Genomic DNA, 141,323 nt, shown 5'->3' on the forward strand with positions numbered 1-141,323 from the left:
AGCGGTGCCGCCTGCTCGGGAGGACAGCAGCACACCTCCGCGGCAGGGATTTTAGTGCAAGTATTTGTTTTTAGAACGGTTTTGTGTTCTACCTAACTCCGAAGTGAACGGCTGAGCATGTTAATATGTACGAAAACCAGATGTCTTTTATCCAGCCTGGAGGCGCATACAGAGGAAGGGGGCTCTGCCGCTGCCAGGCCACCCCTGCGTGGCTCGAGAGCCTCTTGGCAAAGGCAGGGAAAGCTTGTGGCACGGGTGGGGGCAAAGGTGGCTTCCAGCCCTGCTCGTGGGCTTGCCAGCCACCACCTCGAATTGCAGGAGAAGGGACTCGGGGGTGGCGTAAACGGCCAAAATGAACAGCCAACTGCAAAGTAAAATCGTCCCTGAAATGGGTAATTAGTCAGCAAGAGAAAGTAGCTGCAATAAGGAGAGACCGGGAGAGCTCTGTCCTGAAAGCGCTGCGAAACGCTCTTTTGGGAGCGGAGCAGAACCCATTACAGCTGAGTGACTGAAGAATGATACCGGGGGATTTAATGCTGGAGAAATTAAATCTGAAGGTTTCCAGATGGAATAATTAGTTCTCAGCACATTTTTTTTTGTAACTTGACACTGATATTTCCACATTTGTGTTCCCAAAATGGTTTTGGAGATAAGTGTGTGATCTGGTGTGCTGTCTCCACCACTGAATCCAGAATAATAGTGACGTGACTTAAGGGCAATAATCTGGGAAGAGAAATAATTAGGCAACAAAAGTGTATTAAAGTTACTACATAGAGGATAAAACTCATAAAAGTGTAATTGCTCGGCTGATGAAGTGAAGTTTTAAACTTGCAATGAGCTTTGACACAACCGTGTTAACGTGGGGAGGTAAAACACCTCATTAAGAAGCCAAAACCATGTATTTGTACCTTGGAATAATGTGTAGAAAGTAGAGTGCCTGAAGTGCCCACGACTCACCCTCCCTCCCCTCATGTATTTTAAATAACCTGAGTTCAGTGTAACCAACTGTCTCATAGCGCTGCCTTTGCAATAAGCCCTTCTAAGCAATTTGTGAAAATAGCGTGTGGGCTGATGATAATTAGGTGCCTCAGGAAAAGTCTGTCCTTGGCATGAAACGTTGCTGTCTCTTCACCAACAGATTTGGTGTGTACGACCGCAGCGTGGTGGGTGGGTGCAGCACCTTTCAAACGCTCCCACTTGGCATCCAGAACGTGGCCGGGGGGCATCACGTCCGTCCCCAGAAGCCTCCTCCTTGTCTGGTGGACGACATGACCATCCTTCGATGGTCACCGTGCACGCTGGACACGAACATTGTGTCCCGTGGGCAGTTTTGAAGACTTTCTGCAAGGCACGACGCGATGAGTGACTGTTCCCAGCCCACTGCGAAGCTGAACCACGGTTGTCGTTGTTGTTCTCAGCGTTACCCGCGTTTCAGAGCTGTTCCTCTTGTTCTCGCTGTTTCCAAGGTTCACCCCTGAGCTTGAATAAAGCAGGTTTTCAGGAAGGGCCTCGCTACTACGAGATAAGCTGTGGGGCTGTTTTGCTGTCTGATGTCTTATCAGTTAATGCAGTGTTGCTCCCACGTCTCTTCTGGAAAACAGATCTTTTCTAAACTGGAGATTAAGCTGTAACAAATGTTTGTTCAGGACTGCAAGAGCTGATACGAAGACTCCTCTTCCTCCAACTTCCATGCAAACCACAGTGTTAGAATGCCGAGTGGTCTACAGCAGCGAGAGAAGGACAGTTTTTTATCCCTCCAGGATGAAATGCAACTTGCTTTTGAGAGCAAATAAGCAAGTTGCTGACTATGTGAGAGGCTGTTTTGGTGGACTGTGGTATCTTCTGCCTGCCCTGCTTGTGCTATGGAGTGTGCAGATGTGACTACTGCTCTTCACCTTTTATTGATAAACTAGCTATTAGTTGGCACAAAAAAAAATATTAAATCTTTATACGATAAATCCTACTGTTAGTCTTTCTACAAGGGAGTTCATCTGACTATCCATCAAGTATCTCTTCAGAGTAGTAGGTAGATGTGAGATGGCACCATCTGTTGTTTGTTGTTTTGGAATCCACAGCTTTTTGACTAGCCAGATGCTTTGAGCTTATCGCATATTTTGCTGAAATTCACAAAACGGTTAATTTCTAAGCAAGTTATTGTAAGTGAATTCATTGATTTGACTTCACTGAGAATCTAGAATGCTCAAAATTTCTTCCTTAGCTACCTGAGGTACCTGAAGTGCTTAAGAGACACACGGTGATGCAGAGGACCAGATCTCCAGGCTTTCAGGGATGCCTGAAGAAGGTAAAACTGGAAAGCATCTCTTCTGAAAAGCTAAAGCTAAAACACCCCTATTGATTTTCTTCTGGGGTCTACCAGCTGCAAACCAACATCTTCTCTTCAAACTCCTGATGCTAAGCACGTGCCTCAGTATGTTGGAGGACTAAGACAGTGCAGATCTGATTCTGAGAACGCTACATCTCTGCAACACATCTCTGCTGAGATCCACAGGTTCCTTCCAGCCAGCCCGCAGGCTCTGAAAAGACGGGGTGATGGAATAAGGAGACTCGTCTCTTTCTGCTCGCGACCAGCCATGCCCACCAGGAGTGTCTCCTGTGGAAAGCCCTAGGGCCCTTCTGGAGCACGTGGACCAGCACTGAGTCAACACGCTTGCACCAGCGACGCTTGCGCTCAAGGGGAGGTGACCGCGCGCGGCTGGGAGGGAGCACCTGCCTCGTGCCTGTCCCCTGGCGTCACGGAGAGGCTCCCTTCCCTCCGCGGAAGGCTGTGCCGAAAGCAGCCGCTGCACTTCCCAACGTCCCAGACGGACACGCGGCGGGTGGGGGCAGCATCCCTGCCCTGGCTCTGGTCCATCCTTTCCAGGTGCGGATCGAGGGCTCCTCTCTCAGGGGTTTTGGCCGCCCTCACCCTGCCTGTCTGGAGGTAGAGGGGAGACGAGCTGATCCATCTGCAGATGACTCCGTCCCAAATTCAGCACAGATGCTTTTTTGGAGTCTTTTAAAGGGAGGCCCAGATCCAAGCGAGTTGTGTGTGCTCTCGGGAGAGCTCTGGGTGGTCAGAGGTAGAGATCTTTATCCCAGGGGGTGTTTTTTTATCCTTCTGCTGCTGTGGGATGGAACTGGGACGGACTACCAAAGGTGGTTAAAATCAGACCAGAGATGTATTCCAGCTGACTAGTTAAAAAGCAAACCTTGCCTCAAATGACTGTGCTCTTTATTCTTCACTTCAAAAGGAAAATGTTTCCAGCAACACAGTCTCTAGTGTGCGCTCACAAAACATGCCATTTTTTATGTTTCTCTTGGTTTGAACGCCTTTCTATTTCTTTTCTTAGCTACCTGAATCCATCTTCCTATATGCAAAACCCTTCAGAGCTTTACTCTGGACTGTGCATTAGTTTTTCTGGTTTTAAAGAAAAAAGATGTGTTTGACTTCTGCATTCAGCAGGTTTGGAATAAATTTAGGATTTCAGTGAACAGGTTTGGCTGTCCCAGCAGTCCTGGCAGGAGATGTTTGTCTGTCCCCTCCACGCTCCTGCTTTCAGTTGACCATGCAACTCAAGGGCAGCGGTCTCTCATTTGTTTTCCCTTCCTAAATAACCAGAGTTTGAAATTTTGGTATCAGTAACCCCAACTTTGTATAAAAATAGCTTAAGAACATTGTATGAGAAATCAGAAAACAAAGTGATTGAAGTACAATGGAAAGGAAATCCATATTTTACAGCTTAACTTGCCAATTAATCAACTTTATGCAATCGCATCCTTCTCTGACAGCTGCTCAAACTGCCATTGGGTGAAGCTAGCACCCAGCAAGGTGAAGATTAGCCATAATCTCCCGGTGGGACCACCAAGAAACCTGAAGGCTGGCCAGTCGGAAGACAGGGTGAAAAAGGAAGAAATGGCTAAGTCAGAAATGAAAATGGTGTCGATGGCAGAGCAGCTCCAGAAATCACCAGCAGCATTACGAGGACATGGTTCATTCACGCCAGCAGGAGGTGTTGATGCCTGCTGGGGCAGGCTGGGGATGGAGGAACGCTGCTCCGTCCGTTCCCCCACCCAGAGATGATTTTTGGCACTTCGCTCCTTGCCAGCTTTAAACCAGCCGGGCTCCCAGGCCGGCAGAGGGCTGTGCCGACCTGCAGGACAGTCCCCGGGGTGACAGGACCATCTGCAGGGCCTCAGCTGCTCTGTCGGGTCTCCAGGCCATGGCCAAATCCTGCTGCTTGCTCCTCTCACACCAGCTCCTTTAAATATCTAGAACCTCTCACTCCGGGGCTCGTCAAGCAGGGCACTTCCTTCAACCTACAGAAACTTAGATGACCTCTTTGTAGTTTCCTGAAGTGTTTCCCCTCATTTAACCACTCTTCTCTGCTGTTCAACTTTTTCATTCTCCTTGCCTGTCTCCTGCTGCAGTTTTGGATGTCTGCGCCCTCTGGGTACGCAGCAGTGCTGGTCTGACTCTGACCCGGTTTGCCATGGATCACCTCCTGCTGGAGAGACAGGGAGGCCTCCTGGGGAGCCAGGGTCTCAAGGCGGTTCCCACCATCCCCAGAGACTGACAAAGGGCTCCTGGGAAGGCTGAAGTTGTGCATCATGCATGTTCTCCTGCAGTGATTTTTACAGCGACTATTCATTTGACTTCTATGTCTTTGATTTCTCTTAATGAGGTTGCAACAGGGCTCATGGAAATCAACGGAATTTAGTACAAATCAGATCAGAGATTGGGGATTTCGCAGTACAGGAGTAGAAAGAAAAGGTCATTTTATGTCAGGATTTTCCATCAGATGTGTTGGCCCCGGGGACTCTGCTCAGCGGAGGACTGACTGGCGCTCTGAGGAGCGGTGGAGTCTCCGCTCACACGTCCTGCGTGTGGCAGCGAACCCCCATGAGAACCTGACCTGTTTAGGCAGCGGGGTTTAATCCCTCTATCTGGGTATAGAGGGACTCCTGCTTGGTAGCCACCATTTCCAAAAAGGGGGATTTTGTCAAAGCTTCAGATGAGCTGCACAGGAGAATAAAAAATAGCATCTGTGATTCTGCTGGCTGGAATAAAAGACGTAGGGACAACCCGTTCTCGTGCTACAGCCCACAAGCTGATTGCTGGCTGGACTCAGAAGCTCATTTCCCTTCGTAGCATGGTATTGCACAATTAGGTCCATAGTGGGTTTATTTGATGTATATCTGAAATATCTGCTATTTACTGCTGTTGGAAACAAACGACTAATGCAGCAGATAAGGATTAACCCATGGGAAAGACTATTAGTCAATGCTGTGATGAGAAAACTCAACAGAATAATCACCTCGCTGGATATTTTGACGGCTCTGCTTGGGAAGGAATGAGAGCTCCTCAGATGGGATTCCTGGCTGCTGCGCTGCTGTGAGGGAGTGAAAAGGGACCTCAAGAGAAAAATCTTTCTCCCGCAGCACAAGATGCGCAAAGACGGCAGAGGAGATCCCCTCTCCTCGCTCCAGCCCCTCCACCCCGCGCGGTGTGAAATGAGCAGTTGAACCTGAGAGGCAGACGCTGGCAAGGACAGCCGCAAACCCCATTCCCTGGGACTGAGCTTAGCACATGGAAGCAGGGAGGAATTTATTAGGAATGTGCTGACGTGTGTAATTCTGCCGAGGTTCTGGTTGGTGCCATTATCTACAGGCACCTTCAGCACGTTCAAATATATGTGGCTACAGCTATACCTGTGTACAGGGCGTTCTGCGTAATGCCTTTGGGACATGGTGCAGGACACTGTCCTGTCCGTGTTTACCACGCCAAATCAAATTTATCCCTACGGATGGCTACAACGGAGATGTACATCACCTATTCTGTAAAACAGTTTGGTGCATTAATAACAGAAAGTTTGGTCATCGCCTGATACGGTCTCACAAGACAGCCACGGCATGAAGAATAATGGTTCATAATGTCCTCAGTAAGGAAAGTCTGTAATTTAGATATTAGTGATCCATTTTTTTAAGCGTTTACACCCCTTTTTCAGACTTAAGAACTAAGATGTTGCGTCTAAACCTTTTATTCCAGTGCTAAATTGGCTTTTTGGCTATCTGAAGTACTCTTTGTGGCATTGGAGGGCTGGCTGATGGTCTGTCTCAGGTGCCTTTTCCTTCCCCAAAGCACTTCCAAGTTGCAGTTGCAATAGTCAGAAAAAGTTATGCCCCAAACACCTCTCTCTCCTTTCACCGTGGCCTTTTGATTAATCCTCTTTTTTTTTTTTTCACGAAAGGTGAAAGATAATCCCCTTTGCTGGCACGTGAGGTTTTCCCAGTCTGGTTGTACGCCCCAGGCTGGTGCGGGATGTGCTGCGCTGGCCTCGTGGCAGGGAGCTGTGCCTGGGTCGCTCCCTTACCTGGTCCCCGACCTGCCCTGGGGGAGACCCCGGCCCTTCTGTGTCCCTTTCTCACCTTCAGAAAACTCTTCCAAGGCCCACACCAGATTTTTCTTGTTGTAATTTAGGGCTGCCCTTTCTTCCACCAGGAGCATGAAAAACAGACTAATCCCATGCTGTCAGCAGCCCTCGTGAACATCTATAGGTTATTTATAGGTTTCTGCTCCCCCTCCCCGTTCCATTCTTCAGCCCCAGTGGACCACCACCATCTCCAGCCCACCGGCATCACTGTCATGAGTTTCATCCAGCGCTGAGGCTCCTTCAGCAGCTGCAGTGGCTGCGAAGGGCCATGGCTGACGTGACGAGCGGGTTGCTGCACTGCTCGCCCAGCGATACACGCCATTCGAGCACACGTGACTGCGAACGCCCCCGTGGTTCACAGGTTCGTGGGCAGAGGACGAACACCACTGCCACGGGTGCTGGGAATCAGCCCCATGAGGAACTGGGGAACTACCCAGACCCGCGTCACTCGAATGTGAGGGCATCCCTCCAGCCTTTCCGTCATGGAAAACGCAAGGGCTGGGCAGGAGGAAGACGTGTGTTCAGGGCAGCCCTCAACCAGAACGAAGCGACCTGCTGCACGCGTTTTGGGGAGGGACTCACAGCATCACAGAATCACTTCGGTTGGAAAAGACCTTTAAGATCATCGAGCCCAACCGTAAACCGAACGCTGCCAAGTCTGCCAGAAGCAGCAGCTGGTGGCCGGCACCGTTAGAGGTGCTGCCTCGCTCTTTGGGGGAGGCCACCCCACGCTCTGCGGAGGAACGCGGTGCAGACCCCGCGCGTACGAGCACGGGGAGTGAGTCCAGCCCTTCAGCTGAACCTTTTCACTTTGCGAAGCGCGGCTTCAGAGCCAGCGAGCGCCCAGCCCTCGCCCAGCGCTCCGCAGGGGTGAGAGGGGTCTGTCCTCGCCCCCGGGCCCCGCAGCTGGGGGCTTGTGCCCAGCAATGGCAACCGCTGCCTGAACGAGGGCTTGGCTTCGCCTCCGCGCCGCCGCTGGCCTCGGCATCACTGCCACTCTCTGGGCTGGCCAGGAAGAGCAGAGCCCCAGCCGCCTACATCGCCTGTCTGGGGTGGGGGACGCAGCCCCTCGCTTCTGCCGGGCTGCGGCGTGGGAGCGCTGAGGGTGGCCCACGACGAGCCTCTTGCGCGTGGGCTCGTCCTGAACCTGCCGCACGCCTATCCCGGGGAACGGCCAGACACCTCCCCGGCTCCAGGGAGGAAGGCAACAACGACTTTATTACTATTCTTAGGGTGTCAGAGAGGGAAACCTGAGCAAAAAAGCAGCTGATGCTCGTGTGCGCATCCTTCAGCCGGGCGATACGTCTGTCTGTCAGATGAGAAACTCTCCTCTGACCCGGGTAAGCCGGGGCTTTCTGAAACCATGTTACACATCCAGACTTTCTCACCTAATATTAGGAAAGTATTTGGTAAGACTGCCCACCGGTAAGAAATTATAATGATTTTGATCTATTAATCAGCATTTTTGATGGTCTAAATAACAACACTCTTTTGGGTTTTAATAGCCACACAGATGCTGGAACCAGGCTGGCCTTTGGAAATTTTAACCGTCTGACATTAGTCATGGTTTCAGCACTGGGAATAAACCCCCCTGTGGAGCAGTCTTTCTTCCGGACCTGAGATAAAAGTAGCCTTGTCAGCGCTGCGTGCCATGGGAGAGGGCGGCTGTAGGCATCGCCCCGACCGGCCAGGGTGCGCAGGCGCGAGGGGTGCGCCTCCCAGCGCAGAGGGGCTGGACACAAACGGTGCTGAACTCCTGCAAATTCCCTTTCAACCTTTTTCCTCCCCAAAATAAATCTTCAGCCACTAATAAAAATAAAATGGTCTGTTTTGCTGTTGTTTTCAGTATTTTGTAGACGAACTATTGCATTTAAAAGAGGCCACTCAAGGACCACTGCATTTCATGGGAAACAACCTTTTTTGGTTGTTTTTTTCTTCCTGTTGTTGTCATTATGTTCCTGTTTCCTTGTTCAGTTACAATCACCGGGAAGTGATTTTTGAGTTTAACAAATAGCCAAGCACTAAAACATTTAGAAGTGATCTTCTCTTTATCTGATTTCTGTCACTTTGTAGATGACTCAAGTCTGTATTTCCCAGTATCTCTCTGAGGATAATTGCAAGCAATCCCTGATCTCGTGTTTACCCACGGATCATAACAATTTGATTTCAAAACTTCTTAGGAATTACACCCTCGCTAAGGCTCTTCACTGCCACAGGAGATCCAATTCCTCTGCACAGCAAATAAAATTAGAGCGGCTGAGGAGAAAAGATTAATTTGTGAGACCTTTGACTTTCTTCCGTGCAGCGTTAAGAAGCCCCAGCTTCGCCCGCGTGCGGCTGCATCATCCTGATGGAGCCCGTTTTCCCCTGCGCCCCGATACGGGGACCGTGGTGATTTACCCGGTGCGGCCCGGTATTTGCCTCTTCTCCCCGTGCCGCTACGATGGAGAGCCGGAGCGGCGCTGGTGGTTTGGCAGAGAAACGTAAGCAATGATTTTAAGCCGTAGAGTTGAAGCATTCGTGTGTTCCGTGAGCTCAGGCTCAGCCCATTTCACTGTTATTCATCCCTTTAATTTTTTGCCGGAGCGGCTGGAAGCTGTGGTGCCGTCAGCAGCCAGAAGAGGCTGGCTCAGCTCCTCTCTCCTCTGAGCCATGGGCAGCGGGGAGGAGAAGGCAGCACGAACAAGCCCACAGGTTCCAAGCGAACAAGTTGCTTGCCCTGCCGGGGTGGCTCATCCCAGGGCCAGCCCGAGCTGGGCTGGAGAAGGGAGCTGAGCAGGTTGGTGTCTGTTTTCCCTTGAATCATTACACGAATTAACGGTCACTCGCTCCAAACTGCCAGAGGTTACCCTAGTCACCCAGTGTCAAAGGCTTAATTTTTAATGAGGAGCTACCAATGGCTTCTCCCACGGCTTCGCAGGCCGGGACAGCGTGTGGTAGGGCGGCTGCTGGTGTCCCGGGCAGTGGGACTTTTCCCACCTTCTCAGCAGCAGCAGCAGCAGCAGCAGCAGCAGCAGCAGCAGCACCCACAGAGGTCAGTGCTGCGCCGGGCACCCGCTTCCCCAAACGCCTCTCTGGTACCGGTACCGTCTCCTTCGGTGGGCGAGCAGATCCGCCGTGTTTCTGCGGAAGGCAGGAGCGGGGTGGGCCTGGGATCTCCGAGCCCCTTCCCCTGGAGAAGCTCCCTCCGCTCCTAGGGATGGCGGGGAGCTTGGGGCAGGCGCCGACCCCATCCCCAACCCGGGCATCGCTCCCTAACGCCTCGCCCCCTCGACGCCCCGTGCCTCGTCCCCTCTCCCACCCTCAGTGGGGAGCCGCGACGCCCCCCAAAGCGGGACAGACGCGTCCCCACAGCAGAAGGACACCCGAGACCCCCGCCGCTGGTGAAAAAACGCTATATGATGCTGAAAAGCCTTTTTTTCTCCCCAACACGAGGACCACAGCGAACGCCGCACTCCTCCGGCGGGGCTGGCCCGGGGGGTGGGGGGTCACCCCGGCGCTTTGCCAGCCCGGTTACCGCTGCCAAACCCCTTCGCACCCCCCCTCCCCGCGCGCCCCCCCCCAGGGGCGGCCCTCGCCTCCCTCCCCCCCGTCCGTACCCCCCCCCCCGCCCCCCCGCGCTTTGCCAGCCCTGTTACCGCTGCCAAAACCCTTCGCACCCCCCTCCAGGGGCGGCCCCAGCGCGGCCCCCGCCCCTCGCTCCCCCCCCCCCCCGTCCGTCCGTCCGTCCCCCCCCTCCACCCCCAGCGCCGGGCGGAGCTTCCCGGCGGTTCCCCGCCGCCAAGTGGAGTTTCACTCGGCGCCGGTGCGGAGCGTGGGGCGGCCGGGCTCCGCCGCGCCCCCCGTGCCATGTAGGATGCTGCCGGCTCCCGCCGCCAAACGCCCGCCGCCCCTCCTCTGGCCGCCCCCCGCCGCCGAGCCCCCGGTTCCCCCCTGGGCCTGGGTGCTCCCGGCAGCCGCGGGGCTCGTCAGGGTCGGCGGTGGTGGGGGAGCTACCGGGGCTCCCCCCGCGCCGCCGCCGCCGCCGCCGCTGCTGCTGCCGCCGCCGCCGCCGCCCGCGCCGCCCCCCCCCGCCGCCGCCCTGCTGCGGGCCGCCCCGGGCTGGCGCGTCCCCGGGGAGCCGCTCCTGCCGCTGCTCGCCGCCGCCGACCAGCACGGCGCCGCGCTGCTCCACGGGCAGGTGAGGGCGGCTCGGAACGGAACGGACCGGACCGGGTGGGGGCACAAGTTTCCCGGCGCCAGCCCCGGGGGGACGGAGCGCCCCCCCCCCCCCCCTCGGCCGCAGCCGCCCGGCCGTGGGAGTGAGTGGGGGGGGGGGAAGCGGCGGGATGGGGGTGTCCGTCCCCCCCGTGGAGCCCCGGGCTCTGCCCCCCCGGCGGGGGGGGGGGGGGGGGCGCCGGGCGGTGGTAACAGCGCGTTCGAGGGGTTTGGGTGTTGGGGGGGGGGGGGGCGCGGAGCTTCCCAGCGGGTTTAGAAACGGTGTTTTTCCCCGGGAGGAGAAGGGCTGGGGGGGTGGGGGGGGGCTGCCCTCCGGCCAGCGGGGCTCGGCGGTTGCAGGAGGCGTTTTCTGGGGAGAAAAAAAAAAAAAAAAGGGCAGAAAGGGGGAGATGTGCGGCCATACGGAACGGCAAGTGTTCGGGGTGGGTTTTTTTTCCCTGAATATTCATAAAGACTAAAGTTTTGAGTCACGCCAGTTGAGCCAATCTGTCTCGTCAGTGCTTTCCCTGATGAGCATCTCAATTATTAATGGCTGTTGCGAAGCTGCTCGAAATAATAAAGCGTTTCGGCCGGAGCGTTTGTCCTGTCGCAGCGGAGGTGTCGGAAGCTGTGCTCGTACTTTTGCCTCGTCTTTGTATTTTTTTTTTTTAGCAGAAAGAAGTCAAAATAGAGCAGGGATGCGGGTGCTGGAGAGTCCGCTCGGCTCCGTGTGATGGTTTTCCAGCCTTTCCGAGCACGAGCGTCTCTTGTGGTTCGGGAGCAGAGCGAGTGGGAGGGAGAAAATCGGTAGCGCTGGGTCTAATGAGGGAGTAACATCAATTATTCCCCAGTGCGAGACCGCTTCAGTAACCTGCAGAGGTGGTTTTGCTGTGGAAACCTGTTCGCCAAACTAATTTAAGAGAAAAGACGTTTTTTGCCATCTCCTTCGGTTCTCGTTTGCTTCGAGGAGATTTTTAAACACGCTTTCTAGGGATGTTTTTGTTTTGTATGTGAGGTTCTGTTTGAGCAGAGGAATAAACCAAGCTTCCCTGGCGACTAGCAGCCATTAGCCAAGTGCTGTTTTTACAGCCAGGCCACTGGCTGGTGGCTTTCTCGAGCAGTTCACGATGTCGGTGCCGTGTGTCCCTCCCCGTGTAGTGCCTCAGGAAACGCAGATGGTTGTCGGACCGAAGAGACATGCTTGAAATCTCCAGTACCCACCTTTTATGTAATGAGGAAATCAGGAAAAGCATCGGTTTACTGCAGATAAAATCCTGTTGTTAACTTTTCTGCCCGTTTCTCTCCCCGCAGTGGATATTTGGAGCTCATTCCCCGGTCATAGGATTTTCACCTTCTTCGAGCGTGGAGTTTGTGCCTGTGTTTCCGCCGGTGTACGCGTCGGCGGTTCCGCCTCACGCCGCGAAGCACTGGATCGATAAACGGCTGCCAAACTGCAAAGTAAGTCTGCTCGTGGTACGCTGGAGTGTTTTTAAGGCTGAAGTGTACAAGCTGAGAAACGTTACGGTTTTGTGGATTGCGGAGACATGCGAGAGGTCGGTGGTCTGTGGGGCGAAGCCCCACAGAGGGGGGGATGCTGGAAGGGACGGGGGGGTGGAGGAGGCCGCTTCGGTGCTTACATGTCTTCGCTTTTCTGAAGCTTTAAATAGTCTAAAATATCTTTAATCTTCATTACGTTGAGTGGAATGTTTTAATTTGACTGTGGGATGTGACTGTGAGAGTTTTCTGCTTTCCCGTTCTTCTTGGTGCTTGCGCTGTTTCTCCCCCAAAAGAGGTGCAGCGGTGGCGTCGCTGCCGCGTCCCCGGTGCCGGGGTGTCGCTCGCGGTCCTGCGCCCTCGTCCCGCCCGCAGTTACCTACACCCGTGCCTTCACCTGGCTGAACGGCGCAAACGTGGCTGTGTGACTTTGTCCCGTTCCCTCGCCCCCACCGCTCCCATCCGGACCGTGCTCCGGAGGGGCTGTGCCTGGGACGCGGTTGCCTTCAGCTGCTCTTTTCCTTCTGTGATGCTGCGGCAGCCGATTAGTCATGTTAAAAGTCAGTTAATTTCTAAAAGATCGACTAAACTCACCCTATGGTGCTGATCGAGCAGAAATCGGTCTCTTTTTGCAAGTTTGTCCCCAGCTTGAGATACTGCCTGTATTGCAATAGTGACTGGGGGATACTTGATTCTCCCTTTTATTGCTGAATTTCGTATCTCAAACCTTACCGTTCTTTTCTTTATTTGTGTTGGACAGATATACCTGAATAATGCGTTTGCTCTGGATTCGGTGTGGATACATCCTGAGGAATCGAGACTCTTCCAGGGAAATGAGAAACCTCTGCTAATGACCAATCAAGTAGCTATGGCTGTAGCCAGGCCAGCTGCCGCCTCCAGGCCTCTTCCCACAGTGGTGTTGGCACCTCAGCTGATACCAGGTCAGTGGGACATAAATAATTAAGTGCTTTCCCTTTTTTTCCCTTTTTTTTTTTAAATGCATTTCCCAGAGATGCACAAGCCATTCTCTAAAGTAAGGGTTTCATTCCATTCAGCTGAAAATCTCTTGCTTGATCTGAACCTTGATGGCAAAGTGTGTTTGGTCCTCCAAATTACTTTTAAAAAAGAAAAGATGTGTGTGATTACAGGAGATCGTAAGAGTTTATTCCGTAACTGGTTGTTGACTTCTGGAAGGAAGGGACTGGCCACTCCCAGTATACTTGGATTATTTTCAAACAAGAAATTGCCGACAGAGTTGATGTATAATTGTCCTATTGGCTGCTAATTTGAAGAATTTGGTGCTGTCTGTGTAGACAGCTATCAGTAGAGAAGAGCAATTGATCTGTCGTCTCATTAAGACTCAGTATGCGCAGCGATATTTGTGAAATAAATTCCATTAATCTGCATAACTTGGGTATGTCACAGCTGTTAACGGAAGAGCTAAGCTTTGTGCTTGGAAAAGGACAGAAAACACATTGCAGCAAAGCTGAATCTCTCTGTCTTGGTGCTACGGCAGGGATTTAAAATAGCAGTTGTTTCATAGGAAAGGTCTAGAAGTAAAGTGCTACTGATGTTTAAACCCCTAATGTATTTCCTTAAGTTCAGATTCAGTGCGTTTTAAAGGACTTGCTGTGAATTCTTTCTGTCTGTCTCGGGTCGAAGGCAATGTCTGCTTGACAGCAAAGCCCCTCTGACCTCGGTCCTTGCCTTACAAAGTACGTCCTGGTTTGCACGCAGGGAGTTTTCTTGCGCTTTGCCAGTAACGCAGCGATTCAGGGAGAGCCGGCTGGAAGAGATCCTGGCTGTTCGGGTTCGTTTGCCAGGCTGATTAATTAGCAGGGAATATTGCTCTGTGTCGAAGCACGTTGCGCCGCTCGAGTCGGCTCTGCACGGCGATGTTTCAGCACGCCGCGGCAGCGAGCTGCCGCCTCCTCCTGCCAGAGCGGCCCGGCGCTCAGCTGGCGCGGCGCTGGGCACCGCCGGGCACCGCCGGCGCAGCCCCTGGCATTGCCGCCCTCCTCCCGGGGCGCCGCGGGGGCGGCCGAGCCGCGCTGCCGGGCGGGGCGCGTTGTTCGAAGCGGGGTTTTAGGGACCGGCGCGGTGGCGACGTTCTGCCCGGGGGAGCGACAGCCCGTTGTTTGTTTAAAAAGCGGCAGTGTTTTAAATGTTTTGTCACCTGCAAGATTCCAGCCGTAAAGCGGGAGCGCTGCTGGCAGCGGGTTCGGGGAGCTCACCGGGCAGAGCGAGGGCCTTCCCGGCCTGCTGCCTCCTCTGTGTCTGTAGGCAGCACAGGGAAAAGAAGATTTTCTTCCCCCTGGGCCATGCGGGACCGCACCAGCCCATTTCCACAGAGCTTCAGGTGGATCCAGCCCTTCCTCCGGCGGTTCGCTGCCGCCTCTTCAGAGCCCCCTGAGCTCCCCTTCGGGTGGGAGGGGTGCAGGGAGGAGCGCAAAGACCCCCCGACTGCCTTTCTAAATCCTCCCATCCCTCTCGAAATGTTGTTTCTGATCGAGGCGGTCGGTGCTCATCCAGCAGCAGCCCCGGGTGCCTGCGAACTCCGGAGCTTGTGCGGGGAATTCCGCGTGCGGGCGATGGCGTTGCTGCGGGGCGGCTGTCGCGGCGCCCTCCAGGTGGGATCAGAATCCGCTTCTCGGGAGCGTTACGGTGGTGCTTGAAGTATTTCCTATATAATCTTTGCACTTAATATGAAGAGTAATAAAAATACCGAGAGCAAATTGCTTAGTTAAGTGGTTTAAACTGAGAAGTTGTTAAGCTTTTTGCAGGCTACGCGGCTGTATTCATTTGGAAAGCCCGTCTTACGGCAGGTTTGCCTTCCACAGTTATCAGTAATGATATAATTGTTTTCTCAGTGTATCAGCAATGTTACAGAGATAAAGGAATGAGGCGTTGGAGTTTGGTGAATGATAATGCACATCATTTAGCAGCTGCGAGCTCCAGCTACGAGGTGTTATTTTCTGTAAGAAAAGGAAGCAGCTATTTTTCTTGCGCATATTGCAAAACATCAATTTATGTACTTACCATTTTATGTATCTGAAGCGAATAGTGACGTTTTATTTCCCCACCTAGGAATGATAGCTTGTTTTATGTCTACTGGATACCGCATTTTTTGCGAGGAAAGCGGTGCCTAGATATTTTTGCAGAGAAGGGATTAATGTTTTTGTCTCCTGCACTGTGCTCTCTGCCCGGCGGGTGAAGCCAGGGCTGGTTTGGTCCCCAGCCAGGTGTGCCCGTGTGGGTTCTGCACAACCCCGTGGGCCGGCGGCCGCTGGACGTGGGGTGAGGGAGCACCAGCAGGGCCCCTTGGTGGCACCAGTGAGATGAAAGCTGTAGCCCTCTGGTACACGGTGTTCCATGCTTTTACTATTATTGCGGCTGTTTTAAATATTTGAAGGTATGTTCTTGCAGTTTGGCCTTCCTGGCTCTCCAGAGCATCGCCGACAGCGGTTCCTTGCAAAGCGGGTGTTCTCATGGGCATGTTCGGTAAGGTTTCCCCAGGAAACCTTGCAGAACAAGCCTTTCATCCACCCCCCTGCGAGGGAGGGAGCAGGAGATACAGGTGGAAGCGTGTTGTCATCTCTTCAAGAAGCAAAGCTCCCCAGAAACGCTTCGCGAGCCGCCAGTGGAAGCCCACCCAAGCAGAGCCCGCAGCGGGCTGCCACTCTGTCAGAGGCCGGGTGGTGAGGGGAGCGAGGGAACCGTCCCCATCGAGGTCAAAAATTCAGCGGTTTTGTCGAGTTGAGATGGTGGCTTTCAGCCTGCAGCCCTTGAAATCCCGGTTTGCCTCCTGCTTGCTGGAGGGTGACTCTGAAATGCAGGGTTAGCGCGTTGATGCCTCCTGTAATTGGGTGCACGGTCCCGTGTCGCACAGGCTGCTGCGTTTGCAGGGACTCAAAGCTTGCTGGCTCTCCAGGGGACCCCGGTGTGATGCTAAACCCGACGGTGTGTGGTCACTCCAGTAGAACCAGTGATGTAATGGTCGTTCTGGGGCTCCTTACTGAAGACCATGAATACTCTGCAGCCCATTTGAGGGTATGGTGCTTTGAGCAGATCCTTTATGGACCGACCCAAGGATTCTGCAGGGGGCTTCCCGTCCACCCCTGAACCGGGTCCTGGCCACAGCCGGCGCTGCAAGTGCGTGGAAACGCCGGTTCCTTCTGCGCGTCCTGCCGGTGGCTTAGCGAGTAAACCCCCTCGGGAGGTTGCCGGGGTTAAAGCTGCAGGCAGCAGTTTGGGGGCTTGCACGACCTTGAAAGCGGGGCTCGTGGTGCAGGAGCTTCAGCGAGGGTGTTGGGTCAGTGGGGCCTGGGTCCTGCCTTCTGCGCCTCTGCTCGGAGCCAAGGAAAACCTCACATTTGAGGAGCTGTTTCCGTGTGAAAACCTCTGACAGTCCTCAAATGGATTTTTTTTTTTTTTAAGCACATTTCAACATAGATTGCGTTTTCTTACTGATTTTGAGTGTCGGGCTGGCCCTGGTACTGCGGATGTCTTCAGCGGTGGCTGCGCGGGGAGCAGTGCATTAGGGCGAGCACGCTGCCTCCTCGGGGCTCTCCTTCAGGGAGCCTCGTCAGAGCCCTGAGTGCTGGGAGGAGACATGGAAGAGGTGAAAGCCTTTTAATGGTTTTCGTCTCTAAGAGAATGCTCAGAGTATTTTTTTCACTTGTTACAGAGGCAGTCTGACCTGGAATGGAGACTTTCAGTGTTGATTTCCTTGAAGGACAATAGTCTTCTTTAATCAAATATTTTATTTCCTTTCTCTTTTTTTGTGTGTGTAATGATTTTTCCATAGAAAGTATTTTCTGCTAAGGCAAAGCTTCACTGCTGTCTCTCCATTTCCACAGTGTCTCTTTGCTCGAAAGCAATCTTTTTGCTCTGTCATCCATTGGGGTTGAAATTAGAAATGCCAGAATGAAGAGTTCATGTATGGCCTTTCACCAGATTGCCTTAGCGTGACCGATCCCAGGTAGATGAACATTTTGATCCTTCCTGTTAGTGTCCTTTTCCTTCTTTTAGTCCCACTAACCTTGACAGAGCAAATATTTTTCGTATCAAGTGTCAGCATTTGTATGTGTATGCACATGTATGTATGGGTAGTTTTCTAGGTAATTTCAGACGTTACAAACCCATGAAGAAGTGTGGTTGCTTTGCGTTAGATTCGGGTTCCATTTTCTCAATTTTTTTTGGACAGTTTTGAAATACATGGCGCAGGGCCTCCGACCTTCTCTATTTCCTAAACACAAGCTTTGCATTTGGAGCACATGTGTACATACAAGTAGTCGGGTTTTGGGCCTCTCAAATTGGGTTCACTTACATTTGATGTGCGTGTGCTTGGATTCCTTGTTTGTGAAACAAGGCTAGCGCTGCAGGGGCCTGAATATCCCCGAAATGCCATGAAAACCCTCTTGATTTGTGGAGCATTGAGTCACTGCAGAGACGAACACTTTATTAAGTCTCTGGGAGTGTTTGGCTTCAGTCACAGCCTTGACAAAGTTTTTGTTTTGCTTATTAAGGTTGTGGATTTTTGGTGCTTTTTTAGTTATCTACACGAATCAAGCGCAAGCTTTAGCCTAGTTAAGATTTTTTTTCGCTTAAATGATAGAAATAAAACTACTTGTAAAGTCTTTATGGGAAAGGCTGGTAGGTCTGACCCTTTTGTGATAGTGTCCTACCTGGCCCCAGGACCTTGTTATGAGGAAATCCAGCTCTTTCAGTGATTTGCAGTGGCTGTTCTTGTTTGTGAGGAGCCAGGTGGTTTTAGTTACTGCATGTGAGACAAAAAGTGAGCTGTTGGCGCTGCTGCTACTGGCAGACCCGTGCAAGAGCTGGAGTTTACTGATAAAAAGGACAATAAGCTTTTTTCCCCTCCTTTGGGCTACAGAAGGTAGGGGTATCGATATGTTTTCCTTTGCGCTGGGGTAAATACGCTGTTTGAGTCAACTCACCCCTTCGTTTTATTGCGTGGTGGGAGCTGCCTCGGTGGCACCCAGACCCCGCGCAGTTTGGGTGGCGGGGCCGGCAGGGTCTCGGTCTCTGCCTTCTGCGGGGGTCACTGCTGGCGCCGGGAGGGTGTGGGCTGTAGGTCTTCCAAGCGTGCGTGGGCTCCTTGCGAGAGGCGTCGGAAGCTCCCGTTAAAGGGGTGGCTGGTGCCAAGCCCTGACGTGGGGAGGGGGGAGCGTTGCGTGGGGGGAGCGTTGCGTGGAGGCAGGAGCAGGAGCGAAATTCCCGGCGGCTCTTGGGCACCGGAGGGGGAGCACCCAAAGGGTGGCGCGGCCGCACCCTGCAGGAGGGGGCTCGCCCTGGCGAGGGGGCGGGCTGGGGGCTTGAGAAATCGCTGCTTGGCGATGTCTGGGTTGTGTAAGAAATGATGGGAGGGGGTTAACCGAGAAGCAACCGTGTCTCTGTCTTCAAAGCTCAAGCCCGTCATTTCAGGGATGCGCTTTGCTGAGGGAGAGAGCGGTGTTTTCCTCCTGGCGTGGGGTGCCGTCCTGGCCCAGTGAGCCTTCCCAACGCCTGGCAGCGTTAGGTACTCGGGCAGCGTGGGGCTGGGGAGGGTTACGTAGGGGCGGGCTCAGTTTAAATAACACTTTCCATTTTCTCCTCCTTTTGGAAGCATCTACACAGGTTTTTCTGCTGGAGCCAAGTCTCTGGCTGTTTCTCTCCGGCGGAGGCTCGCCTGCTTCCCACCAGCAGAAACTGGCTGGCAGTCCAGGCAGGGGGGCACCACAGAGCCCACCGAAACAGGGATGGGAAAAAAAATCAAGTTCCATTGTTTCTGGGAACGAAACTTATTTTTATTGGTAATTTCTGTGTATCTGTTTTTAGAAATAAATCTGTTCTATGGGAAGCACCCGACTGGAATGGCATCTCAGGCTGCTGAAGAGTATGGGTCCTATTGACTTCATGGCACCAGAAAATAGCTTTTAAATGATCAAGAGCAGAGTGGAGCAGGCAAGGAGAACAGCTAGTGCTTGATCGCAAGGGCTTGTAGTAAACAGCCTTCTAATCCTACAATAAAAGCAACTTACCTTCCTAGCTGCTATCTGTTTATGAGGAATTATCTAAGAATAAAAAAAATCCAATCCCAATATTCACAGAATGTCTATAGATAGGAAGTTTGCTGCTGACTCAATAGACTTAGACTGCCCCCTTTTTTTTTTTTTTAAATACCTCTTTCCACTTGCTGTCTTGCATCTGATCCTCTCCCAGCATGAGGCACGATTTATTGAGAAAGCTGAGAATTCAACCTTTAAATTGGGGGAGCGTGTGCCCCTACTTGGCTGCTCAGAAGGAGCTGGTGGCAGCCCCCTAGAGAGAGGAGAATCCAAAATCCAACCAGCATCTCCTTGGATGTACTGAAGCCAGTGTATTTACAAGGGCATGTGGTGATGGGACAAGGAGGAACGATTTTGGACTGAAAGAGGGGAGATTTAGATTAGATGTAAGGAAGAAATTCTTCCCTGTGAAGATGGTGAGGCCCTGGCACAGGCTGCCCAGAGAAGTTGTGGATCATCCCTGGCAGTGCTCAAGGCCAGGCTGGATGGGGCTGGGAGCAGCCTGGTCTGGTGGGAGGTGTCCCTGCCCAGGGCAGGGGGCTTGGCACTGGGTGGTCTTTAGGGTCCCTTCCAACCCAAATGATGATTCTATGATTAAAAGGCTCATTTTCTTCTGTAAATTGTTGGGTTTTGCCATGTCATTTTTAAATTTTTTTTTTTTTAGATAACCTCGTGGTTTAATGTGTTAGCCGCCCGAGACGGCTCCTCTGACACCAGCGCTGCTGGTCGAGAGAAGGTGGTGGGAGCAGGAGCTCCCTCTGGGGAGGCTGGCGGCCACGGCACGGGGCTGGGAGGGCGAGGGAGGGTTAGGGCAGAAACCACCAAGCTCTACACAGCTTTTTGTGAGGGTATTCTGCCTTTTAATGGTTTGTTTTCGAGGAGGGAGGATCGAGCAATGACAGTCATTTTAGCCTGTTTCAAGTAACCTCTTTTTTTTTTTCCCCCCTATCAAAAGACCGTTGTCAGTTTTAATTCTGATAATGGTCTTACAAAGAAGTGACATCTAAAAGGCTTTAGTTTACAGGCTGTAGAGATGAAAGGGAAGGGAATAAGGGATAATAAACAATAATTCACATTGCCTTTTCTTTTTTTTTTTTTTTTCCTCTTTCTGTTGGAGCTGTTTTTCCATCCGTCTTTGGAAGCAGTGTTAAGTATGTTATGATGGCAGTTGCCTTAGAGCTAAACTGGCCCCGGTGCCGGGACAACATCCCCGCCGGGCCGGGTTATAACCTGTGTCTTCCCCAGGCTGGTGCGTACGGGGGGATGCGCCGGAGCTGCCACGTCACCTCTTCATTGTTGTTCCCTGCCCTTGGCCTGTCTGGCAGCAAGAGCCGATGAGGGGATTTGCTCCGGCTTGTCGAACCCTGCGGGCTCCAGGCTGTCCCACGCCAGTGGGCTGCCCCGGCGGGCTCGGCTGTGTTGTCCCCAGACCCTCCGTTCCAGGCTGTCGCTGAGTTGGGCAGCATCAGCTGAGCGTCAGCGAACGTTTCTGAAATGGTTTTCTGATCAAAAATGGTGGACTTTTAATTTTTATTTATTTCTTTTTAAGCAGCAGCTGGGGCTGCGCGGTGCTTGGGTGCAGCACTCTCAGCGGCAGAGGGGCTGGGCGGCACTGTGGGTGCCTGAAGAGCAGTGCTGGGCCTGAGGGAACCCCCAGAAACCAGGGGTACAGGCTGTCGGGGTGTTAGGGATCAGTTGGTTTGTGACTGAAAATAAGGAGCTTGCATATTGCTTTTAAAAGGAGTGAGAACGGTGTACGTCCTTCCATGGGTGAGGCTGAGGACCTCAGCATTACTAACTCTTACTAACTCTGGGGTCAAAGTATTTAACTTCTATTTAATCAAATTGGTGTTTAAACTTTATATGACTTCCATAGCATACACATTTAAATTGAAAACCTTCAAAATATTTTTTATTTTAAATATACATGGAAAACATTTCAGATCCCTTAGGAAGCTACGCAATACTTGGTGTGATTTTTTTTTTTTTTTTTTTTTTTTTTTTCCTAGTAGTGTTGGGTTCTGCTGCCCTTTTCCCATGGGAAACAGCCCTGAACCAGGAGGTTTGGTGGTTGGAAAGCGTTGGTAGAAATCAAGTGCTGTGTGGTTCCAGAAGCTTGGTGTGCGTTCACTGGACAGAGACAGATAAGCACATTGCGATGGAAAACTGTTTGTAGTTGTGTCTTTTGGCTATTCCAGGCGAAAAAGAGGAGGCAGCCCGGTCAGTGTCTGGGTTGGGGTCCTTTGGTCCTCCTCCGAAGGAGGACCTCCTAATGCAGAAGAGCTCTTCCAGGGCCTTTGGGCACTTGTGGTGCCTCATGGGCTGGGAGGATAAGCAAAACCCAGTGATTCATTAGATCATTAAAAAAAAAGTTACAAGGAACATTATACTTGGTAATGGTGCTGTGGTGTATACTTGGTGTGGTAATACTTTTTCCTGGAAGACAGGTGAAATGTTCAAAAAGGTCTTTAACCTGCTTGAAATTTTTTCCTCCTTTTTTTTTCCCCCCCCTCTTTTTTTTTTTTATTTTTATTTTATGTGGGTCTTTTGGGAAAGATATTCGTAACCCTTTGGTAAAGATATCTTCCTGTAGGCAAAACTGAAGACAAAGACTGAAATACTGTAATAACCCAGCGCAATTTAAAATTCATTACATTGTCTGTACAGTAAGTTTTCATGAAAGTGGTAAATTTTTTAATCTGAAAGGGAAGGTCTTGAATTACCCTTTTGGGGTGAGAGTGGATCTTCATAGCTCAGAAGTGTTAGTAGTCTTTACTTTTGTTAAGTAAAGTAATTTCTGTTCTTTTGGGTGTTTTTTCTTCAAGGAGGAAGATCTCATGGTTTCAATTTTTAATGTGTTAGATGATGTCAGTAGGCAAAAGGCACGTTTTGTTGTACTGTGTCTGGTTGCAGAGCCCGTATGTGAGCGTAGAGCAGGCACTGGTGCAGACTGGGGGAGCGGAGGAGTTTGGTGGAGTTTGGAAAGGCCGTTGGGCACGTTCTGTGCTGGACCCAATACGTCTGGTGGGTCTCAGCGGGGTCGGCCTTTATGTGGCTGATGGTCTCCTTCCTCCCTGGCAGGCGGCGGAGACTACTTGAGGGCGGTGCGTCGTGGCGTGTGCCGTGGGGGCACCGCGTCTGTCCGTCGGGGTTGCGTGCCTGTGTGGGGAGGGCTCACAGCCTGCGCTGGGTGCCCTGAAAACCCCGGGGTGCTGGAGGTTGGGCTGTTCTGTCGAGCCATGTGCTGGCCCGGCTCGTTTCTCCTACCCCAGGAGCGGTACCTGACGGTTCGGTTACGCAGCGTTCAGGCACAGATCTGTCACGTGAAAATGGGCCTTCTGGATCAGGAAACGGGGTACAACTCGCCAGCTTTTTGTCGATGATGCTGTGCGAGAAGAGAAGAGAAGGCACGGCAGAAACGGCTCTTCTGGGCCTGTGCCTGTAGGCCCTTTTCCGCAGGGAGGTGGTTGGTGATCCCGTGTCGTCCTCCGTGATGGCTGTGCCTCCCGGTTCCAGAGCCTTCACCGCGTTTCCCCGCCGTCGGTGAACTGTCTCTGAGTAATCTCTTCGTTGCTGCTTCAGCTCTCGCTGCTTTTCAGTCGCTTCGGGTCAGAACGTGCTGCCCATCTCGGATGGTTCCCCCTAATCGGTTTGCCTGAGAAGAGCAGGGCCCGAAGGCTGGGGAAGGACACCGAAATGGGGTTCGTTATTTCAGCAGACAAGTATTACCGTCCTACCCGGGATGTAGCGTGGCGTGGCGAAAACAGATTTGGGGAAACCAAAATTGCTAGGAAATAATTTGTAGGGTTTTTTTTACCTCAAGGGTATATTGGTGGTGATAGTATTTTACTACTGTTTTCAAGGCATTTGACCGTTGAAATTAATAATGTGAATGTGGGGTGGTTAGTGATGGTTCTATAAAAACGCTTTCTAGAAGATTTTGGAAATACAGCAAAATCTGATTTGTTTCTAAGAAGAACAACTTCTCTCCAGCTACGCTGAGCGTAGGTGAAGGTCCCTATCTCTCAACAAGTCACGTCCTGGGCCAGCTTCCAGCTGCTTTGGCAAATCATATGTTATGTTACAGGTTGATAAATTGCTGAGATGATCATTCAGTTGACTGCAAAGGAAGAGCGCGGGCTTGGTGACCCCGAGACACCCTGCCCATGCTCTCCTCTCAAGTATTAACAATTACAGGGGTAGTCCTTTCTTCATGGAATTATTTAGCAGGAGAGGGGGAGAGAGAACTTCATCAAAGGCAGGGAAATCACCAAAACTTCTCTTTCAACTGACTGATGAAACTTTAATAAGGGGATTGATGAAACTTTAATAAGGAAGCCCTGCTTCAGAAGCGTTACTCATCTGTGCTGGTGGAAGGCTTCGGCTATCCAGGCAGCCAAGGCTTACGTTATTTTGCTGCTTTCCTGGGCTCTTTGGGGAAATTGCATCTTCTTCTCCAAAATAAAAGAATCAAATGAGAAGTAAACAACCTTTCTGCTTATGTACCCTGTAGGAAGCCGGTAGAAAAGTCATTTTTATAGACAACATTAGTTTTCATAAGAGTTACAGAAGATGTTTTGTGGATTTTTCCCAACTGCAGACAGCTCAAATTAGGAGTGAGTGCAGGCTTTTGGAGGCCAGGTGTTTAACCTAACCTAATGGTCTGTGCTAGTCCTCAGGCAAATAAACAATAAACTTGTATTAAACAGTTGGATTAGTTGGGCACTGATTTTTTTTTTTTTTTCTTTTTTAATTTCCATTGTGACTCTGGCAGAATAATCTGTTTTTCATCTATCCATGGCTGAATGATTAAACTCTCATATTTTATATGGGTTTGGTATTTTTTGGCCTGTGTGCCTGTTAATCAGTGCATATGCAGGTGTTTTAAGTGAATTTTTCTTGGCATTGACAAATACAGTAGAAATAATGGAAGTTTGTGGGGTTTCTTTTTTGTGATGCTTAGTGAAAATATTTGACTTCTGTTTTGCTAATGCAGAGCTTATTTTGTTGGCAAATAATTGTTTGTAAAGAGTTAGGAGCAAAGCTGCCAAACGTTAGTATAATAGCCTCAGGAGCCACAATTAGCTGCAACCAAAGCAGGGTCCTTTCCAAAACCCGCTGACCCCCCCCTTTCCCCAGCGCCAGCTGGGAGCAAAACAGCATTTGGCATCTGCAAGTCAGAACTTTGTGGGTGTCAGAAGCTGGAGCAGGACGGAGGAGCCTGGGTGAGGTGTCTGATGGAGCTGTGCAGGGGAATCCGATCGTCACCGAGCTGCTGGGGGCTTGCTGGGAGCGGCGGGGCTGCGAGGGGCTGCGTCCCCCTCCCCAGCACCCCGACGGTCTCGCGTCCCGTGGTCACGGGCCGAATCCCTCGTGGGGGTCCACGTAGGAAAAGAAATCCTGCGAGCTCACGGAACGCCTGGAGTGAGGCGTCTGATCAAATAGTGATTTTTTTGTGCAGAGCTACAGTTGGCTCTTGCCTGAAGGATTTCCACATAAACTGAAAACATTTGCTGAATGACATAATAAGCTAATGATTGCTTAATTTTTGAATACATAGCTCAGTGTAGAGAGAGCAACAGCTGGTGTTTGTCAAATTAGGTTTTCTCCTTAAGATTTTTACTACTCATTTTCTTGTTTATTTAATGTATTCAGCCAAGATTGAGCTCTGAAAGTCTCCCCCCCAAGCTTGGTAGGCTTCAAGGTTGATATTACATAGTTGAAAATTCGCTGAAGCCTTGATTTGGGGGACTTCTGAGTTCCCACGGGAAACCACTGGAAGTTTCCTGCACTGTGTGGTTTCAGGATGAAGGATCCCAGTGTGTAAAACTTGTAAAACTGGGGTGTTTGTGTGCACAGTGCGGGAGAACAGCCGGGCGGGTGACAGCACCATCGGATGGTTAATAAAGCAAGTAGCAAAACCACTCTGATTTGAAATAAGATGACTTGTATTTAGGGAAATTCAGAATAAGGGCGGTCATGCATCATTATGAAGCTGTGGGAGCTGAAGAAAATGCCAGCCAATGTGTTCAAATATTTGACTTTTTTTATTGAGTTTTTTTCATCTAAATTTAATAACTCTGCACAGTTTCTGTATGACTCACTACTGTCTTGTCCCTCTAGGTTATAACGATATGTTCATGTGTATTGGGTTTTAATACCTAAAAATGCACCAACCACAAGCTAGGACTTTAAGAATAGTGATTAGGAAAGGGGCTTTGAAAATCCTTAGGAAATATATTTCATAATGTATTCAAAATCCAGCGTCTCACTAAGGGGGACATGCAAGCATGGCTGTGTGGGAAATGTTGCAAACTTTTACTCCGTCTTGCGTTGAAATTCGGGATGCTGGAAGCGTCCTCGCACGTAAATCCACCGGTTTCTATTTAAAAATAAAATCTGTTGTATCTCGCCCTTCCGCAGGTGGTTGCCAGAATAGCCTTAAACCAGTCGGCAGCAATCAGACCCTGGCGTTGGCCACCACGGCCGCCGCCGCGATGGTGTCGGTGGAGCCTGAAGCCCCCCAGGGGCCTTCGGCACCCAGCGTCCAGCCCTGCCACGTGCTGACCTTCTCCCCGATCAAAATTCCGGTCTTGGCTTCGCCTTTCCCAGGTAAGGCCGCTCCTGGTGGCACTGATGGGCAGCTTTTTGGGGTTACGTTGCCATAGAGAGTGGGAGTTTTGGTGTGCTGTGGTGAATATTCAGGGGATAGAAGCGGTGTTACTGTAATCTGGAATGAAAGTTATTTTTTTCCTGGCGCAGTTTAGAGGCGCTCTCTGAAACCACATGTTAAAAGTGAGCTCAGAACTCCACGCGCGTCCGCAGTGTTCGTGTCGCTCTGACGTTGGCAGGCAGCGCGTGAGCTGAGCTGCGGCTTCTGTAAGGAAACGTGGTCTCAGCGGCACCGAGTCCCTGCCCCAGACCCTCAGGTTGCAGTGTTGGCGGCTGAAAGGCGTCTGCTCGACAAACGATAAGATTTGTTTCAAACTTAGGTAGATTGTTTGGGTGTTTAGAATTATAAAATACGCTGGAAGAACGTAGCCTTGGTTTTGTTTGCTTTGTTTTTTCCCCGATAGTTTTAGATGTGGTTGCTTACTGGAAAAATTGCTACTTTCTTCGCGTGACTTTGTGTGACGACCCTCTGGGTATGGCAGCTGGGAAGTGCATCCCTGGCTCGCTGTGGAAGTCTGACCGATTTAAAGTCTTTAGGGTAATTTTTTGAACTATTTGTACTTTGAATGCTTAAGGCTATATTTAGAAATGTTATGTACCAATTGATTTAAAAATTCAAATTAGGGTGCATTTCCCATCTTTTTGGTACTTGAAGTGTAACACAGCGAGATTGAGTCTTGCAGAAAAGATGCAATTACGATTTTCGGTGTTCAGGTGAAATCTTCTGATGAGGAATGTAGCTCGGAAATTATTGTTCCTGTTGAGCAGCCGTTAGAACCACCCAGATGAACGCCTGCCAAGGGCGTACGGCAGTGGTTTTGTGTTTGGGGAGTCTGAAAAGCAAACTGGCCCGTGGGAAAAAAGGTCCAAATCTTTTGGACTTTGTCAAGAAAGGACGGCACTGGAACAAGAACAGAGAGCAGAGCTGGTCGCTGCTGTAGGGCAGGGAGCTGGTGGTGTGTCCCGTGGAGCGTTGTTTGACCCACAGCAACCATTTTGCCTGTTTGTAAGCGAGCATCTTAGAGGAGACTTCAGTGGGGGGGGAAAAATGATTCTTTATCTGTGCTGAAAAGCAGAATTACATGCCAGATGTGTCCTTCCCTGAATTGAGATGCTTGGGCGATCTGGGAAGGAGCAGTCGCAGGACTGGTGATTTACAGCTGCGGAGGTGAGCCCTGCGTGAAGTGTGTTAGACATGATCGAATGCCGGGAAGCTCTTACCCCTCCGATAACTGGCTCAGCCCTGCGATGATAAACATGTCGGGCCATGATAATTGTTCCTTTCCTTCCGAATGAGTGGATGATAGGCTATCAAATACCACGCTTTGAGTGCCTGAGCAATCATCCTATTATCAATCATTCACAGTAAACCACACACTTCTGGGTGTTTTCTCCTACAGAATATATAGTAGCTTTTTAGCAAAGAAAGCCTGAAAATGCCCAGTCCATGTGCAATAAACTTGAGATTCAGCTAACCGTTCTTCCCTGTTAATCACCATCTCTGGAGGGAAGGCCAGCGCCTTCGCAGAGGCTGACATAAAACACTGTTATGAAATTCATTTTATTGTGCTGGCGGAGGAGAGGACTCGAAGGCGTTGGGTTTAGATTATCTTTGTCAACCCCAGCGTGATGAACAGCTTCCCCAGCTGGTGCTGGGCCGGAGGGGAGGGGGGAAGGAGGGTTGGGGTGCCCGCGGGGCAGGGACCGCTCTGCGGCTGGGCTGGCACCCTCTGCCTGGGTGCGGGCACGAGCAGCCGTCCCTGCCTGATGAGAGAGGGGTGAGGGGTTCTGTAAGGGCTGACGAAGCAGCCAGGCTTGAGGGGAGAGCGGGGAGAAGCCCGTGCAGAAGCTTTAAACCCAGCAGGTGCTCCGCAGCCGCACCGAAACGCGGCGGGCGAGGTGCTGGAGCTGGGTTGGACTTCGCTTGCAGGGACAGACGGCCAGTTGGCCAAGGGCAGCTCTCCGCTGTCAAAACCAAATGTCTCCATTGCCACCGAAGTTAACGGCTGGGAAAGCATCAAGAAAGTGTCACCCAAAGCACAGGTAATCCCGAGCGTGCAGCGTGCTCTGTAACCCTGTCGGCCTCTCGGTTAAAAACATCCGTGCGCTGGCGTTTATTTAAGATGACTTATTGTTCTCAGAGAAACACATCTCGGAGAGAGCATCATCTGTGGGCCCTGGGGGCAACTGTGGTTTTTTTGATCCATGTGTGGCTTATGAAGTAACATGGTAATTAGTGAACTTTCCGTGTTCTCCTTGTCTAAAGTTTATGCAAGGCGATGTTCACATAATGGGAATGAACTTGGAAATGGAAGATTAAATTATTTCTGACTTAAAGCTACGTGTATATTGGTGCCCGTAAGGCTGAACATTGTGTGCTTATTTGTACACTGTTAATTGATTACACTGGAGATCGATATTATACCACTGCCTTGTGCAGAACTGTGTTTCTAATCACAGTGGTTTGTTCAATCAATAATCTTATAATTGAGTATTACCTTTGAAGGAGGCCTTTAATATGATTAGTTCTGCAGCCCTACAGCTCGGCCGTGTTACTTTCTGCCAGCCTGACTAGTACACTTGGTGGGTGAGTTAGTAAGAAATAGCCAGTTAGTGAAACGAGGCGGGCTGTTGGGGGTGAGGCAGCAGGCACTGGCCAGGCGAGGATCCAGACTCCGGTGTTTTTCCTGCCTTGGGAGATTTCTTGGAGCTTCCTTGAAGCAAATCACCAGATCCTATGGATGAGGGAGAACTGGAAGTATGCTGAATGTGGTGGTAGCTTTTACGAGTTCATTTTAATACAATTTATTTTACGTTTGTAAAAGAAAATCAGAAGCAGAGCTATGGTAGAGTACAGGATACGTGGGGAGTTTAAAACCTGTTGTGCCTTTTCCCTGTGGGGGATGCTGTGGAGGATCCCACTGGGTCTTTGGGCCTGGGGGAAGCAGACGACGGTGGGACGCGCTGGTCGAGAGAGGATGGCGCAGGTTTGCTGTGCCCTTGGCTCTGTGATGGGAGAAGCTTCTGTAAATCATGTTTGCTGTTTGCTTGTCACCACGCTGATCTTAGAAACGTTTAATGATGAAATAAATTGATGGGAAAGAAGAAACTTAAAATACTCTGTATTTAAGGTTAAGGCCCAAGAGAATCCTTTGGCCCAAGAGCCCACTGTAGCCACAGTCCCTCCTAGTATAGGGCATGGATTTTCTACTCTTAACGCTTCCGGACTTCACATTTAAACACTTAATATCTGTTAAAAATCAGAAACCCAATTGAATTTCGGTATGATGTGGTCATTTCAATAAATTAATGTTCCTAATCCTTATCTTGGTGCTAAGGGGGGTGAAATGGAATGCCAGCATCATTCTCGTTTGGGTTCATTTACTGCTCGTACGGTTGACAACAGTCGTTTCTGATCTATGAAAGCTGGTTTCTGCCGTGGCCCTGATTCGGAGCTGTGTGAATGTGTCGTGCAATTCGTGTGAGAGTGAAGCTGCTGTAACTTGCTGGAGCTGAGGAGTCTGAGCGATGTTGTAAGCAGGAAAGGCGGGAGCAGAGTTCTGTGTCTGTCCTTCCCCAGCCCTACCTGTACTTCAAATAATCTTGACTTCGATGAGTGTGCATGGAGAACATCTCTATTGAAGTTCCTTTTTTTTATTTTTATTTTTTTTTAATTTGGTAACAATTAAAGCAAATCTGTTTTTAATAACCACCTGAAAGGCAGGTGATTCCTCCCTGCCCTTCAAAAACCGCATCAGTGGTCGTGTTCCACACGGACTGGAGTGTGAGAAGGCCACCAAGCACCTCGTGTGCTGCCTCCAGCTCAGTCAGGTCTGCGGGGGCTTTGCTGATGACTTGAGTGGCTGTAGGGTCCCCTCTACAAATAAGGAGTAGGTGTTTGATAAGACTGAAGAATCTTGAGATCTTTGTATGTGGTGTTGCAGGAGGATAAAGCTAAAAGTGGAGCAAATGTGATGGGGAAAGCCAACGGTGCTGGAAACAGTGAGACTCCAGGGTATACAGAAAAATGTTGAAATAAAAAATTACATAAAACTGAGAAATGAAATAAAAATTAAAGTAGAATGTAAAGTCAAAAGTCTATTTGAAGTATGGCAGCCGATGGTGCTGGCTCCTCTGGCTGTGCCCCGAGGAGGTGTAAGGGGGGGGCTCCGGGGTCTGGGCTTCTGTTTCTGACAGCTGCAAGAAAGCGTTCTCCTTCTGCTCTCTTCTTTTCTAGACTGGTTTGGTTTGATTAGTCATTTCTCATTTGTTTTGTGTGTGTTTTGGGTTTTTTTTTTTAAAAAAAAAAAAAAGAAAAAAGGCAAAAGGTGTGGAATTACCTGGGTAAAATAGGAATTTTTGTTCTGGAGAGCAGCTTGATTAGTTTGTGTAGGAAAGCGATACTTGAGATTTTGGCAGATGAAAGCTGAAGCCCGTTAGACTTCATGTCCAGATTTTCTCTTCAGCTATTCCCATCTCAAAGCTACTGGTCTCAAACCATTCAAGACAAGTCCCTTGGCAATTGTTTTTGTGATACAGTTATCAGGTATTTGTATTGCCAGATCCATTATTATGTTTTCTGTCTGCCAGAATGTAGGGTTTTGTCTTAATTAATTTCAGAGTTTTCCAAGAAACTGAGCGTGCTGCATTGATGCCATTTTAGTTTACGAAAGTCCCTTTTTTCCCTAATAATTTTTAAACAAAGTTAAACATTTCAGTTTTCCTTTGCTGACAGGGCATTTGATGTGCTTGTTTTCTTTTGTGGAGGTTTCACTGGGTTTAACACGGTGTCTGTGGTCACTCCCGTATGGTGAGCTCTGCCTCTGACGTGCTAAAACACGGAGCAGCGGCTGCAGCCCCTCGGAGAACTCGCCTAGAGCAGTTTTCCTAGCTTCAGGCTGGTAAGAAGTAAGAACTATATGGTGTCTTCCATCCAGTATGTAGAGCAATGCCAGATAAAATGTTGATTTAGCCATCTTCTAATGATGAATATCCTGAATATTGAAACTAGACTTCCTTCTGAAAGGGGGTGAAGCTGTAATTATTAGAGGCTCCTGCAGTGATAAATTTAATTCTTTGTCACTACTTTCACTTTCTTTCAACCACTGTTGAGCCTCCGGCGGTTGGTTTTGAGGGAGGTCAGTGCTGTGGCCAGCCAGCGCTCGCTCTTGGAGAGAGGGATGCAACCCGAAATGCTCACACTGCCATTATCAACTGACAGCTTCTGGAGGATAAGATGGGGTTGTTTTACCTTACGTTTTGTCTGTGATGACTTGAGATAAGCCTCAGCCAAGCTGGAGATACGGTGTCATTCCTGTTGACTAAACAAATGTGAAAATGTTGGCGGCCGAGTCATTCATAAGCTCTTCACTGAAACATCCCCCTGTATCCAGTGTCGCCGTGTGGACGCTGTCTTTAATGGCTTGAATCGTTAGTGTCTGGTGGAAAAAAAATACCAAATTTTTAATACTAGCAAATACCCTTATTCCTGGGGAAAAAATCATCCTTAAGCAGAGGGAAGCCAGCTGGGTGAATCTGACATGTGGACTTGATAGGCGGCACCGTGATCTTTGGGGTGCAACTTCTGCTTTCGGGAAGTTTTGGATCCCAAAAGGTGTTGGGCTTTTTCTAGCTCGTTTGTTAATTGGGCCTTTTGCTCATCGTGATTTAAGTTAGATTGTTTGCAAGCGGCAAGTGTGTTATAAGCAATACTTCTTTAAAAAAATTCACGCTTCTTTGAATAAATCTGGTCTCCATCAGTGGAGATTAAGAGAGGGTGTAAAAGCTCCTAAGCAACGGCAGTGGGAAGAGACTCAAAGCGGGGTGGAGCCTGGAGGTCGCTGGTGATGCAGGGCTGGGCCCGGACCGTGGTCACGCCGGGAGCATCCCCCAGCCTGGGGAAGCATCGCTTGCTGTTCTGTTCTCCCTTGAAATGGGTTTTGGTCCGGTGGTCCATGCCGGGGACAGCTGTGTCTTGGGGCTTGTGCGTGGGAACGTTCCCTAGAATAAAACTCAAGTACCCGGGGATGGAGCCGTTCAGAAACGCCGTGCGGGGAGGAAGGGCTTCGCCCGGTATTTCTGTCCTTTCGGCTGAGCACGGTGTTTCCGTCCTTTCTGCTGTTTTCACGGCGCTGAGCTGGGATGGAGAGGGTTCCAGCAATGCTGTTGGAGCTCCGGTTTGGGTTATTCGTTCCTTTTTTCCTTTTTTTCTTCTTTTTTTCATCCACTGGTGGTCCTGCTCATACACGTGCCAGGCAAAATGTTCCCTTAAATATTTAATGTCAGCCTTGCTGTTAACTTAGTTTTGGTGCCAGATTTAACATAAAGAGTAAATAGGAGCTTGTGGAGATGCAGCTACTCACTGTGCTACATCTTCATGCTTATGTGCTCTGCTGATAAAGAGGAAACTCAATTTTCCAGCACTATCAAGCCAAGTCTTTGAAGAGGACTCTGTCTTAAACCAAAATGCAATAAACTTTGGGAATGTAAACAGTTATGTGGAGTAATTGAGGTGTGGGATATCTATTAGTCTCTAATACCACTTTTATGGCTACTGTATTAAGAAATGGGGTATTTATTTTCTTACCCTTGCATACGATTTCTTAATTATTCAAGTGAAAAAGGTAAGAGATGAGTCTGTGGTTATGGACTCTGTAAATTAGCAGTGAGTACAAATATTAAAAAAGGCACCATCTGCCATATAAACCATTTGCCACCTGTTCCCTTGCTTTCAGAATTATCTAATGGTTTAAATTTAATGTTTTAGCCTGCCACAGAACAGCTGGGAAGTGACTAAGTATTTTTCCTATCAGTACCTTAACGGCCAAGCAACATTACATGTTAAAACCAGCTCTTAGTGCCAGCGTTTTTCTACATGCGCTTTCATGTGTCTGTCAGCTTGCTTCATTAGCGAATTCTGCTGATACAAACCACATTTTCATAACAACAATTACTCAATTATTTTTATGGTGTTTTTTGGAATAAACAGCTTCTCTTCCTCAGCGAACGGAGGCGATGGCTCTTTCAGAGCGGTCACGGCACGTAGTGAGGGTTCAGCGCACGTCAGGGGGAAGGTTGTGTGACAGCAGAGTTACTCCTGTGAAACCCTGAGCTCAGCCTAACATCTCCCCAGTCTCTTGCTGCTGTCGTAGGCGCGATTGAGTGAGGGAGGCGAGATAAAATTTGTCTGTAAGAAATACTTTTTTCTGAGAAAAGGGATGTAAGGAATTAAGGAGTAAGGTTAGGCGTCTCTAGCACCTTCCAGCTACCTGGAGGTTTGTTCCGCTCGTCTCCTCCCAGCGCCCGGCTGGTGGGGCTGGGTGGTCCGGCGAGCTGCGAGGCTGAGGAAATTTGACCAACCTCTGCAGAAACTAGAAACGCTTTTCTTTCTTTTCTTGGCAAGGTTGATTAAAAAATGTAACCCGGCGAGTAAATACTTGGAGAGGTTGTGTGGTTCTGGGCATTCGGATCGTTTCTCCCCACTCTGCGGGTCTGGGTGTCCGCAGGGCTCCTCCCCAGGGGCTCATTCCCATCACTAAGGCAATTCACTCAGTGGTGATTTTTCCCTGTGTGATTGTTACTTAAGGTAGTCTGGCCATGATGTATGCTGGAATTCCCAGAGGTGAGCAAGAAGTAACGGTTTTGGAAAATCAGATGAGCCGTTCCAAATATTCCAACCAGAAATGTGATGCTCAGCCCCTCAGGAAGCTTTTCTTTCCCCTTGCTGGGTGTCCTGCCTGCCTCGCAGTAAACCAGGCTTGCCTTTGAATGCTGAGTCTTCTAACAAGCTTGTTGTAAATGATCTGCCCAGCTTTAATGCTGTGTAACGAAGCAAGCAAATGGATGTTTATAGTTATTAAAGTGATAACTTCCTGCTCGAGCTGATATTCAGCATAAAATTACTTTTCTGTTTCCTCTCTGTGTTGGCGCGTGCAAGGGAAGGCATGAATGTACAGCGGGCTCCTGAGCTAAAGTCATGCCAGAGATCGCGTTTAAATGAGCATCAATTTTCTCCTCCCGTTGGACAGTGAATCTCTGCTGGAAGCTGCAAGTGCTCAGCTGCCCAATTAAGACTCTAAGAAATGGGACGATCATTGCTAAGATGGTTCTTAGTGCTCGTGTGAAAAGTCAGGCGTTTCTTTGGGTTACCGGGGCAAACATGCTACATGAGGAGGAGAGGCAGAGTGGTATCAGGCAGAGCTTTTTGGTATTGCAAATTTTTCACCGTTGAAAAAGAAAATAAATCACGGAGCATTTATTGATGCAAAGACGTGGCTGGACTAAGCTGGCTTAATGGGTCATGATGCAGTTAGTCTGTACAAGTGGATGGTGATTTCCAAGGCATTGAGGTGGTATCTGTCTGAGCCTATCTTATCCATCTGCAGCAAAAGACATCCCTAATCTTCCTTTTCCTGGAATATCATTGGTAGGACTAACTAGAAGTAGAAGGCAAGATCTTCTGGTGGGATAAAAATACACTTGCAGAGGGAATGTACTGCTGTGGTACTTCATCTTATCTCTCGCAAGAATCCTACGGCCAAGCTGGTATCAGTTACAAATTAGTCCTGCTTCATTTACGCCGTGCTCTTGGGTAAACAGCTATTTTCTCTAGTGTGAACCAGAAGAAACGGCTTCAGTGTTGTGAATGTGATATCAAGATATTGACAATAGCAAAAACTTAATTAAATATTTTACGTAGTAGTTAGAAAAGACAAACAACCCAAATCCTTTCATTCGTGCCCATCTGTTTGCTTGGTAAATGTCATGAAAATCAGACTTAATTTACTATATGTTTAACTGCTTGTTAAAACAAGTAGTAGGTTTTTTCGTTCGAAAAATGCCAGTGCACTTCTGTAGAGAGAGTTTAAATCGGATTTCACGTGTTAGTAATAGCATTTACACTGTTAAAATACCTGCGGGGTGTTTTTTCCCCATTCAGGAGACAAACAAGTGGTGCAGACCCAGGCAGTTATTGCTGCTGGTACGGGGAAGATTAATACTAATAGAGCAGCTAGCAATTTTTGCCTGCGGGAAGCAAAGGCACTCCGAGGAACTTTGTCTGAATCGGTCACGTTTTGCTCGTTCCCAGCAAGACGGGCCGCCTGGGCTGTGGTGGGCCACGGTGCTGCAGCCCCCCTTGCCGCGGCGCGCGGGGAGTCAGCGAAAGGCACGCTATGTTCCGCTTTTCTTCCTCTTTTATGCTTCGCCGTTAATTGGCCAGCCTCAAAATATTGGTGATCTCCGTCTCGGGGGTTTTGAAACCCTGCCGCGGCGGGATGCGGGTGCCCCAGCTCTGTCGTGCTCCCAGCTGAGACGAGGGGCTGTAACGGGGGCAGGACGGGGGGGGTCTCTGCAGGCCTTACTCGCTGCGTTTCGGGCTGAATCCCGCCCCCCCTGTGGCGAACGGGACCACTGGGGATCCCTAGGGGAAAGGTCTCCTTTTCCGTACAGCTCCCGAGATGCTGACGTGCCCACCTGTGTTCCTGAAGCGGGGTCCCTGGGCTGGGGGCGCTTCCGTGTGTCGGGTGTGTCTCACAGCCTTGCTCAAACGTTTCATTTCAAATCCGTTCAGCTCCTCCTCATTAGCTACAAGACACACAATTTTCCCCCCTGGAAGACTTTTCAATAAGGGATTCTCCTGCTTCATGTTTTTGCTGTTGCAGGCTCAGATTTAGTTGAGCTTTCTGTAGCTTAAAGCAGAGCCTTGGTGAAACAGAATATATTGTAAGGGGAGCAGAAGTCTTGGAGGAAAAAACCAGATTGCCTGAAATGAAGAAATAGGTCTTGCAAGGATAACGGGATGGTTTCAAGAGGAGAGTCCTTAGATTGCCCCCCTCCAGGGGAAGATGAACAGACACAAATTACTGTTTGCGGTCGTGAGTTTTAAATCAGAGCTGGAGGAACACATCGTTCGGGTGGCTGCTGCTGTTGTTTCCTTAAATATATTTGTGCAATTAAACCATTAGGAACTTTGCAGGCATTGCCAAGGCTTAATACAGTTACGCTGTAATGTTGCTGCAATGCAAAATAATTCAAGGTACGATGAGGCAAAGCCAGCTTTTCTGAAGGGCTTATTGGTGCCCGCCAGAAATATTGGGGAGATTTTGAGAGCAGCACGAAGGAGCAAATTTAGCTAAGGTCCATGTAAAATACGGAAAGATCCAACAGGAGTGATGCTACTTTGTGTAGATTTCTCTTGTACTAGAGAAAATTTGAAGTATGTTATCGGTGAGAAGAGAAATGCATGGGTTTAATTATTATTTCAGCAAAGTTTATTCTATTTTTCAGGGTTTTTTTGGAAGGGGGGGGCTTATTTTGATATTGTAAAATGAAGCTGTAGTGTGGGTTTCAACCAACATGGTCTCGATGTTTGACCTGAGTTTGTGGTACTGAATCAGCTCTGTACGTTGTGTAAACTCAGTGCAAACCCAGTGTCTGACGGAGGAAGAAATTCTGTGGTCTCGGTGAGTTGATCTCTTGTAGGATTTGCATCTACAGAATCTTGTACCTCCTGGTGGAAAATTCTCAGTGTGATGTGTTGGACAGGGAAATGATTTCACAGCATTCCCTGAAATAGAGTGTGTTCTCGGAAGGCTGATGGTTTGTTAATTTTCTCCTGAACAGTTTGTCTAATGTAATTGCGCCCTGAGTAAACCCCGTGCCACAAAAGCGTCCTTCAGATAATTTAAGAATGCCTTTACATTTAGTCTTGGAAATGAAAAATAATACAGAAATAACTGTCTGGAGGTAAGGCAACCCAAATGTACATATAAATTTCAGGGAGCCGTAGCAGTCACGTGCTCTTGCCCACGAGGAGCCCAGAGCAGGTGGGGGGTGCGCAAGGGCGGACCACCTCGGGGTGGTTCCCTGCCAGCCCTTCTGCTGGTGGCTCTGGTCCCCCAGCCCCAGGGACAGGCGGGTGGCCGGTGTGCCCCGAGGGAGCACGCGGGGGATGGCAGCGGTTCCTGTCGTTATTGTCATTTACCCAGTAAAACAACTGCGCTCGCTCAGCATCTGAGGTGGTGGGAAACACGTTGCTAGCCGTTATCGTGGTACCCTTAACCAGTTACGGTTCGGAGTCAGTGGACGTTTTCTGGTTGACCTCGTGTGCTTCTCAATCAGGCCCCGCTATGTGAGTGCAAATACATTTAACGAGGTCAAATGAATCTTAGTTCATTGGCCGGAATATAAATAAGGAAAATTAATTAAATTCTACAATTTTAAGTGTGCTGTAGTTGCTTCCCTGGAGTAGCTAAATAGAATTTCATTGATCTAATCGCAAATTTAGCTCAGTTTGCCGCACGCAAAGCAGACGGTGATGTTTCTGCAACCGAGGCAGGAGGTGGGGCAGCCCTGGGGGGCCGGTGCTGGCACTGCGCTGCCCCTCGCCCTGCGCAGGAGGCGAACGCGGGGTTTGGGTGAAGGACTGGCTCTGAACCGCGAACCCCAGCGCCGTGTGGAGGCGGCTCCGGCTGCAGCCGCGCCTGAACCTGCAGCTGTGACGTAAGGCGAAGGCGGGTGATGTCACCTCACGAAAATCTGGAGTGAGACGCGGGGATGAGAACTGTTCAGCTGAAGGTTTGCCAAAGGAGCCGGGCGGTTTGGTTTGGGGAGCTGGCAGCGAGTAGCCCAAAGCAGAGAGTCCGTCTGTCTTGGGTTTGTTTTGCAGGGTGGATAACGCGGCAGAGAAAAGTCTGAGGGTTCCAGGGAAGAGAAACCCTCCTGCCAGGCCCCGTACCGTGCCGACTGCCCACCGTGATTCCAAGAAACAGTTACTTTTTTAAAACTCAGCTCAGATGCATCGTAAAAATTGTGCAAGAATTGAAAAAAGAGAGAATCTCATTTCTAGTTTCTACTTTATTGGTTTCAAAATTTCAAACCTAATTCATAACTCAAATCCTCCTAGAAATAAGTATTTGAAGACTTTACTCCAAAATACAAAGGATTAGCTGAGGCAGAAATAATTACTCTGATACGACGGAGGGGAAGTGGAAGTTCCAAATGTTTGATACCGCATAATTTAGCGTATTCTCTCAGAATTACATGCTATTAAATGAAAAGATTGAAATTTTATGCTGCAGTTGGTTTTCGTAAGGCTGGAGATGGGTCATAAAGGGTTTGCAAATGGGACCATATTAAAGAGCAGCAAGAAGCATGACGGGAGGTGAAAGGTGTGGGGTGATCGTCCTCGTCCCCGGCGTGGGCAGGCGCCTCCCAGCCCCGCGGCTCCCGTGGCTGCAGGGTGGGTGGGTGCAGCCCTCCTCCGTGTTCGCTGGTGCGTCTCAGCGCACCTTCTGCTCGGGGAACCGCCGCGCTTGCAGCCTCGGAGACTCTCTTACCTGCCAAATGAGCTGAGCTGCACTCGGCATAAATCACAGCTCTTGGGTTTGGGGACCTACATCCTGATTTTCCAGTTTTATGTGATGGATCGCATGAATAATTCAGAAGGAGCCTTTCATCCGATACCGACTGTCACATTCCCGGGTTCGGGAGGTCGCCTTGCGTGGGGAGGTCACCCGGGTTGGTGCTACTGCACTGAGAAACTTGCTGAAAATCCAATATTAACTTTCCTTTCTGTTCGAGGGGACTGCATTAGGCTCTGTAACGCAGCGGGAGCCAGTGGTGCCTAAAGCGATCTCGGTGGAGTTTGACACGTGTCCCCAGAAACGCACACGAAGCACTGCTAGACAAACACGGCGGCGCAAATGCCGCTCCTCGGAGCCATCAGTTACATCTCATTTGTGTTTAACTGAAGAGTGAAATAGCAGCGCTGTGGTCGTGCCCTTTATAAAAGGGAATTAGGAGGAAGTAATCTTCAAAATGAGGATCCAGAAAAATTTAAATTATTGGTACTTTAATACTAATGTTAGTAATTACATTATTTTAAATATCAATAAATAATTCGGATGTTGAGAACATGGTGGTTTAGTTCTGGATCTATGGGATGTGATGGCAGACTAAGGAAGAGTTTGGCCTGTTGCATTCGTACAGGGGGGTCCTGGTGTGGGGACCCAGTACGGGGGACCCGGTGCCGTCCTCTCTCCAGCCCAGCCCAAGCAGGAGAGGCTTTCTAGCAGGGAGGATGGTGACAGCGAGCCGTCACCCTGTGCCTCGGGTCTCTGCATCCCAGCGACCCACCTCGGTGCCTCGAGCATCACGCAGGCGAGATCTGGCACCTCTTGCCCGGTGTCCCTCAGCTGGGAAGGCGCGGGGGGATTCCCCAGGTCCGTCCCCTGCTCTCCCTGGAAGAGCAGGGCTCGGGCAGGGGGGCAGCGAGCAGGAGGCTGCACCCACGGGCGGCTGCCTGCGCCTCCCTCGTGCCCAGCGGCGCTTGCGAAGGGCTCCTGGGTGAGGAGGTGGTCGGGCGGTGCCCGTCCGTCCGTCCGTCTGCACAGCTGTGGAGCCGGGGCTGGAGATACGCCGGGGCCCCCGAGCCTCGCGGCAGCCACGGCCCCCAGCGCCGCCGGCTGCTGATGCTCCCTCGTACGTTCAGTAGGTCCCTTCGTACGTTCAGTAGGTCCCTTCGTACATTCAGTAGGTCCCTTCGTACGTTCAGTAGGTCCCTTCAGAAGTGGCAGTTCACGTGGTGCCATCTTTTGTCGGACAGCCTGGGGTTTGCTGGCTGTTGCAGCAAGGCCCAGGAGAGAAGCAGCCTTTTAAAACAAGCAGGTAACCGCTTTCTCCCTAAGCGAGCAGGAGAGCTTGGTTTCGCTTCACACGCTGCTTGTTTTGACGGTAAATCCGGAGGATTATTTAATTCCACGGGCTTTGTAAGTCACACAAACTAAGCATCCGGATTTCATTCACTTGTAATGAACAGCCTGACTTTCTGTGCCGCGTTGCACAAATCCAGCTCCGGCTCTTGCTGTGCCTGGCAGGTGCGCTCTGTTTGCTGTAGGCAAAGGCGATTTTGCTGGGAGAATGGTAGTGTTTGGATTTTTTTTTTTTTTCTGAATTAGCATGTTGTTTACTTTCCAGAGGATTATATTCACCAGGCTGCTTGGGTTTGGAAGGCTGCGGTCCCTTTGGAAGGGATAAAGATCGCTCTGCTTTCGCTGCTCGCTGTAGGAGGGCTCGGTTGTGTACGTTTCCCCTGCAAACGTACGGTGCTGGCCGCGTGTTCCCGAGGTGTGTTACAGGAATTAATTTAATTATCACGTGGTGGTGAGCTCATGCCATTCATGGAAATTCAAACCAACACCCGTGCTACCACCCAGCGAGGCAGTGAAGTGTGTTTCACCCTGCGTGGTCCCCGCCGGCGGGTCGCAGGTGCTGAGGTGTCCGGACTCTTCCTCCTGGTTTCTGGCGACATCTCGGGGCCAACGAGGCTCATAGTGGGCTCTGTCCTGCTGAGGAGGTTTTGTCGCTGGTGGGTAGAGCATTTCCCTTTTTATTGTTTTTCCCCTTCTGCCTTTTCTTGTGCCTTTTCCCTCTCCTGCCTCGCAGCCTGGGTCAGCTAGAAGAGTTTTCGGTATTTTTTGTTTCCATACTGAATCGCAGTGCCTCAGGCATCACCATCGTTGTCATCTGATAATGGGATCCAGCTCTTAGGTGGAAAGATGTGCCTCGGTTTTTTGGCACGATTCTGGCAAGATTTCTTTTTAGCTAATAATACCACCTTGATACTTTTTTCTCAGTGTAGTATTTTGAAAATCTGGAGAATATTCGACCAGAAAAGTATTAACGTGAGGAGAACAGCAGATGTGAGGCACGGTCTCTATGTTGATAAATGGTGATAAATGGCAGGAGTTTACCCTGGGAACGGCACGACAGCGTGCTTCCAGCCGTGCCGTGGAAGGAGCGCCATTGCCCGCGCGGCCAAAACAGGCCAGAGAAACTTGTCCTAATCGAGAATGATCCCGTTCTGTGCCTTAGGGAATGGTTTGTTTGTGCTCTCCAGTATGTATGTTGGTGTCTGTTGCTATCCTGTCCCACTTCCCACAAAAGAAGCTAGAAGACAACCCGTCCCTGGGGGCGTTCTGGTTTTCCCTGGGCACCCGGTGCAGGGAAGGCTCTCGTGGTTCAGCTTGAACAATGCTGCTGCAGGGAGGAAAAAAAAAAAAAAAAAGGAGAAAAAGCAAGTAAAGGTGATTGTGTTTCTGTCCTGTGGCTCAGTGTGTTGCTGTATGCGTGCCTGTGTAAACGCCCACGGCTGGGCCGGTTGGTGGAGGGGCTGGGCCGGCGCCTGGTGGGTCGCTCTGCCTGTGGCTCGTGCTGGGAGCAGGACTCGCACGGTGCGAGGCAGAGAGCAAACGCTTGGGGCCAGTTTTCTGTGTTGACTAGAACTGAAGCAAATGTTTGTCTTCCTTTGTGATAGTTAATCTATGAGCAGTGGTAATTTCACAGAGATTCTGATGAAGAGGCTCGAGGGGGGAATCTCGCTGGGCTGCCGCCTCCTGACCAGCAGCGGTGCAGAGGCTCGGCCTGGTCGGAAAACGGTGGCGCTGAAGTGTAGAGACTTCGGGGTTGCTTTTTGGAGAAGTCCACCTGGGTTACTGGCGTAAACTGCAGCTCTCTAGTCTGATATTTGGGATACTTGGCCTTTTTTTTTTTTTTCTCTTTTCTCCTTTTCCTGTGGAATTGCCTTCAATCTCTTACCAAAGTAGGCAGAATTAGGTGGGGAAGTATACTTGCTTCTGACGCGACTGCTTTTGAAAGAAGGGATAGCCCTTTGGTTTCTAGATAGAAGGAAGAAATATTTTATGCTGAGAGTGGAGAGACACTGGCACAGGTTGCCCAGAGAGGTGGTAGATGCCCCATCCCTGGAAGCGTTCAAGGTCGGGTTGGATGGAGCTCTGAGCATCCTGATGTGGTTGAAGATGTCCCTGCTCACTGCAGGAGAGTTGGCCTAGGTGGCCTTTAAAGGTCCCTTCCAGCCCAAACCATTCCAAGGTCCTATGATTAATGCGGAAAGATGATGTAAGTTGGCATCAGGGTAGCCTGGCTGGTGGTCGGGGGGTTTGAAGGAGTTTGTCGGTAAGGACATCCTCCTTGCCAGGAGGAGGAGGAACCCCTGGGAAGGGGGAGAGCTGGAGCTCCAGCCCTGGGTGTCGTACAGTCTGTGATTACTGAGATGGATTCTGGGAGTTAATTAATGAGAGCGAAAGCAGGGAATCTAATTTCACAGTTGGTGTATGCAGCTGTTAGGAAGCTCGCTGTAAATGGTGCTGAAGATCTCTGTTGCTAAATATATCAAGATCTTTCCCAGGGTTGTAACCTTAGGGGCATCTCTCGGTTCCCTACTGTGGCCGCCCAACCCCTGAAACTGCAGGAAAACCTGAAATATTAGAGATGGGGACTTCCACCTTTATGATTTCAGGTAGGGAATGGGTGTTTGATGGCTCAGAAGCTGGGTGTATTCTGGGTTGTACTATTTGTCCTCAAAAATAAAATGAGTGAGAAAAAATCTCCCAGACAGGATTTGTATTTTCAGTCTTCTAAAGCTGTGGAATCCGAGCCCAAGCAAAGTGTCTGGAGCACTGGGTTAACAGAAGCCCAGGCAGCTGAGCAGTTGAGACTTTGGGGATTTGCATCATTTGCTTGTCTAACTATGGGGCTTAAAGTGGTGTTTAATAGTCTTGTTATTTTCGTTATTAAATATGCCATTTTAAATACCATCATTATGATTCTTGCTTTTACGGTTATTGTGATGAGAAATCTCATTAAAAGTTGGGAAATGGTTTGTGTTAACTTCTGGTCGCAGAGCTCTTGTTTAAATTTGGACTTTTTTTTTTTTTTTTTTTTCAATGAAACGCCAGTGACAGGAGATAGCTGATGTCGTGCACAAAGGGGATTAACGCCTGCCCGCGATCCCAGATGTGTGAAGGCAGTACCCGGGGAGGCTGGAGCGCGGCTGGGTCTGGGCGAGGTCTGTGTGGGGAGGAGGTATGGACTTGAGGAATCATTTCTTCCCAAAAGAGAAGAGATGAGGATGCTAAAAACCCATCTAAAAAAAAATTCCTCTGAGAAATCTTTTCAATCAAGAAGCTTTGACTTCCCGAACGTGGCGACAAGACTTTTGAAGAGCAATCCGAGCGGCGCCTGTCGAATGGCAAAGCCATAGCGGAGAGGGGGGCGGGGGATTGGTACGAGGTTGTTCTTTCGGGGGATGTTTCGCGCCCACTACAACCAGCTGGTTGGCGGCGCGGGAGCGTGCGCTGCGGGTGCTGGGGCTGCTCCCCCTCCGCGCACGTCCTCCCTCCCCGGCTGAGATGGGGCGGCTGGTGGCTCGTAGCATCGCGTTCCCCCTCCCTCTGGTCAGGGAGAGTTTCTTTGGTGGTTCTTTAAACGATGGCGTTTACGAGCATCAGCAACACAGCACGGATTTTTTTAGAAATAGGCAGAACGTGGCACTTCAGCTGTTAGCTCTTAAGGGGTTTTGACTTCACGTTGGTTTTGAAGCCACTTTGACTTTACTCGTTTCTCTGCTCATCTGTCGGAAATTGCAAAAAAACTCTGGTTGTTAAAAAAAGGGAAAGTGGATAGAAAAACCTTACCCCAGCTCGGCTCATTGGCAGAAGATGCTCATTGACACTTAGTACTTACTCTGCAGATTTACAGAAATACTTGCTGACTTTCTATCTGCACATCTTCAGTTCCCACTCCAACGGGCAATTTACTTCAGCAGTTACTTGTTCCTAAAGTGGTTGTGCCAATGCTTGCTGAAATGAAAGCTTAAAATCATCCGGCAGAAACAAAAGTGTAGCTACTGCTTGTGCTGTGGAGGGTGGAAGGAGGGTGCGGGACTGGGGTGTGCTCAGCTCCGTGCCAGCAGGGATTTTGGATTTGCTGCTGGGGATATGTGACAACTTCAGCATCTCCCGCCCGCAGTGGAGAGCGAGGGCGAAGCCACAGAGTGTTTGTGGTGGGAACAAATGCGGAGTGAGGCTGTTGGAGCTCGAGCGAAGGGAAGAAGGAACATTTTGGGAAAGGCTGTAGGACTTTGTGCTGGCTGTGACTAGGGAGGAGGGCTGCTGGTAGTGGCTCCCCTGCAGGCAGACGTGCACAGGAGGCACGGGGGGTGGTGGGACAGGGCCAGGTTGCAGTAGGGGTGGTGGAGGATGGAGGGACACCGTTCCATGTGAGGAGCAACATCATGGGGGGCTCTGAGGGAAAGGGCTGAGACCCACCTTTCTTCCAGCCTACACACAAGAATGAGCTGTAGGTTCCTCTCTTGACCCAAAGGCATCTAAATTTACTTTCAAAGTTTTGCAGAAGTGTTTTGGGGCTCTGGTTAATTATTTTAAAGTACTGGGCAGGGTCAGCTGCCCATGGCACTCCCACATCATTCCTGATGCCTTCTGCCCATGGCTTGCCATCTTCATTTCTAGAGTTCACTCCAGCGCTCTAGTTAGCGCACGTGCTTGCTTTTTCCCCAGAGCATGGCATAGCCAGCTTTTGATTTTCAGCAGTCCTACGTCTCGAAGTTCCATCCTCACCTTATTTTCTAGAGGAGCTTTTCTGCCAGGCTGCTGTGCTGCCGTCTCTGTCCGTGTGGTCACTTCTGCCACCTGACCCTGTCCCACCGAGGAGAATTTGGTGTCGTTCCTCAGAATACGGCTCCTATTTGTCCAAATAATTTGGAGAAGAAACAAAATATATCTCAGTTTTCTCTTTGATAATTGTATTTACCCAGCTTCTGTTTTCAACTAGGAGCCAAGTAATTGAAATTAAAACCTGGCTGGAGGGAAGGGTGTCCTGGGCATCCAGCTCTGCTGGTTAGGTGGCTGTGGAGTTTTTGAGTCTTTTATACCCTCAGGCTTTCTGGCAAATTAATTTTAATTGCATAAATTGACATAAATGAGTAACTGGAAAGTTCAGAAAGCTTCCTGGTTCAGCTTTCCTGGAAAGCCAACTTCTGCCTTGAGATGTCCAGTTACTGCTCTGGGATTTCTGTGGGAATTTTGTCATTTGACTGAATTAGCATCGCTTGGGTCGGTGGTTGCTGCTGCGGCATTGCTTAGGTGTGGAGGACAAGGGTGAAGATGTAGCGGCGAGCCTTGGTTAGGAGTTTGGTGTTGGCTGTGAGCGTGTGGATCACGCGTGGGTCATGGACCGATACCCCTGCTCAAGCACGTGTTGTCCACGCTCTTTTTCAGGATTTTGAAGTCAACGTCAGGAGTATTTGCACTGCTGCTTGTCCCTGCGCTGGCCTCATGTGAGCTGAGCCTTGTTCTAATGCCCTAAGCGCCGTTCAGTACGGTTTGGGGTGATGCTGAGGGTGCTTGGTGTGTCTGTGGAGGGGAAGCCAAGGAGTTGCCCACGGAGCTGGTGGGGTGTTGAGCAGCCATGGATCGAGCCCAGGGCAACGGTTGTTTCAAAGCTGAGGCCGCCCGACGGCTCCAGTAAACCCCTTCTGGCTCCCAGCCCCTGTGCTGGGAGAAGCTGGGGGGAGCTGCCCCACTGTGGTGCTCCCCGGGCATGGAGGGGAGGGGGCTCTGCCGGGCCCCCGAGCTGGGCAGCCTGCAGCCCTCCGTGGCTCCCAGGAGCATTTCTGCCTCGCACCTCCCTCCCTCCCTCTTCTTTTGCAGTCGTGGACCCATGTGCCCAGTTTGTTATTAGAAGTGACAAATTTTATCTCTGGTTAAGCAGGTGTTTATGTCCCACTTAGTTCGGGGCTGCATTTCCCAGAGGCTCTGTCAAGAATGTTTTCACGGGGTTTATGTTGAAAGAATATTTTTTCCTTAAGGAGGGTCATGGCAGCCCATTGCAGGAGGTGCCTGTGCATCGGATGAGCCCCCAGTCACCTGAAACGCTGTCGCGCTCTGCCTGTCGGCACGTTGTGTGGTTGTCCTGTCGGGCTCGGGGTGGCAGGGAACCCCAGCTGGAAAACACCAACAACTTGCTGATGTCTAGTCACAAAAGCGAAGTGGCTGATTTTGTTCTCCTTCCCTCAAATTATTGCGCGTGTGTGCCTGCAATATGTACTTGATATCAGTGCAGGTCGTTTTGAAGGAAAAAATTTCCGGGATAAGCTTTAGAAGCGAAGTAATTTAAAACTGCGCCAGTCTAGCACAGATTGTAATCTAATATTTGTAACCATGTCGTCTTCATGATTTGTATCTTGTAAATATCCGCTTGCATGAAATGAGATGAAATCATGTTTTCTCCTCGTCCCTAAAAACCAATTGTCGTGTTAAAATCATAGTGAATGAAAATTACACGTTGCTGAGCGGTATCATAATTTGCCATCACGTAGGGCAGCCTGACCATGTTTCCAGCCTGCTCGTGGATATGAAGACAGTCATCTCCGTCCTTCCTTTATAGGGGACAAGGGGTGTAGGATGCAGTTAAGGACACGTGGGCATGGCTTTGTACCGCGGCAGGTCTGGGGGCTCACACCCCAGCACAGCACGCCTCCCGCCGCCCGCGCCGGGCGAGCAGGGACCCAGCACTGGTTTCCGTAGCTCACACCAGAGCCAAGATACGTCTTCAGAGACAAACCTTGAGCTGTCTGCTGCTCAACACATGGTTCCGGTGGCTGTTGGTGGAGTAACAGCTTGTAAAAAGCTGGCGGTGGAGAACCCGCTGTTGGAGTAGGGGAGGAGATGCAGTGCCAGGACTTTGGAAATGGGAACCCCGGCTGAGATTCTTAAGCTTCTCCCTTGTCTCCTGAACCCTGACGTGGCTTCCTCAGACCTAGCCAACGTGTTAAAAAGAGGAGGTGTAGGAGGAATAAATGGTACTGAACCCATCTGTGCATCAGTGCGTGAGGCTTAAGAGCATCCCGAGGTGGAAGACTTTGTCTGGGAGCCTCCTGCACGGGAAGGGCTGTTGGTCTGTCCACCTCCGCAGGCTGGGGGGGGGGTTGGTCCATGCTGGCATCTTGCACTCAAGCCAATCATCCAGAAATGCCGTGCAAATTCCGGCTGCGGAGGGATAACACCGAGCCTGCTGTGACTGAGCAGCGATGTGAAAACGGTGGCTTTGTTTTTCCAAAAGCTCTTTAGACATAGTGTAAGACCCCAGTTTGAAACAAGACGGTAATGAAGGTGCAGGAGGGGAGTGCTATGTGAGCTTGACTGGGCTCTATAGGAATGTTTGCTGTATTACCAGGATTTGGCTCTGCTCCAGAATACATCTCGCTTAATTAGTTGAAACTGATAGTGACACACAGCTTGCCGATTATTTGACATGGTAGTTTATTTTTTATTTTGTCTTTAAGGGAATGAGGGATCACTGCACATAAAAATATAAAAACCGTGTGTAAAATTTGTGTTTTAAAAGTTAAATCAGTTTCTCTTAGCACCTCATTGTATTGTTTTGCTCTTAATTTTTGTGCATTTCTTTCCTGAAGAAAACAAACACCGATTCAGGTTGGACATAGCCCAGTGCTTCCTGGGCAATGAATATACAGCTAGGAAATACTAAAATGCTCCCAGGATTTTCCTGCGAACAGCTACAGCAGCTGAAGCACGGAGCTGCTTCCTAAGTTCCTAGTCAGCATCGAACACTGCGTCCTACCGGCGAACGGTCTGGTCCTGCCAGCCTCACCCAGGGGTTTTAGTCCCCGTAACACCAGTGCCCGGCTCAGACTCTCAATGTAAAGGAGCAGTTTCCTTTCTTCAGCTTTACACGAGGGTGGAGGACAGGTTGGATTCCAGCAGGCCCAGGGAAGAGCTTGCTGGCTGCAGCGCCGTCCTGGTGCCCGCCTGCGCTCCGGCGCCGGGGCTCTAAGGGACAGGCTGTCTCGTGGTGTAGCCGTCCTGGCACGCACTGTGGGTCCGCCTCCGCTGTTTGTGTTAGCAGGCAGCGTCGGTTGTACCAGCACAACGTGCAGCTCTGCTCCCAAACAGTTCAGGTCTGGTTGTGTTCGTTGCTGATGCCCAGAGCACCGCTGAACATCCCGCCTCTCCCGGGAAGGTGCGCTGGCGTTTTGTTTCTCCCTTTGGTTTTGGGGTAAAAAAACCCCAACCCAGAAAACCAGCATTGCTTCCCCATTTGGCCCTAAAGTTATGGAGTTAGTGGCAATTAGGTGTTCAAGTTCCCGGATCTGTCTGTAAATCCGAGCTGGCTGGGTTGTGTGCTGATGGCTCTGTTACTGCACCAGAGTGGTTGACCTTCTGGAGACCAGTCCAGCGTTCACGGTAGAAGATTTCTAGAGGAAGGACACCGTATGCAGTGAAATTGTGACCTGGGAAAATGGCATGAGTGAGGACCCCGAGTTGTGCCCTTGACATAGGGGAAAGGGAGTTTTTCGGCACTTCTAAGCCTCCCTGCCTTTGGGAGGGGATGTTCAACACCAGTGGTCTCCTGCCTCCTGTCCATTTTGGTACCGGGTGAAACGGGCTTTGTTGTAATTTCTCTTTGCAGCTGTAACTAGTCCGTGTTCTGGTTTCTGTGCTTAGCCAGACCTGAGAGTCACTGAAAGCAAAGGAAGCTGGGGAGGAGAAAAAAGGTGCCAGGCAAATTTGTTTTCTTAGGATCCCTAATTTCTCTTTAATGGACTATAATGTCATGCATAATTTTAAGCACATGTTTTGCATATTTTTAAAACACATTTTTGCAGAAGAAAACTCTAGTTTGTTGATAGGTGTTGCCCATACCTCTCAGCTGATCTGGATCTGGTGCAATGTTCTGGTTCCTTTAAAATTTCATAATAAAAAAGTGTTTCTAGCCCAGGACAGCTATTGTTTGTGTGGGTGGCAGAAAATCAGACGTGTAACACTCCAGTAAGTTTACATTACTGTGGATTGGTTTGGCTCAAGAAGGATCCTGTTGGTTTTTTTTTCTCGTATCCTTTTTGGCCCCTTAGAAGGTGCCCTGTTTCATTTGTTTTCTGTTGCTGATTTCAAACAGATATTTGAGAAGTCATGACTTCAGTTTGAAGAGAGCATTGGCGAGGAAGCCAACGCATTTCCATAGGCATTGCAAATTAATTTTGGTCTGTTCCAAAAATCCAAGGGATTTCCACTATTTCCAAATATGGGGAACAGACAGAAACATGTTAGGATCATACCAAAGCTGAGGAAAAAATAATCCAGTGAGAATGCCCACTGTAGGGATTTCCACAGATTTACCCGGGAGAAGGAATCGGAGGAGCAGGTGGGTAAGCTGCAAGGTGGGCTTAGAATCATAGAATCGTTTAGGTTGGAAAAGACCCTTAAGACCATCGAGTCCAACCGTTAGGCCAGCACTGCCCAGTCCGCCACTAAACAAACCATGGCCAAAAGCACCACATCATAGAATCGTTTAGGTTGGAAAAGACCTTTAAGACCATCAAGTCCAGCCATTACCCTAACACTGCCAAGTCCCGCTAAACCACGTCCCCAAGCACCACATCGACACGTCTTCTGAACACCTCCAGGGATGGCGACTCCACCACTGCCCTGGGCAGCCTGTTCCAGTGGGCCTTGGCAGAGCTTGCCCGCTTACCGACTCCTGCGGCTCTGCAGAAGGAGAGCAGCCATGTCCCGTGCTGAGGGGCTGTGTGGGGCATGGGGGACGGCCACCGGATCCAGGCCTGTGTCCATGCAATGCTCTGGTGGCGCTGGTGTCTGATCTTCTAGGAGTTTCCCGAGTGATTGCTCATGTAGATGTTGGGGAGGGTCTGCATAACCCTATGTAAAATGGGAATGAGTTTTGGGGATTGGGTGTCTTAAGTTTTATTTTGCATCTAGGTGTTGATTTCATTAAGATTTGTGAGAAATTTATGCACGAGGGTTGGGTCGTGGCTGATATTCAGCACAGAAACTTGTGTCGCACCGTATTCTGAGCCAATATTCTCCCATTTTTTCAAAATATCCTTTTCCCAAAGAAAGAGCTAGAGAAAAAGGAAGATCAAAGAATTTGTTTCTTTGCGAAGTGTGTCTGAAAATGCTACAGGTCCTTAAACCTTAGTCCAGGTAGTAATTTATGTCTAAGGGAGATTGTGTCATGAGAAACTTCTGCACAAGTGAGATGGAATCTGAAATGATAGTCCTGTCTCAAAATGTGGTGAGAAATTAAGTTTTTCAAGGAAATCTGAATTAGCGTGTAGGAGGATGTAAGAGTTGGAGAATTGATCTTAATTTTAACCACAGTGATGCTGTGGAACTGTCAGTTCTGTCTGCCAAGGTAAGGCAAAGGTGGGCTGCTCTTCTATCACGCTGAAGTACTTCATCTGCTCAGAAATACTGAGAGAGTAACTGGTATGAGATTATTTTCTTGTCTTGGGAAGCCTGAAGACTTACTTGGAGACCCTGAAAGGTCACCATCCTGTCAATGCATCTGCTGTACAGATGCCCAGGTCTCCGTTGGGTGACTTCTGGGACTTGCCAGTCAAAGACCCCAAACAGCTTCCCTTGAAAATCCAAATAGGAGAAATGTTGTTGAACTGCCTTGTGGGATGCAGGGAGGAACCAGAGTCTGTGTTAGAATTGCTGCCTGGTCGTTGGAGAGCGATGGAGAGCTTTGGCAGGTTCTCGAGTTGAAATGCTGCCACTGTCAGAGAACTGAGTCGAAAGAGCAAAACAAAAAGAAATACTGTTTGTTTTGTGAGCCTGCACAGTAAGCACACACGTTGGTGCTCAGCCGAAGTAGGGATGTTCTTGTTCAAAACCAACAGGTATTTACTTTCTCTAACTGTAGTTTCAGAGCCGAATCCATCTCCTCAGGCACCTTTTTCAGGCATCACAGCCATTTCCTCTGCAGATTATCAGGAAAACTCCCCACGTGAGCATTAAGCAGAATTCGGACGGTGCTGCCTGTGCTGCTGCTGGCGCCGAGGCCACGGCGGCCGCAGACGTGATCCCTCAGACCGCCTCATTGCATGCAAGACTGCTAATAATGTGGAGGAAAATATTTGCCAATAATCTGGATTTTGTGCAGAATTCACTAGCCAGCCTGTTCACAAGTGTAACAGAGCGTCGCTGTAATGAAATGTAAATATTTTCCGAGCGCAGGGTCTTTGCTGTCGGGAGCCTGCTGCTGTCAGGGCTGCCCCCTGGACTCGGGGGGCTCTGCACCCGCTGGCTGGTGGCGGGGACGTGCCGGGGAGCATCGCTCGCCCCTTTTGTTGGACCCGGGAATGAAATCTGGGCAGAGCCCTTGCAGCTGGAACCGAACAGCTCTTAATTCCTCGGTGGTAAAGGGCGATAAACTGGTAAAGGTAATTCTCGGAGGAGATGATGACTTGCACTCGATTGCCGAGACGGCCGTGTCTCCTGGCCGGTAAGCGTGCAAGGAGATGGGCAATTACCTCCTTAAGTAATTCTCTGACCTAATGAGGGCTAGTTTCCTACAGATTTATGCCTTCTGGTATTTAAATAAGCGCAGGCTTCAGTTGAAGCTTTTTTGACATGCAGAGCACTCTCCTTTCCCGTGGATGCTCGGGCACTTAGGAAAAGATGAGGTTTTGCCATCGCTGCCTTTCAGCCCAAGCACTTAGAGCATCTCTCCTCCTCCCTGCCCTGCTGTTCATCCGTACGGAGGTATTCGTTCGGTCTTTGAGAGGCTGACCTTTCTTTTCAGATTTGTGCAAAAGCTGCTAGTAGTTGCAAATGTGTCTGTGGAGGAACAGAGGTATGTTTGTGCCCTAAAAAAGACTGTATGAAGCAAAACCATTGCTGCTGTAGGAGCCAGGCTCAGGAGCCTGGAGCTGTGCCGGGGCAGTGCCAGGGAGCTGGAAGCTCATCACTGAACCGCTCGTTACTGACCTTCCCGAAGTTTAGGGACGAGCGAGGGCTGAAGGGCTTTGGGCTGATGCTGTTGGGTATTTCTGCGCTTGCTTTTTAAGAGGTGTCTTCAGTCTGGCTGTCTGTTCAAAGCTATATATAGTTGTCTATAAAATACCTAAGGAGGCTGTAAATCGGGCTTGAGGAGGCCGTCGGAGCAGGACCGCTGGCTGGGGCACCTTCAGCAGTGCCGTGCCTCGGCGTCACCTCCCACCCGGGCAGCGGGGAGGGGTGCGGGGGATGCGGGGGGTGGAGAGTTACAGGGATGCTGCTGGTGCTTCGCGGGGGAAGAGCTTGCTGCCACCTTCGCCTTCTAAAGCCATTTCGAGTCAAACGATCATGATTAGGAAGGAGGAATTTGTTAATTTCGTAGTAATTAAATGATTATTCTTGGTACCGTTTAACTGAATTCCAGTGGAAAGGTGGAAAGACGGGCGTACCCTTTAGAAAAGACTGGTGACCGTTCTCCAAGTTGTCTTTCTGCTGTGCAGTTATATATCCATGAACACGTGTGTGTGTATCTGTAGTTATGTGGGTCACGCTACTATTTTTCATTTAACCGAAGAGTGAAATTCCTATACTAATTTTCTGACCTCCTTATAGGGCAATTTATTAATCTGATGGAATAGCAATAAGGTGACCAGGCTTCTACGCTACCCATTTTTAACTAAAAAAATATAAAATATCTGTGTGTCAAAACTCATAAGCCAGCTAATGCTTTTTCCAGTTTGCTGTGATGCCATCGAGTCCCTTGTGTCTGTGCCCGGCAGTGCCATAACCTGCTGAGAGCTCTTCCTTTCTAGAGACATACATTCGCTTTGGTGTCACCCTTTATCCTTCCATCGTATTGCCGTTCTTCTATTTTCCATCCCAGGTCATTGAATATATTATTTTTGCTACTTTACAGTGCAGTAGCATAATTGATCTTCAATAGCAATTTCTTTTTTTTTCTTTTTTTTTTTCTTTTTTTTTTTAAGTTTAAAACCGGGAAAACTCAAAAATAAAAGCACAGGAAACCTGGACAAAGCAATCGGGGTAATTCTGCCAAAAGCAACGGTGCTGCTGAAATTTAAAGTGTTGTTTCCATTTCAATAGGGTACTATAGAAGTCTGGATTTATAAAATCCTCCGCTTTCCTCCCTGCCTACGCGAGCAGCCCGTGGGCTGAGCGGCTCGCCGGCCGCGGTCGGGGCTGTGCATCAGGTGGGGCATGGCTGCCCCTGGGGACGTGGTGCTTCAGCCTCCCGGGATAGCCACTGGCTTGTAAGGCCGGCTGGGGCTTCAGGGGGGTATTTTCCGTAAAGACTCTCTTAGACATCCGTGTGAGGGCTGGTGAGGACGGCTGGTGTGACCCTGCTGGTGCGGTGAGGTGCTGGGGCGCCAGCGGCAGTCCCACGGGGTGCCTTCAGCACGTACCCACTGTGCGGCTTGAGGAGTGTGGTGGAAACTGTCCCTCTTAATGACAGATCCGTGTACGCTTGCTGCTGAAAACCAGACAGGTTTGTGGTCCGTGCTCAGAAAGGTCCTCGCTGTGCTAACCAGCTTTCCAGGGGTTTGTCCTCACCACCAGCCCTCCCTCTCGGGGTTAGTTAGGAACCAGTAGATGTTTGGCTTTGCTTTGGCTTCCAGTTCAGTCCCATTTACTGGAACAAGCGAAAAACTGCTTGAAGACCGGCCCCCTTGCGCTTGTAGTGCACGAGGAGGGTGGGAGAAACGAGGGCGAGTCCTGCGCCGTTTCACCCGGGCAGCCTGGCCGTGGCTTGCACGGGCTCTGGGGGCAAGTCTTTTTAAAGCCCTGGTGTAAATGCAGCTCGCGTACGGCCTGTCCTTCTCTATAAGCGGGCAGACAAAGCCTGTTTGCACCTCGCTGTTAAATTCGCTTCACTGCCTCGTTTCCAACGCAGAAGTTAAGGCGCCACCGTCACGTCCAGGCGAGGGCGCGCTCAGCAGCGGCGCAAGGTACGGACCACGAGTCGTCATCTGCCACATCTGCCAGATACCAGGGAACGTTACAAACGGGGGGTTGCCATTTCCACCACACCCCCCCACGCCCCCCCCAGCTGTTGGTATTTTTTAGGGTGGCTGTGGTCACTGTGCCTTCCCACGTAGCACCACAGTGTGTGTGCTGGAGATTTTCCCCAGTGACCCAACGCTGGAGGGGAGGGAAGGAGGGGAGATGGGCTTGGCTTGCTCTGCCGGACTTGGGTGAGACGGTGGCTTTTTGCTGGTCGAAGTTTGGGGTGGGAGGGAGGACAGGGGCAGGCTTTGCTAAACCTTTTGGCAGCTGGGCAGTGTCTGTGCCAGCTGTGCCGAAGATGTTTCTTGCAAGGACTCACCCAGCAGCACCTTCACAGACCGCTGTGAGGGCAAGCTGCTGCTCAAAAAACGCAACACGTTTTGCAATCTGGAGCAGAGGGAAGGAGATAATCAGATTCAGAAAGTGCTGAGTATTTTTAATGAACGTAGCTGGGCCTTTCGAAGAAACAGAGTAAGGAAAGAGAATTCAGCAAAGGTGGCTTCTAGGCAGCCTCGGGTTCAGCCAACTGAACACAGCCTTGAGGAGAAGCGTGGTGTGACCTTGAGGAGAAGGTAGAAGCGGAGCTGAGGGGCTGAATGTAGCTGGAGGAGTCTGCATGACTTGTAAAAATGGATATTTTTTTTTTTTCATACTGTTCAGTTCCTCCTTTGTTCAAGCAAAGAGACTTCTCTTGTCCTTTGCAAACAAGCAGTATTGCCCCAAATTACCTAATCATGATGGATGTTGCTTCTAAATGAAGCAAGTCCCTGGGCCCTGATCTTCACTAACTTCTGGGTCATAAAATGGTAACAGCAATAATAAAAATAAATTGGCGTGTTTCTGTGTCTGACTCTGTTACTGGCTATTAGACACAGTGATTGAAATCCATTTCACTGCTTCCCTCTTTTCAGTACTAAACTACATGTTCACGTACCAGGAATTTGTACAAACTCATCCTCCCTGTCGCTGACATCAGTTTGGCCGGACCAAAGGGGCTCCTTCTGGGGGAGCAGGATGAGAAAAGTGTCCCCATCACCTTGTCCTGGCACAGCTGGTGGCAATGTCATTCACCTGGGTGAGCGCCCTTGGGGCTGGGAACAGGCAAAGTCTTCCAAAGGAATATTTCAGTAACGGAAGAATCGGACCAGATACAGATTTATTCTGTTTCCTTATGACCGAACCATCCTGAAGTGGGCTCCTCCGCCTGTGACCTTCCTCTCCAGCAGCAAGACTGCACTTCTCTGCTGGGCTTGGTTGATATCAGGTAGTGGGTTCCTTCTGGTGCTTGTTGCCCAATTTACTTAATCCTAGTTGCACAGTTCTTTACGTTATTATCGTCTTTTTCAAGATTTTTGAACTTAACCCCTGTTTCTTTCTCTCAGTTCAAGTCCAAATCCCACAGGAGGCGTTAGAGAGACAACAGAAATGAGCTAAATGTGAGATGTTGTCAATGACTTTTATAAGCAAGCTGTGGCTTCCCCGCAGCATCGTGCGTTGGATTTTCATTCCCAGTAGTTGGCTCCACACGACCGAGCCACCCGTGGCACGGCGGGGTGTCACATCCATTTCTCAAGTCGGACGAGGCCCGTGCGTAGTGCCCGGAATCAAATCCCTCCCAGACTTCATGCCTCGAGCTCAGTGCCTCAGACAGCGGGGGCTGTTGTGTACAACTGGTCAGCCACCGTAGTGACACGGTGATGGAGGCGCTGCGTTGGGCACCGGCACCTTCCCCTCTTACCGGTTGTTATGGTGTCCGGTGGCTGCGTCTACACGGGAGGGCAGCACCGTCCAGGCACGGGATGAGGCCGGCACGTGCCTACCCTGCAATGTGGACATGCTCCGTACCTGCTGCTGAGGAACTGGTTACTGCGTGGCTTCACTCGTCTGCTCGTCTGTTTTCTGTTCCTTCCAGCAGTTTCGAGGGATTTGGGTGAGATTCCTTTGCAGCCTAATGCTTTTCTTTAAACCGGTTTTGTAACTTGGCAGTGTCACAGTGGTCTGGTTATATCTGAATGAGGCGGAGGCATACATACGTGTGTCTGTAGCTCCCTACGGGACTGGGTTCCTGTTTGCTGGTTGCCCTTCTGCTGCGTGATGTTCAGGGCAGCGCCAGGGGAACAGATTAGCCACCTTCAGCAGGGACAAAGAGCAGGGTGGGAGAGGACAGGATAGAGGGCTGTAAGGTCGTTAGGGTTGGGGGGAGTGTAAAGGAGTGTTATGCCGTGTCTGTGCTTTTTTTTCTTACATCTTTTCCCTTTCTGTCACTGCATCCTCGCTCCATTCCCGCGCTCTTCCTGCAGCATTTCCAGTTAGCCGGGGCTGGGAGCTGGGTGCTGGTCGGGAAGGACCTTTGCTCTGATGCAGCGAGTCCCTCCTACACTTAAAGTTCTTAGCGATACACTACTGCAACACGTTTTTCTCGTGCTAATTTAAGACCAGCTTCCAAACCGGGGGTGTCCGTGCAGTCCACAGGGGCTATCCATTTGCAGCCCACCCAGTGCGCTCGTGGCTGTTTTCCAGGTGTGTGCAAGGGTTGTTGCTTTGGTTTATTATGTTTTCTCTTAGTGTGATCTTACATCCCCCTAGATTATTAATAGCAGCTCCGTCCTTCGCTGTGCATAGATTTTAGTCTGAAAAATCCACAGAACCAGGAAAATTTTGAGTAAGATTCTGGCCCTTGGAAGGCAAGGGAGGTTTAGACGTGCTCGGTGCCAGAATTTCTTCTCGTGTCTGGATTTTACAGCACTGTGATCATCTGCTCCATGGGTTTGTGCACGTTCGGGATGATTATCCGTAAGAAATAAGGAACTGATGGCAGGTTTGCGAGTAGTGTGCTCTGCTCACAGAGCAGTGGCTCTCTGGAGGTACTCACCGCAAAAGGAGACAGCAGCTGGATCTGCCACTGGGGAGAAAGCTCTCTTTTGAGTGCTTAGATCCAATATTAGCTTTTTATTTCATATTTACAGCTTGTGTCCCACTTTAGGCTTTTCTGGGGTTGGTTGGTTGGGTTTTGCTTGATTTTGTTTTCCATCCAGAAGCGGGATTCCTCTACATGGTATCAAAAGGGCAAAGCCCAAAGCCTGCCTTACATCAGCATCGCTCTGCGGGTCCCCCTGGAAGCGCAAGGTAAAGCCTTTCCCGAGCAGAGCCAGAGCACTGAATATTTAATGCTCTTTGTTAATACATTCTCATTACATTTTGGTTTGGATGTAAAAAAGAGTCATCGCGGCTCACGTTTGACTTAGAAATAAGCGTCTCTCAGAGCACCCGCTGGGCTTCTTACTGAGTGGGGGATTTTCAGTGTTGCATCAGCGACTCGAAAGTCAACAAAATTACACTGTTAATAGGTTTTCTACTCTTTGGTCATGGGTGCACTTTTGAAAATTATATTCCTGGGCTTTACACCACTGAAAGTTTTTGCTGTCTTTAGAAGCCAAAGGGGATCCTGTCTGTACACAGCAGAACGTGATGGACAGAAGTACAGACAAGCAAGAACACAATTTATGGCAAAGCAGAGGAATTAAAACACCGGTGTTCTAGGAACAAAACAAGAATAAGTTAAGATGTTGTAGGAAAGGAAGCGGAATTCCCATCTTCCCATGCCCAAGACCAGCTGCACTGGCAGGAGGAAGCTTGCGTTGGCGGGGATTTCGGGCTCTGCACTTCAGCCGGTCCAGCGATGGAAATCCTCTGGGCCTTTGCCTCAGCCAGAAGATTACGGTGGGAAACAGCAGGAGCGGAGACCCCAGGGTTTTCCTGGGACTGGCCTGCCGAGCCCTGCAGACTAAATGGGATAACCCCGACATCGGAACGGGTCTGCTGTGAGCTCCGGGGGAGGGTTCCCTGGTGCTCGTGCTGTGCATGGCCGGTGTCCCGTGGCCGTCGTCTGCGGCACAGACGGTACGTGCCGGAGCGGAATCGCTGGGTGCTGCCGTACGGCAGAGTGCACGCACTGGTTAGCTGTATAGAGAGGGGCTAAAATGTGTTTCCCATTGGTTGTTGTCTCTTTCTGTGAAGGGGTGAACAAGCACCAGGCATCTCTGTCCTCTTCCCGAGGCTGTTGGTGTTTTTCCATTGACTCCAGTGGGCTCCGACGAGAGCGTTTCAGTAGCGAGTAACGCCCATGTGTAATCTCTGTCTCCCGGCAGCAGAGGCGCGGTGGTTTTTCTCGTTTTATCTGTAAGGCGGGGAGCTTTATGATGGGTGCTGTTTGGATAACAGTCTCCGGTTGAAAAATAACTTCCCTGATTTAAAGATGTTTTATTAAATAACAAATACATTAATGGTGCATCTTGATTTCATTAAAACATCATAGAATTAACTTGAAATGCATGCAGGCAATGGAGCTTTTGTGTTGAAAAGCCGTTTTGTGATAAGACCGAGGGGCGTCGCACCCCCCTGCTTTGCTGCGGTTTCCTGCTGCGAGATCTCCCGGGGCAGGGCTGCTCGCTCGCCCGCTGCTCCAGCCCGCTGCTGCTCTGGCAAATACCGCACCCCCGAATTGCCTCAGGTCTGAAGTTCGGCCGCCGCGTTGGTAGCGGGGCCAGGGGAGCCGTACTGACGGCCTGGGAGGTTCCCGGAGCTGCCGCGGCATCCCCATCCCTCCCCAGCGGCGGCCGCAGGGACGGGTCGGTGCTGGGCGCGCTGGGGTGTGTCAGTGACACTGGGGCTGGTGCGGAGTCCCAGCCTGTGGCACCTCCTTACCTGAGCCCCCCTGGGTTTGCAGCTGAAGGTCTCGCAGAGGTTTCTGTTTCAAACGCAGCGTCACTCTGGCAAGTCCCCCGCTTGGCGTTGGTGGGGTTTAAGAGTGCCCGGGAAGAGCGGCTGTGTTTGAGCAGCCATTGTGCTTCGCTGGGCAGGTGAGCTAACGTGGCTGTTGCCCCGCGGGGTGCCCATCGCCCTGGTCCAACCCTCACATCCAGTATTTCCATGCTCGCGTGTCCTGGAGGTGAAGCCTTGCCGTGGCTGGACGTAACGGCGGGAGCTGAGGTGCTGCTTTGCCGTGGTCACACAGCTTCCGCGCAGGAGCGACCGTCTCTGGTGTACGGCCTCGCAGCTGGCAGAGCATCACCTGCCCCACGGCTCGGTCCGTGAAGCCCAGCGTGGCGGGAGCTGGTCACTTCAGAAGCAGCCGGAGACCTTCATGAGCATCCCGGGCCCGCGGAGAGCGGCCCCGGGTGGGCAGTGCCACCCCGCAGCGCCCGGCTCTCAGCGTGGCGGTGGCCCTCCGTCCCCGCACACCCTCTCTGCAGCAAGCACGGTTTCCTGTTCCCTTGTGGGTTTCTCGCCAAAGAAGTATTTTGATTGTGTAGCTGAATTTTAGAAGTTCTTACAGACGTTACCCTGGTTGATTCCCACGTAGGCCGAGCGCCTCGCTGTGTTGGCTCTGTGCGCGATGTGCCCGGGGCCGCTGCCGTCACCTGGGCACGTTGGTGCTGTTCTTTACAAAGCCATTAATAAAAACAGGTTCTGAGATATATTTAGTGAAAAGAAATGAGTGACAAACTGTGCCGTTCAATACTGCGTTAAGAGCTTTTGTCCCGTGGCATAAGGAGTAGCTTTGCAAGAGGCAAATGCGTTGTGGGAAGAAAAGCTTTGGTTTTGGGAGTGTGATTCAGTGCCCATAAAGCTCAACGGAGTCACTGGTGCTGACTGCACTTGGGGATAAGATTGAGTCCACGCTGCAGGTATTTTTGGTATGAATGCGTTACAATAAACTGTGTGACTCCTGTTCTCTTGGGTGCAGTGCTGTTAAAGGCTCCTTGAATCCCAGTGAGGAAAATTAGGCTTAAACCCTTGACGAACGGCTAACCTGAAGAAGAATAGCCTTAAGGTAATGTTGGAAGTGCCATGGTTCAATTGGAAAAGGTAAGACTTAAAATTTAACGGCAGGAGCAGGAAACCTCCGCAGCCAGCTGCGGTGCGGTGCAGGACCAGCGTCACGTTGTTTTGCCGGGGGCAGCTTGACTCCCCTCAACGCGGGTTGTTAACATCCGTGCGCTGCGTAATGGAGTGATGAGAGCCGATGGGTCTGCTGAGGCACAGAGTAAACATTTATGAAGAACAGTTTTGCCCTGAAAATCTGTCCTATGCCTTTCAACCGGGTCACGAGCGTCAGTAATGTATCTGCTCCCTCTCCTGAGGTCTGTTTTGGCCACAAGCAAGTAGAGGAGAGAGGTAGCAGCAGTGATCTGTCTGTGTGGTAGAGGGTAAAAAAAGAAATAGCCTTTAAATACTGTTTGTGAGAAATTACAAAGGTGGAAAAGTTAGTTGTCTGTTCCAGGAAAAATCTACTACCTAATATAATTTGACTCCTGGTGCATGTCTAGGGATGGTGGTTTCTGCCGGAGGTGAGGCACAGTCGGTCAGTTACATGACAGGGAGTTTCCCATTCTCTTCTTCAGGTACTTCAGCAACAGCATCAACACGTCAATTCAGACATGCCAGGTCATGGGGTTGTCCATTATAACCATTCCCAGTTCAGCCAGAGCAGCTGTGGGACTTGGTCTCCCGGAGCTGCCCTTGCCGGGGAGCAGAGAGAGAGAGGAAGACGTTCCCGGGGGTTGAAGATGCTTTTGCCTGGAGCTGCGGGAGCTGAGCCTTCCGCTCGCCTTGGCACGGGCTGCGCTGCAGGAGGGTTTGCTGAGCGGGGGGACAGACTCCTGCGCGGGTGCTGAGCCCGGCACCGTCCTTCTGCTCCGCTCCCGGGGGCGTACGAGGACTTCTGAAATCCGGCTGCCCGATCTGCTCTGCTCCCTTCCTGCGGTGGGGCTTGGCACGGCTGCAGGGAGCAGCCAGCGGGTAGGAGCAGCCCCCAGACCCCCGCGCAGAGGGGCAGGGGAGCCCCAGCGCCCCGGCAGCTCATCCCTCTGGGTTCCGCCGTCGGGGATGCAAATCAGCGTCCGCTCATCAGGGATGCAAATCAGCGCAGCGTATCGCTTGCAAGAGGATCTTCAGGTTTCTGAACCTTCCGCTCCTCTGCTCTTGTCCTCCTTTGTCCTTGCAATGTCCTCGTTGCAGTTGAATCGAGGCGTAGGTTGCTTGTGTTTGAAAAATGCAGTAAAATGCATCTGCACTGAAATAGTCTTAAAAATGGACAGATGTTCTCAAAACGCATGACTTCCTAGGCAGGCCTCCTCGGCTCTGACAATAATGAGAAATTTCATAGACAAGATTGCTTTTATCCCCCTCCTCAGTGTTGTTTTACAGTAAAATTGCGTAAACTTCATCATAAAACGCCCAAAGTATGCGTGGGCAGGCGGTCGGTTCTTTACAGTTCATGTTTGGGTCTTATTCCAGCCCAGGTTACGTTCAGTTCATACTGAAAGCTTATATGGCATTATGGCATTAAACTCCATCCACAGAGTTCATCTGTATTCCAAATCCATCTACTGCAAGGGCTGCTTTTTATGAGCACGAAGAACTAGAAAGCATAAATATTTATTCCTTAAAGGTTATGATTGCCTTAAATCATTCAAGCTTATTTGGTGAGCGTCGGATGTAATTTAACTAAGCAGCTGAACTTGATCTGCATGTATGAAATAATACATATATATGAACATATATATACACACACACACATATATATATAACATTTATATATAATGTTTATATATATGTATATGCGTGACTCCAGTATGGATGGAAGCTGTGAACTAATTGCTTCCATCACATCGAAAGATAATTTTACTGTTCCTGGATGTGATAATAAATCAACATAAAGAAGCAGTTGGAACTATACACTGTAAAGCCCTGTTTTGACACGCGGCGTACAACGTGGTAACAAAATGAGCAGAGCTCATCTCTAGCTGTGTGTGCCTACCTGTACAGAGGTAACTCAGCACGTTATGAAATTTGTTCTAATTCTGGGGTGCAGAGAATTGCTCGTGTGCTGAGATCCACGTGGGGACCTTAGCGTGCGCTTACACCTGCCTGCTGGCCCTAGAAACCTCAGGATTCGGGGGTGAACCCCCAAGTGTCTGCACGTGTCGCCTGCGCGTGGTTCACGCGGTGCGTGGCCGGCGTCCCGGTGCGTGGCCGGCGTCCCGGTGCGGGAGGAGGCATCGGGGGCAGGTTTTGGATCGGCTTGGCGTTTCTCAAAGAGCTTGTCCAGAAAGCGTGGGGCTGCCTGAGACCAGCCTGTCCCCCCGGGGAGACCTGCGGCAGCAGGAGGGGACCTGGGCTGAGCTACGTCTGTAGGTGCGAACCTTTTCCCCTTCCTTTGCAAGTTTACAGGAGGAAGAGGACAAGCCAGAGATTCCCAGCCATGCTCGTCTCCAGGGGTTTTTTGATTCGTTGTTAACTTTTTCAGAGTATATTTTTGTAGACAGCAAGGCAGCCAAGTGCACATACCTCACCAGAATCTGATGAAATACCATTTTCATCTGTCTCTGGTGACTCTGGAAGCGATAGGAGGGAAGTGTCCTTTTTGTCGTCATTAAAATTAGTTTGAAAAGCCAAAGAAAACCCAACACCTCTTGTTCGGTAAAATATTATTCATGGAATTAATTGTGTAGTAATGTCCATCTAAGTTACAGATGGATATCCTAGCTTAAGAAATGGTCTCCAAGGATACGGAAGCCAGAATTTCAGTTCATTCACGGGTGTTGGGCATCTCTGTGAAACAGGAGGGGCTGTTAGGAGCCTGCTGTTGCAAGGATTGCTCCATGTAATCAGAGGCACCTTGGACTTCAGCGTTGGAATTGATGGTTCCTCAGTGTTTCTTTATATCCACAGAGCTCATCAAAGTTAATAGTTTTGCCGGGGGCTTTGACAGAAGCAGAAGAAAGAAACTGTCTTTGCCTGAGGTCCGAACATCATCTCAAGCTGGGAAATAGTTCACTGTCTTGTTAGAGGTGGCCGAGTTACAAGTGCCTCCAGTTACATCATTGTGCTGTAGGCAGCACGACAAACACCACACCGACCTGTTCCTCTTCCGTAAACGTTTTGTTTATCTTTCTTTCTTCAAAGCACGTAAGGATTAAATTTATCATAGTACCTTGCAGGGTAGTTTCTTTATTGAGCTACTTACTGATCATGACTTGTGGGAATTTCTCTTATCCTGACCTAATCAAGGGGAGGGAAAAAAAGGAAAGAAGAGAGAAATAACAGAATGTTTCCTTTTCTGTTTTGTCTTTCCCTGTAGCTGCTTGCAGCTCATCTTCCCCGCGCCCCCCAGGCAGCCCACGCTGCTGCAGCAGGGGTCGTTGTCAGCAGCAGGTTCTGCCATCCCGGGGAGGAGACCACCAGGAGAATGGCACGGGGCAGCTTTGTTGGGGGGGTTAGTGGAGCACAGAGGTCTTGCTGTGGCTGTCTCCCCTCTGCACCCGCTCCACTGACGTTAACGATCTGGGAGCATCTTCTGGTGCTCGTTTTGCGTTGTCCTAGACCGACACAGGTCTGTGGAGGGCTCGCACGCACCCTGTCAGCCAGGCACCGCGCCTGGGTGCACACGTGGCATTCCACAGGTAAAATCGTGTTGGCGTTGTCCTCTCGTTCCCGCTTTTCTGCCCCTTCCACTACTGACAGTGGCTTGCTAGTTAATCCTTGGCCTCGGAGGGGTGTGTGCCCGGTGCAGGTGATGGCTGAAGGGGGGGAGGAAGCCCATAAAAATATTAAATGTCCTTCTTATGCTCTTGGGATTTTCAAGCCGCCTGGGAGGAGAGCGACAAAGACGCAGGGCTGTGGGGTAGTGATGTGCGATAGCTGCGGGGCCGCTGGTTCTTGCTGCGCACATGGGCACGTGAAAATACTCCAGGGGCGATGGTGCAGATGGGGCTTGTTGGCAAAATACTCGCCTAAGGTGACTTCTCAGTTGTCTCAAGGGCTGCTCCTGCGGCCGCGACATTCGGGGGTGGCTGTGCGTGGCGCTGGCAGCTCCTGAGGAGAGGTGGTGCTGCGGTCATACAGTGAGGGCTTGGAGGGCCGCGGGGGGGGCGAGGCGAGGAGGAGGTTGAGGGGGGGATCCCCCCCGAGCTGATGGGGACTAATCGTCCTTTTCCAGTTGTTCATACGGGAACATTGCAACTACCCTCCCGGTCGTTCCAGTCGGCACGTTTGGAAACTCATTTCTTTTTTCCTGGCTGGCTGGGGATCATGGTTTTCTGAGGTGTTTCGTTGGCTTTTAAAGTTAACACGTCGTCCTGCACCGGGTACCGTCTGTAAGGACCCTGGCTAATAGGATGTTGGTGTCCGGCCAATACATTAGCGAACATTCAGTGAAGTTGGTGTTATGGCCCCAGCTCCTAAAGCTTCATGAACCTCCTGCTTTTCCCTAAGATTATCTTTTGGCAAAGCTATACTTTTCCCTGGGCAGTTCTTTAGCCATGTTGCCCCTTTATAGGACTATGACTTTCTAATTTTATAAAATGTTATTTCTTTCATGAGGTTTATTATTTTATATCCATTTCTGTTGTTGTAAAAGATTATTATTAAATATAGGAATTTGATTAAAATTGTGTACTATATTTTAAGTTCTTCTTTGCCTGTTGTGAGGGTGAATCCCACAAAGCCCCGTGATAGCCTGAATTCCAGCCTCCTTCAGGAATTTCTTCCTTCAGGAATTCATACTTGATAATATGAGAAAATGCGTTCAAATGGCAGCTTTGAAAACATGCTGCTAGGAAAAAAAACCAGCCCCGCAGGCGTCGGATTTGTGTTTTTGTAGAAAATGTCACCAGGTCCGGGTAGAAGGCAATGGGCTTTCCCTGTTTCCGTAGTAGCAGTGGAATTCTTGCTTGCCGTTGGGCAAAAGCAGGTGTTTAACGTTGCTCGGACCACCAGGAAGCCCGTTACAATGGCACTGTTCTCTTTGGTGCTCACCAGAGACCTTTGTGCCTGGCAGAAACCTCTGGGTTCCGGGTGAGGCCAGAGACCCGTGGCAGGTCCATGGGCATGCCACCGGGCAGGCTCTGGGTGGCGTCAACGGGGGTTTCTTTAGGCTTTCTGTAGTCCCAGTTTCTTCTTCACTGAGCAATCTACTGCAAAATCCTCAGACTTATCTTTTCTTGGAGAGTTTATGGCTTCCGCTGCTGTCGCCGGGTCGTTGGGGTGGGAGACAAGGGGGTGGCGGAAAGAAGAGGAAAAATCTCTGTGAATTTCAGGATGTGTGTTTTGTTTGTCGTACAGGTGACTCAGATTATATTATATAGAATGTACGTCTGCCTAACAGCAAAACGCACCCCTCATGAGCAGAATCAGCATCATCACTGATGTTGTTATTGTCGCTAAATTACCCCCCTTTTGAACGCGTTGTGCCTTTTCAAGGGCCCGTAGGCAGGGTCCAGCTCCCAGCTCCGGCTGCGGGATGGGAAGGTGCCTCTGCCCTGGCAGGGATGGCTGTGCTGCTCCACGTCTCGAAGCGATGAGGAAATACCCTCTCCTGTTGCCGCTAGCCCAGACGATACCCAAGAGTAGTTTTGAGGAAGAAAAAGCGACCTTTTTAATAAAAAAATGTTGTTAGAGTTGCATTCGAAAAGCGGCTGGTGTCCCCGTGTTGGTGAGAGTTTAATAATCTGCTTTGGCACCTGAGGTCGGAGAAACAAAAATCAATGAAGAGGTTTGTAGCGAGCGAGTGAGTGTTTATGACAGAGTGAAGGTTTCAGAAATGATCCCTACTAGTGCGAAATGCAGCAAGTTGGGGTGAGAAGTGTTGGACAGCACCGGAATAGTTAGTGAAACAAAAGGGCAGTAAATTCTGCAGCTTGGCTCGTGCTTGGGGAATACGACGTTATTCCCAGTGCCTGCCTGGAACTGGGGGTACGTCCCGACTGCCAGTTCAGTTTTGCAGTGGTGGCCTCGGAACAGGATGCGGAGACTGCTGATGGGGCACCCGAGTTTAGGTCTGAGGTGAGATGGGGTGGTGTGGGTCTTCCAGTTTCTGAAGAAAAGCTTCTCACAGGTAATGGGAAACTAACGCTCGAGGTTTGGCCTCAGATTCGGCGATAGCCGTGGATTCTCATGGATTAAGTAGCCTGGTTTAATCAGCGTAGTTGTAGCAGCAGACCAGGGTTACTAATTTATGACCAATAATGTATTTGGTCAATTTTTCTGTTTTGTGAACTGTCTGAGCAGACTGTGATTTACTTGGATAAAGCTGCTGGTTTGGCAAAATAATTTCCCGCGGATAGAGCAGGGCACCAAGAGTTTGTGATGAGTAACAGTAGAAACCGCAGGTGTGTTCTTTAGCCTTAAAAAAGAAAACTGATCTTGCTGTAATCTGTTCTGAAAGCATTACTATATCCTTGCAAATTCTTACTTTGAGGGCCACATTTTTATTAATTTAAATTTTCATTAATTTAAAATTTCCACAGATGGTTATTTGCTGAGAGTCAATGGACATCACGGCCAGACTAGACCAGTGACTCAACGCAAAACCTGTTGTTTTAACCATGCGAACGGGTATAGGGAGAGATGTTTAGCAGGAGGTTAAAAGAGTGTCCTGTGAAATACAGATGGGAAAAAAAGTGAGTTTTTTAAAGGCATTTTTGTTTACTGGGGAAAAAAAAAAAAGTTTTCTTCTGGTTTGAATGCAGGTTCTGCCTCCAGAATGGATGCTCACGTGGGTGCTTTGATGCCGACGCAAGTGACCCGGGTAACTGCTGTGTCTGCGCCGGCGGTGACCTTCATGGCAACCAATTTGATGGATCAGACCTTAGCAGGTTTGTTTACGTTTCTACGGACCAATTATGTTACTGAAACACATGCTGTGTGTTTGCGTACTTCCAACCGAGCCGCGCTTTCCGTACCGCGTGGAAATGGGAGACCCTTAAAAAATCGGCTCAAATTTTATGACATTTGCTTTAGCTAACTACGAGTGTATTCAGAGTGTTTTGGATCCTGTTGACTCAGTCTGGACATCGGCAGTAGCTTTGCGTTTGGTGATACAGGAGGGAAGTTTCTGAAATGTCCTTGGGCTTTTCGTGTCCCATGCCAGTGGTGTTCACGAGCATTACAGTGATAATGAGGGGTGATCTTTTGGATAGCTGCTCCGTGAAGCCTCGTTGGATGCTTTATGCTGTGCTGTGCGGATAAAACTGGTTTGTTCACTGTCATGGGAATGTGTGTGTGTGGCCGTGAGAGAAGGCGCAGTGCTGTCCCCAAGGGCTGGAGGAAGTCTGGTGGCTTGGTTCAGAGTCGCGTATAATCACGTTGCAGGTCACAATCAAAAAGCGATCGGATTTTGATAGGAAAATGGGAACATCCTTCCTAATAACGTGGAATTCCTCTTACAGTACTGTCGTCATGAAGTCAGGAACTCTGTTCGTGGAGGTGAGATGCTGCAGTGGGGCTGGACAGGTTGCTCCCTCATGGGGAGGGCGTGCCAACCGGCCCTGTGGCACCGCGGGGTCCTGGATGCAGCTTCCCAGCCGTGTTCCATGGAAAAGCCTGGCATTCATCGGGAATTACTAGGTATCAGTTCAGGCGTAATTTAATCTGATCCTTCATACCTAGGGATGAGCACGGTTGTGGAGGTTTTGAAGAGCTAGAAATGAGCGTACTTCTGCTGCGGTTGTTCATGCACAGATTTTTGGCGTGGAAGCTCTCGCTCGTCCAGCCCAGCTGTTTCCTTTGTGGGTACCTCAGGCTCGCTGGCTCTACCCACGGCTAAGAAAAAAGTTTCATAAAATACTTCGTGATCAGCTGTGCCAGGCAAATCCCTAAGTGGCGCTGGAGGCTCCCTTTGAAGCAGGTCTGCCTGCTGCCGTACCTGTCTTGAGTAAGATCTTCTGAGTGACTTTATGTTGCCGAGTGTTCCAGCTCTGCCTGGGAATCGCTGAAAATTTTATGACACAGACACCTTAAAACTGAAGGAAAGTTCATACACGTCTCTTTTGACATACTTCAGTTTAAAGTTTCTTGTCTGGTTTGGTTTTCTTTTGGTAAACAACTGCTACTTTTATCGCCTGTGCAGTTACTGTGCTTGAAGACCTGCGTACTCCTCCTTAAAGTCACCCAGAATTGTATTGACTTGGTTCCTTGTCAGAAGCAAGTGAGACAGAGGAATTACTAAAACTCTTCAAAGAACGCAGGGACAGAAAGATAAAGATTTGTGCAAGGGTCATGCTGATCTGCACCTTGTTGCTTGTTGAAAACTGAAATCGTGGTTTCTAATATATTTCATATCAAATATATTTCATAATCTGCTTACTGGCAGACTTGAAAACACAAACACTGCTGATTTTTATCCCTTGTGCTGAGTAAGGATTTAACTGTATAAAGCCTTTTGATGACTAGATGACTTCTGATGACGGGTCCAGTGTGACATTGGGTCAATCGTTGCCCAAATGGAGTGGCTATCCTGTTGGGAGGCCGTCACTTTGGAAGACCGATTGTTTTATTTTTATATGCATACAAGTAGTGTAAATAAGATGAACATGATATTCTTGTTTCCAGCTTACTCCTGGAAATACGAAATACCTCCTTCCTCCTTTTGATTTCCTGCCAATTACATCTAAGAGAAAAGTGGTAATTTCAGTCAAGTATAGTATGGATTTTTCTTTAATGTTTTTGAGGCGATCACACTCTTTTCTATAGGTTGCTGCAAACTGTCGTTATCTCCAGTGGAAAAACAGTCAAAGGAGGAATCATAATTAAGAGCAAATTACAGTAATAAAGGTGATTTCACACGTCAGCCTCGTGTGAAAGAAAAGCAAATGTGCGCTTCAGGAAACTGTTAGGAGATGCTCGGAACCTGGCAAAGCCCCGTGGGTGACCTGTCCTGGTGTCAGCGGGCGGTGGGGGCTGGGGCTGAGCTGCCCCCTGGCCACTGCAGAGCAGGAGCTGGTGCTGAGACCTTCCAGTGCCTGGGTGGCAAACCCAAGCACACCAGCCTGCTCTGAGCCAGCAGCGTTGGGCAGGCGGAAAGATAACGGTGGAGAGAGAGAACCACAGAATCGTTTAGGTTGGAAAAGACCCTTAAGGTCATCGAGTCCAACCATTAACCCAGCACTGCCAAGGCCACCACTAAACCACGTCCCCAAGCGCCACCTCTACACGTCTGCTAAACACCTCCAGGGATGGAGACTCCAGCACTGCCCTGGGCAGCCTCTTCCAGTGCTTGACAGCCCTTTCAGTCAAGAAACTTTTCCTCATGTCCAACCTAAACCTCCCCCGGCACAACTTGACGCCGTTCCCTCTCATCCTCTCGCTTGTTACCTGGGAGCACAGACCGACCCCCACCTCACTCCAACCCCCTCTCAGACAGCTGCAGAGAGCGATGAGGTCTCCCCTCAGCCTCCTCTTCTCCAGACTGAACACCCCAGTTCCCTCAGCCGCTCCTCACCAGACCCGTGCTCCAGGCCCTTCACCAGCTTCACTGCCCTTCTCTGGACACACTTGCCCTTCTTTGGACACCATCCTCCAGGGCTGTTTGTGTGTTCATTTTATGGGTTTTTTTTTTAATTATTTAAAAGCTCTGGACCTTTAAAAATGCCCTGGGTGTCTCCAGCCCAGGAGCACTGAAACACGGGGGTGGTTGTTTCTGAGAGAGGACTAGGACAGACAACTGGAATAGCAGCACGTTAAGCCGTGCATCTCACATGCCGGTACATAGACAGGTCTGTGCCACCGTGTGTTGCTGCCAGCACGTGCAGTGATGGTGTTAAGCTGACACACAGACTTTATCTGGCATTACAGGCCTGCTTTTGTCGAGCAATTCAGATTAGCCTTTTGATGACTTGGTTTCTAAAGAGAAAATTGGGTGTTCAGCGAGGCTTGGCACAGTTGGATTTTCTCTCTGGCTTTCTCTGAAGACAAAATTAATAAAATTTTCTGTATTCCTGAAGCGGAAGGAGTAAATTTTGCAATGGTCCTGGCTTCTAGGAAGCATTTATTTTTCTGTTTGAAGCTGGAAAAGTCCAGTCTGAAGTACAAATCCAATTTTTTTGTGTTACAGTAGGTACAAGAGAGGTGGAGCTGTAAGTACCAGCCTCGCAGAGCTCTGCATCATTTCATAACTCTGTGAAACATCTGTGAATATCTCAGACCATTGCGTGCCTTGAAGGTCGGGGCCAAGATCTTGAACTTGGTATTTAAAAAAAAAGAAAGACATGCAAAGAGCAGAGGAAGGAAGGTCGGCAAGAGTCAGCCGAGGGCTGTGCCTGAGAGCCCGGCTCAGCCTGGGCCAGCGGGCAGAGGTGCAGAAACAGCTGGAGAGAGGAGCTGAGATACGGCACAGCGGCTCGAAGGAGGGGGAAACGCAAAACCGGGTAGAAGTGCCCTGCCAGCGGGCGTGCAGCTGCCTCGGGGAGGGAGGGAGGGAGGAGGTGAACGAACGGGTCCCCGCGCTGTGCCCGCTGTCGGCGGGCAGCGATGCTCGGAGCGGTGCGTGTCGCCCTGCTCCTGCCTGGCAGCTCCGTGGGACGCGAATGCCCGGGGGCCGCTCTGGGAGATGGGGAAGGTTCGAGGGAATATATCTGTAGGGGTTTTTCACCTTTTCCCTCTTTGACAGAGAATTTACTTTCAGGGTAGTGGCAAATAGCGTCTCTTGGGCAGCGCTGGCTGTGTGCCTGAGAGTCCAACCAAGAAATTCGTTTGTCCTTGACTTCTGCACCAGGCACACAGCCCATGGTAGGGTACAGTGGGCAAAGAATGGGTCCTTGGTCTTCTACCCGTTACGGATGTCCAGAGAAAAAGAGTGGATCCTTGGTCTCCTGCTGTTCCCGTTACAAATGTCCAGAAAAATTAAAGGGTGGGTGGGAAGAGGTTGCTGCAGAAGGAAGAAAGCGCTGCTCAAGGAGACTTGCTGTGGGCGGGGAGACAGAGCGTGTGGCAGGGCACAGCGAAACTGGTCAAAGCAGAAAATAGGAATTCAAGGGTAAAGTACAGGGTGCAGGCGGGAGCAGGGTCTTTTCCCTGGAGCAGTGGTAATGGGCTGAAGGTGGGATCCCTGCCTGCGGGAGTGGGGCAGGGACCCGGCTGATGTAGCTGGCACTGAAATCCCGCCCTTGCCTCAAGCAAGAACCCGCAGAGCAGGAGGTGTGAGTCAGTTAGAGAAGATACAGTTTTTAGGCTCATCTCAAAAAACAAAAGCAATAAAGTTGTGGGGAGAGGCAGAACGGACCTGCAGAGATACTGATGGGATAATAAAACCCCGAGTGTTTACATAGGTGCGTGTGAAGTAAATACAGCTCTTGGAAACATTTAGAATCAAAATTTTAAACTTCTTTTAAGATTAATGGAGGTTTGGCCTCTAAATACCTTTGCAAAACAAATTTTTGTCTTTTGTCCGTAGCTTCTTGTGGCATGAATCAATCTTCCCTCTTCCTCTCCCTCTCTAATTCTGCTTTTAATAAGATGTTTATGATCGTACACCTACATCTCTGTGATATACCCAAGACAGTTTTGCTACTTCACCTTTACTTTTCATACTGTGAATTATTCATGTCTCTCTACCTGCCGTGGAGCCTCAGAGAAGTCTCTTTAATCAGATATCTTTATCCTCCCGTCTCCAGCGCATCCTTCGGCAGCATTACAGCGAGTGCGGGAACACATCGTTAGTAATTACGCTGCGGAGTTTAGGGGCAAAAAAAGGTGCGTGATTATGTTGGAAATACGTCGCAGTAGCTTAATTGTCGGGCTGCAGTTTATTTTATGCACTTAAGTTAGAGAGGGGGGGAAAAAATGGTTAATTAACGAGAAAAGAGTGAACCTGAGCAAAGACGTGCGCCGGTTGCCAGTGGAGGGTCAACACGCTTCTTGCTGGCTGTCCTTTCCCAGGGCGCGCAGGGGAGGAGAGATCTTTGGTGATCCCAGCAGCCCTCACAGCGCTCTGCTGGGTCTGCTCCTTGGGGAGCAGAGCCGGTCTGGGGGCCAGCGGCACGGGCCCCCCGCAGCCCTCCACCACCTCGCTTTCCAGGAGCTTGGCGTCCCTCCGTGGCACAGCGAGCCAGAGCCCACTGCCTGCCCCGAGGGTGGCCGGGGACCCCTGGGCTCCAGGGGGAAGCGCAAGCTTGAGGGGTTTTTCTCTTGACATGATACTTGGGGGAAACGGTTGCAGTGTTCAGCTACAGCTATAAAAATAAATGACTCCTGACGTGCACAGTGGCTTTCAGGCCTTTCTTTTGTTATTTTATTTTATTATTTTTTTTGTTTCCATCTTATTTTATGTGTGCTGACTGTCCAAAATGTTGTGGAAATGTATTTCATGTGTGAGCGCCTAAAGAACAGCGTGCTGCAGAAGGTCACCTATGCGTTCTGTGCCAGTGATGCTGTTATTTCGAGCAAAAGCTACAGCCTCCAAGTCCCTCCCTGGGGCTTCAGCTTGCCTGTTCGGGTGCTGTGAGGGAGCTTTCCAAAGGAGGAAGACAAGAGGTTGCCTCGGGCGTTGGCAGTGCAGAGCGTCTCCATGCCAGAGGTCTGTAAGGTTCCAACAGGAGGGATGACGCCTGCCCCTGCGCGAGAGCCTCCGCACACCGGGACGTCCCTGCTCCGTACTTCAGACCAACCTTCAGTTCTTAAAGAGCAGGGTAAGAGCGGCCGTGACGAAAGAAATCACGCCGTGTGTTGTCCTTGGTATCGAACTGGAGCTCCCAGAGCTGTGCCGGCGCGGTTGAGGCTCGCTCTCCTGTTTCATTTCTTCAGCCTCAGCCGGGGGAAACTCCTCTGCCGAATTTCACTTGGGCAACAGCTTATTTAGATCTGCCAATTGACATTTGTGTGTTTGCATTAATGCTTGTAATGATTAATGAAAACTTGACATCAGGTTGGTAGAGGTGTTTCCTTGTTCCTCATGCATGTGTGCACATGCGCACGCGTGAATGAAAAGGTCTTGGCTACTTCTTAAACCGATGTGATAATGAAGACTGTAAAAGAATCAACATTCTAATAGGAAGAAAAAGCTTTTTTCCTAGGATTAGAGAAATAGTTAAAACGAGAAAGAAGCAGAGCTGGAAGAGAGGTTGATGCGATTTCCCTGTTAAAAAGAAAAAATAAATCCCAGCGCCATTAAGCACCATTTCCCAGGTGTGTTGCTGCATGTCCAGCTGCTCCGTGCTCGAGTGACAGAATCCCAGCGGCAATTTGCGTGTGGCTGTTCCGTCAGCAGCTAAGGGGCCGTCCAGACTTGTTGCTTCAGGGATTATTTGATGGCAAGAGCAGAAGAGTCGAGAGCTGGAAGTGCCCGGACGTACTGCCAACAGCTGCGCAGCAGCCTGGCCCCCAAAGGCTCCGAGCACCGCGTCGGCCGTGGTGCCTGAGCCCAGCGCCAGCTGTGCCCCCGCGAAACGTGGTCAGGGCCAGCTGTGCCCCCGCGAAAGCTGCGCAAACCCGGGCTGTGCCGGCTGCCTTGGAATTCCTGCAAAACCAGCGACTTGCGAAGTAACGTTTGGTGCAGCGGCGGACGTCTCAGGGTTCCGCTCATCCTCTACAAGCGGGTTCCCAGAAGGCGCGCTAGGGCTTTGGTTGAGAAACCTGGCCAGAAGGGAGGCGGGCTGTGCGGGCGCATCGCAGGGCAGCGCCCGAGGGCTGGCTCATAGGGTGCTGCGGGAGCGGAGAACAAGCTGCCGGGGATATCCCTGGGGGAGGGAAGTGGGAGAGCCAGAGTGCTGGGAAAACACAGGGCAAGGTGATGAAATACCTCTGTGAAACAGTGAAGAACCTGCACGTTGTCTGTCTTCTGCCGTCGTGTAGAGTTGGAGAATACGTTAGCAGAGTTTAATTTAAGCAAGGTGGCCTAATTGTGCCTGTAGATCTCACAGAGAGCTGAGCGTCAGAAGCATCCTCGCTCATCTGGTGTCCTCTCGCCGTGTTTGCTTTCCTCACACGGGGCTTTATTGTGGCCGGTGCCACCGCTTGCCAGCGCCAGCAGCCACTTGGGCCTTGCCAGGCGCTTGTCCATGGCACTGCTGCTCGTGGCTCCGCTCCCAGCCGGGTCCTCGCATTGTCCCTTGGACATCCCTGGCCTTCCCGAGCGCCCTGCCAGGGTTTCCTTCACCTTTCCAGAAGCCCAGCGGGAGCTGGCGGGTGATGGGTGCTCGCAGGCGGGCTGAAGCGGGTGTGACTTTGCTGCCTTCAAAGACCAACGTGCCCGGTAATGCTTTGATTCCCGATTACCAGATGTCTTGTGAAGAAAGATAAATTTAGAGATCCTTTTGATATGTATTAGCTGCTCCCTTCTCCTAGCTCCTTTAATGTGGAAATTAATTGGTATGGTTTGTAAATCTTCTTTTTCGCTATCCATAAAAATTGAGTAAGTCGTTGTCTGAGAAAAATGACATATATTTAAATGTTTATTATTGTGATATATTCCATGGTGAAGCAGAGTCAAATGGCTGAGACTCCATCCAACCTTTTCCTCGGTGTAGTTCCAGTTACATGCGTTTGTATTCTGTAGCCTGAGTAATTATAAAATTAATTGAGTAATATTTTTGACCTGTGAATCCACTACGTAAGATGTGGTTCTAGAAAAGCAAGTCGTTTCTTGAAGCTGCTCTTCCAAAGCTTTAGTCTGTTCAGCAGACAGAACTCTTGAGGTGAGCAAGGGGTGAGGTGCGCCGTGGCTTGTCCTCGTCACGGCGCTCTCAGCACTGGCGGTCCCAGCCCGGAGGGTTGCACTGGGGCGCTCCGAGGGCCGCGCGTGGCGGCTGGGTGCAGGGCGGGGGTCTCCCTGCGTGGCCGGGGCTGGGGTGCAGCGCCGTGCCCGCCGCCGTGCTTAGCAGGGGGGGTCCCCGCGGTCCCCGTCCCGAGGGGCTGGAGCCCTCTTTGGTGGTTCGGCTGCAGGCACAGGGGCGCTGGGGTGTGCTTCTGCGCGGCCGCTGGGGTTCTTGCCGTAAATGGCTTGAAACATCATCGTTATTTGTGGTTTAACAAATTTCGCGGGCTTTAAGGTAGAATGAGCCGAGGCGATGGCCGCAGCGGGGCGGGAGGGGGCTGCGTGCCCTTTCCCCGGAGCTGGTTCGCTTACAAAGAGGAGAGACGCCTCCTCCTCCCTGCCGCAGGCGGCGTGGGCCGGGTCGCTAGAGAGTGCCTTTGCTCAGACCTCCGAGTGGGGGTTTTAGGAGTAACGGAAAGACAAGAAAATGTTGGGGGGGGGGAGAAAGCCTTTTTTAATATTTCTTAGTGTGAAAACTGCTTTTTGCTCGTCATTAGGCCTGTGTCTTGTGCCTGCTGCCATTTTTGCCGTTCCTTGCTGTCCCTTGCGGCCTCTCTGCTAACCAAGACGCACACGTTTTGGAGCCAGTGGAAGCACTTTAGCGTTTCAGGCTGGAGGAGCTTCCAGTGGAAATGCAATTAAATGCCCATCGGGGGTTCCTGCAGAGGTTAACCCGGAGCACGGCGGTCTCTCCCAGCTGGGAGGAGAGGGGCTGGCCGGCGCTGCACCCCTCGGGGCAGGCTGCTGCTCCAAGGGGCGGCCGTGCCCCCAGGGAGGAGGGCACGTCCCGTGAAAAAAGTTGGGAGTTCGGGGAAAGCAGGACGAGAAGGTCAGTGCAATAGAAGCCTCAGTCTAAAGTGTATGAATGTGTCCCATTAAAATACAGCGTGATATCTGGAAAGGTGACATGGTCCTTGGCACACACGTATGCGTGTAAAGAAAGAACTGAGGGAGGAGAGGAGGCTTGGAGCCACAGGGAGTGGTTTGTTTGTTCTTTGCTGGTTTTGGCCCGTTTGGGATGTATTTATTGCACGTTAAAATAAATCCTTTCCCCTCGCAGAGAGTGGCAAAGAATCGAGTAGATCCTCCTGCCCACCGACCTTGATTTTACACACGGAGAGGAAGAGTACCCCTGCGGAGAGCGATGGCGATAAGGTCTGCAACGGCATTTCTTCCTTTATAAACCTCTTTAAACTATTGAAGCGCACAGATCGGAGTCAGGATAAAGGACTGTCCTCTGGCTGGAGCTGTGCTGGTGATACGGGATTGTTTCCTGCCGTCGATTTTCAAGAGCTATCTATTTAATTTATCTTGGTGCTTTATAGGGGCTCTGTCACCGTGGTGCCAGAGCGTCAGAGGAGGGATGCTCGCAGCTGGTTTTCTCCTCGTGCTGGAGGAGAAGCGAGTCGAGGCGGGGTGGGGGGCTGAGAGTACAAACGTGGAGCTGTGACACAACCCAGGTCAAAATTTGTGTGCTGAGGAGCTGGAGTGCAGAAGCAGAGTGTCTGTGATTTTTCTCCGGCTCACTGTGGAGCTGGGTCAGCCCCTGCTCAGAGCGGGGTCAGCTCGCTGGACCGCGTGCCGCTTATCGCCGCGTCAGCCCCGGGTCCAAGGAAGAGTGTTTTCATGGCCCTCAGCTTTTTGGTGTTGCTCGTTTAACTGTGCTGGGCGCTTCTGTAGCCCTCCTTTACAGATAGTTGCACAGTCCTTCAATAAAACGGGACAGGTGGACGTAAACGGAGAGCAAATAGCGTGTGCAGCTTACAGATGGGCAACACTACGTGTGTGTGGAACTTCATTAGCATTTTATTAGAAACCCTAGGTTATTGTATAAAGGAGAAGGACCTAAATCGTACTCCCAGCTTCTGTGAAACATGGAAATGTTCGCTTTCTGCACAGCTCCTGCAGACATCATGAAAACAGCTAAAGCTGATAGAGGGAAACCTTTACCTGAGCATGGGGGTGTGGAAAGAGCATGTCGGGCTCAGGGAGATGCTCGAAGATGCCCTGGAGCAGGCGTGGTCTGTTCCCCCGCTCTTCTGCGGTGGGGACAGGAGGGCAGCCGGGTCCCCTCCGTCTCAGGGAATTGCTGCTGGCTGAAGCCAGGGACGGTCGCTCTTGCCAGAACCGTCGTGTCTTTGGGAAGTCCCAGAAAATCCCCTCGGAAGCGAGGAGCCGGCGAGGGCGCTGAGCTCTGCGGAGCAGGGTGTGCTCCCCGGCCTGGCTCAGCCGCTCCCGTGCCGGTGGTTCCCTTCGGACATGCGCTCCCTCACGCACCGGAGCTGGTACCGGTGTTTTCTTGCCCCCCACACCCCTTCCCCGGCTCTGCGGGCGCCGCCGCTCTGTGGGGAGACCCGGGGGCTGGCGGCAGCACCCAGCACCCTCCTGCCTTCCCCTGCCCCTCGGCAGGACGGGTGTCCCTCCCCGCCCTGCGCTTCTGCGGAGGCGGCTCTCCTCCGTCCTGCGGCACACAGAGTTACAGCCGCTCTCCCGAGCAAGCTGTTGGCGGGGACGCAATCACGTCTGCTGGGTTTTTATTTGCACTGCTGTGAGCGAGGCGGTGGTGTTGTGTCCTGTGGGTCTGGGCTGTTCTCAAGGGAGCTGGTTCTTCATAAAGCAGCTCGTGGGATAGTGGCCATAAGGGTGATCCACGTCGTGTTAAAGGGAGTGATTTTTATAACAATGACGCTCTTCTGCGTCGGCTGTATTGGTTGACTAATCTCTACCTGTCTTTCAAGGGTCATTCTTTTAAACTAGTGAATGAAGATGACAGCACATCGAACGGCAACAGGCCCGTGGCATCCACTCCAGTGCCAGGATCACCATGGTAAGCGCATGCAATCAGAGCTGCGAGAAGCCATTCATCGGTGCCGTTCCCCTTGCCAGACACGCATTAGGGGTCTGGCACGGGGGGAAAATGCGCTACTCTGGGTGTTAAGTAGCAATACTGGGTTCCTGTCCCAGCTCCCGCTGGAGCTTTTGCTCGTTAATCATCGTGTACTTAAGGGAAACGCGGGGCAGCAGCCCCAAGCACGGCGTGAGCCAGCTCCCTGGGGTCTGCGAGGGGAGGGCAGCGTGCTGCGGAGCTCCGGCGCAGCCAGGGACCGGGCCTGGGGGTTTCTGTGTCTGGTTTTGTGGCCGCTGGCCCGCGGTGAGAAGGGCTGCGTTCGGCCGTGCTCCTCGGGCTCTGTCTTACGTGTGTGGAGGATCCAGCCTGGATGGTGCTTGGGTGGATTGAAGGGGAAATAGAAGATCCATGAGAAATGTTCTTGCTTTTTAGGGCCAGATCCTCTTTCTCTCCCATTCAGGTGACTACGTGTTGGGTAACTAAATCTCTCATGTCATTTTTAAATAGGTAAAAACTTTGTTCACTTTCTGTGCTGAATGGCTGACTAGAAGGATTTTTTTACCTCCTTTGCACATACAATAATTAGTTTATACTTAGTGGCTGACATCTAAGGGACCTTTGGCTAAGGCTTTCCGCGTAGATTTGTTATTACCCTATTGTGCCACTTTGCAAGTAAGCGTTGTAAGCACAGCCCGATGTGCTGCTTAATCTCAGCGTCATAGATACGTGATTTACACCAATCATTCATCTTCCTGACGTTTGCTGCTCGGCGGTGTAGCACAGAGGAAGCGTTGGAGCCCAGCAGTGTCACAGGCAGGCTGTGGCATCATCCGTTCTTACAGACAAGAGCCATAGCCAGTGGTACCCCCAGGGGGACCGTGCAGCACCCCCTCTTCTCCAGCAGCGTCTGCTGAGCGGTGACTGGGCAGCCGGTACCTCCACTGGAGTGCACCGCTCTCAGATCCAGACTCTGGTATTTTGCCCTCTAAGGAGAAACCTTACATTTGTGGGTTTCCAGAGGACTGTTTAGTGACCCAGTGAGAATTCCTGGTGTGAGAAAAGGCATCCAGATCTGGTCCTTGGCGCCCGAGGGAGGGGACCTAGTCCTCATGCTGACAGTTGTCCCGTGTTCTGCGGTGACGATGTCTCATCTGCCCCAGGGCTCGTGGTGGAACATGGAGCGTGCCCGTGGGGTGTTTCAGTCACAGCGTACAATGTTTTCTGAGGGGTGGAAACAAGATATGCAGCACAAATTGAAAAAACCCTGAATTTACTTCAAGCACTCCCCGCCTGTAGGTTGGTTTCCTGTTTCTGCAGGACCCCTGGTTGATGTGACATCGCCAAGCGCCTGTCAGAAGGAGCTAAACTGTAATTTTTAATAGCAGAAAATTTTTCAGGAATGTTACCTACCCTATGAAATAAAAAAAAAGTAATATCATCGTCTTGTGCCCTTACTCATTCTTAAATTAGAATTTTCTAAAGGGAAATGCGAACGTAACAACGTCTGCGTTTCCAGTGTGTGTTCTGTGACTGAAACAAAATACCCTGCGTCCCCTGTGGATAATTGAAACCATTATTATACCACAGAGGAACGGGTGACACGTTGCATGGGGAAAGGGACGTTAATTTTAAATTGAATGTCAAATCGTATTAGAAATGGAAAAGCGAAGAGGTGTCGCAAGGGACCCCAGAGTTTCTAGCCGGGGGCGGTGGCACGCGAGACCCGGCGGTACTCGGTGGTTAACCGCGAGTTGACCGAGCGCCACCCCCGGCCGGAGGAGCGGCGAGACAAAACACACGATCCCAACGCGCTGCGCGTAACCCCGGCCGGGCAGCGGCTTCGGCAGCCCCACGCGCCTCTGGTGGCGCCGCAGATCCCAACACGGCGCAGGTTTTGGGTTCAGGGCGTTCCGAAGCGGTTCAAGTCCTGCAGCGCCCGTGCTTGCCGGGGGAAGAAGCTACAGCAAGGGGCATTTCGGAGCAGGCGATTACCCCTGGGCAGGATTGGGCCTCTGTCCTGACCGTAACTCTGGCCTTTCTGAAAGTAAGCCACTTAAATTAATCAGCCCCGGCCGCCCTCTTCACTTCAATGCCGAGATTTTTTCGCTTCCTTCTGGGATGACTGTGGTACTTACGGGAGCGTGGAGCCTTGCTTTGGAAGTGTTCCTGGAGCACTTGTGTGCTGCAGAAGCGGCTTGGGGCTGGCGGGTCAGTGTTTGTGGGGAACAGAGGTTCCCGTAGCTGCACGGTGCGAAGCAAGGAGCAGTCATTAGACCTCATCATCGCCTAGCAGAGGATTAGGGCGTCTGTCTTGTGAGGCCCTTTTGTCATCCCAGACGTGAGCGTGTTAAAATGAAGTTATTAACGTATTCGTCATGCCCGTGTCACTGAATTCAGGATGGCAAAGCTTCCGTGGGGCGTAAGTCAGCGGCTGGGTTGGCACAACCAATTTTGCGCTCCCGTTCGTCGGGAGGACGTTGAGCTCCACCGGCCGTGATGACTGTGGTGGTCGGGCTCAGGAGCACGCTGACGCCGCGCTGCTCCCAGCCCCCTGCGGCTCTGCAGCTCCTCCACGGCTTCTTGCAGAGCTTATGTATTTTTCATTACGTGGTTGGGCAAGATCAATGGTGGTGTCTTACCGGCGGTGCACAGAGTATGTTGGATTATCGTATTACGGCGCTCTGCAGCGATGGAGCATTTTTCATATTTGCAGTCTTTCGCCCAGACCAGGCTTTTTTTTAAAACCAGTTTTGTTCCCTGCTTTTAATAACCGTTAAGCAGCAGAGCTTCTGATGATAAGATTTGTTCCTTCCAGGTATTTGTGCTTCAGAGAGACCAACGCTTTCTTTTTATAAGTGTGCGTGTGAGGAAGTCAGAGTGTGTGCACGATGTTCGTTAGTTTTCGTTGCGATTCAGAAAGTGCAGGCTTGAGATGGATATGCTGTTTGTTTATTACACACAGATTTAGCGAAGTAAAAACGTGAGGTTTTTTGAATGTCTGTTGAGGATGGTGCTGGCCTTATCTGCGTATTATTTTAGCTGATTGAAAATGAACGTCAGGCTGAAAGGTTGAGCTGCTGTCACGCGTGCACGAACTGACCGAGTCAGGCAGCTGTGGTTTGCGCAGCAGCGACTTGGTCGCGTTTCTCCAATTCGAACCAGAGCCCCTAAAGTCCAACCTGAACCTTGGCAGCAGACTTCTGCGGTGGCTGCTGCTTTCCTGTGGCTCCTCTTGCTGTGGGCGCCGCGGCGTTCCTCCTCGCCTGGTTCCTCTTCCCTTCCCTAGTACAATATTTCACCTACTGCATTTCGGGGGTGTTTAGACCGTTTCTGTGACATTTTATTAGTAGGGAGGGAGTTTCTCTATCCGAGGTGACGGGGGTGGGCTGGCAGGGGCTGGGGCAGGCTGGCCAGTCGGAGACAGAGGCGAGGCTCACCCACGTACTGCAGAGACGCGATAAGCCAGCTGCGGGTTGCTTTCTTGTTCGTGGGGGTATCTGACGTTATCTAAGCATAGTTTATCACTTGGAATAGGTGTGTAGTCTGGACTGGAGATGACCGGGTCTTCTTCTTCAACCCTACAATGCAGCTGTCAGTCTGGGAGAAGCCAGTGGACCTGAAGCACCGCGGCGACATCAACCGGATCATCGAGGATCCTCCTCACAAGCGCAAGCTGGAAGCTGCAGCAAGTAACTAAAGCCCTGTGATTATTTGCCTCTATTTAAACTCAAATATGGAATGAAACTTGGTCGCTAAATAAGTTCAGGGAAGGTTTGTAATTAGGGTGGTTTTCCTTTTGAGATTTCATATAAAGCGCTGCATTAAAATTGCTGTTTATTGCAAAATCCTGATTTTCACTGAAATGCTGAGCTGGGGGATAGAGCGTTCTCATTATTGGCAAGGAAGAAACAGGTGGCTTCTTACACTGGGTGAATCTTTGATGTATAAAATACATCTTGGAAGACGCTGTCTTTATGGTTTATTACCCTTATTTCCAGGATGAACATTAGGAGTGCATTACCAATGCATTATTCAGCTGTTACACAAAACAGATTCTCCATAGCTCATGATTATCCAACCAAGTTGTAAAGGGGCGAGGAGGGAAACCCCAGGAGTAAACCTCTTGAGGAGTGCTAAAAGGTTTGGTGGAAACGTGGGTGCTTCCATCTAAACGTGACTCTGCCAGTCGCCTTCTAACCGCTGCGGATGCCTGAAGGGGAGAGCCGTGGCTGAAGAAAAAGCCGCTGCTCGGCAGTGAGGCCTGTTGAGCGGGTCAGAATGCCGTTTGAAAGACACCCCTTGGCTCGTCGGTGATCCGAGGGCTCTGCTGTCTGGTCCTCCCCGGGACGGCCAGCTCGCGGTTTTCCCAGCCTGCCTTGCCCATCCCCTGCTCCTCCACGCCACCTTTTCCATCTGCCACCCAGAGCTTGTTGTCCCATCCAGGTTTTGTCCGTGCTGGTGACCAGTCCAGGAGCAGCCCAGCATGCCAGCCTGTGCTTGCCCGTGCGGTAGTGGCTCCGTAGTTTGTTCCACCACATTTCTTTCCAAAGATTTTGCTCCACCTTTTTTGTGGACTCCCTGTTCCCGGGAGCTGCTCCGTGCTGTGCCAGTGCTCCTTTTATTTCCTGACGCCGTACGTTGGCTTTCACGTGGCGGCGGTGTCGGTAGGACCTGTTATTAAGGAGGCATGGCAGTCATCGAAACGCTTCTTGTCTTGATCAGCTGCTTGTGATGGTTGAACATTCCGCTTCACAGCGGTTTCAGTGGAGAACCTCCTTTTTCAGTGGAGAACCTCCTTCAGCTGGCGCTTGTTCTGTGGTGGCGAGGTCTAGAAAAATGGAGGGGAAAAAAAATGAGGCTTTTGTCACTCTTCTAAAGCGTAGCTCCCAATTAAGTACTTCAAAAGAGGGGCTGTGAGTGTGTGTTGTGGACTTGGAACAATACATCTGCAGGTGGATAAAAGTGAGTGATAATCAGGATTTATGTTATCAGTGTTAGCAAAGTTCACTGAAAAAAAAGCCACAAAGAATGGTTTTCTATTAGTGTAGTGCTTATCTAGTGCCATTACATTTTTCGTTATAAATTTCAGTTGTCAGATGCTTGTATATATGTCATTTTTGTATATGGCTTGAATAACTTTAGCTGTATATCTAATAATTCCAAATCGTATCTGCTGAAGTTCATTCTTCTGGAGAAAAATACGGCATACGTTTTTTATTACAGGCTATATTGAAAGATCAATTAATTACTGACAAGGGGAAATGAACAATGGCCAAAGACAAAACTGGGGGTCGTTGTTCATGGTTTATAATTAATTAACGAGAAGAGCCTAAAGTCATTGTTGGTATGTGCCACTTCAAAAATCTGTTTTTTGCTGTGTGTTCCATCCTTTTTATTTATTATCTATATGTACCACCAAGATTTGATTCATGCACCAGTTTCTTTATGACCATGGCTTTCACTGTTGCTAATAGTCTTAATTTTCCTTGATATAATTGGGACTCGCAGTTGCTCAGTATTTGAGACAGTCAGGTTATAATTAGTATAAATTAGCTGCTGAGGTGAAAGGAATTATTTGTAGCATTTCTCTTAGCTTGTAATCTCAAGTAAATAAATAACACAAATGAGCTGTGTGTTTGCAACAATGGTTGCCAAATTTATTTAGCTTAGTTGCTGCTGCTGAGTTTTAATTAGAATTTTTAAATCAAAGGCACGAAAAAAGTTGGCGAGCATTGTTATTCATGGGGTGCCATAGGTTATCAGCGCGTCGCTCCGCTGAAAGATCAAGTGCATTTATAATTTAGGCATAAATGAGAAATTACTCATTTATCAATTACTCCGCCTCCACCAAGTAGAGTTCTTAAGGAGATTGATGAAGGTGTCGTGGCTCCCATCAGGCCATCCCGTGGAGTCGGGGGGATGCGCAGGTCCCCCCCCGTGCCGCACTCGGCCAGCGCCACCCCAGCCCCTCCAACGGGGACGGCGCCTGGGTGGAGGGACCCGCCGCCTGCCCACCAGCTGTGGGGCCAGGGCAGAGACTTTCATCCCTTGCTCTGCCACGTGCCCCAGTCAGAGCTGTCGGACAGCAGAGTGCAGCGTCTTCTGGCGACAGCTCCTTCCTTGTCCCCGGTTGTCCTTACTCCCCTGTCTCAGTACGGTCAGACTGACCGTACGCCCCTGTTTCCCCTCAAAAGATTCCTTGAGATGTTTCTGTCTTACTGCAACAGAGAAAAACATTTTTAACTATTCCTGTTCCTCCTCCTGCTCAAGTGGCTTGTCTGGATGTTTAGGCTGAGGAAGTTGTTTTTCAGCTAATTAAAAGAAAACTGACATTCTGACTACAGACAACGGCATGTTGATTCATTCATGCTTGGTATGATCCCTATCCACAGTCAGTTACGACAGTTTGCTCTGTCCCCACAAATATTCTGGATCCTTTAGCATTCAGGCAAAACCAGAAGCACGGTCCCTGTTGACGGCGTAGGTGAGCTCCTTGGCTGATGTGCGACACACGAGTGCCAGGTCCCTTTGCAAAATTGCAGAGCCGATTTTGGTGTGTGGTCAGTGGATTGACAACACATTAACTCACCTGGTAAATGCTGGCCTTTCCTCTTTGTTCTGGATAATGAACCAGGATCCACGACGTGGCTGGGATTAGTGGAATGATTTAATTAATCAGCACTAAACTTGATAGACCATCAGGCTGGGGCAGTGCTCCGCTTCATGATTTCATGGAAAGATTACTGTCAAGTAATATTTTTCCTCAAAGCTTTAAATCAATTATTAGATTTTGTGCTCGGCTGCCCTTTTCCCTTTCAAAGTCAGTTTATAATCTTAGCAGAGGTCCGGCGGTGCGGTGTGACTCGGTAGGTTCCTGACTGAGAGCGTAGATACCGTTTGTCGTGTTTTACTGAGTTCTCCACAGCACTGAACTTTTAAGTGATCATGGTGACTCTAATCATGTCCCATTTATCCAAGACCATGTACCCACAGCAGTCACTCCCACAGGCAAAGCCAGAAGGATTTGGTGTCCCTCCCTGGCGAGGCTGTCACGGCTCTCTGGGAGAGCCCGAGGTGTGTCAGGAACCGGCCGATGGAAGTAAACTCTGAAATCAGGGTGTATTGTGTCAGAGTTCTTTTATCAGAAGGCTCTATGGTAGCTAAGTTTGGGCTTTATAAATGCCCAGTTCACATATTTTTCACAGCAGAATTTAAGAAGTGTGTATATCCTTTTCAGAAATCTGTGAAAGGTCTGATCTTTTCCTAAGACGACTTCCAATCTGAGCTGACCGTTGAGTAGCAGGAGAACTTCACGTCATCGTTTGTCATCACCAGGGAGTTTGCTCTTGTCCCGTGGAAACGTGGCACGGCAAAGGCTCCCTGCGTGGGCCAGGCTTCGCGCCACCCGCTTTACTACACGGGCATTCCTGCAGGATTTGTGGTGTCTGAGCGGAGCCCCACGGCTCTGGAAGGGCTCTCTGTGGCGCGCGGCAGACGCCAGAGGTGCCCCATGGGCATGGCTCTTCCTTTGCTTCAGTAGTGGTGACGTTCGGTAGGAACAGGATTGTGCTTGCCCAGTCAGGACTGAACCTAACGTCACCTTTAACTTCAGCTCTCTTGGGAAGCACCATCCAATACCCTGTCGTTGCATATGACGACCTTCAGACGTCGTTAAAATTAAGACCGCTGCTGCCTTCGCAGGTGGTTCAGGTCCTGATGGATATAGCTTTGTCACGTCTCTGTTGACTGACGTTCCACCATCTGAGTTTACAGGTCATTTTTCCCATTTCTTTGTATTTTTAATTGGGTATCCCAAAGAAGAATTTACCAAGACGAGGTAATAGTTCCAGGGAATTTATGTTTATTTAAAACATTATTAAATTCATTTATCTGTCCATAATGCTCCTATGTTGTCCGGAACGTTGAGTTCAAACGCTCCTTATTTTGGAATGCCGTTCATTTCTCCTCATTACTGTTTTCAGTTCTAGTGAGTAATGCATCCATTGGCACCTGCTGCGCGTTTCCTCCTCCTGTCTCCGTTCCTGGTCTTCTCACACTGCAACGTTACAGCTGCTGTTTGTTTTTTATTGTTCCTTTTGCAGTGATTTAGTGTGTGCTGCGTTCAAGCACTTAATATAAATAAAAGGGAACGTCTGCTGAAAGCATACTAATAAACATGTAATTTCCTTAAAACAGGGAAACAAAGTGAACTAAGAACAAGATTCTTAAATTGAAGCTCGAAATAAATGGCCAAATTTCTGTTAGCTTCAGTGATACAAAGATTGGACCCATTTTCTAGCAGATGTCGTGGGAGATTCACGTGTTTTCAGTGAGATCAGATCTCACCATATCGAGTTATTCAGAGCTTTTATCTCCATAAACTCAGCTCAGTTTTTTATTTATTTTTAATTTGTTTTTTCATCGTTTTCTAAATAGCAAGGCATGTCTTCATTACCAGTCTCAGAGAAAAAGGCTGAGATTTGGAGTTTCTGACATTCCCAATCTAACCACATACAGTTTGATTTTTACGTTTCTCAACTAACTCATGGTGAACCAGTGCAAAGTGCCCAGCACAAAGCACGCGCCGGGTGGGCGTGACTTCTGCTGGTCTGTCCGCCTGAATGTTGATGAAAACTGCAGTTTCTAGACATGAAAAGAAATTTAGATTCCAGAAATAAATATCCGTTCCATATGCTTTGTGTGTGTTATGACTGACGACGCAACCTGGGAGTCCCTCCAGGGTGAGTGTCCGGGCCAAACCAGGAGTGTGACGGTGCCGTGGAGTTACTCTGCAGCGTCAGGAGTGTGGAGGGTGTTGGTATCTCCATAGGTTTGCTCACCTGCTGGTTGCAATTCCGGGAAAGCAGCATTGTATTTGCTTGCGTAAGAAACAGAAATGGGCTGAGGAGGGCAGTTCTGGTGCAAGCTAACACTCTTGAATCCTTCAGGCTGCCAGGGCTGAAATAATTTTGCAGAAATGTCTTTGTGGTCGTATTTTTAAGGGAAGGGAGGAGGGAATATCAGGTGAAACAACAACAAGATTTAAATAAAATCATGTCACAGATGAACAATGAGCGATTTTGTTCATAACATGAACAGCGAGCGCTTTTTGCAGAATGAAAAGGGTCGGTGTATTGCTCTCTCTCTCATTTGGATGAAGGTGTTTCTGAGGATCTGATGAAATATGTATTATTTGTAAGTCCCTCTGTGGAGAGTGAAAAAAATAGTAAATACCTCAGCAGCAGCCAAAGACAAGAAATGAAAGGTTAATCTGAGGAATTTGTATTCCTATTTATCTAGTTCAAATCTAATAACTATTTATTTCTTTTTAGCAGACAAATGTGTTAGTTCTTGTCCAGGGGATGAAAATGATGATCTTAGCATCAAAACTAAGAGAAATAAGTAAGTTCTAAAGTTTACTTATCTATATGTAATGTTGGGAAGCTAACGTCTGGTACAAATGAGTGCAAAGAGAAATACAATTCTTCTGTGTGGATAACTACACCAATAAATTATGAGAGTCATTCTTAAGGTACCGAGTCTTCATCAAACTCAGTGATTCTCTATAATCTCTGTTTCCCATGAACATCATCCATTTTTGTCTGAGTAATTCTTACTCACTCTGAAATGGTTAAAAAAAGACTCTGAGGATATGTAGTTATTTCAAAGACATTGGATAAAAGCTTTATCTTCATTGAAGTGAAGCAGATTTTTTTTTCACTGGTGTCAGAGTTTCCAGGCTACTGGCTCAGAAATATCTGGAAGTATTTCTGTCATTGGGCTTTTATTTGACCTTTATTATCATGCATTTCAAATTCTCAGGAAGTAACAGGCAAAAACCCCCTTGTGCTAAATAAGCAACACTCTCACCCTTTGCCAAAACGGCAAGAAAATGAAGTAAAGAGGTCTGGTGTGGGGAGTACCTTAAAGACATCTCATGCTGTTTAACCTTTGGCCAGTAACTGCCTGTGGGGTCAGTTGTTCACGTGGACTGGCTATGATGAAGACGCTGTTTTGGACCATTAAAAAATAAATTGGTAAAATAAATCTGCGTAGGTAACGTGTTATATTTGGGGGGACATTTTGACTAGTAAACACAACAAATTTCTGTATTTTTCAAGTGAATATATTGAAGATAATTATACGCTGTCTTATATTGTCGTTCTTCTACTACATTGGGTGGTTCTTTTGACCTCGTTAAGGGTTTCTGTGGATTTGTATTATTATGAAGGAAGAATCAGGTACTCTGAGTTGAATACTCAGACTATTGCGCATTTGATGTTTGGTATAAAAGGGTATATTTATACATACTAAATATGTACTTTTACTGTTTACATAATATTTAGAAACTTAGCACAGAAGTTTATATTTAGTATAAAAGTATTTAAGAATGCCTTTATTGGCGTCAGTGGGTTCAGCAAAATGGGCCTGTGTGTAGAAGCGGGTATTTTCCGTGTGCCAGTAAGGTGATTCCCTTTCGAGGTGGGTTGAGAAGATGTGAAAACGTCTTTCCGGTAATGTACATAAACGGAATTCTAAAACTCTAGAAGCTCGTTCATAAGCTCAAGAAAAATGCACGTATTGAAAGATTACTGGGTCAGAGTGGCTTGGGCTTACTGGGCTGTGTGTCAGAAGGTCAGGCAGTGCCTCTTTCCCTGCCTGCTTGAGAGTAAGGATTGTTGTCTCATCTTCCGTGGCTTATTCACTCTTGAAAGACTTAACTTTGGGGGGTTTAGTCCCTTATTTTCTTTACACTCAAGAGCACGTTGTAAAGGCTCAAATATGGACCATCTTTTTATGCATTTGCAGAATTTATCTTTTGTCATTTTTATTAACTTGCAGAAATACAATTTGATGTAATTTTATTTTTCCCCAAAGCACGTACGTAATACAGTTCGAACTGGGCAGTCTCAGCCGACCGTAGAGTTGCTGCACGACTCTCCTGCCTTAGCTCATGGTAGCTTCTTTCCTGTGGTGCGTACTTAGACGTCCATGACTACGTACCTGTACGTGTGTAAGTGTAAATCCTGCCGCCATCCAGCTGAAAGTGCCGGCACGTCAGGAACGCCGCGGCGTGGTGGCAAGCGGCCGGGACGGCAAAGCGGCGCTGCGGTGTGGGCCAGTGCTGCCAAGGCATCCGGCAGGGACAAGAGCGTGGATGGGGCGGGACGGCGTCCTTTGGGTCTTGAAAAGGTCGAGTGAGCCGTAGGCCACGCAGCCCGCTCTCAGCCGTGACTGTGGGCCTCAGGAGTCCGGCGACGCGCCGTGAGGAATGTCTGTCGCCTGCCGTTTATGTCGGCGTCTGTCTCTATAGTGTGGTGTGTAGGTGTCTGGGCTAACAAGTAATAGAACTGTAGTCGTACTTGAGACTTGGGGCAAAATATTCCCTGAGAGGATATTTAAAGCTCTGAGAGCCCTATCTTAAGTTCTGCCTTTGTTTAACTTTGAAAACAAACCTGTAGATGAGGAGGAAGCACTTCTCCTTTGCCGTGTTTGGGCACTTAGTCCTAAGAAAGTCAAGGGCAACATTCGTACAAGGAACCAGCGAGATTTGGCCTGGCAGCACAGGGCTTTCTCAGACTTCGCTGCGGTGACCCCAGCTCCCCAGAAGATCGACCTGTCACCACAAAGCTGTGCAGTGCAGTTAAGATCGCTGCTGCCATCAGCGTCTGGAACGGCTGTGGTTGTTTCTGGGTGCCGTGGGTCTCGGTTGCCTACATCTCTGTGTGTGTCTGAATTACTCAGCCAAAAGCAGAACTGATTTAAACCCGTGACCCGTAATCCCTTGTAAGAAAAGCAGCCGAGCTACTCCAGGCCATAAACAGCAGAAGGGGAATTCTCAAGACATAGAGTCTACTAAAATGCTGGTTAAGCTCCAAGTTTTGGATAGGAGGATGTGCATCCCCAGCTTTTCATCTTCCAAATGGCACGTACAAGGTCCAGATCTATTTCCTCTGCTTCGTTTTACATGGGAATGGACAAAGTGCTGCTCACTCCAGGCTGAATCCAGAGGTGAAAAAAGATTTGTCTTTTTATAGAAAACTAAACACATTTTCATCATTTTGGTGTTGGATGGACAGAAAAATGATTTATAGTGCTGTCATATCCACATTAGTAATTGCCTGCGAAGACAGTGAATGTTTTCCTGCATTTAGCACAGAATGCTGTTGGGAGAGAGGGAGCATTGTTGTCCCCCCGTACCGTGGTGCTCTGAGCATCTGTCCCCTGCAGGTGCCTGCGCCGCTGGGCTGGATGGTCACCCTGGGGCCAGGAGAACACGGAATTGAACCTCGTTTTTACTCCCCCACAGCCTTTATCCACTTATTTTTGCAATATCGTCTTTTTTTCTTGGTTAAGTATAACTGAAAAAGGAGATATTACGTGCTTTCAGGGTTTGTTTTTAAATATGCTGTATTCCCTATTCTATTTTAGTTAAGTAAATTTAGTTAGTAAAACATATCATTCCTTTGAGATACAGTAAATAATCTGCTATACGGAAAGCACAGTGCTAATGATGAGATCTAATTGCATCAAAGTTCCAGCACGATTCTTTATAATTCGACTAGAAGGTCACCACACAGAGGTTCACAAGCGATCCCCGGTTCACGTGGGCAAGAACAGATCTGCTGTTTCTCTTCTCCTGCTGTTGGCTTTGGTGACAGAGCTAGCAGAGCACCTGGCCCCAGGCTGGCTGCAGAAGGCGGCAGGACTCCCTCCTTCCTCTCGTGGACATTTGCACAACCTCTGTCCAGTGCTTCCAGCCAGAATCCGCACCTGCCGGGGGAGCAGCTCTGGGCTCCGCAGGCTGCTCTTGCGTCTTCGTGTACATGTCGTTGGGATGTAGGGAAACTGCTCGGAAATGCTGGAGTGTCCCCTTCTTGCTCAGGCGATGCTCTGGTCGCACTCTCTCCAAAAGAAAAACAATCTTCAGAGAAACTTGGGGTTTTCTGGGTTTTCTTCACAGAATGACAGAAGGGCTCGGGCGTCTCTGTCCCACCCTGCTCCCAGCAGGTCGCGCAGGGATGTGTCCAGGGGGGTCTGAGCATCTCCCAGGACGGAGCCCCACAGCCTCCCTGGGCAGCCTGCCCCAGTGTCCAACCACCCTCGGGTTTTTGTGCTCAGGTGGGTTTCCCTGTAGTTCCGTTTGCGCCTGTCACCTCTTCTCCTGTCAGGGAGCACCGCAGTTATACCAGAGCCTCTCACCACCCTGTCCCCGTTTCGAGGTTTGCAGGCTGCCAAGGTCACGCTAGCAGGCTGCCCGTAGGTGTCCATCTGAGTAGGAGGTCACATTGTTTGTTGTGCAGATTATGATATTACTTGCTAAGGAAAATGGTACTCTTTATTGTCATTTTTGGCATGAGAAGGAAGTCCGTGTGGTTTGCAGCATCATTTTCAATGGCGTTAGGACGACTGAAGGAAAGAGGGGCTCCTCTGGTGCTTGGCTGGCAGGGTAGTGTCCTGTAGATCTCTCAGTTCTGACTTGAAAAAGCTCTTTGCGTGAACTAGAAATTGGATTGGGCCTTTCATGGATCATGTCACAGAATAAAATTTGCTATTACGATAGAAAAGTCATTGTCATTCTGTGAAGAACGCCAATTTGATATCTCTCAAATCACTGTATCATTTTAGCGGCATCATTTTAGGATAAATGTAAGTGTAATGTAATTATTTGTGGAAGGAAGATAATATGCCAGGGCTTACGTTACATACTGATCTAATTCATTTGCTTGGAAATAAAAAAGTGTTTTCCTGTTGAAATTTCAGAATAAGTATTACTCCACAGTGGTGAAAATTAACATCAGTGGAAAATGCAGTCGTGCCTAGTAGGAGGCAAAAAATCAAATCACCTTACTTTCGTTATCCTCACTTGAACCTTGTGATCATTTTAAGACTCCCGATCTTTCCAGAAAGAGCCTTAATTTCTGCCAAACTCGTTCATTGCTCGAAGCATTCAGCAGCAGCAGGACGGGCCCAGGGCAGAAGTCTGATTTCGAGGTCCGAGATGGCCAGCTTCTCTGAAGTCAGGAGTTTTGTAGCCCCACCTCAAATCCCGTCACCCCTCCCTGGAGCAGACTCCTTCCCGCCTTTGGGGTTCCCATCTCACTGACCTCTCCCTGCAGATGCTGAGGGCCCACAGGGGCAAATCTTCAGCCCTCCGAACAGTGGGGAAGTAGGTGTTCGCTTCCAGCGCTGCGAGGGTGCCCTGTTAATGGTCTCCTAAGTCTGATGAAATTAGGTAGGTGTTTATCTGGCGTGAAACAGGTCAGGTCCGGTGCTGACACTGATGATGTAGAATTGCAGCTGAGGAGAGCATCACCCTTACACTGCTGCAGTAAACTGTCCTCTCCCGAAGTGAGCCCCGAGGTGCTGCCTGCCTTTAGCCAGGGGGTCTGGTAGGCACGGGGACTCGGGCAATAAGCAGTCAATATTTTCTCAGAAACACCTATTTGTTCTAATCGGATGCGATCTTGGAAAGAGGCTGTCAGGGGAAATGCCGACCTCGTGGCACGGACAAAGGGCAGGTTCTTCGCTGACGCTTCACTGCAGGCTCCTGCGTGCGATGCCTGGCCGGAGCGCTTCCCGTAGGAGTGAGCTCGTGGCGGGTTGTGGGAACACAACCTAGAGATGAGTGCTGGCTTTCGGGTTTGGGGGCACGAAAACAGAGGAAAGGAAAATAAACCAAGATGAGCCTCTTCAGTCACTCCTTTCAGGTCTGCACTCCTTGGCAGGTTTTATATAAAGCTGTCACTTTTCTGTAGCTTGAAGTATAGCGTGGTGTTTCGCTGCTGAGTTCCTCTTTGATCACACCGATAGAGCATCCTTCCACCTAACGAGCTGTCGGAGGTCCCTTGGCAGGGCCGGCAAGCCCCGCGGTTTAATAACAAACTGCAGGTTTGGGTCACTGCTCAGCTGTCAGCGGCCGCTCCCTGGCTGCTCCGAGCGCGCCAAGAAGCCCTGCTGTCCTGGAGGGTTTTCTGGAGAGGGCTAAAAATCCTCTCCCGAGTCGGCAATTACTGAACTGTTTTCTATCTTACCTTGTTAAAGAACAGAAGATTCCCAAGCTGCTGACCAGGGGGAGGCTGAAACGGAGGAGAAAAACGAGGAGACGTCAGCCCCTCAGATCACGCCTCCCCTAGAAGAGCGCATCACTCATTTCCGAGACATGCTTCTGGAGAGGGGGGTAAGAAACGCGCTTGCTTTCCTTGACATACCCCGCTTGTGAAAACAGGGCATCATCCGGGACCGCTGCAGGCGTCGTGTCGTGACTGTGACTTAGCAGTCAGGTGAAGAATTGCCGAGAAGGGGGTTTCTGTCTATTAACTGTGTCGGTTTTGTGATGCTTCACTGTGACTTTCCCTCCGCTGCCATGCAGTCAGAGGCGGCCGTGCAGAACGGAGAGCCCTGTGCAGCTGCAGTCCCTACAGCTGGGCCCAAAGATAACCAGAGGTGGTTGCTCCTCCAGCACACACCAGTGGCTCCGCAGGGCGTGGGGACTGCAGCCACGTGCCATCCCAGGGGTGATGACCCCCAGAAATGATGAACAAAGAGCGGGAGAAGTGTCAGGTGCCTCACCTGAGAGACAGTGCCAGGCTCAGAAATAGTCCTGGCAAGGTCTGGGGGTTTTTTTTAGCGTGGGAGAGGTTTCATCACCCCAAACTCCAATGGTCCCAGCAGTGGGAAGCCAAATTCACTTAACTGGCCATCCAAAATCTGCCCAGTCTGGTAGGAAAGGATGTTCTGGAGTCTCAGGAGGGTTAAGAAAACCTGCGGTTTTCCCTGGACCTCCCCGACCGTCCTTGGGCAGACCTGGTGGTTCCAGCTGAGGCTGAGGTGCAGGAGTGTGGGATGCTCGGGGCTTTGGGCTGGACGGGGACAAGAAGAGATGGTCCCCTCCCCAGCCAGCCAGGCGAGAGCACCTGGGGCATCGTTCCCTCCCACAGACTTGGTGGCCGCGGGGCTGGTACAGGCTCCGGGAGGGCTCGGAGTTATTGCAGCCGTTTTGCCGTGACCTAATCAAGATTAGGAGTTGATAGATGGAGCACAAACTCGATTTGCAGACAGAACCCATCAGCACTGTGATGAGCCTCGTGACCAATGGTGAAGTATGAATTACAGAGCAAGTAAGAGCACCGGGTGACGGATTTTGTAATGAGCTTCAGCCTGGTTTTTATTTTCTGTGCTAGCAGTTCCAAACCTGTGTTGCGCTGGCTGCGTGGAGGTTACCATCAGTGTGAGGAGTTTTGGATACTGTGATTTATAAACAGAAAACCGCCTCCACAGAAGCTCAACTCGCAGTGTCCCTTCTTTCAGAGAGCTGATCATTCTGGGAGTGAATGGAATTAATAAGCATACAGCTTTAGGTCCTAATCCTGTAAATGTAAATGGGTGTGTGATGTACGTGTGAGCAGCGTATGCAGATTTTATGGTTCCCTCCGACCCTCTGCAAATGTGTATTCTATAGAAGTCCGTGTAATTACTGTAAAGAAAAAAAAAATATCCAAGGTGTCTGCTGTTAGGCAGTAAAGCCTATAAAATTTATCACTAGTAATCAGCAGACTTTAAAGGTAGATAATTAGAGCTTCAGGAGCTCAACAGTAAATTATCTCCACGCCAGACCTGCTTTATTAATACGTTCTGTTATTTATGCTTAAAAAATGCAGAAGTGCCGTAAATGAATACTGCTTGAAGGCTTCTGCTGGCGTATTTTGAGTTAGGGGGCAATAAGTCAAAATTTGAAAGTATTAGGGTTGTTCTATAATCGGATTCCTCAAGTGTTTCCAGTCTAAGAGTCAGACTTGCTCATTAAAATAAGAAATTCTGGAAATTTACTGTGTGGGTTTGCTATTATTTAAAAATCTATAGATAATAGGTTACTTTGCTTTCACCCTGAGCATTTTTTAAATGTCCCGAGAAGCCGCTGGTTAGCACCAGCTGGTTGGCATTGCCTGAAATGCCGTGAGGCTGTTGGTGTTATTTTAAACTGATTATTTAATGGACATTTCCTGCCATTTTCTCCTAATGTCGTTATTTCTCAAGAAGTTACTTGATGGCATTACAAAGAGCTTGAACTAGGTGGAGTTCTTCAGCCTCGTTCTGAATCTTCCTACATAAATTATATCAACAGAAGAAAATTTATTGTAATGTTTTAAAAATATATGTGATTTTTGGAGTAGCTCCAAGACAATGGCACGATTCTTAAGTCAGTGGCAAGTTTTCCTTTGTAAAAATGTAATCTCTGATGTCCTCCTGGGAGTTCAAAAGTTTCCACAAAATCTTGGTGGGAAGGGGAAAACCCAAGCCTCTTCCTGGCTCCCTCACAGCCATGGCATCAAAGTACCCACGTTCTACAGTCCGCAGTTCTGGGAAAGTCTTCCCTTTGCTGGGATGTGAAACAAGACTGTTTTTAAAGGATTCCAAAAGGTGTGTTTTTCTCAAGATTTTACCTTCTTAATACTGGGGAGAAAAAAGGGGGTTCAGGGGGTCCAAACCCCCACCTTCCCGCCTCAAAACGATTCTTGCAGCCTCCGCGTTATCCTAAAGAACACATTTTAAAAGAACAAATGAACGGGGAGTGGGGGGTTGGTTTATTTTCCCCCATCCTGTTTTTCAGACAGACCCAAAGAGCCCCTTTCTAGAAGGACAAGCCGCTGAATCTCACTTGAATTTCTTATAACGGGGGTCGGTTTGGGGTGCTGGGAGCAGTGGGAGGTGTCGCTCCCAGCTCGGGCGCAGGGTGGTCCTTGCCGCTGCCGACCCGGGTGCCTCCTCTCAGCCCTTTCCCACCCCATCCTTCTGGCTGGTTTTTGCCTGGTTTGGGAGCGTGAGTCCGAGGGGGACATCGTTCCCGACCAGAACAACATCTCCTGAAAGCTGGGAGTCCTTTGCTGGTGAAGATGGAAGCATCCACTGAAATATCAGGCACTTCACCTTTCTGTTCCTACGAATCTTTCAGTCAAAGCCAAAATCTCAACGCGCCATCATCGCTGAGCTTCCAGAGCGAATTAAAAATAAAATCAGCTGTTCAGACAGATGTCCTTGCACTCCTCAACGTACTGCTCAAACTCAATACGTTGAATTTTTGTGAGGTTTTTTCCCTCGTGCTTTGCACTCCGGTTAAGAGCAGGAGTTGAGAACTGGAACCCCACGGCAGGCTCAGACCTCTCTTCTCCTTCCCCTCTGTGGGGACACTAGGGAAAACCCCCAAACCTCAGGACTTCGCCCCCTGCGCTGGCAAGGAGGGCGACCCGCGGGCTGTGAGGAGACGACGCCTGGAGGAGGCGGCCCTGAATCACTGCGCGTCCGCAGAGTTAGCCTGGACTTTGGATATGCTGATGTTGAACCGCTCTGAGAGGAAAACCAGTCCTTTTAAACCCACTTTGCTTCGTCAGAGCTTTCCTGTTTGAGTGTTAATTACTCTGTTTTAACACTTCACGTAATTTTTTTAGTGAATTTACTCTTCTTTGTGATTAGATGGAGCGATTCGAATATTTTATGTTACTCCGGAGTTTTCTGTAACAAACTAATTAACAGTGATGCTGTGCGAGGTACCGAAACCAGGCTGGGGATTTCAGTCCTGCACTCCGACTGCTGTTCCCTACAAGTCCCGGGCAAAGTGCGGGACCTGCTCAGGCTCGTGGTGGTCCTTGCCGCCCCCTCACCGTAAGGCGGTTTCGGAGGAGATGAAGGAGCTCGGTAGGGGCGCGATGTTCCCACCTGATGCGGCTGCAGGAACGGGGGCGATGCACGGGGCTCGGAGGGACGCCCAGGGTCCCGCTCTGCAGAGCTGCGTTCGGCAGGAGAGGGGAGAAGCCTCGACATGAGACGTGGCAGCCGTGCTGCCGGTGGGGAGCGGCACGTTTACTGCAGCAGCCGGGTGCTCTGAAGATGTTCGCTGTTAGCTCTTCAGTGTGGGCCTGCACCGGCAGCCTCCTTTGGGTCATAATTTGAGTTTGGGAGAGGAGGGGAGTTAAGGCTGAGATAATTGCTTAAATGGAAATTGATGCTTCTGCTGTACAAAGGGGATAATAAAATGGCATTTTCCTTTCTGCTATGGATTCTTTCCATCAAAAATCTGGAGCGAGCGTCTCCCAGATACCGAGATGTCCTAGAGCAAATCAATACTAATGGTGGGGGGGGGGTGACCAGAGCGTTGCCAGAAACAGATTAAAATTCAGCTTCCAACCGCTCTGAGGCATCCTTTAGAGGGTTCATTAGCTTTCTGAACTACTCTTTTGCTTCACCTTGGAACATTTTCTTCTTTCACATCCTTATTAAAATTCCTTAATGCAGCTGTGTTTGTGTACTTCACAGGTTTCAGCATTTTCTACATGGGAAAAAGAGTTACACAAGATAGTATTTGATCCCCGCTACCTTCTGCTAAATTCGGAAGAACGAAAGCAGGTGAGCGTTACCTCCAGCGTAGCTTCTGACCGGCTGCGAACGTCTCCTGAATGAACCGTAATAACAGAGTAACGGTCTTGGTAGGAGAAAAAGAACTGCATAAAATTAAAAATTCTTTTTTTGGGTTTTTCAGTGAGACTCGTAGTTTAGGCTCTGCTTGTAAGGAAGTGCTGTCGCCTTTGACAAACAAGGGGTAACAAGTGGGTTTGGACATAGAGACGAGCTACGGTCTCTTGGGTTGTAGGAACAACTCCTGCTGAGCCTGGGAAGCTGGGCTGCGGAAAGGGAAATGGCCGTAAGGGGACGTTTCTGCTCGGGATTATTGAAAAATCGTAGAGAGACTACTTCATTTTTAGAATGTTTTCTAGGAGTTGGAATTTACTGCTGTATTTTGCAATAACTAAGCTTGCTAGACACACAGGGATCGAGCACTGTGGCTGGTGTCTCAAAGGCTTTAGTTTTTCTGGCAAGCTGCAGAGGGAAGCGGACTCCTTGCTGCCGTGCTCACGTGGGCATTAATTATCGCCAGGGGCCTGAAAGGGCCTGAGGGCTGCAGATTAGTCTAAAAATTTTAGGAGGGATGCAAGAATGCTGCAGAGAAGGTGAACGCTTCCATTCCCTAGTTATTTCTCTTCCTTACCAGTCTTTTGTCGTCCTGAAAAAGGAAGAATTTTGAGTATGGGATTGTCCGTGTTTTGAATAAACACGATGAAAAATGTGCTTATTCCTGTTCCATTGCACTGGGGCCCATATTGTCTTGTGATTCTCCAGAGAGCTCCTGTAGGTGTTTACCGAGGGACTGGGCACATACATCTTCATTTACTCCCTTTACCAATATTTTCTTTCCTAAGAAAAAAAGGACAATAAAATAATGAGGAAATACGGGAATGAAAGTGTAAGAGAAACTGCTGGAATGGAAAATACTGCTAGACGAGAGACTAAGCGGGGAGTTCTGTGTTTATTTCAGGGAATCAGCAAGGACGAAACCTAGACCTTGATGAGTCAATCAAGACATATTACTGCTTTCATTTTCCCAGCCTTGGAGATGATACAATAAAAATACATCGTGAATACAGATAATATCATGTGCTTGAAGCACTGCTGAGGGGGGCCTCGTCTGTGGGGTATATTGAATGCTCGGGGAACGGGTTATGAAAAGCAAGGAGTTGGCAGTGCTGTGGGTAGAAACCCGCAGTCGGGTAGAGGTTGGCTCTGAGAGCGACTGATTCGGGCTCAGAGCTCGGGTGGAAGGGGACGGTCGTTGGACGCTCCTCTGCAGAGCAGGGTTACGAAAACAGCAATCTTGGGAGCACATGCCAGGTCTGTAATATATTTTAGCTGCTGAGCTTGAAGTTAAGATTTCTAGACGTGATGGGCCGTTTCATTAGACCCCGTCTTCCTCCAAGAAGTGGTTTAAGAAGAGAGTTAGGCTCGGACAAGAGCAGACGCCTGATTTAATGGAAGTGCTTCTTGAAGTGCAGCTCAGAGGAGTAGAAGACGTTATTTAGCTTTATGGAGACATTTACCTTCACGGGTGCTGGCTGCGTGGCCTGAACAGCGAGCGTCTGAGTGCGTTTGAAATGATGCAAATGGATTTATACCGGAGGGGGTTAGAGGTGAAAAGCGGCTCCCACTGTGAGTGAGGAAGGAGGGGGGGAAGGACGGAGCGCGTGCCGGAGCGTGCCTGGCGGTTCTGCAGTTTCCTCCTTTCCGTGGGCAGGCAGGCACAAAAGGGTAGGGCAAGTGTTTTGGCTGTGATCCGCGAGCGTCCGGGGGAGCTTCCTCTTGACTCGAACTTGCGCTGAGGTGGGTTCGACCGAGGAACGTAACGATCTGTTATTGAACATCCGCGGTTTGCTCCGCTGACTTGCCAATATTTTCCCAGGGGTTACGATCAGCTGAAAGATGCTGCTGTGTTTAAGAAAGGAACAGTGAAGGGTAAAGGAGCAACTGCGTTAAAATAGTGAGCTATCTGTTAATTTTGATTTATTACCTTCGTAATAGCTTCACTGACACTAGAAAGGCAAGCAGTAACAGTGTCCCCTACTTCATTTGTTCCCTTTTTTCCATCTCACTTACGCAATCGCACACAGTATAATGTATTTAGATTTCCTGGGGGTTTCGTAGTACTTCTTTCATGGCCGTTTTTTGATGTTTACTTTTCCGGTGCTATTTCTTCCCTTTTCTACCCACCGTACTAAATACCGGGTGTAATTTGGTTACTTCAGCTTTCGTGAAATGTGGATTTGCACCCGTGCATCCTCATGGCTGATGAGAAGGCGACTGTGGTAGAGACCATAGTAATGATGCTTAATGTATGCAATTTGTGGTGAAAAGGATGGTGCATGTGTAAAGCCAGTAGCATTTTGAGGAGCAGCTCCTTTTATCCAACAGCTTAGCGTGCCACACATTTTAGAGTGGGAAACCAGCAGGGCCGGATTTTTGGTATTAAAAATGTGATTAGAGCAGTTGGCAGAATTTTGTGACATTGTGAACTCCTTAACTCCTTTTCAAGACACCAAAAATCCTGGTGCTGAGCGGCATGTTCAGCTGCCAAGTACCGTTGGAGGAAGGCTGCCGACCCTTCCAAACGCATTAAAGCTTTCGGGTGTGTGTGCACAGAGGAGCGTGTGCAAGCTCGTGGTTTTTGGCGACTGATTTCAAAGGTCTTCAGGCTTTTTGGGGGGGTAACGTGGAGAATATTGATGTTTAGCACCACAGACATTTTCAGGAATTCCAGCAAGTTGGGAAAGATGCGAGATCCAAACTGCGTAACTGCAGTCGGATGTACAGATGCACTAAACCTGATGCTGTAGGCGTGAAAACGCGAGCAAAACACTGAAGTCAGGAAATTTTGATTTATGTTGCCCTTGATGTTTGCATGAAGGTGTCTGTCCCAGTTGTCCCTTTTTCCGGCTACTTGTTTTGTGTGGCCGCGCGACCAGTGCTGCACGAAGCAGGTTCAGCTGCACGCGAGTCAGCCGGTGCGGAGGGCGGAGGAGAGCTGCGGTTCCTGAGACTGACAGCCCTTCGCTCAGGCCTAAACACCATAAAGGCTTTGTTAATAAATCCTCTGTCTTGTTTCCCTTTCTTGAAAAGATATTTGAACAGTTTGTCAAGACCCGGATCAGAGAAGAGTATAAAGAAAAGAAAAACAAGTTGTTGTTAGCCAAAGAAGAATTCAAAAAGCTCCTTGAAGAATCCAAGTTATCGCCAAGGTATGGCATTGCCTTCTGAAGATTTGTGGAGATAAGCTTTCTCGTTTGGCCTGTGCTTATCGGCCCCAGAACTTTGCAGCCAGCTTGTACGTCCCTTGTTACAGTGCTGTGGGACATTCCATCCCTAATATTTGACAATATTTTGTCTCATTACTGGGAAAGGGAACGTTCCATCTCTCTCTCTGTTCCTCTCCCTCTCTCTCTCCCTCTCTCTCTAATATTTTGCGTAACACATTTATTTTATATGCACATATATGCTATAATTACACACGTATATATTAGTTATGTAAAATCAGTACCTGAGTGTTAAATCTCGTTTATATTAGGCGTACAGGTGTAACTAGTGAAAATCTGTATTTAGGTTTGGTTTTTGATGGAAGAGAAATATAATTTAACAAAATTAGTATTAATGCCACATCACTAGATTAAAATAAAGCGTGCAACGCTATAATTAATTTTTCCGCAGTGCTTTTTAATTAATGGATCCAAAACTGCACAATACCGAACGCAGTGCTTAGGTCAGTGCTTTTGCGTTTGTAAATTACATGAAAATAAAGGTTTATACATTATAAATCTGATTAAGTTGTTGGAACTAAGAAATTACCGTTTTCTCTACTGAAATATGCTGGTGATTGTACAGCACTGCCTGCCTAGACACGTGGGTACAAACAGGCTCTACAGAAGGAATAGTTAGGAGAAGTTTTTTGCAACAAAATTGAGAATATTGTGGGCTACCGTAGCAGCTAAACGCTGGTTCCAGCAACGCTGTTTTGAGTCTGCCAGGGCAAAACAGTGGTGGCCTGCGGGACAGAGAGCGTTTTATCTGTTAACGTTTTTGTGGAGGCGACCGCGAGACCGCAGCATCAAAGCGACTCACCCGCCTGCAACAGTCTCTGGCTCGATTTGGTACACAATGAGGTAAATAAATCAAAAATATTTCCAGTAAAAAGAGAACAGGCCTTTCCCCACGTGGCTGTGACGAACCTACACGTGCTGTAGGGCCCTGGTGTAGCCGACAGTCCAAGTGCAGGAGGCAGGGCACGGTGACGGAGCAGAGTCATCCCAGGGAGAGCAAGGCGGCGGCGCGGGGTTGCTGCCCTTCCCATCGTCACCGCTTTCCTCCTCTCCTTCGTTAACTCCAGCTTCCCATCACATCCCATGGCGCTGTGGACGCAACCGACAAGGAGATTAAGCTAGAAAACGCTGCTGGAAGAGCGTACACCTTGGGAACACAACAATGTGCACCTTGGAAACACTGAAAGCCCGGGAGTTTAAATAAAAACCCCCTTGTCGTTGGTCTGTGAACCGTGGTGCCGGTTCTTTATAGCGCCCGCCATGCTGCTCTCGGGCCTGGACACGTGGGCCTGGACTGGGGTTAGCAAAGGCATCCGGGCAAAATACCAGTGAACGTCTGTGTTTACTGCGTTGGCGTTGGAAGATGCTGGAGCTGGCGGTGAAATCCTCCGGCAAAGCTGCCCGTGGGTTGTGATGGCGCCGTGCCCGTCACTCCCAAGTTACGCTTCGTTTTTTGCTGGCTTTGGGAAAGGTCAGACCAACGTGGTGTTTCGTGCGGCGCTGTGTCCTGCTGGCAGTCAGGGTGCAGTTGTTTGCGATTAGACGCAGGGCTCTGCTCTGTTACAGGCTAATTACCGCAGTGCTGGCCCTGAGGGCCGGCAGGTTAGGGCTGCAGTAACCTGTGCTGTAGCAAATACTGCGCTAGTGATCCAGAATTGTCCTGCCAACCATCACCCAGGTTTTTCTGAATCCCAAACTGGAACTCCACTGTTGCAGGCGGGTCCGTGAGTCCAAAGCCCAGGCGGTTCTGGCGTGGTCTCGCCTCCCTCGTCCCGGGTTCACCGTCATGCTCCTGGCAAATGTTCCCCGGAACGCCCCTCGTTTTTAGTGTCTCTGTGAACAGTTAGGTGAGATCCAGGCCGAAGCGTCCGCGAGTGGATTGATGAAGTCGCAGCTTTAAAATGTCTCTCTTTTCCGCAGAACAACGTTTAAAGAGTTTGCGGAGAAGCACGGAAGAGATCAGCGGTTTCGCCTTGTTCAGAAGAAGAAGGACCAAGAGCATTTTTTCAATCAGTTCATACTTGTTCTTAAAAAGAGGGACAAAGAAAACAGGATAAGGCTACGGAAAATGAGGTAAAACCTCCTGAAACTGGCAATAAATACACACACCCGTGCTGTGACTGCAGGAAGAAGTTCAGGTGAAGGCTGAAGCGTTGGGGGTTACACGAGCAGCGGCGTGACGAGGAAGCGGATATCCCTGAGAAAAACTTTCTCTGGACGGGGGTTGTTGAACATCTCTTGAGTTGGTGAAGGCTGTTCTGCGGGAATCTGAAGGATATTTTGTTCTCAAAGAATTAATGTTTCATATTGAAGCTCTCTTTTGTACCACATCCAGAGTTTGATGCATTTCTAATTGCCATGATATGTCAATCCCTTAATTGTTTTAATTATGCAAATTACTTGTAATATACACAAATTATGAATCCAATGCAGATTTGTAATTAAGCAGAAGCAGATGCCATCCATAACAATCTCAAGATATTTTCATCATTTAGGGGAATTATCTAAAGCAATCTTTCGGCAACTTTATGCACTAACATAGCGTGTTAGAGGTAGGGCGGGATGCGGGAATTCGTTACCCGGTGGTCATACGTCTCTGTCCAGTTCTCTGAGTAGTAGTAAGAAGATAATTAATTGTTAATCTTAGTGAAGAGTGTGAAAATCTTGGCGTATGTTCCATAGGAAAACTCTTTAAGTTTCAGAAATAGCTTTCTAACGGCCGTGCGTGGTGCTTTCAGGCACGCGGGCGACAGCAACACTTCTCCGTCAGAGTTCCTGAGCGCAGTTATTTTGTAAAACCATCGCAGTATGATTTGAATTATGTTGCTGTATGTGAAAAGTCTGCATGAGATTTTTCTCATCATATTTGTATAAATAAATATTTAACTTTTTTAATTAATAAATATTTTAAGCCAGTTTTCGGGGGCGGGGGGGGGGGAGTTAAGTTTCTAAACTTTTTGAAGTGTTGGTCAAAATAACGCAGGTCTCATGGATTTTACTCGAGATAGAAAACCAGAGAGAGCTCCCGCCGCTCGTGGTTTGTGTGCAAATTCCACTAATACCAGTCGGAGTTCTGAGCGTAGCGTGAGCAAAATAGCCGCTCTGACCACGAAGGTGGGATGTCGTGGCTGGAGTAACTCGGCACAGCTCCGCTGAACGCCAGCGTATCCCTTCCTTTGTGCTGCAGGAGAGACGCACTCTCCTCTCTCTGTGGTCGTAAGCGTTTTCTCAGTTGACCTATTTTTAAGTTATTAATCATTAGATTTATAGTTTCCTATTTTCTAGGAGTGTTCTTGGTATTTTCCTCGACTAATGGTAATTTTTTCTTTAGATGTGCGCTGGATATTTTTTATAATCAAGGAAATAAAGTATTTTCTAATGCTTTGGAAGAATGAACTCCCAATAATTCAAAGAGTAGTACTTAACATAAGCTGTGTTTTAGAAAGTATGTAGGGTTTCAAACTTCTACACACAAAAAAAAAAAAAAAAGAAAAGAAATTGTCATTTATTTCTACGAGAGCAAGATCCGGCCCAAAGCTGCTGGTGGTGTGAGGGAGGAGGCGTGTTGCTGGGTGGGAAGTTCCTGGTTAAACAGCGCTGCTGGGTTTTTCTCCCCTCCGCCAGGGAGGGTGACGCTTCCGCAGCCGGCGGGCGCGGTGGGGTTTTGCAGGGCTTGAAGGCTCGTGGCAGCCGCTCGCTCACAGCTGCACTGAACAGTTACTTTCACATCACTGGAAGAGCCGGGTTTGCTCCCACCGCTGCGTGACTCGGGAGTCCGGCGTGAGTTATGTGGAGACGAAAGCTCTTCGCTTGTACCGGTGGTGGGACTGGGCAGCGGTGACCCAGAGAAGAGGTGTAGGTCTTTCACTGGACCCAAAGACGGGCATCGCAGGGGTTTTCATGAGGTTTTGCAAATTTTCCTGATTAAAAAACCAAAAAGCAGTGAGATCTTGCTTTTATGACTGAAAGCTCTTCTGTTTCAGTGGCTTGTACCCTTGTGTTGTTTCCTGGTTTAAATGTATGTGCATATCCAGACCCTATACTGCCATCCCCTATTTCAAATGTGAATAAAATGGGGTATTAATATTTTGGGGATTCTCCTTGATTTTAGCATTTCCTGACACCGTCGGAAATCCTCGTCACGATGTAAGTGTGATAGCGGGTGGGTAACGTGTTTGATTTTCTCCTGTGAAACACAAGAAGTGATCAGTGCCGGTGGTGATCCGTACCGGTTAGAAAGACTCCAAGTTTTCTTATATTTAAAATGGGGGAATATTAAAGTGAACGCAGCTAGCCCCATGATCCAACATGTGTATGTTAAGGCCCGTTATGGTGCAAAATGCTGATAGTCACCGAGGTCAAAATACCTTCAGAGAAGCGCTTCAAGTCTGTGGATGGGTATGATCTCATCCCAAAATAGTATTTTTATGGCCTCTTCGTTTCACAGCACCCTTAGAAAATCCTAATCGCTCTTCAGGTGCCTCAAGTTAGAACCTTCTCCTCTCTTGTTATTAATATGTAAGAAAAATGGCTTTGTCAGAAGCAACGGCTTTTCGTTGTTGGCAGAAGTCTCGGGCGGTGGCAGAGCCCATCCTCCACGTTAACCCTCTCCTGTTCTTATACAGACGTAGTTTTGCCGAGCTGAAGGAGAAACCTGGGTAACAGTGAGAAACCACAAAACCATTTTAGATTTTTACTTGAATAACAGAGCGCCTGGGTGGGGATGCCTGTTCCTTCCTTCTGGCTGGCGGGGGGAGCGGAGACGCCGCTCCTCGTCGGGATTTGGTTCCTCACCTGCCCCAGGAGCACCGAGGGTGGATGCAGCATGGCCGGTCCTGGGGTGGGTGCCACCGAGGCACCCCTGTGCTCCCGGGGGTGCGCTGCTGCCGACAGCAGGAGCGCCTGTTCTCCGAGCCAGGGCTTAGAAAATGGAACAGAACAGCTTTGGTGTGTCCTGCGTCTGATGCAAAAAACTCCGAGGGGTTGAGGGGAACCGTTACATCCCCTGTATTTATATACTGCTTTTGCCATGTATAAAAATGAGCAAATAGACGCATTAGCATTGTGAATATAAATGAATTAGCATTCACGTCTAACATATCGAAGAAAAACCTTCTGGCACAGCTTTTTAGTACAGCCCAGGATGAATATAGGTGCTTTTTGCTTTACCACGTTATCCTTTGGATTGGTATAGTATATAGCACATAATATAGCCCTTAATACTCTAATTCTAATTATCGCTGTTTATAATCATATTACTTTAATAACATTCGACTGCTTTGCAGTCAGGAAGGCCTTGAAGGCTGCAAGCTCTGCTCCAGCTCTGTCCGTTTGTCCTGCAGACGGTCGGGCGAGGCTGTCGTTGTCGAGGCTGGAGGTGAGGTTGGTCTGGCCTCCAGGCCTGGGACAATGAGGCTGTCCCTGATGTCAAGTCCAGCAACTCTTGGAGAAAAAGGAGGCCTGATGCTTGGTTTGGCTGTGTTTCCCCAGAGAGCACTGGCGTGGCCTGACCAGGGAGGTGCAGGAGCGCTCTGCGCCGTCTCAGTCCGTCACTGGAGATAACTCCATGGCTGACTGGGAACTCGCGCGGCAATGGTGGCCACAGATGAGGGACCATCACACACTAACAGCGTACAGTGGGTGCCAAGAAATAATAGCTACGTAAGTCCACGGGAGACCACTTATGGAGTCATCCCTACCGAGCACTGCCTGTGGGTTGGGGGGCAGCACTGGTCCGCCCAGCTCGCTTGCAAAGCACCCACAGAGCCTTGAGCTGCTTCGGGACGCTGGAAGAGCGCTAGGCTCCGTCATGCTCAGAGTTGGTTACTTTTCTCAGGCCATAGAATTTTTCTGGAATAGTTATTTCTTTTCGGCAGTATATCTAGATTTCCGTATACTGGGGTGCACGCTTCAAAGTGTCTTAGCCAAGACATAGCAAGGACAGACAGACAGACAGACAGACAGGCCTGCGTGCCACCACACCATTGGCAAGCCCACACCAAAAATGGTTTTGAGTGGAGCTCGCCCGCGCGAGGTGACGCAGCGGCAGCCAGACCGAGGGAGTGCAGCCCCCATCGCCAGAGGACACCCAGGAGGAGAGGAGGGGCTCATGTAAGAGCAGACTCAAAAAAACCCCGAACCCCAAAAGCCTCAGACTTTGTTGGGCCAGTGCAGTTAAGTCGAGAAGAGATCATTGTTCTGCACCGCCGTGCTAGGAGGGGGTAGCACAGCAGGAGATGGTGTTGCCCAAACCTCAACAACTCCACAAGAACAAATCAGAGTAAACTGATTGTCATGAGTTAGGAGTTAATTTCCAGGACTCTAATTTTACCTTCCGAAACAAGGGCACGCTTCCTTTTATTTGGGTAACCAAGAGGAAAATCTAGTTATTCCTGACTTGAGTACCCATGGAATTTTTTTCTAGAGTGGTTTGGAGAGAGTAGCACTCTGGGTGGATTGTGACTGGATTGTTCAAGTTATTGTGACAAATTCTGTCCATCTTCAGCTCTCCAGGAAACCCACGTTTCCTAATACCTGCCACGTTAAAACACCATCTTTTCGGTCCTGGGCTCGCTGGGCTCGCCTGGTGGGGGTGGATTGACAGGGGGGATTCGTTTATCCCGGGTCTCTGCCCTGATGCAGGGGTGGGGGACTGCCGGGGGGGGGGTCATGCTCCCTCCCATCGTCCTCCAGCCCAGTGCAGTTTTTCTAACCCTGGTCTAAGTACAACAGCCCGAGCACCTCCCAGCCCCTCTGCCAAGGGTTCTCCAGCTCACACGGGGGGAATTTCTGACCCCGGTAGCAAGAAACGCTCAGACTAATCACCCAGTGAGGAATGACCTGGGCCAGGGCTGGGCAAGAGGAGATGACTCAGAGGTCCTGGTGTGGGTGTGCTGGGACTGTTTCTCCTGAGCTTGTGATGAGCAGTGATGGTCTGCCTGGTGAAAGCAGAAAAAGGTGAAATTATACTGGATTTCTGAAAATTGAAAAAAAAAAAAAAAAAAAAAGAGGGGTGGTGTTTGAGAGGTTTTTGTTGGTTTTTTTAAGCTAGAAAACAAAAATTCTAGAATGACCCTAAGTGGTCCTAAAGGAGCCAATGAAACTGTGTAACAGAAATTTCCTATTTCTACAGAGGGAAAAAAAAAGGAAAAATAACTAAAACAGAATCTTCAGTTCTGTTTTATTCGATTCAACAGAATCAACCAAGACCTTTTAATAAGTATAGTCTTTCTTTGTCGTAAGAGGAAGAAAACCTTTGCTATATTGTAAAGCACCAAGAAAATGAAATGCGTTCAGCAGCAGAGTCCAAGCCTGCTGTAGCAGCGAGGGACAGAACTAACAATGAGTTTGGGGATGCGAGCAGCCAGACCGAGCTAACACCCCTGCGGGAGGCAGCTGCTGATGTGGGTGAAGCTTCCAGCATATTGGATTTCTTAGGACCAGAAAATCTTTCAGCAAAATGAAAATATTTTGATCCCGTAGCATTTGTTCAACGCTGCTGTATTTGAGTCAACCAGATCCTGGTCTGCTTTGTTGATAAGAGTTATGGAAATTAAATTTGGAATATTTGGGGGGGGGGGGGAAGAAACAGCAACACCCTGTTCCTTTAAGCCATTCCCAGTGTCCAGGAGCCTCAGCTGTGTGTAATCCCTCCTGACAGGCCTTTGGCTGTTTTGGCTCTCTAAACCTGCAGATACAGAGATTTGAGGGATCCCCAGGTGATTCCTTCCCCGGCCTAACTGCTGTCAGCAGGGAAGGTTTTCCCCTTCCAGCGTGAACTTCTTCCTGCAATTTAAGCCCATTCTGGCTTGACCCACACGGACACGAAAAAGCAACGTACACCCTGTTTATTTGGCCTGGAAACTTTATCTATTTGGAGCCGCTGGCTCTTTTGGCTGAGCAATACCCAGTCTTGGCATGGGAGGAGGAAACAGCTAGGTCACACCTCAGAGCTGCTCTCGCCCCTGCCCTGCTGGCGTGGCCGTGGTCCTCCAAGTGCTGGTGTCCTGCCTTCTCGTTGGAGGTTGCTCCGTGTCTTCCTTCAGTTGCTCCATGGTTTCACAGCTGTGATGGACTTGGTGTTCTTTTGCTCAGGTAAGTGCCTTGGGGTTTTGGGGTATCTGCTCTTTCTCAATTTTCAGGTTGGAAAAAAAAGCATTACAAAGCGTGTAATGGTTTTCAGTTCAACCAGCAGCGTAGAGAGAACAGCCCTGAAACCTCAGAAAACCCACCCAGAACAGGACTTGCGTAGCAGATAGAAGTTGGTTGTGTCATTGGGAAACTGCTCGAGGAAGAAGAATGCATTTGGGCCGACCACAGGGTCCGTATCCAGAAGGAGCTCTGGGTTTGCCTCCCCTACGAACAAACCGCTAGGAATTAAGGAAGGTGTAATTTAAAACTGAGCTGAGGTGAGGAGGACTGGCGAGGGCTCAGGCTTGTTGCCTGTTGGCTTCACGTGCTGGTCAAATACTGATAATCACTTAGCTTGGATAATGCTGTTTCGGGAGTAATTTGTTTGTCTACATCCTTAGCAGGGTTGTATTTGGCTACAAATTAGATGCATAGGATGGAAAAATGGAGGTGAAATTTTCTTTAGGAAAAACAAAAATACTTAGTAAATAAATTCTGAACAATATGGGCAATGTGGAAGGGTAAAAAGGAGTGTTGATGGCAGTTTTTATGGGTTTTGTCTTGGGGGTTTTTCTCTGCTTTCTGGCCTCCTAACAAGGCTACAGATTTTTGGGCAGACGTTTAGTGGTTCAGCAACAGTTAAAGTAATTTTGTTTCCCTTTCCTAAGTAGTTTGTGGCTCTTTTTTTATAAACTTAGTTCTTCCTATTTTGATTTCTTCACTTGGGTTTACTTTGGTAGATATTACTTTTATCCCATTCCTCTGGGAACACATTTTTATATTGCTGTGATCATTGTTGGGAGGGCTAATCTCGAGCATAAATGAAGAGAAGTCAAAGAAATGAAAACAAATGATAGCAAAGTTCCCAAGAGACTACGAATTTACTTTTCTAGATTCACAGCAAGATGCTTTGGGTTTGCTTCTGTGAGCAATTTAACTTGATTTATCCTTCCAACCGTCAATGAAGTATCTGTATATTGTATTTCTTCAGCAATGGCTGTGACATCCAGAATTGTTGCCTCTCCACACGCTTTTCATAATGAACACACTTCTGGCAAGTTTGCTTGTATTGGAGCTGGTTTGTATCCAGACAGTTTTTCATGGTTTTCTTCCATTTGCTTGTCTCGAGGTTGTTATATTTAATACTGTCTTCACGTCAGGAAGGAAAACAGGGCAGCAACGAGAAATGCAGAAAAAAACGCCTCCTCTCGGAAAGGGGAGCGAGTTTTGCCCCTTTCTGCAGAGAGGTCTGAGGCCAATTTAGCTTCTGAAGAGTTTGTGAACAGTTACCTTGAGGTACTAAGCTGGGTACTCGGGCTACACCTGACTGAGCGCTCTGTAGTTTGTCAAAACTGCTACGAATTGGGCTTTTCTTCCTCAAGCATCCTAATGGGGGGGGGGGGGGGGGGCAGATATTGATGCAAAACCCTGCAGGTGTCTGCAGTTTTGGTGTGACTTAGCCTGGTTTTTCGAGATACAGGATAAAAGATGTAGCTGTGTAAATGAAGTAGGTGGGTGTATGAAAATCTGTTGGGAACCCAACTTCTGAGTATCAGCACGTGGGCCACTCCAGTTGCCGGCTTGGCTGAATGTACATGTCACTGGGGATAGTAGGTTTAAATTTTTCTAAGCATCCAAATCTCCTAATAATTGATAACCTTAAATTAATGTGTAGATAAAGCGTTTTGTTGAAGTTCCTGCTGACGTGAGCAGAGTCGAGCTTCACCTTTTGGGTCATAAATGCTTAAATTTGGAAATTTGGGAAGCAGCAAAGCAAGCAGGGACTTTGGTCTTCACTTCTCAGCTCTTTGCTGTTCTCTTACTTCCCTACAGAGACGCCTGACGCCTTCCCAGACTTTAGTCCTTTCATGCTGATAATATTATATTTTTATCTAATTTCCAGTCTAAAAGAAACCATAGAAAACACCTAACAATTGTTTTTTTCCCGCTTTTAGTGGTCGTTTGCCTGGCGTGTTGGTAGGAAGCGCTCCCTCCCTGCCACCACTCGCCCAGAGGGAGGCAGGTTTCTTCCAGCCGCTCAGGCTGGACGCTCATTTTTGCCATTGTCTCTGAGCTTTCCGTTGTGCCAACCGCAGCTCCTATCTTGGAGGTTTTTTCAGAGATCACAGCAAAACGTGACAATGAGATGCAGTTACTGAACAGATATTTTATATGTTTTAAGTCGTTCATGTTTCTGCTGGGTGATCGCCTTTGCTCTAGCAGAAGTTCACCCCCAGGTGCCTGATCCCACATTGCTCGTGGTTAAACGTTTCCCATTGCCATCCGTCCAACCTGCCGGGTGACCAGTTCCTGCCGTTTAAAGCCTCCTGGGTTTGAGTCGGGTTGACGAGCGCATCGGCGCCGAGCCCGTGGAGGAGGTCCTCAAAGCCAAAGCCGTGGAGCCCCGCCGTTTCTCCTGCAGCGCGTCCCGGGGTTCCTGGCCCACCGTGCTCCGTCCTGCTCCTTCCCACCGCTCGTGCTCTAACCCCAACAGCCCCCTCTCGCCCAGCAGCTGCCGCCGTGGCATCCTTCTCAAAAGCTCCTCTGGGGCCCAGATGCATCACGTGGACTGTGTTTGCCTACAAATTGCCTCAAAAATCCATGCTCTGCCCCGCTTCCGCGGTGGAGCTGTGAGCTGCTCTGCTCGTGGTGTTCCCCACCCTTCTCGTGCCCGGTGGGCTCCCTGCTGTTTCTCCCCACGAGAGGCGTTTGGACCGCGATCACGTCAGAAGTGCCTGTGTTTGCTTACAGCTCGTTTCTGATCCGTCGTGTTGCCGTACCCAGGTGCTCAGATGGCTGGGGGAGAAAAATGGAGCTTGGTTTGGTTTTTTTAAACTACAGTCGGGTAGCTGGTCCTGGCCTCTCGTCTTCACTGAAGACCACGACACGTCCCCCTTCTCTTCTGTTTGTGTACCTGAATAATTTGTCAGTATTCAACTCTGAAAACAGTTTTCAAGATCTATATCGCGGTGTCTTCTGTAGCTGTTTGTTTATGAGCTACCTTCTGACAAAAACAGGTACAGCTCGCTTTGCCAAGTCAGCCTTTTTTTTCTGTTTTCAGGCTCTGAACACTCCCCCTTCTCCGTGAGCTTGTTGTTTCTCTAGGGAGGAAAAAAGCCTGTCCTTGTAAGTTCTTGTTCTTGCTTGAGATGCAGATTTCAGGCAGCTTTTCAGTTGAATTGAAGAGTCTTCAGTTCTGCTCTACATACGAGTTGCTGTGCTGGAAGGACTAGTCCACCTTTGCCTGTAGGAATCTGTTTTTCTTTAGTTGTCATTGACTTTGAACCAAACCACTTCGGGATTAACCGATCAAAATGATTTGGGGTTTTTTCCTTATATATAGCTGGCTTTTTTAATGCAATTCTCAGTATTTATCAAACATGTTCTTAACACAGCATCGTCTTTTGTTAGTGCATCTCGTGTTATGGACTCAGCTAGAGCAGCTCTCCTGTGGAGTCCTCTCCCTTGTCGCCTTCATGGCAAAGCACAGCTGTGGTGAGATCTAAATTCCAGTATCGTCCTTCCTGATACGAGAACCTCCCCTGACTCTTCCTCAGACTTCTGCCGCGGTGTCTCCTCCTCAAATACATAAAATAAAACTTGAAGGGTCGCTTGTTAGAGGCCATGTTCTTCACCACCTTCCCTCAACTTTGAGAGCAGCGTGAGCTGCTACTGAGGCTAAATCAAGCCTTAATGCCCCAAAAGCAGCTGAAGGACTTGATGAGGAAGGGAGGAGGAGAGATGAGTGTTAGGGAATCCCGGGCAGCCCAGCCCTGTGCCGGGCTCCGGCGGTCTGGACGGCAATCTGCGAGCATTACATTCCTGCGTTCTTAGATCAGGCTTTGCTTGGTGGAGCAAAATGGCTCTTTTATATATTTCTCCTTTTCCTACTTTGAAGAGAAAAGCTTTCCGCTGGCATCACAGGAAAGCAGTGTTTCTGCTTGGAACGAACGTTGCATGAAAAACAAGAATATATTTAACTTTAAAGAGCATTTGTAATAAAGACCTTTTACATCTGAAAGGGCTGGGATTGTGAGCGCGATAGGCTGAGACTTTCAAGGCCTGTGGTTTGTTTGTATTAAAAATAATTTTCCGTAAGATGTGGTATTTTTCCTCCTAAAAGAGTAAAATTTAATAATTCAAACATAGTCAACTGGAGGTTGATACGTCTGCACAGACCTTCTTACAAATTGCAACAGTATGTTTTTATTTTCAAACTAAACCTGCTGGAATTTTCTCAAGAATATTCTGAGTAGCTGCAATGCCACACAGTGGGGGAAATCCTCTTCCCTGCAGCACCCGATCGCGCTTCGCAGAGCGGAGGGTGAGCTCAGAGCAGGGTGCCAGGCACAGAGGGCTCTGCCGAAACATGTCCTCGGTAAAAGGAAATCTGTTCGGATGTTTTGTCGAGGAAGGTCATGAAATAACCAACCCAGAAGCTCCAGGAGAACTCAAGCAATGCCACTGAGCTGGTTTTGGTGGCACAACGTGCAATGTTTCTGCTTTCCACTCTGTTGCCATTTAATATTTATAATCCTGAAGGAGATTAAAGGCGTTTAATTCATTCATAAGTTTTTGTAAGTGGCCTAAGGTGGAATTCAGGCCTTAATTAGAATGTGGTATTTACAGACCCCCGGAGAGCTCGCTCTCCTCTTCCATTTCCTCACGTAACACCTTCTAGAGGGAGCATCTGCCTGATTCCAGTCCCGGTCCCGCTCAGCCCTGAGATGCCGACCGGGCATCGCAGCTAAAACCAGCAAGAAGCAATGGTGGGCAGCGACCAGGAGGAAGGCATCTCTGTTCCTGAGTTGTGTGTGAGTGTTTGCTGGAGGGGAGCGGAGTCAAACTGGCGTTACCGCGTTAAGGGAGGGACGGCCGGTCCGTGCTGGTGACCGTCCGGGCCGTGTCTGCGGCCGGGGGGCCCCCTCCTGCCCACCATCTCCAGCAAACTGCCCTTCTGGGCAGGCTGAGCTGCTCTGGGAGGTCCCTCCTGTCCTCCTCGGACCAGTGAGGAGCCAAAAGGTAGGTTGGCTACCTGAACTGCTTCTGTTGGATCTCATTCTTCTTTTAGAGTGCATTGCGGCATCTTTGAAACCTGGCCATCCCTTCATCCCCCACGGAGAAGCAGTAGGGGGGAAACAAAAAAAAAATCCTGAAAAAATATAATGCCTAGGTGGTTTGTGCTGTGTTTAATTAGCTCAAAGTGAGTAGTGAGGGCAGTTAATTGCTTGTCATCTGCAGCACCAGTCTGCTGGGGTGGAATCCTGTCTTGTGAGAGATCCGCATGGTGTTTGATTCTTGCAAGTTACAAATTCTTCTCTTTTCTCTATCAGAAAAGGCACAGGTTTCATGAGTATTTGGCCTCCTTTCAGGAAAGCAGAAATAATTTTCAGCACTGAAGCATCCTTATTCTTCAAGATTAAATGTATAATCACCTGCTAACTCCAATATACAGATGAATACTCCAGCACACCTGGTAACTCCAATGCACGGATAAGACAGATGATGTCGTTGGTCCATATTTATCACAGAGGTTTTTCTGGAAAACATTCCCCCCCAGGTAGTCTGTGTGCTTCGTGCTGAGTTGGGGAACGGTCCAAAAGGAGCCTTGCAAGGCTTTATCCGACGTTTGGGCGATATAACTGCCTGTGGTGACGGTGGGGCTGACACGTTTGCTTCTTTGGGTCACTGGGCGTCTATGTGGTGTCTGCAAAAATGGTGCAAAGCAAACCCTCACCCTCTGCTGCTTTTCAGGGGGGAGGTTTAGGTTGGACATCAGGAACAATTTCTTGACCGAAAGGGCTGTCAAGCACTGGAAGAGGCTGCCCAGGGCAGTGCTGGAGTCTCCATCCCTGGAGGTGTTCAGCAGACAAGTAGAGGTGGCGCTTGGGGACGTGGTTTAGTGGTGGCCTTGGCAGTGCTGGGTTAATGGTTGGACTCGATGATCTTAAGGGCCTTTTCCAACTTAAATGATTCTGTGGTTCTAAGCAGACGTTATTCTCATCCCTGGCGATCTCCAAGTATTATTCTGGCCTCCGAGCAGGCGCTTATGAGGGCTGCGGTAACTGATTCCCCCCAAGGTAACTTTCCAGCCGTGCAGTCGTCCCGTTGACCTGCGGGGACAGCGGTGGTCGAGGGCTGCAGGCGATGTGGGAGATGCTCTGCCTTTGCCTTCGCAAGGCAACGCGGGTGCTCATCGAGCCTGAATTCACCACGGCGCCTTTCCGCTGACTCCTGTGGCTTCAGAGCGGGGTCTGCCTGTGGGTGAGGTTGTGTTTGGAGCCTCGTGAGGGCACGGGGGGAGCCGAGGTCGGGCTGCTGCCTCCTGCAGCCACCGCAGGGGTCCGGCCGCTTGGTCTTGCAGCCGCTGGACACCTAAAAGTGAAGTTAATTTCCTAAACCGCTGGTGTTGGTGAGCAAGGACAGGTCTCGGTGACGCGGAACGGATCACCGCGGGGCTCCTGACGTTGGGAGCAGACGAGCGCAGGCGGAGCGCTGACAGGGGCTCTGCCTTTTCACGGGGGAGAATTACGGGGGGCAGGCGCACTGCACGGGTAATGCTTTAGTCAGTGCCAATTTGCACCAGTCTTGACTAATTAAAAATTACTAAATCTTTCAAATCTCTGCCATCTCTTTGTGTTGCTAAAGTCCGTGCAGTTGCTGTGAACACAGAGAGTTTCCTGGCGTGTCGACTTTTGAAGTTGTTACACCAAAGTCTCTATTGCCCTAGGTTGTTTTGGGAAAAGCAGATCAGTTGTACTGCTTTAAAATTAAAGTACTTGCTTTAGGCAATTAAAAAAAAAATATTTTGACCTTTAAAATAAAATGCAAGATACTCATTTCAATACTGAAATTGAGAACATGAATACTCTGCTCACTGTTTCCGTGAGCTGCATGAGTGACTTTTTTTCTGACAATTTTTTTTTCAAAAAAAAAAAAAAAAGTAAGCAAAACCCCCAAAAGACAACACAATAAATAAAATACAAACTGACTGAATAATAACCTGGGTTTTCCTCATGCCTTGCGCTGGAGAGTTGTTGCTGATGCTGGAGTGGCTGCGTGGGGCTGAGGTGAAACGGTGGTGGAAGGAGAGGCAGGCAGTCCCGGCCAGCGGGCTCACGAGGGGGGCTTGCATGGGGAATTTCTGCGTCACTGAAAAAAAAAAAAAATTAAAAATCAGAACTTACATTTTTCCGTTGTGACTTTAAAGTATCGCTTTGGCAATGCCATCAGGTAATTTCGCGAGTACCCTGTTTCTGTTACTTTCTGCCTGTCGAGTCGCCTGGATAGCGGGCGTCTTCCTCCCCTGGCAGAGTGTGATCCGCGCTCGGTGCTGCGCCGCTGGGCGCCGGGGACCGGCCGAGCTCCCCAGGCCGCCCCTGCCTCTTCCACCCCCACCGAGGTTCGGTGCTGCACACCCGCCGCTGTGAGAAGGGTCAGCGGTGTCCTGTTTTCCTCGGGGTCTGCTCCTCGGCTTGGTTTCAACGCCTCCCGACGGCCCGTGATGGGTGGGGGCTCGTTGCAGAGGTAAATAAAACTTGGGCGAGCAGCTCTTGCCTGGGGTTGCCACAATCCCGCAGAAGGAGCAGCCCAGCCGGGCTGAGGCGGCGGCGCAGGTGCTGCTCGGCACCCCGCAGCCCCGTGCGCGGGGGTGGTGGGGCTGTCCCTGCGGTGCGAGGTCGGGGCGGTTCACACCCGCGATGCCGGTAAGGACGCGCTTCGGCTGGGGGTGAAGCTGGCGTCCATCGCGGCGTCGATGCAGGAATAAGTTTTTAATTGCTGAGGTGCTGACGTTGGGTGTTAATTGTGTGTCTGATTTAGGGCAGCGTCTTCATTTAATTGTGGGTAGGAGAATGTTGAAAGCAGAGCAGCGTGCCGCTCTCTGGAGCGTGCAGACTTCACGGGATTTCCCAGCGTGACCCCAGAGCCATGCGGTGAAAGAGCGGCTCTTCTGAGGAGCCCACGTTATCCAGGAGCATGGCCTCGGCTTTTCCCAGAAATACCTATTGCTTGGACAGCTTCCGGAGCCTGCCCCTAAGGGTAGCCAGTGCAGGGTGTTTCCAAGAAGAGAAGGGGTTGCTCTTCACAGCAAGGGTCTGCAGCCTTGGCTGTGCCCTACCGCACTCGTCGTGGGGGTCGCTGCGCCCCGAGGGAGGAGGTTGGTGTTTGTTGTTCTCCAAAGTGAAGATCGGGAAGAGAAAAGGCAACTTTTTGCTCTCCGCTCCGCTGGTCTCCTTATGTATTCTGCGCTTGTCCTCTGTTAGGAGAAAAGTTTTGCCACAGGAGAGATACTAGGGAAAAACAAAACAAAAGAGCCGTAAGATTGTTTACTTTGTATGCTGAGAATTATAATACAAATTATGCAGAATGCCAAAAGTAAGCTGAAGCGCGTTCAGGAGAAGGAATTGAAGGTTTACATCCCAGCAGTGATTTATTCATCCCAGCGCCGGTGGCTGCCGTCACCGCCAGCCATCACAAACCCAGATTGTTCTGCCGAGGCAGGATCCCCCCGTGCCTCCTGAAGCCGGTCACACATCTGTTCCTCGAGGCTTTGGGTAGGAATTCTCACTGCATGAAAAACATGTTTCTGGATTTCTGTCCGTGTTTCTGGATGTCTTTAATCTTGATTGTTGGGCTTTAACTGTGAGAAGAAAGAATTTTATTTCCCTCAGTGGAGTTGTCAGCCACTTCTTAGGCTATATAAGTAGCTTTGATTATCTTCCTATGATAAAACCTTCATGGTGATAAAACCATTGTGTTTTCCAACTGGTATTCGGTAGTGTTGGACAGAATAAGGAGGAGGTGAGGGGTTTGGTACTTTCTTTAATATATTTACTTTGAAACAGCAGACAAGATGATAAGTTTTACTTCACTGCTCTGTCCATAATACTCAGGAAGACGAGACGTTTCGATCTCACTTATTTTCTCGCACAGGCTCTTTGATGTGCATTTAGCAGACTGTCTCCCAGCGCTGGGACCTGCACCTTAAGGAAGAGGCAAAAATCAATGTATGCCTGTACAGGGGCGTGTTGTGGGATCGGCCCCGGAGTGGGCGGGCAGACAGTGGGGCACCGAGGTCCCTGCTCCCGTACAAGCTCTCCAGGGGCTGCCAAGGCATCCCACTGCAGGAGACCCAGCAAAAAGCTGATTTTGGTCCAAGTGAATCAGAAACATTGGTTTTCAGTCCAGCTGGCTCCAATCTGATGCCCAGTTAAATGAAAAAGGGCCGAGCCAAGCAAAACAAACTGGAGAACCTGTGGCGGCGGATGCCCTTGATAATTTCAGTCGCACCGATGGGAACCCGTGGTAAAGCCGATGGTTCGGTGGCTGGTAGTAACTCAGTTCCTTCTGACGGTAATGGCGGGAGCAGATGGTTTTGCACATGGGTTTTATTTCTGTTTCTCCAAACAAACGTTTATTCTGACTGCTATGCTAAATAGATGTACTTCATTAAATGGTCTTAGCTGCCACTGTGAGTAACGGTGATTGCCCAGCCTGTGTGTTGGGTTTATAGGTGGAGTCTGACACCCGCTTTACAGCAAATGAATACGTGATCTATATGTCATATATATATATGAACATAGTGACATCACTCCAAAGTTAGGTTTTTTTTTAAAAAAAAACCCACTAAATTGAATCACCTTTAGTTGATGCTCCACAGCCAGAATAATTTCTGAAGCAATCTTCATGGCTGTCTTGCGTGCTGCTGAGGGTAGTCTAACATGAAATATGTAATAGCTCTGGTTCTCCTTTGTACTTCTGACGTGATGCTTTTAATAAGGAAATACAGAGTGTACCTTCACACCGCAACCCTGCGTCTTCCCAGCAACCCAGGAGATATTCCCAGGCTGTAACGAAACGCGATGCTCAGCTCATCAGTGGGCTCGGTCCTGGCTTCGCTGCTCCCCGCAGCGGGTGGCAGAGGAGAACGTGGCGTGGGGGGCGTGCACGTCTGTGCGCTGCTCGGCCAGCGGCTGGAGGCAGTTACGCGTTTCCGAAGCCTTTAAGGAATAACCCGTTTCCCCACACGGCCGCTTTTCCCTCTCTCGGGGCTGTGGTTGAGTTCGTGGAGCACCAGGGTCCCGGGTCGCTGCACGCGTTGAGCCCTTGGAAGCAGAGACCCCCAGTCCTCAGCGTGGCCATGGGGCTGCGCACCCGTGTTTAGCTCAGGCATGCTTGAATTTTCCAAGCTTTACTCTGGGCTGACTTTTTTTGGTCTTTAAGCAAATTATTCCACGAACCAGCGTGTGGTTCGGTAGCGGCATTGGCAGAGGACCCTGTGCCACGGAGCGCAGCTGCCCGTGGAGGTGCGCATCCCCGATGGCCGTGGGGCGCTGGGGGTCTGGCAGGCAGGGCTGCAGCAGGCAGGGCTCCAGCCAAACGCCCTCAGACCCTGCGTAGGTCCATCTCCCCACAACAGGCAGCAGCGGAGCCGCAAGCCCTTGCCGTTAGAGAAAGCCTGTGCCGGGGCTCTGCGCCTTCCTCCGGGCATTGGCTGGCGCGGCTGCTGCCACGAGACGTGTTCGGCCAAACGCCAAAGCTCCCGTCCTCCAAACGGCAGGTTTAAAACCTGCTTAGCTCGTAGCCTCGTCCCTTGCTCAGCTCAGGCTGGTGTAAAACCGTTTTGCAACCCAGCACGAGCTCCGCCTGCAACGCATTAGCTTGCGGGTACGGCCTGGTCCGAGCAACGCGCTTGGAAATGAGTGCGAGCACGTTGGAAATCATACCGCTTTATGGGGACCAGCAGAAAAGTGGATATTACCTCTGCCGCCTCCTCTGCTTCCATCTCCGCTCGGAACGCTCCCAAACCAGCTGCAGCCCTGCATTAAAACCAGCAGAAGCCGCGTAGGGAAGCAGGAGCGTGTGCCCTGCTGCTCCGGACCCACCGCGGGGAGGGCGCGTGCGGTTAGATCGCTTTGGTCGCGGCGTTCCGTCCCCATTGCCCGTGCTGCCCTGGAGGCTGCAAAGCCCCCGTACCCTCAGGAAACGTCTGATTCCCTTTAAAGACTGGAGGTGAAATGTTTATGGCTGTTGGACAAGCTGTTGGCAGGCGGCTGGAAGCTGGCGGGTACCTGCGTGTGCTCCGGGCGGGTGCTCGCTCTGCAGAAGCATCAGGTCAGTCTATCAGAATCCGTCGCAGGTTCCCGTTCTCCCACAGCTTGTCTGTAGCCCATCACCACAGGAAAGTGCAGCCGCATTTATCCACAAGCCAAAATGTCAGGAAGAGCCGTAAACAGGCCCGAGCGCAGTGTTTGTAGTCAGAGAACAGCGCTTTGCACAAATCCTGCTGGGACTGGATTATCCTTGACTTGACTTTCCTGATCTTTTGGTATGCTGCTCAACAGATGTCCTTCTAAACTCCGTCTCCTCTTTTTTCACTTTAATTCCTGAACTCGATTATCCACTCTCCCCTGTGTTTAAGCCAGTTTTGGTTCACTTACTTCACACTTATCTTTTTCAGAAAGTGTCTGTGTTTACAGTTTAGCCCATTTAACTTTTGTTTTCCTCTCTCTCTTGCTGCAATTATGTGTTATAACTGATAATTCATGCTTGGGGGATAGAAAAAGGGAAACTTTGTTCCGAAACTGCCTAGCTATTTAGCAAAGCCAGCTCCTTCCAAAGCGCTCGCCACCGCTGGTAAATCTCTTGCACATCCTGCAGACATCCCTTGGCTGGGTTGGTACCTGCAGCCCAGATGTGGGGCGTCCTTCCTTGTAAAAGGAAGAATATTTGTAAATGATATCTGGGGTTGGTTTAGAAGCCGTACCGTGGTGACAGCGGTGCAGGAGTGAGACGCTGTTTTAGTTAGTTTGTCTTCCGAGATGTGCTGGAAAAATATTTTCCTTCCCTGGTTCAAGGCAAGATCTGCTCGAGGGGGCTGGGGCAGGGCAGGGTGCCTGTGTGCTGGGGTGTTCGCCCCGACTCGGTGCCCGTCCATCGTGCCCATGTTGCCCTCGCCGTGCGCATGCTACCCCAGCTCAGCTCACGTCTCCTCCGTCGTTTCATGACCATTCCATGGGTGTCTTTAGTAGCTCTCAAAGCTGCAGCCACCCAGACTTTGGGTTTGGTTTCCCTCTCTTGGTTGTTGTGGGGGGAGCTGAGTAATTGTCACAAGTTACGGAGCTGCTGCTGTTTGGAGAGGAGAGCAGGTTTTTGATGGCAGCGCTGGTGTAAAGGACCTTAGAGTCTCTTTTCCAGCAACTATGACACACGTGGAACTTTTGGAGTTGTTTTTTTTGCACACAGTTGTATAGATGGATTCCTGCAACTCTTCTCGGAGCAAATAAAAAAGGGAAAGAATGTGGTCAGAGCACGAGCACATCACTTCTAAACACCGTGGGTGTATTTGCCAAATGTTTGTGGGCTTTTTTTTTTTTTTTTCATTCAGTCCCCAGTGACACTTGCTACATGTGGCTTGTTAGAGCTGCAGACGACGCGAGCTCCCTATTGCACACGTTGAAATACACCACAGGGCTGCGAGCGCCAGACCTTGGAGGTGGAGAAATGTCCCAGCCCCATCAGGGCAGGGTGTCCCGCTGCTGCCGCCGTACGCTGGTGTCTGGCTGCAGTTGTCACCGTCCCGCTGCCTGTCACCTGTGTGGATGCACACATGCTGGGATGCAGCTGGTACCTGCCCCGTCTTTGCATGGTGCTGGGCACCCTCGAGCTGCAGCCGCCAGGAGCGGCTGTCGGTCACGAGCGGTGCATCTCGTGCCTAAAGCCCCTTGTGAAGGGAACTGTGAAGAATCCCCAGAAAACAGAGATAACAAAGCCGCTGATTGGTTTAGGGTAGATATAAATTTCTCATCTAACAGATTCATTAAGCAACCCAGTGTACTTATACATATGTATAATCAACCATTTCCAACAACTCCTCGTTCCTTTTATCTCCTGATGAAAGGGGAAGCATTCAATTAGCAAACAGAGGCTTTAAAAGGGTGATTAAGCAGAGCTCGGGAAATAATAAACCCGTTGAATGAGCAAGGCCTTTCTAGACTTGCCATTTAAGCTACTTTTGTTCTTCGACAGAAAGGGAGCTCTAGCCAAGAAACTGCTCACCACGGTGCTAACGGGGGAGGTCTGTGTTTCCCGCACACACACACACACACACGCCGGGGGCCCTTGCGGGGCCCTTCTGAAGTTTTGGCCATGAATCCCCGTCCCGTTGCCCCGGGATGATGTGCCGGCACCCCGGGAGAGCCGCCGCAGGGCAGCAGCCCCTTCGCCGTGAGGCTGAGGGTGCTTCGCCGCAGTCTGCCGCGTAGAGGAGGGATGTGCTGGCGCCTGTGTTGGCGCCTGAGCACGTCCCTCGCGTTGCTGTGGTTAACCTACGCCTCGAGAGCCTCGGCCATGGTGTGCTGAGAACGATTAATTGTGTTTGCAAACCTAACTGGCGTAGATTTCCCGCCTCTGGTGAGCAAGGGAGAAGTGGCGGTTCAGAAGGTGTGGATTAAACGTGGCATCAGGGCATCCCCCCCTGCCCTTCCTTGTGCGGGCGCTCCAGGGATCTCCACTCACGGACAAAGCCCTGCCGCCTCCTCCAGACATCTCCAACGCCTCTGGGGCGTCTGCAGTCACCAACTCTGGTGGGCTTTGGGGCTGCCTGGCTTGGAAATAGTGAAATGCCAAAGCACAGGATGCTTTGGGAGAAGTTTCCAGCTGTCTGAGGAGGACATTGGAGGTAGAAAGCAAATTCGTTTTGCCTTTAGACTTTTTTCCCATAGTGCTTTCGGAGCTGTTTTTTTTTCTGGCGGATGCTGGGAGGGTGAGCACACAGCTGCTTCCGCGGCACTGTCCCAGAAAAGTGACACCTCATTTATTCCAGACCAAGGAAGAGCTGCCAGTACGACCGGTGAAGCAGGGAGGTAAAGTGGGGAGCGATGGAGACGCGCCGCTCCCCGCGGCGGCTGCTTGTGCTCCTCTCCACACTCGCTCAGGGTGGGAAAGCACCAGCTTCCCAAGAGGAAACTTCTTGGTTCTAAGGTGCTACTTCTCATTTCAGTTGGGCTGTGGCTTCCAATTGGAAATTTCAGTTTCCTTGTTCCTGAGACAGCGAAGGGATAAGCCTTGACCCTGCTTTCTGTGCACGCAGCCATTGCCTGTTATCCTCCCTCATCTACTGGAATTGTTCTTTTTTGCTTTTTTTTCTATCCTAGCATAAATGGAAAGTCTTCTTGGTGCATTTTTTGGCCTCTCGTGTCTTCCCCTGGAGGCTGGTACCATGAACTCCTGCAGCGCCAGGCGGGAGAAGCACCCCCACGGGCCAGACAAGGGTTTTCCAACACTTGGGTCGTTAAAATTTGCATCGCTCTCCTGTAACACCCACTTTTATCGACGTCGTGTCACTTAGCAAAGCTAAGCGCTCCTTCCCAGCTGAGCTGGCTCCCCGGAGTCTCTTACTCCTGCGATAATTTTGTCAAGTTGATGCTTACATCCCTCTGCAATACTTGTAAGTGTATATTACGGGAAGCCATTTGGCCTGCATCGCTCCTCCATAACCTTTGGTGGAAAATCTTGAGTCTCCTCCTAATGTGCTTTTAATTTGCCTTTAGCACTTGGCAATGTCTCAGCTCAGAGGACGCCCTGTGCTGGATGGGGCCAGCAGCACCGCTGCGCCTCCCCGCTCGGCTTTGCAGATTCTGGCTGCTCTCTGGTGCCCGACCTCCCTCTTTTTTTTTTCTTGGCCAGCTTTGCTGCAATAATTTAAAAACGTCAAAACCTGATAGCAGAGGTGTTTGAAACCACGCAATTCTGGTTGACCTGGGAGGTTGCAAGCAGGGAGAGGCAAAGCAGCTCTGCAAAACCTGGGGCTGTGGTGCTCCGTTCCTCTCCGACTGACCCCCCTCCTCTAGACACCAAATCTTATGGCAGGCTTTGGACCCCACCAAATCCCAGCCTAAAGCCAGCCCTTTCCAGCTGTGGATGAAAGGTACATTCAAAATGGAAATTTTGGCCGGCGGCAGCCCCGACCCCCCTTGTTCCCGAGGGCTCCTTGCTGCCTTTCTGCATCTCGCCCGCCGGGATGGGGACGGAGCGGGGTGCAGCCGCTGTGGCTGGGCCAGCACAGCCTGTGGCACCGGTGTGGGCAGGCAGGCGGCTTCATCAGAGAACGCTTTTGTAAATGGCATCTGGCATTAAAACTGCAGTAACAGCGAGTTTGCTGGTTAGGACTAGAATTCTCCTATTACCGTTCATTTACATAAACATGCATACCTAACCAGGTATATAGGAACTGTACAGTTATCCAGCCCTCAATGAACTTGGGTGGTAACAAGTTTCTGCACAGGCATTGTTCTTTCTAACGATGAAGGGATATTTAGTCAGTGGTTGTAATGACCTCTCCTGGTTGGTTTTCCCTCCTGCTCTGTTTCCAGCCCTTGCCCCACGAAAGCCGCAGTGTGAGGGCAGCGGCGGCCGCTGGGCTCGCGGGCAGAGGGGGATGCCCAGGAGAGGTCTGGGTGAAAAGCGGTGGCTTGGAGAAGGCTCTTAACACCTTGCAGACCTGTGGCAAGCACGATCTGGTTTGAGGTTGCCTGGCAGCATCTCCGGGTAGATTTCTTGCTCTTTCAGTCCAATCAACATTGGAGTTTATTTCAAAAAATGAGTTTATTTCATGTTAGAAGAACAGTTTTCCTCTATAGCTGCTTAGAAACCGTAGGGTTTGTGATCCCATGCGTGCACAGCGGAGTCCAATGCGGGTGGAACGAGCAGGACATCGGTATCCAGACGCGGGGAGAGGGACTCTTCTCCTCCACCCTGCAACAGAAACCAGAAGGCAGGGATTGAGCTAACCCTGGTCTTGGGAGGTTTGGGAAGTGGTTTGCAACATCCAGCTGGTAGTTGCTGTCCTGCAGAAGCCAGGTCAAAGAAAATTGGATTTTGTTATCGCTAAAAATTCTCATTTTTGCACAGAAGCATCACTGTAAAAACATTTTTTTCGTAGTAGGAGAAAATATTCTTCCCTGTTTGACTGTGTGGCTAAGCCAAGTCCAGAAAGGGTAACAGATTATGCTTTATGGAAGTAATTTCCTTAATCTTGTGGGCTGCTTGAAGGCTTTAATCTCAGTTGTGAGGATCACAGAAAGATGCTTTATTACCGCTGGTATGGCTGATCTGATTAGGCTTATAGACTTCTTAATAGAAATGCCATATGCCCTTTTCCTGAAGATCTCGTCTTCCTTATTAATCTTTTAATGTGGCTCAATGAGGAAAGAGAACGAGACCAGGCTTTTTTCGTATCAGAACACTGCAGCGTGTTTGGGGATGATTTGGTCGCCCTTTCCATTTACTGCCCAGCAAAGTCCTGTAGAGCATCGTCCGAGGGCAGACTGTGTCTGGGCTTCTCGCTCTGCTCTGCTTCTCCTTAGCTCCCACGGAGCTCCAGCAGTATCCAGCAGAAAACAGAGATGATTTTGTGTGTCTCCTGTGACTAACCTATCCTCAATACTTAAATTAACAAAGCGTTTTGCTGTGATGGCTGTGAACCCTGATATTTCAGGGCGCGGGTCCCCTGAATCTGCTTTCAGGTTGACAGGTCTTGCATTCAGATACCTCTGTTTCCAAACTGAAGAAGTCATAAAAAAACTGTGAATAAGCAAGCAAACATGAAATAGATTTTTTTAAAAACCCCAGATTTCTGAATAAAGTAAAATGTAGATATACCTGATGAGTCTGCAAGCAGTTTGGTGACAAAAATCCTAGCTTAGAGTAGGAAGTGAATGGCAGCAAGGTCTTTCCTTTCAATAGTTCAGCAGATTGTGTCATTGATCGCGCAAATGATCGGTGTAAACGGGCAAGGCAGAATCGTGCCTTTCTTTCCCGTTCCTCTGTGGGCAGAGGGTGGTTTCAGGCAGCACAATCTGCGCTGTGCCCCTGCCCCGGCCAGCAGCCCCCGCGGGCTTCGCTCCCCTGGGGCACCAGTAAGGAGGGGGAAGGTGCCCCAAATCCCTGAGTAGGCTCCCGTTTCGTGCAGGGAGGCGTTCGGGATATCCGCAGCGGAATGAAATGTTTTTTAATGTGATTGGTGAGCTCTGAAATGCGCACCACTTGATCCGCTCCTTGGGGAGCCGGCTAAATATGCCTTGAAAGGATTAGCTTCTCCATACCAAATCTGCTTACATTTAACCTGAAAAAAAAGCCCTGTGAAAATATTCGATGTCAGGATTTTATTTCTCCTGTCGTGGAAGCTGGCGTATAATAACATTTCCTGCAAATACTGGGGCGGGAGGGGAGAGAAAGGAGAATGCAGAGAGGCAGATCGGACAAGGCTCGGGATAACTTAAGAATTGGGGAAAGTTTAAAAGCAGATTTTCGAAAAGCTCTTTGCTTGCAGCCGTGTGGCTGCCCAAGCCGCTGGCACGGCGGAGCACGTTTTTCGTGTAACGACAGACGTCTTGAGGGGTGGAGCTGTGTCACTGGCGAGCAGCCTCGCCGGTGGGGTGCTGGTCGGGAGCGGTGCAGGAAACCCTCGTGCAAGGAGGGTGCCGGTCACCGTGCCGCGGCAGACGGCATGCACGGCGCGGCAGAGCCCGGCTGAGGCTGCCGGCTAAAGCAGGTCCCCAGTGGATGCACGAAGCAGAGGATTGCCCTGGTGTTGCAGAAATCACCAGATTTAGGGGTTTAGGATACTGCTTAGAAATCCCCTTACTTTTCCCATCTTGATTTGAATATCAAGGATTCTAATTAGTGGATATTAGTAGGAGAGACTAATGATTATTTTGGAAAAATAAGTCTCAAATGGAATAAATGATCAAATATAAAATCTGTATTGCCAACGCTGCTAGCATACCTCTGTAAAGTCCCAGACCTGAGGTATTCATTAACCAGTGATCTGTTAGTGGTTAGAAACGAGGACAGTCTGTTGCAGTCCCAGATGTCTGCTAGACAGGATTTATGATGGTACCCGCTGTGTGTAATCTCTGAATCGTGACCAAAGCAGGTACGAGCCCAGAGCCTGCGAGCCAAGGACATGTTCCCTGACCAAACATGGTCCATTCGAGGAGTGGTCGAGACCTCCGACTCACGGACCACCTCCCCAAATTATAGCCCCTACTCACAAGGGAACAATAGAAGACTATGACAGAGGCTGCGCGCTGACTTGCATCAGAAGCGAGAAAGAAGAGCCAATCATCGAGAGGATGATAACGACTGTGCATTGTATAGACTGAATATGTGTGAATTTAATGTATAAATATCTGTTGATTGCAACGTGCAGGCGGGCATCTTTGGGAAGGATCCCATGTCCCCGGTGTGCATTGTTAATAAAGGACATCTCTACTGATCTAGCTGGGTGTAGAGAAGTTTTTCCGACCCCTGCAGGTTTGCAACACCGGCAGTGTGCCCTGCAGGAGCACGCAGGCAGCGTGCGAAGCCGCGGGGAGCTGCAATACCCGCTGCTCGCCGTGCTGCTGCCAGGAGGAGCGGCTGCCGTCGCAGCCAGCTGGAAGTGCTGCTCAGGAGGGATTCAATAAAATGAGAAACTTGTCTGCAGTTTCATTGCAAATCTGGGCCCCGGCGCAGCTCGTATGAGGCTGTTCCAGTGTGGCAGGGCCGTACCGAGCCGACCGGGCGCAGATGCGCTATAAACCACTGTCGTGGTTGAGACGGACAAAGCGACAAGACAACAAATCTCTTTGAAAGCCTGGTAGCACGAAAGCCTTTATTGCCTGTTCATTTATACTCTCTTTCCCCTTAGCTTTCCCAGATGTGTCTCTTTCTAATTGGTTCAGAATTGTTATACAAACTTATCATTTGTTATTTGCACACTTCATTATAACTCATCCCTTCTGCCAAAAGGACGTGTGCGTCTTGTCTTGTAGTCGAACTTTCTCAGGACTTGCTTATCTTGCAGCTGCAGCTCTTCTTACTCCTGTCTGTTCTCTCACAGGTAGACTGGAATCCTCTCAAGGTCAAAGTCGTCCTGTCCAGGGGCCTCAGTCCAGCTGAGATCCCCCCCAAACCACCCCTGCAGCGGTGTCCTTAACTACCGGCAGTATGGCATTTACCGGTTAACCTGCCAGCAGACGGCAGGACACTGCCTGGAATCATGGGCAAAGCATCGGATCTGTTTAAAAATGTCCAGTTGTTAAATGCAGTGGGAAGATTAAATACGCCTTTATAGACACCCGCTTAACGCACCCGCGTGCTGATCTCAGATGATTAAATTGACGTAAATCTTAATCTAGTTGGTACAGGGCGTCTGACTGACAAACTGAGCCTTTAACCACTATTTGAATGCGCATTTCTCCTGCAAGCGGCAGCCGCGGCTGTTGCAGAGGGTGCTGAGCCCCATGCCCACAGCCCCCCCCAGTCCAGCCTGGGCTGAGGGTGGGTGCAGCGCGACGCCTGCTCTCCCGGAGCCCTGGGCAGCACGGCGATGCCCCACGCCGCTTTCACGTCCCTGCACCGGGGCGGAGGAGGTACTGCAGCTCTGCCGCGGCTCTAAGAGGCTTTCAGTCTTCAAGCAAAAATAATTTTTTTTAAAAAAAAGTCCAGCGAAGCAGCAGAGGCGAGTATGGATCACGGAAAAGTTTGTTTCCAATAATTGCACTTGGAAAGGGAATTAGATAACGATCGTGGAGTCTTGCAATGGGAAGCACTGGCAGGCAGCTCCCAGCCGTCCCAACAGCTGCCACGGGCCGAGGCAGACCTGTGTCATCCGGCAGGACGATCTACAAGGGTGAAACGGGCTGAGAAAGTCGAATGGTTTGGGTGGGAAGGAGCTTTGAAAGGCTGTCCAGTCCAAACCCCCCGCCATGGGCAGGGACACCTCCCACCAGACCAGGTCGCTCCCAGCCCCATCCAGCCTGGCCTTGAGCACTGCCAGGGAGGGGGCACCTACCACGTCTCTGCGTAACCTGTGCCGGTTTTTAGATTAATATCTAGATTAATTAGATATTAGTAATTAACCTTTGTCTTTGGAAAACACGAGAGGCCTTGATCTCGGGCGTATAAAGACTATTTCTGGAGCACGACCGTGTGTCCCCCGTACGCAGCGCTGGGCGCTCGGGTACGGGGCGCCGGCAGTGCCCCCGCGCCACGGTGCTGCTCCATGCCCTGCGCTGGGCTTGTGGGGCCGGCGAGGAGAAGGCGAAGGGTGGGCAAGCGGAGGGGCAGCGAGTGAGCCAACCGGCGGGCTGGTGGCCCCGGCCTCCAGCAGCACTTGCTCTGCCGTGTCCCCGCTTGGCTGGGGCTGGGGGGATTTGGCTTCTCCCCACTGCTGCGGGGGCTGCTGGGCGCTGGGTGTAACTCACCGAGACACATCGCTGCACAAAATCCCAACTGCAGAAGCTACGGTGGGAATGAATCTTTCCAATCAGTCAATTTATCAGTGGATTCACGGTTCCTAATTCAAAACAAGTGAAGTAATTATTGAAAGAAAGTCATTAATTGAAGTAAAGCTCTTTATTGGACGTGCTACTGAGTCGCTCTTGCAGACACTTGGGGGTTTATTGCATTGTGTTTGAAAGGAAGGAAATCACTGTGCTCACAAAGTGAGGTCTCTGGAAAGAGTCAGCCGTGGGGACGGTGCAATCCTCACCCCACGGCGCATGTGGACGAGAAGGGGATGGTGCGGATCCACAGGAGGAGCTGCAGGAGGTGCAGTTGCCCTCAGTGCTGCTTGGTGGGGCGTTTGCCTGAAAGAGCTAAACCCTGACAACCCCTGGCCAAGGCCTCACTCTGATACATACAAGCTTTTCTCCCCTATTTTTGTTTAGTTTCGCTTGTGTCTTTGTTTCCCTGAGTTTTCCTTCCCCCCCAAACATGGTTTTAGCTCTTTGCTGAGCAAAGTTGATAAATAGATCACATCTTGCCTGACATCAAGGAGACATTAAGGAGACATCAAGGAGACAAAACCATCTACACATGCCAGAGGTTAAGAAGATGCCCAGCAAACACCTACACGACTGCTTGGTGCAAGAGGTTGCGTCAGAAAAGGGGCCCTGGCTTGTGCTGAAGAAGGAGGGTTCAACTAGAGCGAGGAAGACTATGAGCGACCACCAGAGGGTGAAAAGACCCTAACCCTAAATTAGCTGCGCGTGCTTGGACTATGTGAATGAATTCCAGGAACTCCTCATCATGAGACTGCCCTTCTCGGGAAATCTGATGGATATGTGTGATTTGTGTGTGTATGAACTGATGGGTTTTGCTAACCCGCGGGACCACTCCTGGTGGAACATCCCCAGCGCTGTAATACGGAACTCCTGCTCGATAACCCCCTGTTGTTATTGAGGTTTCATCTCGGAATCCTTCCCCAGCTGCACCCAGCCTCCCACCTCGGTGAGGAGTGTTAGAAAGCCAGGGGGTTTGGAAGCTCCGAATTTCATATCATGCCCTGCCGCCCTCCTGCCATGGAGCTTTTCCAGCAGGTCACTTCGGCTATGCCCAGCTGAAATGGGGATGCGCTCCTTGTATTTGAGCAGAAAATATTTTACACTTCAGTATTGTGCTGCTGGAGTTCCCTGCAAAGCTCACTGGGAGAGACCTTTAAGACACCCCGCGGCCTCAAAAGGCAAAACAGAGAGGGGAGATGCTGCGTCCAGGGGTGCTCCTCCATGGAGGCTGATGGGCTGAGCTGGCCCCTGAGCTTGTGGTGATGCTGGGGGAACTGGAAAGCTTCAGGTGAGGAGCCCTTTGCATAGAAATGTGGTACGTGTCTGCCACCACCGTCTTTCCAGGCTTGGTGATTACTCCAGATCTGTCTGCAGCATGCCTTGAGGGTCCCTGAGCTGTGCAGATCTTGGCTGGCAGGAGCTGACTTGTAACTGCCTGAAACAAAGGCGGCCTGATGGAAGAAGATAAGGGAGAGGGAGGGGTGAAAATGTCTCAAACGCTGGTAAAGCACCCAGAAAACCAAACCTGTAGTCCCGGGGCGGTGATGGGCAATGGGGATAACGCAGCCCTGTGCTCAGCGGGGAGCTGAGGCCAACACTTGCTCAGCTCTTGTGGTCCTGAATGGCCCGGGATGGGCTGGGGGAGGGAGCCCTGCGGGGATGGGGCGGTTCTGCTCTGGCCCAGCTTGTTTTGTTCTCAGGGCCATCGCGGCTGATGAGCCGCCTTTGCAGACGCTAATGGGGATTAGCGCTTGTGCCTCCCCCCAAATCCTGCTGCCCGTCACCTGGGGAGGGGGGGAGCCTGGAACTGGGTAGCGGGGTGGGTCGCACTGCTGCAGGGAATGTAAAAGGGGGAGAGAAGCGGCACAGAATGTGTGAAGGAAAAGGGAGAAGGACGCAGAGAAGAGCGCTCCTGGGAGCCAGAGACCACCCCCCCCTCGCTGGCTGGACCGACGCTGGAACCGGGACTGGTGACCAATCGACCCCTTTCGCTCTCCTTTTACTTTCGGGCGTTCTATATATCTCGATATAGCTGAGCGAACTCTTTTGCCGAAGTTGTTTTGTTCAGGAGAACTCTTGACGTGTTGTTTGTTTCTTCCAATTCCTCCTCATTGCAAAGAAACCTTGTGATTTAAATGAATAATTGCCGTTACTCCGGATCAGTGCACAGAGTAAGCATTTGCTCTGGCTCAGCCTTTGCGGGTCTCGATGCTGCCTTAGGACCCCCTGCCCCCCCCCCCCCCCCCCCCCCCAGTGCCAGGGGAGCCGAGGTGCCCCATGCCCTGCTCCCCGGGAGGTACCAGGGTCCCATCTGCAGTGGCCGCCTGTGTCCGTGCTTGTGGTGACAAGGTCTTGGCGTAACCCGGCGGTTGCTGGACCTCAGAAGGGTGTAAGGAGTCTGTTCTCCCCGTGAGCAACACCTCCAGAAATGGGTTTGAGGGAGTGTTTTTTGGGTTGTTTTCTACTATGTGAATAAGAGAAATGAGAAGATGAAACAACCCCATTCTCTTATTCCAGCTTCATCTATCTAGGGTTTTCTGCTGCTGATCTTTGTTATTGAGTCTGGGTTTACACTCCAATTGCCAGCTCCGACTGGCTCCTATCCCATCTCGTTTCGACGGATGGAAAGCACCGAGTCCTCCCTGTGTCTATTAAGTCTCTGGTTGCTCCAGCCTCCTCAGCTGCGAGGCTGAGATGTGCCTGAAGGCAAGGCCAGCCCTGTGCAGCCTGGTGTCTGCCTGCAGCCAGCCTCGCCACAGCTTTTTGGGAAGCTTCTTGCGCGGTTTGGGTCCTAAGTCCTTGTTTGCGTGGGCAGCAGTTGGCTATTTGGTCAGAAATGGCAAGAGGTGCTCTTCAAAGGCGGGTCAAGAGGAACGGGGAAATCCATAGGTAACGATGCTTTTTGGGTAGCGGTGCAGTGGGCTTGGTCTTCGTTATTAACCGGTTGCTTTCTGATGGAATCGAACAGTTGTAGGAGCACCTACTCACTCGTAAATGGCAGATAGGCAGGGCTGCTAGTTGATTTTTTTTTTTTTCTTGCGAGGCACAGACTTTTGTGGTATCTTGACAGGGTGTACATGATCAAAAGCCCCCAATTACTCTGGTTCAAAGGCAGCCGCTACATACGCTGTGCTGTGAATAGTACATGAGCATATATTTGTAATTCACCGGTGTTACATTCAGTACACAGTCCTTTTTTTTTTTTTTTCAGTTTTGCTGAAAAGCAGCCCCGAAAGGAACAGCTATTTCAGCAACAACGTTGGCTTGTCCGTGCGTCCGTACGGACCCGCTTGTCCGTGCGTCTGTACGGACCCGCACGCACAGAGTACGGGGTAGCTCCGTACTAAGAGACTCACTCAGGAGGACAATTTGCTCAGGATGGTTTTAAAACACGAAGAAATCAATCGCAAACTAAACAGCCAACCCAAACCAGCAGCCCCAGAACGAAGCTGCGGGAAGAGGGCGGCGTTACGAGCACACCCCCGGAGATCTCTGGCTCTGAGGCTGAGCAGGGTTTTCTTTTCAAAGGGCGCTGAATTGGGAGGCACAGGAAAAAAAAGCAAAATCATTGAATTCCTCAGTTTGCTGTTTCAAGTAGGACCAGTACTGTATTTCATTTACTCTTTCAATAGTGTTTCTTTATGGGGTTTTCAAAGCTCTAACTGCCTCTCCTTGGAATCACTAATATTAATTGATTTCCAGAACTGAAAAGTTACAGAAAACATAAAGCAGACTGGCAATTTATTAGAAAAATATATTTCACCTGCGATCAGGAGATTGATCCAAGGACACTCAGAGCAGGGGAACTGCCTGCCTGCCCCCTGTTATTACAGTAATCTGTTCTAAAAATGTGTAATCAGGAATGACAACAGGAAACAAATGAACTGTGCTGGTAATGGCATGGGCAGCAGCGGAGCTGATTAACATATATATATATTCCATAGCTTCCAAGTGCAGTGCTCTATCTGGAGTGCAGGCTGGAGGAATTAAATCATCTATTTCTGTGACTGTAATAGGTAGAAAAGCTGCATCATAAGCAAAATGGAATAAACATTACAACATAATTTAATGAAGTTTTAAGTAATTCTAATTTGTATGCTGGCTGTTTGCAGCGTGGTCACTAATTTCTGTTTCACATCCTTTTGTCTAAAAGCAAATGTTTGGCAAAGGGATGGATAAGGAAGCGCGTGGCGGGACTTTGCCTGGCCCTGAGGGGCAGCGTACCCCCTTCCTGCAGCCGTCCCGTATGTGTGTCTTCTCCAGGGAGCCTTCACCCCGTGTGTGCTTGATCTCCAGGCTGCCAATAAAAGAAAGTGGCTGCTTACACCGTTGCTGTTGGACCACCTCCGTGGTAAATTTTAGCCATTATTGATGCGAGGCTCACTTTGCTCCTCGTGTGTGTCACTCCTGACTACACCAGCCGTGTCTTCTCTCCTTCTCTTTTTTTATTTAAACGTCGGTGGAGATTTTTCAAAAGCACGGCTAGAATTCAAAGAGCCGGGTCTTTCATGGAGCTAAAGTTTCCTCTCCCCCAGGTGGGTGGGGAAGATACGGCAGACGTGTTGCTGACACCTCCTAGGTGAAAACTGATGAAAGTGGAACATTTTGGTTATTCTTCTTGTCCTGTGGTACTCTTGGGACTTCCCTAAATATGGAGTTTAGGGAGTCAAATCTTCTTGGTTGTCCAGCAGCCGAGACAAGCTCTTTTTGGACAACACAGGAGTTTTGCTCTCTTGTTTGTTCTCCCTTTTGCATTCAAAGACCATGCGAGTGTTCCCGACTGCTGCGTAGAACTGCATTGACCGTTTGAGCTCAGTTCTGGCCCATTTTAAAGCCGCCTTCTTGTCTGTTTCTATGAATGCCCAACACATTCATGCTTCATTGACCCCAGCCTTGTAGGATGTGTTTCTGACTCGCAGAAAAGTGTCCGTATCATTACCAGTTTGTACAGGAGCAAGTTAATCAATGTGAAGACGTAGCCATTGCTCGATCCGCCTGCACGGGCCAAACCCACTCTTTCCAGCTCCTGCCACCCCCAGCACTGCTTTGCTGGGTAGTGGCCTATGTGCATTATTCCGTCTACCTCTTCTGATCGTCATCAGCGCGGGTGTGGTGCAGAAAACCCCTTTAGTTCTTACAAACCCAAATGGTTAATCACTGAATTTTACTGTGGTGAATGAGGGTTTGTTTTCCTTGTTTGCTTTAACCTGACAGAGCATGTTTGAATATTTTCATTGCTAGGAGAAGTGCTGATTTATCTTTTTAAATTCATTTTTTTTTATCCTGCGGAGCCCATGGCCTCAGTGGTACCCTGCTCCAAAGCATCTGACCATGGGAGGAGGCCACGTGCGCACCCAGGGAATGGGAGCTGTGCTGGAGGCCGGAGGCACAAGCCCTGGCACCATCACCCGTGGGCTTGCAGGGATGACTTCTGTCAGGTCCTTCTCCACGGGTGTCTCCAATGCTGTCACTGTAGGATGGCATGCTTTACTCCATGGAAGGCTTTCTCCTCAGCAAAACAAAATAAGTCAAAAGTAAAATTAAATTTGTGTCAGAAATTGTTGGTGGTTTATATATAGCAAGACAGATCAAATGCCAGGTTTAATGCCTGTTTAATTCTATAAATCTCTGCAGGACACCCTCTTACTTATTTCCTCTTACATTAAACTGTGCCATCTTTTTGATTCTTCACGTGTTAACTGATTGTTGACACAGATGATTTTCTGTGTCTGCCCAACTCTTTGGAGATAGTGGGAAATACTGAGAGCATTTTCCAAGTAAGGACACTAGTTTAGAAAAATACAAATTTAGGTCGGGACAAAGACTCTACAACAGGTAGGATACTAAGGTGTCCTTCGTCTTGTTTGATTTCCACTCTGATTTTGTGCTGCCTGGCACTTCACTTGTAATGAGCAATACCAGGCAGTGATCAAATGAGCTTGCTCTTGCAAATGATTCCCAGGTCTAATCCCTACATGACTTCAAGAGATCTTCCAAAATTTACAGTAATGTCTCTTTGACAAGATGCAGATTCCTCCCCTGTCACCCTGACAATTGACCTGGACTTGTTTGGTAGCCACTAAATGTTCTCACAGTCTTTTTTTTTTACCTTTGACTGATTTCAAGTAATTTGTGGCATCAGCAATTTTCCCATTGCGTTGCTCAGTCTCTTTCCAGAGCCCAGGTAGCAGAAGACGCCAGTTTAACCTGTAGAAAGTCTTGGCCGTTTGTGCTTTGACCTTGATTCTTGTTGATTTCTGAGTCATGACAAATAAAAAGCCTGAACTTTCTGAGAAAATTCCCAGAAGTTTCTTAAAAGCTGTCTGGGGTCGTAGGTCTGAAAGCTGTGGTGCTAGCTCCTGGGGGTTGGCTGCTCCTCCTGCTGTGAAACCAAGCAGAAGGGGCCCCGAGCACTACCCTTCTCTCTACATACCCAGGAGTGTAGAACTACCTCTTTTAGTACAACAGCTCTGTTTGCAACACCCACCCATAGCTTCTCCTTGGGGAACTTGGGTGTTTTACACTGCTGGGGAGCAGAGATGCCCGAGGAAGCAGCAATCTGTGCCAAAGACAACACAGTCTACCACCTCGGTTATTTTTAGCCGCTTTTTATTTTGACAAAATTTTGTGACTCAAGCTTGAGAGATCAGTTCAGATTTTACTTATTTATTTATTTTCAACAGAAAATACCTCTATAGGGTGCAGACTGCAGCACAATGTCCATGAATATTCATTCACAACCTGTCAGGAGCGTTCAATGCTCCTTAACGTGATCCGGCAGCTTCTTGGCTCGGTGGAGGGGTTGGCAGCCTCTGCCCAGCTGCTAACACACAGGTGACAGCACGAAAAACAAAATCCCCGCCCTTGTGGTGGTTGTAACCCACACCGACCCGCTCAGTGGGGAGACGTCTCCCACACATGGCTGGAGGCTGGGGGGTCCCTACCCCGAGGTCCCTTGGGTGCAGCACAGGGGACAGGGCTCCGCTTGGCCCCGTTGTTCCTGTAAACACGGTTTTCCCGCTGGTCATTGCCCTTGTGCAAGAACTTCAGAAATAAAATTATCGATGAATTTTACCAGGGAGTCACATGTCGTCGGTGCTATTGATCTGTTTTACTTGACATGGTGCTTCTTAACACGTACAGCCCAGCGATCAGAGCAAGGTGAACCTCCTGAGAGCGGAGCAGACAGTGGCTAATCTGTGGTCCGTGCAAATGAGAGCTGATATAAAATCTTTTACCACTTTCAGTTAAATTCTGTGCTTATATCAGACACATGGGCACATCCTCGTTTATTTATTTTTTTTTTAAACTCATCTCAAATAAAAAGAATTTTCTACGCCTATTGAAATTGAAATTAGGAAAATCCTACTAGATGATGAAAGAGGGAATAGTTCAGCCTTTCGTGAGGCCCCTGTAGGTATTCTCGGGATACCGCCTGCTCTTGCCCAGCCTTTGCAGAACAACCTGCAGCGGCAGCAGAGCTTTAGCTCCCAAAGGGGAGCTGCGCTGAGCCCATCGGGGCACAGCAGGCAAAAAGGGAGCAGCCACCAGCCCAGCCTTTCCCCTGGGCTTTCCAGAGCCCGCGGCAGCTTTGCTTTTGTGGGGCTCGGTTCCCGGGGGCGCTAGGGGAGGAACGGCCAGCATCAGCCCTGAAGCAGGAGGGATGAGAGAGAAACTTTCAGATTCACCTTGGGGAGCTTCTGAGTTTGTCTGATGCTTCATTCCTCTTCTGTGGGATATTCCTCTTTTCCTCCCACCCATTGGCATTAAATTCAAGGATAACACAGAATTAATCATAAAGCCATTTGATAGCTCATCTGAAGATTTATATTCTTTTTCTCAAAGAAAAGAACATAGCCTTGTGCGGCTGAATAGCCATGAATCACATCAGTGTCACTGGCAGGACAGCAGTGAATTAATGTTTATTTTGCTTTTAAAATCTGATATTTAGGACAGGAAATTCTTCATGCATTTTGTAGTGTTATTTTTATTACACTTGTCACTCCAGCATTTAGCTAAATTAGGTTTCTGAGGAAGAGAAACTTGGAGTCAGACTTTGTGATGTGGGCCTGTTGGTAGGGGCTGCACGAGGCGCTCATTCCCTCCACGCAGCCAGGCTCTAGTGGCTGGAGTTTCTTTGCTCATAGTTCAAAACCCTTTCCATCCACCGCTTTTCTCTATCTCTTTCTGCCTTTTTATTTCCCTGTTGCTGTGCATAGGCGATGCTACCAGTGCCCTCGCGGCCCGGCTTATGTCTCCTGCCTGCTTCTCCCTCTGTGCCGCTGCCCCTTCTGCATCTCTCCCCAGGCCCAGCCTTTGCACACCAGGTGCTCTGTGTGTAAAATTTGCAGCACTAAAGGGTAGCAAAAAGCTCAGGCAGTGAGCCCTTGTGCTGCCCTGGGTTCCTACGTCCACAAACGAAAGGATTCAGTAATGAGTTAATTCAGGGAAACTAATTCCCTGTGCCATTAAATGGTCTTTAGCAAATTGGTTTAAATTTAGTTTTCAAAATTTGAAATTAAAATTGTCATACATCTAAATCACGATCTAGTGTCCCTTCACTGTCATAACCAAGTTTTAGCTGTGCTGCTTAGCTCCATCAGGGTGGCACGTAACGGTATTTAACACACTTACCACCTGGGTCTTTGTGGACTCACCAGAGACTTTCAGTTGAGCAACCTGAACCGTCCTGGGAGAGATTTTGAGATTGTGTATGGAGCAGATATATTTCAAAGCTATTGCCTTATTCAGTGATCAAGTTTCTTGACCAAGTTCTATGATCTATGCTTTTTTATTGTGATCTGTATTAGAATAAGTACTTTGTCTTCTGTAGTCATAACTGACGAGGTAAGTGTTATTGATGCTCGGAGCGCTCATCTGTATCTGGCTGGCAGAGATCATTGTGCCTCTGGGTAAACCTTGAACAGAGATTCATCTGCTTTGCAAAAAAAATGTATGAGCCTCCACAAAAGGTATAAAGGAACATGAATAATGACTTGAACTTTACACTTCCTACGACTAGTCCGTGTTGCTCATAAGTTTTCAGAATCCCTCCGTACAACAGACAAAAGTAATAAATGCTGCTTTTTTCCTTTCCATCCTTCCCGTTGCAACAGGCCCCTTTGTTGCAAGAGCGGTCCAAGTTTTTCGTGTGCTTTTGGGCACCGAATAGCAGAGTTTATTCCAAATTGGCTCCAGCTTACGGGCTAGCCGTTGCCGAGCACAGAGTGGGCAGACAAGCAGCTGCTCCTTGGATGAAGATGGAGAAGGTGTATAATGAGTTGGCCCCTTCTATTGCTTTGCAGAAACACAGATATGCGTTACTGTCCTTTTTATATACCACCGAAATGGCAGAAATCTGTCAACAGAAAAAGGTTGTTGGCTGGTATTTCTTTTTTGCAATGTGTCCAGAACTAATTGGCTTGTGTGTTTGCTGGCGAGTTACTCCTGGGTGGGTGCTGGAAGACAAGGTTATTGAAAAATAGCTCCCTAAGGTCTGGGTTTGGTGGTTGTCTTTTGGTTTTGTTTTTTAAATTCGGAAGGCAAACACTTCTGTTTTCTGTGGGTAATGCATGAAATTCCCATCACCTGTCATCATCTCATCTCACATAGGCTGAGGGAAAACTTGTGATTGTTCTCTGCAAATGCCCTTGCGTAGTCAGGCTGCCCGTGACAGTCGTCAGCTCGTTTTCAAAGGCTTAATTAAGGGCTCTCCACACATACCTGGTATATAACTGTTTCTTTTCCCCTCAAAGCTCTCTGAAGCTGTCTGTTTCATGAGAACTTTGGAAAAATCCTTCTCTTCCTTGTTGAAATTCTTGTATTTCATATGCCTGGGTAGAAACACTGTCTTTGCAGAGACCCTCCCTTAGACAAAACCAAGTAGCACAGGGTTTTATCTGACTGTCTTGAGCCGAGCAGGTTAATGCCACAAAACCATAAGCATAGAAGGGCTTGTTCATCAAAGCTGGTTCCCTGCTAACCAGCCCACATATGTCCCAGCTAAAAAATAGGGTGTAAACAGCCAGAGTTGAATAAACTACCACCATCATCCGTAGATCAGACGTCTGTCCGTTGCCCACCCCTTGTAAAAGCCATCCGCTGCCGAAAGGTTGGGGAACGTGCGCTTGGTACAGATAGCTGAGTAGTTTTTTGTAATCGGAATAACTGCAGTCTTACACTCTTAATGGTGAGAACAGCTCTGACGATTTAAGAGGTGTGGAGATGTGCGTGTGAGGTGTGTCTGTGAGGCACGTTGGTCTCAGGCGAATTTCTAGCAGAGCAGTGCCCGCGCCTTAAAAATAAATAGAGAAAATCATACGGCAATCTGGCTGACAGCCTCACAAAGGAGCAAGCTGCACGCTATAGAAAAATACTGTGAAAGGGGATAGCAGCACAGATTCCAAAAAACGTAGCGTGTATTTGTTTAATTCTGTGTAAGCGGCCGTTCTATGGTTTTTAGTCGACAGCGTTGTCGGCCATGTCTCGAGGTGCGTGACGAAAGCCAAACACCTCTTCAGAAGTAAATACGGCCACCCACTTCAGCAGCGTTTGCAAAGCCTTTTGTTGCTTTCCTTGTGAACGTTCAAATGGCCGTATTTCCCTGGCTGAAGCGTGTCCCGGTTCCGAAGCTCGCAGCAGTGTAGCTCGGAGGTGGGATACGCTCAGGACTCGCTCTCCCGTCTCCTACAGTCATCTGCACAATGGGGAGCAAGCTCTGGATCTTGCCTGGACTCCAGCAACTCCTGTGGAGTTATGCTGGATACAAACTAGAGACAAATATCTCCTTACTTATGCAAAAACGGATTTTTTTTTTTTAATTGTCTGATGTCCTTCTTTTAAACTAACCCACGCTCTGAAATACACTTTCAATTTTTGTATTTTTCCCTCGTGTGTTATCTATGAAATGGCTTTTCCTCAGGTTGACAAAACTCTAGATAAAATATTTTGATTCTTCACCCACTGTAAAGTACAGAGATGCTTTACTGGCTCTGTGTAAGTAATTTTTCTGAAATGTTTCCAGTTCTTCTTTACAACGTCCCAATTATCCCTCTCTTTTTTTATGATTCTTGTGCAAGTGCACGTGGTGGAGTCTGTTTTCAGGCATTAAGATCACCAACCATAAAAATATGGTGTTTTAAGGAGACTTTTCTCTCAACATAACATGAGAGCAGCCTTGCAGAGGATGCCTGCAAGGAGAACATGAAACGGGTGGAAAGGGGACAAGCTCTGTGAAAACATCAACGGGAAAAAGCTGTATTTTTAGCCTTTTTGATATGGCAACATTACATCCCACAAGTCCTCTAGCCACAACAGGATACATATTCTGTGTCTCTTCAGCTCGCCTTTAGAGCGGTGGGTCTGTTCTCTGAATAATGGATTTGATCTTTTCAACCAAATACTAAACATTACTTCAACCTTTCTCTTTTATTCATTAGATCTATTATTAACCTGCATCTTCCATTTTATGTGGTTTTTTTTTTTTCCAAATCACCAATGAATTAATTAAAACATGTTAAAAGGAGCATCGTCTATAACAGCAAACACAGCAATAAAAATGAACACAGAAGGAAGGCTCATGGAAATTTTGTTGGGTAATTCTCAGAGGGTCTATACTTTGGAAAACACTATAGGCAAAATAACGGCTGAAATTAATTTTTAAAGTCAGGCAAGTGCAAAAGTCTTCTATTTTAATGTGAGTACTTAAAATATTAACATTTTTCAATCTAAAAGTATTTTAGTGTCTTGACCTTCCAAACTGCACCAAAGAGACTTCAAGCTGAGGCCTCAGGCTCACAAGTGTTCATGCACATCAGTAGCTCCACCGAAGTCCTCGTATGACTAAAACCTGCTGATGGAAGCCAGAGTTTATACAAGAAGGGTCGAAATCTGCGCTGAGATTCAAGGTGAGACAGACAGCTGGATGTAAACTTAAGCTGTTGACTTTCCTTCAGCCTTACAGCATCTCTGCAACAATCTGAGTTATCAAATACCTCACAAACGGTTTTCTGTGAGAGAGGAGGGTTGCAGAGCATCGGCGTGAGCACCTCTCATCTGTCCAGGGTCAGGTTCACCCTGTGGTGCCCCTGGGCAAAGCAGAAGGGACCGTCCTCTGCCTCCGCACCGAGATGCTGCAGAAGGAGCCACTGTAGCTCCAGAAGTCTCTTGGGGGAATGGCCAAGCTTTCATTGAAACAGCAATGAAGGCAAAAACTTTTCCAACTTAAACCAGCAGAGGTTTCTCTGTGTGTCTTACAAAATCTCGCATTGCTCCCCCGTTTGGATGCAGTTGTCCTGCCTCTTCAACCGATGGCGTTGAAAGCACGGAGGACCGACAGCTCCAGGGGAGCTGCGTGTGCAGAGGATGTATAACCTGAAGCCACCCAAACATGATAATTGCAGTGAGGAGAGAATAATTGGCACCAATCATTTGAAGAGTTGTTATTGAGGTTGAATGACTCTGTTAAGTTAAGTCTTATTGAATTGATAAATAGTGGAAGAGTGAATTGACTTCAGTGACGTCATGGAAGTAAATTTGTTGTTGTGTCACTTAGGGAGGTCAGACCCTGGCTGGATCAGCACTTCAAAAGAGACCTTCAAGAAAAACACATGAAAAGATCTTGTGTTTTAACTGATCAGTGAGGCTGTGACTTGATACGTGCTGGGGATGGACCCAAGCCTTGCAGGGGTGGTCTCCCCAGGAACAGTCTGTTCAGGCCCAGCGGTATTCCCGCCCAAGCCCCTGTCACGAGGAGACCAGGACATGGTGACTTCCCTGTATTTGGCTGCCTTCAGACCTGATCCTGTAAATATCTGCCCTCATGAGGTCTTTGGACTCTTTTTGAATGTCGGGGTAGGGATGGTTGGTATTATTCCACTTGCACCTATTTCTATTAGGCTATCACTACACCATATAAATTACTCAAAATAAAAAAGTCAATAAAAATTCTCAGTGCCCTAAAAACTCAAGAAATAAGTTCATCACACTTAGGAGGTAGAAATATGGAGAGTTCAGTAGAGGTCTATGCAGCAAAACCAGATATACTGGCTTATTCCAATTTCCTTTCTGTTATCAGTGGCTATTTTGACTAGAAAACTCATGACCGTTTGACTGAAAAACTCCTATTTTAGTGACTCAGAAATGTAACAGGATTATTTTATCAGCACCTCCTGAGATAGCGCAGTAATGGTAACGCT

The 141,323-nt window shown here is 49.5% G+C and overlaps 1 protein-coding gene across 1 annotated transcript; it reads left to right on the forward strand.

Moving 5' to 3' along the window:
- The first annotated feature begins 10,287 nt into the window (after positions 1–10,287).
- Positions 10,288–101,741, forward strand: TCERG1L (transcription elongation regulator 1 like). The gene is made up of 13 exons (XM_086467084.1): positions 10,288–10,611; positions 11,940–12,086; positions 12,883–13,063; positions 25,616–25,804; positions 66,066–66,191; positions 75,183–75,277; positions 76,861–76,949; positions 80,505–80,659; positions 86,303–86,372; positions 92,016–92,151; positions 96,282–96,371; positions 99,471–99,589; positions 101,585–101,741. Exons 1-13 carry the CDS (start codon positions 10,288–10,290, stop codon positions 101,739–101,741), a joined length of 1,878 nt encoding a protein of 625 aa, XP_086323210.1.
- The last annotated feature ends 39,582 nt before the right edge of the window (positions 101,742–141,323 follow it).

The sequence above is a fragment of the Leptosomus discolor genome, chromosome 6 (genome assembly GCF_034619465.1).
Source record: "Leptosomus discolor isolate bLepDis1 chromosome 6, bLepDis1.hap2, whole genome shotgun sequence".
Lineage (NCBI taxonomy): Eukaryota > Metazoa > Chordata > Aves > Leptosomiformes > Leptosomidae > Leptosomus > Leptosomus discolor.

Excerpts from the sequence above, each read along its gene's own strand:
- TCERG1L (XM_086467084.1), top strand. The coding sequence starts at position 10,288 with ATGCTGCCGGCTCCCGCCGCCAAACGCCCGCCGCCCCTCCTCTGGCCG. Across the intron at positions 13,064-25,615 it reads GGCACCTCAGCTGATACCAG|GTGGTTGCCAGAATAGCCTT; the intron begins GTCAGTGGGACA and ends GCCCTTCCGCAG. Across the intron at positions 99,590-101,584 it reads GAATCCAAGTTATCGCCAAG|AACAACGTTTAAAGAGTTTG; the intron begins GTATGGCATTGC and ends TCTTTTCCGCAG.